This window comes from Solanum verrucosum, unplaced genomic scaffold (assembly GCF_900185275.1).
Source record: "Solanum verrucosum unplaced genomic scaffold, falcon-dt-bn FXZP01000170.1, whole genome shotgun sequence".
Classification (NCBI taxonomy): Eukaryota; Viridiplantae; Streptophyta; class Magnoliopsida; order Solanales; family Solanaceae; genus Solanum; species Solanum verrucosum.
This window is the reverse complement of record NW_026020395.1, coordinates 1,022,997-1,167,175: the sequence shown is the minus strand read 5'-3', so window position 1 is coordinate 1,167,175 and position 144,179 is coordinate 1,022,997. Positions and strand designations below refer to the sequence as shown.

General features: G+C 32.4%; 11 protein-coding genes, 1 long non-coding RNA gene, 1 other non-coding gene and 2 pseudogenes across 14 annotated transcripts; 5 read left to right on the top strand and 10 right to left on the bottom strand.

Moving 5' to 3' along the window:
* The first annotated feature begins 15,312 nt into the window (after positions 1-15,312).
* On the top strand, positions 15,313-15,456 carry LOC125839374 (U1 spliceosomal RNA; annotated as a pseudogene).
* A 613-nt stretch (positions 15,457-16,069) lies between these two features.
* Positions 16,070-18,732, bottom strand: LOC125839209 (ankyrin repeat-containing protein At5g02620-like). The gene is made up of 3 exons (XM_049518181.1): positions 18,540-18,732; positions 17,807-18,336; positions 16,070-16,675 (listed from the first exon to the last, which is right to left on the bottom strand). The coding sequence occupies exons 1-3, from the start codon at positions 18,730-18,732 to the stop codon at positions 16,070-16,072; spliced, it is 1,329 nt and encodes a 442-aa protein (XP_049374138.1).
* Positions 18,733-23,949: 5,217 nt separating this feature from the next.
* Positions 23,950-35,460, bottom strand: LOC125839308 (ankyrin repeat-containing protein ITN1-like). Its single transcript, XM_049518297.1, has 4 exons — positions 34,913-35,460; positions 26,181-26,231; positions 25,444-25,973; positions 23,950-24,558 (listed from the first exon to the last, which is right to left on the bottom strand). Exons 1-4 carry the CDS (start codon positions 35,436-35,438, stop codon positions 23,950-23,952), a joined length of 1,716 nt encoding a protein of 571 aa, XP_049374254.1. The 5' UTR covers positions 35,439-35,460.
* Positions 35,461-37,523: 2,063 nt separating this feature from the next.
* Positions 37,524-40,908, bottom strand: LOC125839208 (ankyrin repeat-containing protein At5g02620-like; annotated as a pseudogene).
* Positions 40,909-45,732: 4,824 nt separating this feature from the next.
* LOC125839373 (U1 spliceosomal RNA) lies at positions 45,733-45,890 on the top strand. Its single transcript, XR_007443679.1, has one exon. It is a non-coding gene; the product is annotated as a U1 spliceosomal RNA (small nuclear RNA).
* A 723-nt stretch (positions 45,891-46,613) lies between these two features.
* LOC125839316 (gibberellin 2-beta-dioxygenase 1-like) lies at positions 46,614-48,109 on the bottom strand. The gene is made up of 3 exons (XM_049518309.1): positions 47,579-48,109; positions 47,128-47,476; positions 46,614-47,023 (listed from the first exon to the last, which is right to left on the bottom strand). The coding sequence occupies exons 1-3, from the start codon at positions 47,980-47,982 to the stop codon at positions 46,769-46,771; spliced, it is 1,008 nt and encodes a 335-aa protein (XP_049374266.1). The 5' UTR covers positions 47,983-48,109; the 3' UTR covers positions 46,614-46,768.
* A 14,517-nt stretch (positions 48,110-62,626) lies between these two features.
* On the top strand, positions 62,627-63,882 carry LOC125839336 (gibberellin 2-beta-dioxygenase 1-like). The gene is made up of 3 exons (XM_049518333.1): positions 62,627-63,030; positions 63,159-63,507; positions 63,614-63,882. Exons 1-3 carry the CDS (start codon positions 62,627-62,629, stop codon positions 63,854-63,856), a joined length of 996 nt encoding a protein of 331 aa, XP_049374290.1. The 3' UTR covers positions 63,857-63,882.
* An 11,480-nt stretch (positions 63,883-75,362) lies between these two features.
* On the top strand, positions 75,363-77,382 carry LOC125839318 (gibberellin 2-beta-dioxygenase 1-like). The gene is made up of 3 exons (XM_049518311.1): positions 75,363-75,759; positions 75,866-76,223; positions 76,928-77,382. Exons 1-3 carry the CDS (start codon positions 75,398-75,400, stop codon positions 77,177-77,179), a joined length of 972 nt encoding a protein of 323 aa, XP_049374268.1. The 5' UTR covers positions 75,363-75,397; the 3' UTR covers positions 77,180-77,382.
* Positions 77,383-82,018: 4,636 nt separating this feature from the next.
* On the bottom strand, positions 82,019-92,040 carry LOC125839300 (vacuolar sorting protein 39-like). Its single transcript, XM_049518288.1, has 13 exons — positions 91,515-92,040; positions 90,572-90,783; positions 89,397-89,528; positions 89,139-89,282; positions 88,507-88,619; positions 86,752-87,178; positions 85,800-86,129; positions 85,149-85,370; positions 84,567-84,809; positions 83,693-84,142; positions 82,621-82,719; positions 82,090-82,298; positions 82,019-82,054 (listed from the first exon to the last, which is right to left on the bottom strand). Exons 1-12 carry the CDS (start codon positions 91,954-91,956, stop codon positions 82,098-82,100), a joined length of 3,015 nt encoding a protein of 1,004 aa, XP_049374245.1. The 5' UTR covers positions 91,957-92,040; the 3' UTR covers positions 82,019-82,054; positions 82,090-82,097.
* A 1,175-nt stretch (positions 92,041-93,215) lies between these two features.
* LOC125839313 (interactor of constitutive active ROPs 4) lies at positions 93,216-95,917 on the bottom strand. Of its 2 annotated transcripts, none has more exons than XM_049518303.1 (3): positions 95,844-95,917; positions 94,637-94,707; positions 93,216-94,431 (listed from the first exon to the last, which is right to left on the bottom strand). In XM_049518303.1, exons 2-3 carry the CDS (start codon positions 94,648-94,650, stop codon positions 93,318-93,320), a joined length of 1,128 nt encoding a protein of 375 aa, XP_049374260.1. In that variant the 5' UTR covers positions 94,651-94,707; positions 95,844-95,917; the 3' UTR covers positions 93,216-93,317. The 2 variants fall into 2 exon arrangements, with proteins under 2 accessions (XP_049374260.1, XP_049374261.1); XM_049518304.1 differs by lacking the exon at positions 95,844-95,917 and adding an exon at positions 95,710-95,762.
* Positions 95,918-100,757: 4,840 nt separating this feature from the next.
* LOC125839341 (uncharacterized) lies at positions 100,758-101,843 on the top strand. The gene is made up of 2 exons (XR_007443674.1): positions 100,758-100,924; positions 101,517-101,843. It is a non-coding gene; the product is annotated as an uncharacterized LOC125839341 (long non-coding RNA).
* Positions 101,844-102,363: 520 nt separating this feature from the next.
* Positions 102,364-110,866, bottom strand: LOC125839312 (E3 ubiquitin-protein ligase DA2L-like). The gene is made up of 9 exons (XM_049518302.1): positions 110,597-110,866; positions 110,153-110,490; positions 109,133-109,184; positions 108,976-109,021; positions 108,777-108,858; positions 108,503-108,647; positions 108,314-108,416; positions 103,740-103,806; positions 102,364-103,186 (listed from the first exon to the last, which is right to left on the bottom strand). The coding sequence occupies exons 2-9, from the start codon at positions 110,345-110,347 to the stop codon at positions 102,608-102,610; spliced, it is 1,269 nt and encodes a 422-aa protein (XP_049374259.1). The 5' UTR covers positions 110,348-110,490; positions 110,597-110,866; the 3' UTR covers positions 102,364-102,607.
* A 5,355-nt stretch (positions 110,867-116,221) lies between these two features.
* LOC125839334 (VQ motif-containing protein 10-like) lies at positions 116,222-116,554 on the bottom strand. Its single transcript, XM_049518332.1, has one exon. It carries the CDS (start codon positions 116,552-116,554, stop codon positions 116,231-116,233), a length of 324 nt encoding a protein of 107 aa, XP_049374289.1. The 3' UTR covers positions 116,222-116,230.
* Positions 116,555-122,398: 5,844 nt separating this feature from the next.
* On the bottom strand, positions 122,399-130,063 carry LOC125839317 (polyadenylate-binding protein-interacting protein 9). The gene is made up of 10 exons (XM_049518310.1): positions 129,325-130,063; positions 127,904-128,014; positions 127,769-127,813; positions 125,448-125,520; positions 125,250-125,362; positions 125,046-125,105; positions 124,830-124,877; positions 124,371-124,439; positions 123,931-123,992; positions 122,399-122,699 (listed from the first exon to the last, which is right to left on the bottom strand). The coding sequence occupies exons 1-10, from the start codon at positions 129,679-129,681 to the stop codon at positions 122,642-122,644; spliced, it is 996 nt and encodes a 331-aa protein (XP_049374267.1). The 5' UTR covers positions 129,682-130,063; the 3' UTR covers positions 122,399-122,641.
* A 4,963-nt stretch (positions 130,064-135,026) lies between these two features.
* Positions 135,027-140,838, bottom strand: LOC125839303 (ethylene receptor 2). The gene is made up of 7 exons (XM_049518292.1): positions 140,719-140,838; positions 139,329-140,285; positions 137,891-138,259; positions 137,104-137,370; positions 136,844-136,971; positions 136,455-136,652; positions 135,027-135,424 (listed from the first exon to the last, which is right to left on the bottom strand). The coding sequence occupies exons 2-7, from the start codon at positions 140,226-140,228 to the stop codon at positions 135,076-135,078; spliced, it is 2,211 nt and encodes a 736-aa protein (XP_049374249.1). The 5' UTR covers positions 140,229-140,285; positions 140,719-140,838; the 3' UTR covers positions 135,027-135,075.
* Positions 140,839-144,179: the final 3,341 nt, after the last annotated feature.

Here is a 144,179-nt window from a genome sequence, read left to right as displayed (position 1 = left end):
AAGGTGAATCGTTGTGTTGGTTTGAAAATATTATTTTTGGACCTTGTGATCACACTAGATGATGTGTTCATGTTGGGAGGAGGGTTTTGTGGATGCTGGTTTGATATTTTTGAAGGGTGATTATGAGTGAGTGATGGAGTAGAAGTGGCATCTGCAAGATTATTATATAGACGAGAAGAAGAGGAAGAGATGGGGAAAATACTTGATTGATGGAGACCTGCTGGTATTTGGCCCTCCGTCATGGACTCTTGATTATTTGAGGATGAGTTCAAATCTTGTGGATAACTAGAAGGAGATGTGATTGATAAGGAGATAGGGATAGGTGGCAGAAGAGTTTGAACAAGGTTGGAGTCCAAAGTTTGTTGATCTTTTGAAGTTTTTTCTGAATGGGATTCTATTATTTCCCAGTTTATCTTGGAAAATTTATTTTTTAACTGTGAGAACATGGTGGTAAAAGGAAAAATAGTTTCAAAAAATTGTACATCACGACTAACAAATACCTTTGAATTTACTGGATCAAAACATAGGTGTGCATGATGAACAACTGAAACTCCTAAATATATGCAAGGCGTGGATCTTGGTTGAAATTTATTTTGAGTATATGGTTTGAGCCATGGATAACAGAGACAACCAAAAATTTTTAGCGAAGAGTATTTTGGGGTTTTGCCAAATAATTTTTTATAAGGAGACTCATTATTTAAACCAGGAGCAGGAAGTCTATTTATTAGATAGACTGCATAGTGACAGGCAAAGGACCACAATTTAGGTGAAAGTGAGGCTTCATTGAGAAGAGTTCTTGTTGTTTCGACAATGTGACGATGTCGTCGTTCAGCTATGGCGACTCGTTGAGGAGTGTAAGGTGGTGAAATTAAATGCTCAATGCCCTTTTGTTGTAGGTAGTGTTTAAGACCCATGTATTCACCCCCGCCATCTATATAAACAGAGGCAATTTTGTGTTTGAAAATTTTTTCCACCAAAGGATGAAATTTTTCAAAAATAGTAGCAACTTCACTTTTATTTTTTATTGTATACAACCAAATATATTTGGTGTAGTGATCAACAAAGATGCAGTAATACAACTTTTTATCAATGGATAAAACGGGTGATGGACCCCATAAATCACTGAATAAAGTTTGTAATGGAGCATTGCTATTAAAAGTGAGTTGTTGAAATGGCAAATGATGAGCTTTATTGGATGAACAAGAATTACAAAACTCAAACTTTTCTTTGCTAGAAGTAGGAAGTGAAAATTTATTTAGGACAAAATCTAGAATTTTCAAATGAGGATGACCAAGGCGACGATGCCACAGTTGTCGAGAGACTTTGATGGAGGTGAAATTGATGGAGGGAAGATTATGACGCATATGTGGCCACTCATAGAGTCCATTTTTGTTCCGGCCTCGTACCAGTAGTCTCCAAGTTTTGAGGTCCTTCACATGAAAAGAGTATGGAAAAAATTCAACAGAGGTTAGATTGTCACTACAAAACTTGGCAACTGAAATGAGATTTTTTTTTATAGAAGGAGCACAAAGAGTGTCAGAAAGCATGAAATTAGCATTAGAAGCTTTTATTTGAGTTAAACTAGTATGAGTAATGGGAATAGTTTTACCGTCACCCATGGACACTTCCTCATTGCCAGTGTATTCTTCAAGATTGTCCGAATCTGTCGTTACATGATGTGTTGCTCCAGAATCAAGAATCCAAGGATTTGCATCTGGGTGATGATTCGACACAAAATTAACCTTTGCTTCAAAATGATTATGTGACTTTGAGCGACACACATCAGCCGTGTGACCAATCTTTTGGCACAATTGACATTTCACAGCTTACCTTGGTTGTCTGCCACTTTGTGGGTTGTCAGTGGACTCTTGTCGTTGGCCTGATGATTTCCATGATTGGTTAGAGAAGCGACGATTGTTCTTGTATTGTTAAGGCTAAAAGTTGGTCCTTTGTGCAACTGCAGCAGTGATGGTTGAGGACGATTTTTCAAGATCTTGGTGTTTCAGGAAGAGTTCCTGGTCCGTGAGTTTGTGGAATAGTTCCTCAAAGCTTAAGGTTGTATCTCGTGCTCTTATGGCGGCAGAGATCTCACGATACTCAGGACCCAAGCCACTCAAGATCTTGACAGCGAGTTCTTCATCAGCTACTGGTGAACCAGCTACTTTGAGAGTATCAGCAATTGATCTAATTTCTTGTAAGTAATTAGCAACAGACCTGTTGACCTTTTTCAAATTTTGCAACTGATCTCGCAGGCTGAAGATACGAGTGTGACTCCTATTGGCATACGCCGTATGAAGGAGTTCCCAGGCCAGTTTAGCCGAGGAAGCCGTTGCAACCGTGGGAGCAATGGTAGGATCGACTGATGCCATCATTGCCTGTTGGATCAGTTGATCCTGGCAGAACCACATTTCAAATTCAGGATTTTCGATAGTGGTATTATTTTGAGTGATAGTGGATGGCGGAGCAGGTTTTGCTCCAGTGAGGTGCCCAATGAGTTTGTGTCCGTTGAGCAGTATCACCAATTGTGCTTTCCATGTTGCAAAGTTAAGATTACCTTGCAGTTTGATAGGTAACTGGGCAACGGGATTAAATTGTATCAATTGAGGGATAGGAAGACCTGTAGTGCCATTGTTGCCGGTGGTAGCAGGTGGACACATAGTATAGCTTAGTGAAAAATGGATCAGACTCGTGAGAGTTTAGAGAAGCTCTGATACCATAAAGAGATTGAGAATTAAAAGAAAACTTGAATGATTTTATTCATTGCTTACATCTGCTTAAATACAAGTAAATACAACTAACTTGACTAACTTAAAGGAACTAACTCGACTAGCTTTAAGCAACTAATCTAACAACTTAATCTTATCTAAAAGATTAGTTGACTTATTCAAACTAATTCAAAATTTAAACTTAAAATACTAACAAATAGATAACCACATATTTATCTCAATAGAAAACACCTACTAACTTTTTACGAGAGAAAGCCCAAAATAGTCCCTCATCTTTGGGTTAAGACTCAAAGTCATCCTTGAGTTTCACATGGAGCACTAATAGTCATTCATTTTTGCAATATTGGTGCACTTTTGGTCCTCCCCTAAACTTTTGCCTGTTTTTTAACATTAATTTTGTTCATAATTTTATGTAAGGAATGTCCCATCGTCTTTTTATAGAAATAATAACTCTATGTGAGAGAAGAAGAAGAACATTTTGTTCTGTTCATTATAAATATTAATGCAGTTAAACTAAGAACATTTTAACATATGACATTGCAAGAAAAGAAAAATTTATAATATTGTACGTGAAATCGACATGATGAACCTCTCGACTTTACCTGCAATACAATTTCTACTAAACAAAATAAGGTGTTTTTCTTCTCACAATCTCTCACATAAAGTTATTATTTCTACTAAATATATAAAATGACGATTAAACATTCTATACATAAATTATGAATAAAATCAATGTTAAAAAATAGGTAATGTTTTGAAGGAGGACCAAATTAAAAGTGCACCAATATTGCAAGCATGAGGGACTATTAATGCTCCATTAGAAAACTCAAGGATGACTTTAAGTCTTAACCCAAAGATGAGGGACTATTTTGGGCCTTTTCTCAACTTCTTACTATCATTTTATTTTTAAAAATTACCTCAACTTTTTACTATCATTTTATTTTTAAAAATTATCTCCACTTTTTAATTTATTTTTTTTACTAAAAGCATCTCATTTATTTTTTCCACCAACCAAATTAAAAAATATCAACTAAACAAATACTATGATTGATGAATGTGTGTATAGGGGTGTGGGGGAGTAAGAGTGAAGAATAGATGTATTAGAATGAGTGTGAAGACAAAATTAATATAAAATATCAATCGTGAAACTTGTTTTCACTGAATCCACTAAAAGTATTATTTTACTCATTTTGAAAAACTCTTTTTTTATAAATTTAAACATAGGAAAATTAGATAATATTTTTGAAAAATATTTTTCCTCCATACATTACACACACTTGCGTAAAAAAAAACATGGGAAAACTGTAAGACCAAAGAAAGATTTGATTAGGTCTTCAACATTACCTTTTTTCCTTGATCGATAATATCTGAAAGAGCAGTTTGACCCTTATAGGTCTTTTTTCCTCCTTCTCCTTGTTTATCTACAAGTTTAAATAAACCCAATAATTTTTTCTCTAAACTTATATAACTCCAGGGAAATTTGGTGTACCCACTTCAAAGTCTCGAAGATATTCTTTTCGGTCCTATTTACATGTCGTCTTTATTAAAAATAGATATTCTTTAATACTTCATCCGTTCTCTTTTACTTGTTACAGTTTTACTTGACACACACATTAAGAAAATAATTATTGATACAAGTATTTTACCAAACTATCCCTTATTAAATGATTTGGAAAATACTAAATATTTAATGTTGAGGGTAAAACATGGAAAAAATTATTGTCCTTTCTTGATATGTCAAAAGTGACAAGTAAATATGAAAATATATTTTAGGAATAAGTGACAAATAAAAGTGAACGGAGGGAGTACTTGTCATTTCACAAAACTAATACATAAATGACATTATTTTTTCTATTTTACCTTGGAAAGTTATTAGCTTTGAAAATATGATAGAAAAACAAAATGATTAATTCATATTCATTGATCAATTTAATTAATTAAAATAATTAATTCATGTTCATTTATTGAAAATTTTACTTTAAGATAAACCTAAATAAGGGAGTACAATGGTTAACTTACATAGTATCTTAAGAGATGTGAAACCTAAAATGGTGACAATTAAATAGGACCTGAGAGAATAACAACCGTTGGATTATAATGATAGAGAAAGGGAGTGAACCAGAGAAGAAGTAAAAAAATCAAAGTAAACAAGAGGACAAGGAAAATCGTTCAAACTTTTAGTTCTCTGTCTTTTTTACGGCATATCTTTATTTTTATACATAAAAAATCTTTAAAATATATATTTGTTTTTATTCAATTTGTAACTGATCATAAAAGATTATTTTTCCGTAAAAAGAAGGGGACATTATAAGAGATTGCAAATATTTGCTTGAAGCCACCAAAATGAATTTCGTTTATATCTGAAGAAAGCAAATAAAGAGGACTTGTTGATATGAAACGAGGTGATAATGAGCATGTAATATAATTGATTACATGTTACCAACAAAATTCGAATTTGAACCTCGTAGTTAATTGAATTTAACTTGTCATTTTGGACCTTTTTAGCTCTTGTGTGTTTATGAATGTGCCAAGGAGCTTACAGTCAAATATTGGGTGGGCAAGTGATTTTTGGTGAAAATGAATTGGGTTTAATATTTTTATTTTTTTTATTTAAAAAATATTTTTTATTTTTGGCTTAAAAAATAAGGTAAAGTGGCTGAATATATTAATTTCCATCATGAATCTTTAGCCCATATTCATACACAAAAAGTAAAATTTAGATGGAAAACATCGAATCTTTTCCTAGTACTTTCTCTGTTCCATTTTATTTGTCTAATTATAATTTTTTATTTATCCTTTGTTAATTGTTATTTTTGACAAATTAAGAAAAAATAATATTTTTTTACCTATTATATCTTCAATTTATTTAGAAAATTGATATTTTTGAAAAAGGTAAGACCTCAGTAATGAATAAATTAATTTTGGTCTATCAACTACTAGGAGTAAAATGATAAATTTACTATGTCAATTATTATTTTTCTTAATAGGTGTGTAAAGTAAAAAATAGACAAGTAAATAGAAACAAATTTTTTTTTTTTACCCTCCCTAGGAGCTCCCACCCCTTTTGCTCCCTTGGTGACTCGAACTCGAAACCTTCGGGTTGGAAAGTGAGGGGTGCTTACCATCCGAGCAACTCCCTCTCGTCAAGTAAACAGGAACAAAGGAAGTAGCATTTAGGATGTATTCACTATGATGAAAAATGTTTTTTTTTTGTGTGTTCAGTCACGTAAGCAAAATTATATTTGTATATAAATTAATTAAATACTATGACGAATGTGTGTGTAGGGGGGAGGGGGGGCGGGGGGGCTGTGACGATTGGGGCTACTAGAGTAAGAGTGAAAGAGAGATGTATTAGAATGAGTGTGTAACATCCGACAATTTGAGGTGGCCTTGAAGAAGCTTGAATTTAAAAATCTGGAAATTTGGCTAAGTGTGGAAATCAGTGAGTTTTTGGCCAACTTTGAGCAGTCATAACTCCTAGCTCAGGATGATCCAGGAGTAGTTCCAATTATTTTTGGAAAGCCCTTGGAACGATCTTTCCAACGCCACTGAGTTTACTCGATTTCGAGTTCGTATGAGGGAGTTATGCCCTTTAGAAGTTGGGCAGTTGGAAGGGAAATCCGTCCGGAAATTTAAGGGCATTTTGGTCTTTTCACAATTTTTTTTCTTTTGAGACTACATTGTTGTATTAGGCTGATCTCTGGATCATTTTGTCCCATGTTTTTGAAAGAGAAAGAGTTAGGGTTCTTGAGAGTGAAGAAGGAGAAGAAGAAGAAGAGAAGAAAGAGGAGATCAACAAGATTAGTCAAAATCATTATGGATGTTCGTCGGGGGCGATCCCTATCGAGGTATGTGAGTTTTTGTGTGGGTTGATCTTTTCCCTCACACACACCAAGCTTATTCTATAATTTGAGAAAAGTTTGGAATTAGTTGTTGAAGTTGTTAGTTGTTGTTGATGTTGTTGGTGTTGTTGTTGAAGTTATTGTCCGTTGTGAGACATGATTGGGTTGTGTATTGAGTTGAAACCTATTGTATGTTGAGGGAATTATGATTCTAAGAGTTTTGACCCTTTTGAAGTTGATCCACCATCGATTCTCAGCAAATTTTTGGCTATCGTTCCCCATCTACGGGCGTGACCTACGGACCGTAGATCGATTGACGGTCCGTACTGGTCAACCGTCAATCGGGACAGAAGTTGGGTTTTTGGGGCATCGATCTACGGGCACGACCTACGGTCCGTAACCTGACCTACGGACCGTAAGTCCAGACCGTAGGTCAACACTTAGTTTTTTAAAAAAAAAATGAATTCTGGGGAAGTTTCTGTCGCGATCTACGGACCTGCAGGACGGACCGTAAGTTCATCTACGGTCCGTCGATGGCGTCCGTAAATGCCATCTGTGTCACCAGAAATCTGAAGTCTCAGCCAAGTTTCCCCATTTCTTTTCTCACTTTCTCATGCATGTTCCAAAGTATTAAACCTATGTTTTACAGTTGTTTCCGACACTCCAAAGTACGTCTAAGCGTTCAAGAATCCCTCCATAACATGTGATCGAACACCTTGAATTCATAATTCCGACTCAAGGAGAGATAGTTTCAAGTCGAGTAAGAGTCTCAGTTTCAAGTTAAGACATACGTATCTAGATACAAACACCTAGTACATGAACAATCCATTGAAAAGCTTTTGTTGATTCAATTAGGCAATAAAATAATATTAAAGTTATCATTACAAGAACAAAGTAATTCAATTAAGAGAAGGTGTACCTATCTTATGAAAGGCATGGTAAGTAAGATTAAAGTAATGAATTTTGGACGTGGACTTATGATTGTAATAGATGGGCTAAGTTTACGTGTTGGACTTGAGAAAATGGAAAAGTTAAAGACTTAAGTTACTTAAAATTTAACAAAATATTTATATTTTGCTTATGAATAATATATAAATAATTATAAAATTTATATATCTAATTTATCGATTTGGTTATGTTTGCAGTTATTTTTTAGTAAAATCAAAATCAAACCAAATGGCATCGATTTTTCAAAATGTAAAACCAAACCTAACCAAATCAAACAAACTTTAATCGGTTTGATTCGAATTGCGGTTCGATTTGCTTTTTTAACCAACCAACGAAAAAAATGTGTCATTAATATTACCTCAAATTTTTATTTTTTTTACCAAAAGCATCTCATTTATTTTTTCCACCAACCAAAATTAAAGAATATCAACTACAACCACCAACCAAATAAATGTGTGTCATTAATATTGCAAATGTCCCTCCATCAAATTCTTGAATTCTTTGTATATGCATAATCCCACAATCGAAAACTGTGAAAAGAAATTATATTTATAGTAACGCACATTCAGATTCTAAAAAAAAATCAAATATTATGGCCAAACATAATTCCAACTCTAACTTTAAAAATTCTAAATAAAGTAAAATATTTTTTATTTTCATGTTCAAACACCTAACAAAACACAATAATTTTTTCTCGACACTTTTATCAACAAAAAAACGTGTCATTAATATTACCTCAACTTCTTATTTTTTACCAAAAGCATCTTATTTATTTTTTTCTACCAACCAAATTAAAGATTATCAACTACAACCACCAACCAAATAAATGTGTGTCGTCAATATTGCAAATGTCCCTGAACGTAAGTGAAAACAGGCAGAATTAACAGAAAAACTCCATTAACAAGGAGCTAACATTGAAGAAGAGAAACTCTCATTGTTTGAGTTCAAAGACTAAGTAATACATCAGTGTAAGACTAGTATTTATAGCTAATTCCTATTACATTGTGTAACTAGCTTCTAGAATCTACTAACAGAAAGTTAGTTATAACTAATTAGTTGGAAAAGACTAATCTGCCCTTTATTAACACTAACAGCTTTAACTTGTACTCTCCTTGCTTCATCATCAGCTCATATCTCAACACTCCCCTTCAAGCTAGGAGGTGTAAAGATGTTCAACATACCAAGCTTGGATACTAGATGTTCATGTTGTATCCTGGACAATCCTTTTGTCAAAATGTCTGTTGGTTGCTCTTGTGTAGGTAGATAGTCTATTTTGATCAAGCCTTGTTGTAGTCTTTCCCTTATGAAATGGCAGTCTATCTCTATATGCTTTGTCCTCTCGTGATACACTGGATTTGCAGCAATTTGTATGGCAGCTTTACTGTCACTATATACTTGCACTGGCAGCTTAATATCAGCTCCTACTTCTTTCAACATTCCAAGTAACCACACCAACTCTGAGACTGCAGATGCTAGGCTCCTGTATTCAGCTTCAGCTGAACTTTTGGACACTGTGGTCTGCTTCTTTGCTTTCCATGACACCAATGACTTGCCTATCTTGACCATGTACCCTGTAACTGATCTTCTAGTAAGTGGACATGAAGCCCAATCAGCATCACAAAATGCAGTGACTAGTTCATTTGAGGAACTAGCCAGCAATAGACCTCGACCAGGTTCCATTTTTAAGTATCTCACCACTCTCAATGCAGCATCCATATGTGACTTCTTTGGTTGTTGTAGAAATTGACTCAAAGTCTGTGTTCTAAAGGATATGTCTTGCCTTGTCATGTTAAGATATAGCAACTTTCCAATTAATTTCTGGTACATTGTCTGATCTGCCAATGGGTCCTCAGAATTATCTCTCAGTTTTACCTGCTCATCATACTGTATTGATGTTAACTTAACATTGACATCAATAGGGGTTCCTGCAGGCTTGGCTGCTGTCATACCAACCTCAGTTATAAGCTCCAGAGCATACTTCCTTTGATGCATCAGTATACTATCTGCTGATCTACTAAACTCAATACCTAGGAAATACTTTAGTTCACCTAGGTCCTTCATCTTGAAAGCCTTTTGTAGTGCCTATTTAGTCTCTTCTATTAATTCAAGACTGCTGCCAGTAATTAACATATCATCCACATAGACTAGCACAATACAAATTCCAGCTTCTGACTTGTTGATGAATAATGAGTAATCATATTGGCTTTTTTTGAACTTAAGAGCAACAAGAGCTTCAGTCAACTTGTGATTCCACTGCCTTGGAGCTTTCTTGAGCCCATACAGTGACTTGGTCAATCTACACACCTTCTCCCCTTGACTGACAAAACCTTGAGGAAGCTGTATATAAATTTCATCCTCTAGATCTCCCTGCAAGAAAGCATTAAAAACATCCATCTGATGAATATGCCAGTGCCGTGAAGATGCAAGAGAAATAATAGATCTCACAGTCACCATCTTAACAACTGGTGAGAAAGTTTCCTTGTAATCAATACCCTCTTGTTGGCTATACCCCTTAGCTACCAACCTGGATTTAAACCTCTCAACTTCCCCTGTAGCTTTGTACTTAATCTTATATATCCACCTGCAGCCTATAGGCTTCTTCCCTTGGGGTAAATCTGTGATCTCCCAAGTGTTGTTGTCTTCTAAGGCTTGAATCTCAGTTTGCATAGCATCAACCCATCTAGGATCCTTATCTGCATCTGAGTAGGTACCAGGTTCTTTCAGAGAGGAGGTAGCAGCTATATAACATTGATAGGTAGGAGAGAGATGACTATAGCTCATGTAGTTGCATAAGGGATACTTCACATCCTTATTTATGTTGAGAGAAACGAAATCCTTCATCTATAGAGGTTTGTGTGTAGTTCTTGAGGATTTTCTAGTATCAACTGGTACAACCTGTACAGGAACTTCTTGGACTATTTCCTCCATGATGTTAGTAGCCTGAGAAGTGGTCAAGGGATCAGGTACCTCTAACTCAGGTTCTGAATAAGGAGAAGCTGTTGTAACTGTATCTTCATTACAATTAGGTGTAACAGGAGCCTGAGGAGGAGTGGTGTGAAGCATAAAATTTGAAGCCTGCAAATTGTATACAAAGACTGGTTGGCTATCAGTGATGTCTGTATGTGAAAAAGGGAACACATCTTCCCTAAATATGACATCTCTACTGACAAAGAATGATCTGGTAGCAATGTCAAATAGAATGTACCCCTTCTGTATTTCTGAATATCCCATATGAGCTGCAGTTCTAGACCTGGGCATCATCTTATCATGTGCAGGAAGAACCTTTGCAAAACATAAGCAACCAATAGTTCTGAAGTGTGATAATTCTGATTTTCGACCATATAGCTTCTCATAAGGAGTTTGAAAGTTAAGCACACTACTAGGTAGTCTATTAATAATATGTAATGCAGCTAGCACACAATGTCCCCAGAACTGTAAGGGAATTTTTGCCTGAAACCTTAAGGCCCTTGTAACCTCAAGTAGATGTTTGTGCTTTCGTTCAGCCACTCCATTCTGCTGAGGGGTGTAGGAACATGATCTCTGATGAATAACTCCCATCTCCTTAAACATAGTCTCACACACAGAATTCACAAACTCAGTACCATTATCAGTCCGTATCACTTTGATGGTTTGAGCAAACTGATTCTTAACAAACTTTAGAAACAGTTGTATAGACATGCTCACATCATATTTATGCTTTAATAGAAAAATCCAGGACATCCTTGAGAAGTCATCAACTATCGTAAGAAAGTATTTATTTCCATCAAAAGTAGGTGTGCTATAAGGACCCCAGAGGTCAACATGAATCAAGTCAAAAATGTTTGAACTTTTAATGTTGCTAGAAGGAAAAGTAAGCCTTGTTTGTTTAGCATAGGGACAAACTAGACACTTAGACACTCTACTCATACTTTGATTATTCATATCAAACATCCTAGCAAGAACTCCTGAGGACACATGTCCTAGTCTTTGATGCCATAACTCCAACTCTGAGGCAGTTTGAGCAACTGACAGTGCAGAATCTTTCTTATCAGTGAACCAACATCCCTCATTTTCACAAAATTTTCTTTGAGTATACAGACATCCTTCTTCTTCACCAATCTCCGTCACCTTTCCACTGTAAAGTTCCTGGAACACACAACAGTTAGGGGAAAAAGTGACTGAGCACCCAAGTTCCTTTGTTAGTTTGCTCAATGACATCAGATTATACTTGAATTCAGGTAGATAAAAGACATTGGAAATGATACTTCTATCTGATAGAGCACAAGAACCAACATGAGTCACCTGTGTAGTGTTTCCATTAGGCAAATACACACTCTTAGGAACCTCTAACTTGATCAAAGACCCTTTGATAAACATATCCAACTGAGATACCATATGGTTTGTTGCACCAGTATCTACAATCCACACATTACTATTTTCAGAAACAAAGAAAGTTTTACCTGCAGTGTGAGCAGCATGTGCAAGATAACAGTCTGAAGAAGTAGATTCATTCTTGTTCTGGAAACCTATGAGAATATGATCATATTGTTCCTTTGTAAAAGTGCAGCCCTGAAGAAGTTGTTTGACCTTCATCTCAGCTTGACTCATTGCTTTGTGCCCTTTGGAATTTTCTATCACTTCATCAGTAACCTGAGTAGTATTAGACTTCCTTCCCCATCCTGGAACAGGAACATTGGTATTCGTACCATATGAGAAGTGAGCTAACTGATGGTGTGAGTCTGAGGAAGTCCCTTGTACCTTCCTTTTAGACTTGAAGTCTGGTGGATATCCAACAATCTTATAACAAAATTCTTTGTTGTGACCCTTACAATGACAGAAATCACATACCAGAATAGAATTCTTTTTGAACCGTTGACTTGGTCCTGAAGAAGTACCAGTTTTAGAAAACATAGCTACAGAGTCTCCTCCAACTGAGTTTAATCCCATGTTGTTAGTGACTGAAACCACAGCCTTTTGGCACTCATCCCCCACTATCATAGCATATGCATGATTAGTAGTTGGTAAGGGATTCATCATCAATATTTGGCTCCTAGCCTGATGATAAGACTCATTTAACCCCATCAAAAATTGATATAATCTCTACCTATTCAGATGAGCAACAAATCCTTTAGACTTGTCACAGTTACAGCAAGGAGCAGGAACCAAAGCTTCAAACTCATCCCATAGTGTTTTGAGTTTCGTGTAGTACACAGACACAGAATCAGTACCCTGATGTAATGAGGCAATGTCCTTATGTAGACTGTAGGTTCTAGATCCATCTATCCTGTTAAACCTCTCTTTTAAATCATTCCAGACTTGAAAAGCACTGGATGCAAAAACAATACCACTGAGTAGACTTTTTGACACTGAATTCATTAACCACGAAAGTACAATTGCATTAACCCTTTCCCATTGTCCCCACAGTTCTTCACCAAACATCTCTTTCATACAGGATCCATCTACTAGCCCTACATTGTTCCTTCCTAGTAGTGCTAGTGTAATTGAACGATTCCATAAGGTATAATTCTCAACACCAATCAATTGAAAGGAAATGATGCTAACTCCACTAATATCAGCCGGACTAAGGAAGAGAGGATGATAGTAATCAATACCTTGTCCAGATGTAACATGAAGTGGTGTGGATGTACTCTCATTCTGGCCATTGTTGAATGTTTGATCCAGATCTACAGTTGCTCTGTTAGTTTCCATTTCTCTAAAGCTCCAATCAATCAACAGTCGCGGAAGCAAATGACAAACAATACAATTTGAATAACATATCCTAGCTTAGATCTGCAATTCTACTGGAAAAACTGATAAATTGGTAGCTTAGATTTGCAATTCTACTGAAAAACTGATGAATCTGTGAATCGAATACTCAATTCTTTGATCCAAACACCGATCACCTTCCACAGAGATTGTTGTGGGCGGCTCTGATACCATGAACGTAAGTGAAAACATGCAGAATTAACAGAAAAACTCCATTAACAAGGAGCTAACATTGAAGAAGAGAACTCTCATTGTTTGAGTTCAAAGACTAAGTAATACATCAGTGTAAGACTAGTATTTATAGCTAATTCCTATTACATTGTGTAACTAACTTCTAGAATCTACTAACAGAAAGTTAGTTATAACTAATTAGTTGGAAAAGACTAATATGCCCTTTATTAACACTAACAGCTTTAACTTGTACTCTCCTTGCTTCATCATCAGCTCATATCTCAACAGTCCCCCCCATCAAATTCCTGAATTCTTTGTATATGCATAATCCTACAATAGAAAACTATGAAAAGAAATTATAAAAATGTTCAAAAAGGTTATTTTATCATTCTGGCTAAATTTTCTTGCCAAAAGAATTTTTCCTCATAAAAAACACATTCAAATATAAAAAAATAATCAAATATTATGGCAAACACAATTCCAATTCTAACTTTAAAAATGCTAAATAAAATAAATTAAAATTTTATTTTCATGGTCAAACGCCTAACACAACACAACACAAACAAATATAAACATTTTCTTACTCCCTAACAAAAAAAACACAATATTTATCGACACCATATACTCAAAATCGAATCTTTAACTCATATTAATACACACACAAAAAAAAAGTAAAACCTGAATGAAAAAAATCGAATCTTTATCCTAGTAGCATAAAGTATGTATTCATTATGATGAAAAATGTTTTTTGTGTGTGTTTAGTTATGTAAGTATTTATTTTTGTGGTGGACCCACTTCAAGTCTCGAAGTTAACAGCCGTCGGAGTATGATGATAGAGAAAGGGAGTGAACTAGAGAAGCAAAAAAATCAGAGTAATCAAGAGGACAAAATCGTGCAAATTTATTTTTAGTTTTAAGTTTTTACGATATATCTTTATTTTTATATATTAAAGATATAAAAAATATTTTTTTTTAAATTCAATTTGTAAGTGATCATAAAAAATTATTTTCACGTAAAAGAATAAAACGTTATAAGAAATTATAAGTATTTGCTTGAAGTCACCAAAATGAATTTCATTCATATCTGGAGAAAAACAAACAACTACGTATGTTGATTTTCTGGCAAATGAAGAAGACTTGTTAATATGGGACGAGGTGATAATGAACATATCTAATTTAATAAATTAGATGCTACCAGCAAAATTCGAATTAGAACCTTGTAGTTATATGAATTTAATTGATTTTAACTTGTCAATTTGGACCTTTTTAACCCTTGTGTTTATCAATGCATAAAGGAGCTTACCAGTCAAATATTGGGTGGGTCAGTGACGGATTCAGAATTTTCATTTAGGGATTCAAAAAATAATAAAAGTATAAATGTACGGATAAGCCAACAAAGTTACAAAACCCAATTCCTAGAAAGTAGTAGTATATATTTCCCTCATCCAACAGTAGTTGTCCACTATACAACTATTGTTAGCCTTTGGGAATGGACCCTTCGATTTTTTTGGGTTTAAATATATCATTTTAGCACTTTTTTTATAATAATAAAAATATGTGAAGATTGTTCCCAAAATTAAATGAAGAGAAGCTAAAAATATAATGTTCATTGTTCACAATGGGATTTGAGCCACAAAACGTGAGAGTCAATTATTAAAGAGATCTACCACCCACTCTTTACTTCTTGTTTGTGAGGGGGTTCAAAATTAAATACATAAAATTTATCTTATATATACAGGTGATTTTTGGTTAAAATGTTCAATTGGGTTTTAATTTTTATTTTATTTTTGGCTTAAAACCTAAGGTAAAGTGGCTGAATGTATTAATTTCCACCTTGAATGGCCTTTTTAAAAAATAACAAAAGATAAATGATTTATCACATTACATAAATAATTTAGGTTGGTCAGTGATCAGTAAGGCCCATGGCCTAGGTTGATGACTTCCATTTCACTTTGGAGTGTGGTTTGCTTAAGATCGACCCAAGTCATTAAACTTACGTCATAATTTGTGATAATAGGGCCCTAGAGATGACAGAACAAACAACCATGAGATGATGCAGGGCAGAGGCTAAAAGAGACAAGGAGGGTTAAAGGGAACTAGAGGCCATTGTTTTTGGATAGAAATTTGTACAACGTAGCTTCTATGTTTAAAGCTCTGATATCATGTAAAATTACACGGCCTGAAAAGGGGATAGATCTATATAACTTGAAGATTTCATCATGCTTTACTTATTCACGCAAGAGTGCTAAAGCTCTACCTACAATAGTACAATAAATACACTAAAGTAAATAGACTCATGGTACACTTTTTTAGACAAACACATGGCTACATATCAAGCTAATTATTGGATCTTGTTGAATAAATATAGACGTGTTGATAAATCACAAATCGATTTACTTCATTTCGAAACATAACAAGAGGAATGGGAAAAATAAGTCAAGCAAATCATGCTAGAACAAATAGTAGTATTCACAATCGCGTGTCTCTATACATGAAGGAAAAAATAGTATCAAGTTTGATCTCCTAGCAGCGCTATATTAGACAACAAAGAGTTGCTCGAATGGTAAGCACACCTGAACACCTCAAATTAAGGTTATGTACGTTGTTCGAGTACTACTAGTAAGCACAGCTCTCCTAGCTATACCCAAAAGAAAATCGAAAAGTACATAAGAAAAGAAACAGAACCAATGACACAAACACTAACAGCAAGAGCAAGTGAATTTTCTAAAGTAGCATACATACCAGTTACAAATGCAACTACAACTGCAGCCATTGCCCAAAGTTGCAAATTACCTGCTATAATATAGCTCCTCCGAAAACTTTTGAACCAGTCCCGTTTAGGTTCTTCATCGTACTCTGTATCCATATTTGCCAGGAAGAAATAGATGAATATAGCACCAGCTGAACATGAAAATGCCAGGACATCCGAAATAACAAATGCACAGAACGCTGCTCTCTTTAATAGAATCGCCATCCCTTTATTAGGACTGTCATCGCTGTATAAACCTCCTGGTAATGTGAAACCAGCTGCGAACGTGACTGTCATTATTAGAGTAGCTACAACTACATGTAGTTGAGATGACTTTATAAATTTTTCGATTTCTATTTTGACTCTCTTAGCTTTGTCATCATCATCCTCCTTCATCTGTTGTATGTTCCCGATTGGTTCCGCTTTCCGTTTTACCATGAAGTCACGTTGTCCCAATTGTCCATTTATGCTGCAAATATCGCGTACCAATTTCTCCTAATATATGTGACATGTAGTAATAAAATTGATCAGCTAGATGGTGAAAGATATAGTGTATAATATAATAGTCCTTGAGAAAAAGTGGAATTAATAACTGCATCCTTCGGTTCATTTTATTTTCGTTCTTCTTAAAAATAGATGAACTGTCATTTTAGAAAATACAAGACATGATTCATTGTTACTCTAGTTTTTATCTTTACCAACAACAAGAAGAATATACTCGGTGTAATCCCTACTCCGGAGGTAGGTGTATTCAGACCTTATCCCTACCATGGAGGTAGAAATGTTGTTTCCGATAGACCCCCGACTCAATGAAAAACGGATCAAAGCAGTTTAATAACAGAAATGAAGGAATCATGACAAAGCACCCTTACTCAATAAAGATCACTACTAAAGCAGTGCAAAAACCAACCAAATTGAAACCACCCATCAAGATTGCATGATATTCGACACAAAATTCAACAGAAGATGTCAGCATTAGTCATTATTATAGAGAAAGTAATGGAATTGAGGATGCTCTTGCGAAGCATGCCACCACCCTTCAAGAAGATAAAACTTTCCTACCTTCCTAAGGAGGCTATTGGCCCCCTTTGAATGGGTAAGATGCAGCTCCCGTCTCTCGAAGACGAGCCAAAAAACACTCTTCTTGTCACTACGAGCCCCCGTGATTCTCCTACTTTTGTAGATGCCAGTATGTTTAGGCTAAAGATACTGGTGACTTCTAGGTTTATAGCACTTCAATGTGCCAGAACTCTCTCTTAGGAGCATTAATTCCACTTAGGTTGCCATATGTCCTATCATTCTGCTTAAAAAATCAAATATGAAACTTCATACACCTTAAAGTTCATACGACAAAAAGAGATTTTTTTTGAGGTGCTTATACTCATTATGCCTAGCATTGATTGCAAAGACCAGGTATTCACCTAATCAAGATCTCAAATCAATGATGGGTTTGTTTGGCACCTCCTGAATGGGTGTCCAAATTGGACCGAACCCTTTGTCAGGCTATGGTTCCCTTTGATTCTGTAATTTTTGCTAATCTTATTTACATGGTTAATTTTTAAAAAACTGACGGACTGATTCAGTCCAAAGAAGTGAGGGAAAACCGTCACGGACAAGAGGGAGTACCTTCTTTCTTGTCCATGTGCGAGACAATGCTATGTCAAGTGGAGTCTGATTTTGTTTGTTAAATGCCATCTTCTTTGCTCTAGGATTGTCTAATATCATTTGCGGCACATTGTCCCCAGAGGCAGCAAGCAAATGGAGTGGAGTATTGCCTTCATTATCTGCCTCATCAACAAGGCTATTACAAAATGCAGACCCATAGAAGACAGAGACGAACATTTCGTGACCGTTCAATAAGGCAACATGAAGTGCATTTTGACCATTGCTATTAAGCATTTCCCAACAATCTGGGCAGCGGTTTAATAACACATATATCATCAACATATCACCTTCACTAGCTGCAATGTGAAACGTTGTCGTCCAGTCATTTTCACTGCCAGCCGGAAGGTAGGCTAAAGATTTCTTCCATCCCAACATATCTGAAACTATTTGTTTCAATCCTTGTTTAACAGCATAGTGTAGTGAATTCCAACCCCATCTATCAAGTTCTTCGCATAAAGGTTTATTCCATTGCCATAGTGATCTCACGCATTCTGGATATATATGTCAAATATTATATATGATGATGATAAATGGATGATTTTTCCGTTCAACAAGATCATAAAGTATGACTGTAGCAGTATATTTATTGAAATAAATTTAACCAAAGGCAAATGTAGCTTCTTTTTATTGGTAGAGGGACAAATTTAATCATTTTCCATATTATATATGATGAAATCATCCAGGAGGTACTCACCCGTGTGTTCTTGAATTATGGCTGCATGTAGAGGAGTTCGATTGGATGGACCTGTAACATAAGTTGGTTCCTTGCAAACGTTCAAGATTTCTATCAAAGCATCATGAAAACCAGACTCTGCAGCCAAATAAAGTGGTGTCTCCTCAGCCTTATTTGCTGGGAAGTCGTGTTCAGGATCTAGTAATAATTTCATCAACATCCTGACAATGTCAATGTGTCCACTTCTCACGGCCTTGTGCAAGGCCGTATCTCCAATATCATCCGTCATCCTAACGAGTATTGTCTCCTCTCCTCCTAAGCTAAGTAGTTCACTCACCACTTCACTTCGTCCTAAATTAGCTGCAATGTGAAGCGCAGTTTCATTTTTCTTATTCTTATAGCATAATAATACCGGGGTAATCTTAAGGACTTTTCCCACGAAACCTCGTTGGCCAAAGAGAGCTGCCACATGGAGGATTGTATTTCCCTTTGGAGTGACTTGGTAACCATTTTCTTCCTCCCTTTTCAGATAATCAACAAGTGAAAAATCACCATCTTCCATAGTACTCCCTTTCTTTGCAGCATTGTACATTCTTGGATCCATTATGTGTGGATATCCAAGGTGTCACAAAAGTTCCTTGTTTCTGTTATGTGAGACAAATGAAGTATCTAGTTAAGTCAAAAGCATTGTTATATTGCATTTATGCAATTTTTTAAAAGAGAAAAGACATAAATTCACTATTTAACTTGTCCCGAATTTTCAAAACAATATCTTAACTTTGCAACCGTCTTATTACCCTACTAAACAATTTTGAACAGATATTATTATATTATTTTTCGATCAGCCTCAGATTTTAAGAAGCAAGTGTGTTCACACACCAATCATTACATGACACGTGTTAATTTAATTTAAAATATATTTTTTTCATTTTAAGTTTTTTCTTTACCTTTTCTCTCTCTCTTACTTTTGACTTATTTTAATTTTGATTTCATCTAAAATTTCACTTCATCTTTCACCCCCACCCCCACACACACTTTCAAGTGATTCATTCATCCATTTTCTTTCTTTTTCTTCACCTCTCATCCTCACCCCACGCCCAACGTCAAGTTGAATTCTCTTCCATTTTTTTCTTTTTTTTCTTCTTCTTCTCCAATCAAATTCTTTATTTTATTGATTTTTTTTATATAAAAAAAAAATCATACTATTTTCTAGACTTTATTGAATTATTGATAACAAAACTAATTATTTTTCTAAGAAAATTTAAAATTTTGAAGGTATCATCAATTACTCATTTTCATATAACTTTTAAAAGAATCAATGAATTTCCCAAAATTGAAAGGACTTAATTGAAATCGGATAAAAAAAAAATTATATGATATTTCCTAATCATCTTGAAATCTAATGGGTTATCAAATTGTTCGAAATGTAAGAAAATATTTAGATAAAGTTTTAAAATTAAAGAGAGTAAAACTAATAGTAGTAAAAAAAAATAAGGGTGAAGTTGTGGTAAAAATGGTGACATTGAAAGTGAGAAGTTTCAATGAAAATGACAATGAATTTTTGAAGAAGAAAGAAAGAGAAAAAATAAAAAGGAAAAAAAGTTAAAATAATAAGAAAAATAAGAAAACATATTTTATAATAAAATACTTGTAAAAATAAAATTATATTAGTTATTTTAGGTTGTTCACTCTCTTTGAGAGAGTGCACACACTCTCTTTGTGAAGTGGACAAAAAATTGATGTAATAATATCAATTCAAGATTGTTTAGTGGGGTAATAGGGCGCCCTCATAATTAAGGTATATTTTTGAAAATTCGAAACAAGTTCAGGTATCACTTTATCTACTCATTAATATGTATATCCAGAGACTACTTGTTTATGGAGAATCACAATCATGAAGAGGCCCTGTAATCATATATTATTATAAGTGGGAAGCTTCAAAAGTGAAAAATTAGATTACCATTTTACCCCTACACTAAATCAAACATTTAATTAATTAAATAATAAATAGTAAAATTTAAATTAACTAAAACTAAATACACGTTCTAGGGTGAGTTAATAATCAAACATCTAATTAATTTAACAGTAAATAGTAAAATTAAAATTACCTCAAGAGTTTATAGTAAAATTTTAAAAGTTTGAAGACTTAATTACACATTTTAGGGAGATTACATAAGAAGTTAAACAGCCCTATTTCTAGGTTTACTTGCATTTCTATATTAATGCTCCACATTTTCTAAAGATGTGCAGTTTTTTGTTTTAATCATCTGCTGTTAAAAAAAAATTTAAAGTAAATTTTGTATTCCAACGTTCTCAAGGCTGAATTCTAGGAGTAAGAATTAAAGGAAATTTCTGACAAAGAAAGAGAAAAATTATCAAGTGATTTAACACTTTTCTCTACTTATATGAAGTATAGATTAGACATTATCCATAAATGATATTAGCAGAAGAAACTCAAAGGACTAAGCAAATAATTAAATGCTTGGAATGTGAAAAGATATATTTTTAGATAATATCAATTGTACATGTATATATGGCCTAGAATAATTACTGGTATATGAAAAGACCCCTCATTTACCCGATTAATGCTACTGATTTTATTTATTTGATTTATTACTAAGGTATTAAAAGTGTATTATTATATATGAATGAATTAATATCAAATTAATAATTAATGAGATGGTTTGTAATTGCCTTATTTATTACTAATTTAATGATTTATACTTTTCATCTTCTTATCCATTCAAACTAGACTAGATTTCCTGTTCAGAGTAGTAATTAGTGGCAATGTTAATTCTCTTACTTAGTCTAATTATGATTTGTATTTTTCATCTTCCCATCTATATATTAAAAGATTATTATTTAGAACTGAAAATGGAATTTGAACAGACATTTTCACTACTATTTAAGAACGAAATGATAACCATTGAAAAATGAAAGAAACTCATGTCATTCAACTTGAAAAGAGGATAATCAAAAAAACTATCGCATCTATATATGATAGGCAAAAAAGATAGGAAGAATGGTATAAAGGAGTAAATAGAATACATGGGAGAAGACTTCTTTTTAGATATGCCTAAGTCCTCATATCTCTTTCGATTCTCCATTAGGAAGATTATTGTTTTTTTTATAATTTCTTTTGCATTTCTAATGAACTCATTGTGGTGTTGTGATCTTTTAGCTATTATTATGAGCTTTTGGAATAGTTGTATGTATGAAGTCTAGTTTGTTAATTCTTTATCTGTCACTTTTATATTTTGGATGTAATTGCTTTTTAATCTTGTAAAATTTTGAAAGTGTATCTTCATGTATTCTTTGATTAGCCTTTTAATTCTAAAATTTTACTTAAATAATACAAATATTTCACGCTCCGTTTCTCATTAAAATAAAATAGGCAATCTTGTCAATAAGCCTGCATGATTTTTTTTAATCCATTCATGGCTATAAAAGGTTATCAATGATATTTAGTTCATAAAAAAGACACACACACAGTGACACAGAGTTAAGAGACTATATTATCTTAATTAATTTCACATACTTGTTTGATGCCAAATGCTCAATCCCTTTTTATGTATTTTATTTAATACATGAAATGTAATTGGTAAAATTAATATTGTTGATTTAAGCATTTTCTATTTGATATATAACACATTTTTAAATTATATAACAATAGTAAGGGATAAACGTGCAACGCACGCTGCCAGAAACTAGTACTATTAAGAACATAAAGTTTCTTCTCCTAGCGAACTTAAGCATATTGGTTATGAACAACTTTAAAAAAAAATTATGTTGTTTATTCTTCTTTCCAATGTACCAAAAGAAATTATGCATAACATCCAAAAATAAGATCAACAATCTAAATTAAGAAAGGAGATTGCAAAAGTTAAGTCCAGTAGTTACCAACCAATGACTCAAACTGAAATTTCAAAGGGGAAAAAACCTCAGCTTTTTTTCAAGTAAGAGAAATTAAATGACATTTTCATACGTTCTACAACATTAATAACACAAGATTCAAACGTCTTATTTATTTTCTTAAACTTCGACAAATTAAAGTAACACAAACAAATTAGAAAAGAGGAAATAGTACACAATAAAGATAAATACACATTTTCTCACTCCAAGATAAAAACACTATCTTTTTTCAACACTATGTACTAAAAATCCCATCTTTAACTCATATTCATTCACCAAAAGTAAACCCCACATGCAAAAAATGAGTATTTCGGTAAAACCCAACATGGGAAAACAGTAAAACGAAAGAAAGATTTGATTAGGTAGCTCTTCAACATACCTTTTTTTTCTTTGATTGATAAAATATAAAAGACCAGTTTAACCCTTATAGGTGTTTTTTTCTTCTTTTCTCTACAACGCTAAAACCCAACAAAGATTCTTTGATTCCTTAGTTGGTAAGAACATAACATAATACAATAATTTCTTATGGCATTCTCACACTTTATGACTCAATTAGGGAATTTTGATGTTGCCTTAATTATCACATGTTCATACACGTGGCATATTACTATTGGCTAGGAAATTGATAGGATGGACCCACTTCAAGTCTCAAGGATAACAATTAACAACCATTGGATTATGATGATAGAGAAGGGACTGAGACAGAGAGGAAGTAAAATATTACGCAATAAAAAAGGACAAAGAAAATAGTCCAAAATTTGTTTTTAGTTTTATGTTTCTTTTGTGATGGATCTTTATTTTCTATATATAAAATATTTAAACGCGGTCATTTTTTTCTATCCAAATTGTAATTGGTCAAAAGAGATTATTTCCGCATAAAAGAATGGACGTCATAAGAGATTGCAAGTATTTACTTGATGCCACCAAGATGAATATCATCCATATCCGGAGAGAAGCAAACAAATAGGTAGGTTATCTGACAAATGAAGTCCATAAATGAAGAAGACTTGTTAATATAGGACGATGTGATTATGAATATTTAATTTTTTATGGAACCCAAGATTTACAAAATATATATTTCTGTCTAATCTTGACATTTTGACCTTTTATTTTAGTAGGTTTTATTTGAGGAAAAAAGAAAATTATAAACAAAAAAAAAAGAAGTCTTGAATAGTTTGATTTCTAAAACATGAATAGTAAAGTTCTCAAAATAATGTTTTTTCATCTAGTCTAGTTTAAGTTAAGAGTCTTTAATTTTTGAAAAAAAGAAAATTTCATACACAACCATAGTTTGGAGAATAATTACCATTCTAGAATTTTCAAAGTTTAATACAAATTCAATAAATAAACTTGAACATAGAAAGAAGTACTTATTTAGCACTCAATATTTATACTAGATCATATAATCTAACCATAAATTAATACATATTTGGTGGCAACTTGGGCATGACTACAAAGTATGTTTGTTGGCTCAATAGGCCTAAAAAGCAAGAGCTCTTAAGAGTTTCTTCTTGGTTTTCTATACCCAAATGATAATCCAAAAGTACATAACAAAAGAGACACAACCAATGACACAAACAGTAACAGCAAGAGCAAGTGAATTTGCTAAAGTAGCATACATACCAGTTACAAATGCAATTACAACAGCACCCATTGCCAAAAGTTGCAAAATACCTGCTATATAATAATAACTCCTTAAAACTTTGAACCAGTCCCGTTTACATTCTTCCTCTCCGTCTACATCACAATCTGCCATGAAGAAGTAGATGAATATAGCACCAGCTGAGAATGAAAATGCCAGGACATCTGAAATAACAAATGCACGAAACGCTGTTTTTCTTAATAGAATCGCCATCCCTTTATTAGGACTGTCATCGTTGTATAAACCTCCTGGCAATGTGAAGCCAGCTGCGAAAGTGACTGTCATTAGGAGAGTAGCTACAACTACTTGTATTTGAGCTGCCTTCATAAATTTTTCTATTTCTATTTTGTCTCTCTTAGCTTTGTCCTGATCATCCTCCTTCCTAATCTGTCGTATGTTACCAATCGTTTCTGTTTTCCGTTTTACCTTGAAGTCACGTTGTCCCAATCGTCCATTTATGCTGCACAAATCGCCTACCAATTTCTCCTAAGATGTGAAATGTAGTAACAAAGTTGGTCAGCTGGTGAAAGATAATATAATGCTACTTGAGAAAAAGATGAATTAATAACTACTCCTTCTAGTTCATTTTATTTTCGTCATTACTAAAAATAGATAGTCGAAAATAGTTGTCATTTTAGAAAACATCTTTACCAACAACAAGAAGAATATACTCAGTGTAATCCCTACTCCAGAGGTAGGTGTATGCAGACCTTATGATCCCTACCTGGAGGTAGAGAAGTTGTTTCCGATAGAACCCTCGACTCAATGAAAAACAGATCAAAGCAGTCCAATAACAGAAATAAAGGAATCATGACAAAGCATGCTGGTGAACAGTTTTAATCTTTACCATTACTCAATAAATATCACTACTAAAGCAGTGCAAGAACCAACCAAAGGAAAGCACGATTAGTCACTACTATAGAGAAAGTAATGGAGTTGCAGATGCTCTTGCGAAGCATGCCACCACCCTTTAAGAAGATAAAATTTTCATACATAAAAGAAGATCTTCCTAACGAGGCTATTGGCCCCCTTTGAATGGTAAGATCCAGCTCCCGTCCTCTCGAAAACGAGCAAAAAAACACTGTTTTGTAGATGCCAGTATGTTTAGGCTAAAGCTACTGATTACTTCTATAGCAATTCAATGTGCCAGAACTCTTAGTCTTAGACAAGATCTCTTTGGAGCATTAACTCCTCTGTATGCTCTCTTTTTGTGTCTAGAGGTTAGGTTGCCATGTCCCCCTCTAATTCTGTAATTTTTGCTAATCTTATTTACATTGTTGATTAACAAAAAAAAAAAGGAAACCAACGGACTGAGCCAGTTCAAAGATATGGGGAAAACCGATCCAGTCCGTCATGGACAAGAGGGAGTACCTTCTTTATTGTCCATGTACGAGACAATGCTATGTCAAGTGGAGTCTGATTTTGTTTGTTAAATATCATCTTCTTTGCGCTAGGATGGTCTAATATCATTTGAGGCACACGGTTCCCAGAGGCAGCAAGCAAATGGAGTGGAGTATTGCCCTCATTATCTGCCTCATCAACAAGGCTATCACAAATTCCAGACCCAAGGAAGGCATGGACAAACATTTCGTGATAGTTCAATAAGGCAACATGAAGTGCATTTTGGCCATTGCAATTAAGCATTTCCCAACAATCTGGGCAGTGGTTTAATAAATCATATATCATCAATACATCACCTTCACTAGCTGCAATGTGAAATGCTGTCGTCCAATCATTTTCACTGCCAGCCGGAAGGTAGGCTAAAGATTTCTTCCATCCCAACATATCGGAAATTATTTCTTTCAATCCTTGTTTAACAGCATAGTGCAGTGAATTCCAACCCCATTTATCAGCTTCTTCGCATAAAGGTTTACTCCATTGCCATAGTGATCTCGCGCATTCTAGATATTTTAGTCAAATATTATATATGATATATGATGATAAATGGATGATTTTTTGGTTTAACTAGATCATAAAGTATGCCTGTAGGAGTATATTTATTGAATTTTTTTTAACCAAACACAAATATAGTTTCTTTCTATTAGTAGAGGGACAAATTTAATTATTTTCCATATTATATATGATGAAATCATCCAGAAGGTACTTACCTGTGTGTTCTTTAATTACAGCTGCATGTAGAGGTGTTCGATTGGATGGACCTGCAACATAAGTTGGTTCTTTGTAAACGTTCAAGATTTTAATCAAAGCATCATGAAAACCAGACTCCGCTGCCAAATAAAGCGGTGTCTCCCCAGCCTTCTTGGCTGGGAAGTCATGTTCAGGATCTAGTAATAATTTCACCAACATCCAGACAATGTCAGTGTGTCCACCTCTCACGGCCTTGTGCAAGGCCGTATCTCCAATGTCATCCATCCTCACGAGTGTCTCCACTCCTTCAAAGCAAAGTAGTTCACTTACCACTCCACTTTGTCCTACATTAGCTGCAATGTGAGGCGCAGTTTCATTTTTCTTATTCTTATAGCATAATAATGCCGGGTAATCTTAAGGACTTTTCCCACGAAACCTCGTTGGCCAAAGAGAGCTGCCACATGAAGGATTGTATTTCCCTTTGGAGTGACTTGGTAACCATTTTCTTCCTCCCTTTTCAGATAATCAACAACTGAAAAATCACCATCTTCCATAGTAATCCCTTTCTTTGCAGCATTGTACTCCCTTTCTTTGCAGCATTGTACATTCTTGGATCCATTATGTGTGGATATCCAAGGTGTCACAAAAGTCTTCCCTTATTTCTTAAATTCTGTGTCCGATCAAACAATGTCACATAAATTTAGACAAATGAAGTCTTCCCTTATTTCTTAAATTCTGTGTCTGATCAAACAATGTCACATAAATTTAGACAAATAAAGTATCTACTTAAGTCAAAAGCATTGTTATATTGCATTTATCCAAAAAAATTAAAACTTACATACTCATTAATACGTTCAGGTACACGTACATAGCGAACTTAAGCATATTGGTTATGAACACTTTAAATTTTTTATTGAGTTTATTTTTCTTTCTAATGTACCAAAAGAAATTATGCATAACATCCAAAAATAAGAGCAACAATCTGAATCAAGTAAGAGAATCTTACTAGAGGGCATTCTGAAAGTAAAATGGTACTCAGTTTCAATTGATTTTTCTAATTTTCCTTTCAAGTCCATTTAAAAGAAAATATTTTTTTCTTTTTTCTTTAGCAGTTCATTAATTCAAAATTTTCACAACATTTTCATATATTCTACAACATGGATCTTTAGTTTAATAGCACAAGATTTAAAAGTCTTTATTTATTTACTTAAATGTCGACAAATTAAATTAGACAGACAAATCAAAAAAGAGGAAATACTACACAACAAAGATAAATATACACATTTTCTTACTCCAAGATAAAAACACAATCTTTATCAACACCATGTACTAAAAATCCAATCTTTAACTCATATTCATTCACAAAAAGCAAACCCCAAATGGAAAAAATGAGGATTTAGGTAAAACACAAACATGGGAAAACTGTAATACTAAAGAAAGATTTGATTAGGTAGGTAGCTCTTCAACATACCTTTTTTTTCTTTGATGGATAAAATCCAAAAGACCAGTTTTTAACCCCTTGTAGGTATTTTGTTCTTCTTGTTTCTCTGCAAGTCTAAAACCCAACAAAGATTCTTTGACTCCTTAGTTGGTAAGAACATAACATAAAGAGAGAACAATAATTTCTTATACCATTCTCACACTTTATGACTCAAGGGAATTTTTATGCATGTTTACACACGTGACATACTATTATTGGCTAGAAAAAGTTTTATACCTAAATTATCACTTATCAGTTTGAGAAACACATCTAAGTAATACACTCTTTCTTTTATTTGCAAAATTTTACCACATAGACATAGCATTTCACTTTGATAAAAATTAAATAAACTATCAATATTAGTTAAAAACTAAATTATAAAGTATAACTATTCTCCTACCCCCCCCCCCCCCCAATAACCCCGTCCTTCTATTTTTTCAATTTTATTTATAATGTATTTTTAAAAAATTCAGACTTCGCCCCCTCTCCACTCCTTCCAAAAGTGTTTGATATTACTTTTTTTTAAAAAGTATCCTGCTACAAGTTATAATATCCAATGATGATGACAAAAAGTTATATTGTCTCTATATATATATAAGTAAAAAATATTAATAAAAATGAACTACACTCATCAATAATTCAATATACTTTGGATCTAATTATCTTAAAATATCTAATGATTAAAATTATATTTTTTGATTGAAGGTATACATTTAATCTCAACTTTTATCCTAAATATTCCATCTTAATCATCCAACTTGGTATTATTTAATTTCATCTCCTAGAAGAAATAAATTATATAGTAATTTGGGGAGGATATAGAAGCTCAGTTACGATTTCATATAAATTTAATAATTTTTGTCCAAATATATAAATTAAATATTTATAAATATTTAATTAAGAAATCAATTATTATTGTGATACTAACTTGAAATTTATGCAAAGCTCATAAACTTTTGAATCTTAAATTGATCTTCACTTCATAGCAGTTCCAACATAATTTAGTACTATCTATTAATTTAGGAGTCCGGAGCCAAAAGGATAAAAAAAATTGTCAAAAATTTCAAAAGGGCACGTCAATTTTATTTTTTAACCAAAAGGGTAAAATCGCTCCTGAGAGAGCGATATCCTTCGAAGAAAATTAACTCCGTCTACTCCATTAAAATAAACAAAAATCGCTGCCCAGCAGCGATTTTGTCGATTTTTTAAAAATTGTTTTTCTCTTAAAATCGCTGCTAAGGCAGCGAATTTGTTAAATTTGTTTTTTTTTTAAATCGCTGCACCGGCATCCACATGGCATTTAACAACTTCCGTTAATAAGAAGGGCACTTTTGACCCAATAGTTTGACGGAAAGGGTAGTTTGAGCTGAAATATAATTTAAGGGTAAATATGATCTATTTCGAATAGTTTAAGGGTATTTTTTACCCTTTTCCGTATTAATAATGCTTAATAGAATGTATTAGTAATACTTGCAGTGGTGTAATTATTATATGAATGGTTAACATAATTCTATAAGTAAAGATGACAAATATTAAATAAAGATAAGAGTGAAAACCATAGAATCTTATTCAAGAAGATGATGACTTGATTTACCCCATTTTTATAAGTCTGTTGTAATGCTTGAAACGAAATAAAAAAGAATTTGTAATTCGCTTTGTTCAATACTTTTCACTATTAATTCTTATTTTTAACAAAGGACAACATATGTTAAACTGAGTAAAATAATATCATTTTAAAAAATATATACTTTTTATCATAAATAATCATTTTTTTCTATAAACATTTTTTTTGAAATAATTTTTATATAAACATTTTAACACATAATTTATTTTTGTTAAAAATTTGGGAGCCTAAGGCATGAGCCTTATTTTACCAAGGCAAGAGCCGGCCTTGCAAACGACCCCTTAAAGTAATGGATTTTGATGAACTTGGACTTAGGATTGTAATAGTTGGACTAGAATTTAAGTGTTGGACTTGAGAAAATGGTAAAGTTAAAAGACTAAGTTCATTAAATTTAACAAAATATCTATATTTTATTTATGAATAATATATAAATAATTACAAATTTATATATCTAATTTATCGGTTTGGTTTGGTTTTTTTTGCAGTTATTTTTTAGTAAAATCAAAACCAAACCAAATAGTATTGGTTTTCAAAATTTAAAATCAAACCAAACCAAATATCAGTTTTTCTAATCGGTTTGGTTCGACTTGCACATGGTTCGGTCTGATTTTTTTAACCATAACCATGAACAACCTTACTTGTAGTTATATGAATTTAATTAATTTTGACTTGTCAATTTGGACGTTTTTAGCCTTGTGTTTATCAATGTATAAAGGAGATTACCGGTCAAATATTGGGTGGGCGAGTGGCGGATCTAGAATTTTCATTCAGGGGTTCGAAAAATAATAAAAGTATAAATGTGCGGATAAACCAACAAAACACAATTCCAAGAAAGTAGTAGTATATAGTTTATAGATACAGAAAGTTAGTTCCATTGGAAGAGACCTGAAAAGTGATTTAATATTTGGCTCTTGAGTCTTGGGGGAAGAACTAATGAACTGATTTAGGGATTTGGGAAGATGAAAAGTGATTTTTAGCCTTTTGGAATGGACCCTTAGGATTATTTGGGTTTAAATATATTATTTTAGCACTTTATTTTTTATAATAATAAAAAAAGTGAAAGATTGTTCCCAAAATTAAATGAAGAGAAGCTAAAAATATAATGTTCAAAATGGGATTTGAACCCTAAACATGAGAGTCAATTTAAAGAGGTCTACACTACGCCACTCTTTACTTCTTGTTTGTGAGGGAGTTCAAAATTAAATACAGAAAATTTATCTTATATATATTGTGTAATTTTTTGACGAGAGTGTTCAAATGAACCCCTGACACCCACGTAGGTCCGCCCCATGGGGTGGTTAGGTGATTTTTGGTTAAAATGATCAATTGGGTTTAATATTTATTTTTTTGGCTTAAAAATTAAAGTAAAGTGGCTGAATGTATTAATTTTCGCCTTGCATGGCCTTTTAAAAAAAATAATAACAAAAGATAAGTGACTTATCACATTATCAAAAATGATATAGGTTGGTGAGCGATCAATAAGGCCCATGGCCTAGGTTGGTGACTTTCATTTCACTTTGAAGTGTCCTTTGCTTAACATCGATCCAAGTCGTTAAACTTACGTCCCTAGAGATAATAGGACAAACAACCATGAGATGATGCAGGGCAGAGGCGAAAAGAGACAAGGAGGGTTAAAGGGAACTAGAGGCCATTGTTTTTGGATAGAAATTTGTACAACGTAGCTTCTATGTTTAGAGCTCTGATATCATGTAAAATTACACGGCTCGAGAAGGGAATAGATCTATATTACTTGAAGATTTCATCATGCTTTACTTATTCACACAAGAGTCCTAAAGTTCTAAGTACAATTTATACACTCAAGTAAATAGACTCATGGTACACTTTTTTAGACAAACACATGGCTACATACATTGCCTCCTAAAGAAATCAAGCTAAATATTGGATCTTGTTGAATAAATATAGACGTGTTGATAAATCACAAATTGATTTACTTCATTTCGAAACAATAACAAGAGGAATGGGAAAAATAAGTCTAGCAAATCATGCTAGAACAAATAGTATCATTCACAAATCACAATCATGTGTCTCTATACATGAAGGAAAAAATAGTATTAAGTTTGATCTCCTATCTATATTAGACAACAGAGACTTGCTCGAATGCTAAGCACACCTGATTACCTCAAATTAAGGTTATGTACGTCGTTCGAGTACTACTAGTAAGCACACCTCTCCTAGCTATACCCAAATGATAATCGGAAAGTACATAAGCAAAGAGACACAACCAATGACACAAACACTAACAGCAAGAGCAAGTGAATTTTCTAAAGTAGCATACATACCAGTTACAAATGCAACTACAACTGCACAAATTGCCAAAAGTTGCAAATAACTTGCTATATTATAGCTCCTCTGAAATATTTTGAACCAGTCCCATTTAGGTTGTTCATGGTAGTCTGTATCCATATCTGCCATGAAGAAATAGATGAATATAGCAGTAGCTGAACATGAAAATGCCAGGACATCCGAAATAACAAATGCACGGAACGCTGCTCTCTTTAATAGAATTGCCATCCCTCTATTAGGACCGTCATTGCTGTCTAAACCTCCTGGTAATGTGAAACCAGTTGCGAACGTGACTGTCATTATTAGAGTAGCTACAACTACATGTAGTTGAGTTGACCTTATAAATTTTTCGATTTCTATTTTGACTCTTTTAGCTTTGTCATCATCATCCTCCTTCATCTGTTGTATGTTCCCGATTGGTTCCGCTTTCCGTTTTACCATGAAGTCACGTTGTACCAATTGTCCATTTATGCTGCAAAAATCACGTACCAATTTCTCCTAATATATGTGACATGTAGTAATAAAATTGATCAGCTAGCTGGTGAAAGATATAGTGTATAATATAATAGTACTTGAGAAAAAGTGGAATTAATAACTGCATCCTTCGGTTCATTTTATTTTCGTTCTTACTAAAAATCGATAGACTGTCATTTTAAAAAACACAAGATATGATTCATTGTTACTCTAGTTTTTATCTTTACCAACAACAACAACAAGAATATACTCAGTGTAATCCCTACTCCAGAGGTAGGTGTATTCAGACCTTATCCCTACCATGGAGGTAGAAATGTTGTTTCCGATAGACCCCCGACTCAATGAAAAACGGATCAAAGCAGTTTAATAACAGAAATGAAGGAATCATGACAAAGCACCCTTACTCAATAAAGATCACTACTAAAGCAGTGCAAAAACCAACCAAATTGAAACCACCCATCAAGATTGCATGATATTCGACACAAAATTCAACAGAAGTGAGGGAAAACCGTCACGGACAAGAGGGAGTACCTTCTTTGTTGTCCATGTGCGAGACAATGCTATGTCAAGTGGAGTCTGATTTTGTTTGTTAAATGCCATCTTCTTTGCTCTAGGATGGTCTAATATCATTTGCGGCACATTGTCCCCAGAGGCAGCAAGCGAATGGAGTGGAGTATTGCCTTCATTATCTGCCTCATCAACAAGGCTATTACAAAATCCAGACCCATAGAAGACAGAGACGAACATTTCGTGACCGTTTAATAAGGCAACATGAAGTGCATTTTGACCATTGCTATTAAGCATTTCCCAACAATCTGGGCAGTGGCTTAATAACTCAAATATCATCAACATATCACCTTCACTAGCTGCAATGTGAAACGTTGTCGTCCAGTCATTTTCACTGCCAGCCGGAAGGTAGGCTAAAGATTTCTTCCATCCTAACTGTCACGACCCAAATTGAGTCATGAGTGGCACCCACACTTCACCTCTTAAGTGGGCGGACCAAGGAATCTAAACCCCAACATATACTAATAATTTAACTACGACTAACAACAATAACGCGGAAGCTCCAAAACTTATTAAAGTAACCAATCAAATAAACCTCTAAAGTCTATTACATATTATCCCCAAAATCTGAAAGTCATCACATCAAGGACATCTGCTCTTAACATATCAAGTCTAAAAGTATTAGAGACCCCAAAATAAGTAAATACGATGGTCCATGTCCGAAATTCAAGGACATCACACCATAACTGAGAGAATCCAGCACGAGCTAGAAGGAATAGCTCACCCTGAAATCTGATGTGCTGGAGACTGGCTAGAGCTGAGGGCGAGTCGAAATTGATGGTACACTTGCTGCATTCCACAAAAGAAAAACGAAGAAAACACAAGTAGGGGTCAGTACAAGGAACACGTACTGAGTAGGTATCATCGGCCAACCCAAAATAGAAACTAATATACAATGAATAATAGTATAAAGTCAACTATAGCACTTAGCAGGTGATAAGAAACCACAACATGAACAAGTAACAGTTGAAGCAAGTACGTAATCAATCACAATATCAAGCACACACACGAGGACTCATGCCTCTACATCACACTCGTTTGGGAATGCGTTCATTGAGATTGAGTACATTAAGTTAATTCAATATCTTTTTCCTTTAAGGTTACCGTGTCGGAGCGTGACACTCCAATCCAATTATCCGTGTCGGAACGTGACACTCCGGTCCAATAATACTGTGTCGGAACGTGACACTCCGATCCAAAATATTATTAATTTATCATTTATTATCACTACTTTTCAGTTCATTAATAATATTACATCAAGCCCTCTTTATTCAAGGCATAACTTCAATAGAAAGGTTTTCAGATTATAAATCTCACGGTCTCAGGATTTTAGACCAATCACAAACCACACAACCAAGCCACATAATCACACAGTCAAGTACATAGAAAACTTCACAATATCATTCAATGCATATCAATCGCTATTAAGAGTTTATCTATCAAATAAAACAAACCATAACCTACCTCCACCGAAGAACCAAAGTCAAGCAAGCTACTTTTCCAAAGCTTTTCCTTTCCTCAATGCCTCCAAACGTTTACAATCTATTAAACATGCATAATCCATAAGTAAATGAGTCCATAGACACCCATATTACTATATGTCTAGCCTAGACCCAATCCAATTTTAACATATAAATATTAACGTGTGCTACCGACCACTACTCTGTTTGGCCTAACTTTTCTTCTTCTATTGATTGTTTATAACCCTAATTGTTATACAAGATCAATTATAAAAATAATAAAAGTGATCCACTATTAATTTTATGTTATTTTATTTAACCACCAACTAAGTAATTTATTAAAACTACCCCACAAATTTCATATTGTAGTTACGAATAGTCCAAAATACCCATTTAGAATCTATCGAAAAAGTCTTTTATGAAATAAAACGCATTAGTACTCAAAATGACCAAATGGGTCGTTACACTAACATATTGGTAACTATTTCTTTCAATCCTTGTTTAACAGCATAGTGTAGTGAATTCCAACCCCATCTATCAAGTTCTTCACATAAAGGTTTATTCCATTGCCATAGTGATCTCACGCATTCTGGATATATATGTCAAATATTATATATGATGATGATAAATGGATGATTTTTCCGTTCAACAAGATCATAAAGTATGACTGTAGAAGTATATTTATTGAAATAAATTTAACCAAAGGCAAAGATAGCTTCTTTTTATTAGTAGAGGGACAAATTTAATCATTTTCCATATTATATATGATGAAATCATCCAGGAGGTACTCACCCGTGTGTTCTTGAATTACGGCTGCATGTAGAGGCGTTCGATTGGATGGACCTGCAACATAAGTTGGTTCCTTGCAAACGTTCAAGATTTCAATCAAAGCATCATGAAAACCAGACTCTGCTGCCAAATAAAGTGGTGTCTTCCCAGCCTTATTGGCTGGAAAGTCGTGTTCAGGATCTAGTAATACTTTCACCAACATCCTGACAATGTCAATGTGTCCACTTCTAATGGCCTTGTGCAAGGCAGTATCTCCAATGTCATCCGTCATCCTCACAAGTGTCTCCTTTCCTTCTATGCTAAGTAGTTCACTCACCACTTCACTTTGTCCTAAATTAGCTGCAATGTGAAGCGCAGTTTCATTTTTCTTATTCTTATAGCATAATAACGCCGGGGTAATCTTAAGGACTTCTCCCACGAAACCTTGTTGGCCAAAGTGAGCTGCCACATGGAGGATTGTATTTCCCTTTGGAGTGACTTGGTAACCATTTTCTTCCTCCCTTTTCAGATGATCAACAAGTGAAAAATCACCATCTTCCATACTCCCTTTCTTTGCAGCATTGTACATGCTTGGATCCATTATGTGTGGATATCCAAGGTGTCACAAAAGTCTTCTTATATCTTAAACTTTGTGCCCGATCAAACAATGTCACATAAATTGAGACAAATGAAGTATCTAGTTAAGTCAAAAGCATTGTTATATTGCGTTTAAGCAATTTTTTTAAACTAACACACTCATTAATATGTCCAGGTACACATACAAAGCACGTATCTGGAGACTACTTGTTTATGGAGAATCACAATCATGAAGAGGCCCTGTAATACTATTAAGAACATAAAGTTTCTTCTCCTAGCGAACTTAAGCATATATTGCTAATGAACAACTTTAAATTTTTTGATGTAGTTTATTTTTCTTTCCAATGTACCAAAAGAAATTATGCATAACATCCAAAAATAAGAACAACAATCTAAATTAAGAAAGGGGATTGCAAAAGTTAAGTCCAGTAGTTACCAACCAAGGACTCAAACTGAAAATTCAAAGGGGAAAAAACCTCATCTTTTTTTCAAGTAAGAGAAATTAAATGACATTTTCATACCTTCTACAACATTAATACACAAGATTCAAAAGTCTTATTTATTTTCTTAAACTTCGATAAATTAAAGTAACACAAACAAATCAGAAAAGAGGTAATAGTACACAACAAAGATAAATACACACATTTTCTCACTCCAAGATAAAAGCACAATCTTTATTAACACTATGTACTAAAAATCCCATCTTTAACTCATATTCATTCACCAAAAGTAAACCCCACATGGAAAAAATGAGTATTTAGGTAAAACCCAACATGGGAAAACAGTAAAACTAAAGAAAGATTTGATTAGGTAGCAACATACCTTTTTTGCTTTGATGGATAAAATCTAAAAGACCAGTTTAACCCTTGTAGATCTTTTTTCTTCTTCTTGTTTCTTTACAAATCTAAAACCCAACAAAGATTCTTTGATTCCTTAGTTGGTAAGAACATAACATAAGACAATAATTTCTTATGGCATTCTCACACTTTATGACTCAGTTAGGGAATTTTGATGTTTAATTATCACATGTTAACACACGTGGCATACTATTATTGGCTAGGAAATTGATAGGATGGGCCCACTTCAAGTCTTAAGGTTGGCAGCCATTGGATCAGGGGCGGAGCCACCTTGTACAATGGGGGTTCATCCGAACCTCTTTGACGAAAAATTATATTATTTATATATGATTAAAATAATTTTATATGTATATGTAGCAGATGTTGAAACCCCTTCGGCTATTTCATGTGTCTATTTCTATAGATTTTGAACTTCCTTATTGAAAATTCTGGCTCCGCCTCTGCATTGGATTATAATGATAGAAAAAGGGAGTGAGACAGAGAGGAAGTAAAAAATTAGAGCAATCAAAGAGGACAAAGATAACTGTTCCAAATTTGTTTTTAGTTTCGTGTCTTTTTATATGATGGATTTTTATTTTTATATTTAAAATATCTAAAAATATCATAAGAGATTGCAAGTATTTGCTTAATGCCACCAAGATGAATATCATCCATATCCGGAGAGAAGCAAACAAATATGTAGGTTTTCTGGCAAATGAAGTCCATAAATGAAGAAGACTTGTTAATATAGGACGATGTGATTATGAATATTTAATTTTTTATGGAACCAAAGTTTTACAAAATATATATTTCTGGTCTAATCTTGACATTTTGACCTTTTATTTTAGTAGGTTTTATTTGAGGAAAAAAGAAAATTATAAACAAAAAAAAAATTCTTGACTAGTTTGATTTCTAAAACATGAATAGTAAAGTTCTCAAAATAATGTTTTTTCATCTAGTCTAGTTTAAGTTCAGAGTCTTTAATATTTGAAGAAAGGAAATTTCATATACAACCATCGTTTGGAGAATAATTACCATTCTAGATTTTTCAAAGTTCAATACAAATTCACTAAATAAACTTGAACATAGAAATAAGTACTTATTTAGCACTCAATATTTATACTAGATCATATAATCTAACCACAATTTAATACATATTTGGGCCAAGTATTTGGTGGCAACTTGGGCATGACTACAAAGTATGTTTGCTGGCTCAATAGGCCTAAAAAGCAAGAGCTCTTAAGAGTTTCTTCTTAGCTTTCTACCCAAAAGATAATCCAAAAGTACATAAGAAAAGAGACACAACCGATGACTCAAACACTAACAGCAAGAGCAAGTGAATTTGCTAAAGTAGCATACATACCAGTTACAAATGCAATTACAACTGCACCCATTGCCAAAAGTTGCAAAATACCTGCTATACAATAATAACTCCTTAAAACTTTGAACCAGTCCCGTTCACATTCTTCATCTTTGGCTACATCACAATTTGCCATGAAGAAGTAGATGAATATAGCACCAGCTGAGAATGCAAATGCCAGGACATCTGAAATAACAAATGCACGAAAAAGCTGTTTTTCTTAATAGAATCGCCATCCCTTTATTAGGACTGTCATCGCTGTATAAACCTCCTGGCAATGTGAAGCCAGCTGCGAAAGTGACTGTCATTAGGAGAGTAGCTACAACTACTTGTATTTCAGCTGCCTTCATAATTTTTTCTATTTCTATTTTGTCTCTCTTCGCTTTGTCATCATCATCCTCCTTTTTCCTCATCTGTTGTATGTTACCAATCGTTTCTGTTTTCCGTTTTACCTTGAAGTCACGTTGTCCCAATCGTCCATTTATGCTGCACAAATCGTCTACCAATTCCTCCTAAGATGTGACATGTAGTAATAAAATTGATCAGCTGATGAAAATATAATAGTACTTGAGAAAAAGATGAATTAATAACTACTTTCTCTGGTTCATTTAATTTTCGTTCTTACCAAAAATAGATAGTCCAAAATAGTTGTCATTTTCAAAAACACAAAAATATAATTCATTGTTACTCTAGTTTTTATCTTTATCAACAACAAGAATATACTCAGTGTAATCCCTACTCCGGAGGTAGGTGTACGTAGACCTTATAATCCCTACCCCGGAGGTAGAGAAGTTGTTACTGATAGAACCCTCGGCTCAATGAAAAACAGATCAAAGCAGTTCAATAACAGAAATAAAGGAATCATGACAAAGCATACTGATGAACAGTTTTCATCTTTACGCTTAATAAATATCACTACTAAAGCAGTGCAAAAACCAATCAAAGGAAACCACCCTTTCAAGATTGCAAAATATAATCGATGATATGCAACACAAAATGCAACAGAAGATGTCACGAATAGTCACTACCAGTGCCGGCTCTATGTATACAAAAATGAGGCATTGGCCTTAGCCCCCAATTTTAGGGGGCTTCAATTTTTTACCAAGAATAAATTATGTGTTTATTTTTTAAAGAAAAACATTAATTATTTATGATAAAAAGTATATATTTAAATTTATTATTTTATTCTCTTCAACCCCATTCAAATAGAAGAAATCAAGAAAATATTATTTTATTTTCTTACACTCTCTCTACTAATACTCACATTATTTTCTTTTTAACTCCTTTTACACTCTCTTCTTTAAATTGTTGATAAGTTAGAGTAATATTTTGTCAAAAATATCAATTAATAGTCGAAAAGTGTTGAACAAATTGAATTGTAAATTCTTTTTCCATTTCTTCTTAGATTTTCAAGCATTACAATAACCATAGTAAAATGTGGGGTAACCAAATTATCAATTTCATCAAAGCTATGGTTCTAACTCTTATATTTATTTGAAATTTGTCAACTTATTACTTGTAGAACTATGTTAACAATTCATATAATGATTGCCCGAGTAAAATAATATTTTGCAACGTTGAATTAATAAAATCTTATTTAAAACTAATAATTGAAAAAGAAATCGAATAAATCATTTATATATATAAAAAATATTAGCTAATACTTTGCATTTAAAAATGTAAGAAAAATAAATTTTAAATAAATGCATGTGAAGTTTATTTAGATTTTAGGCCTCTAATTAAGATTTCGCTTTAGGCCTTCAATTACGTTGAGCCGCCCCTGGTCACTACTATAGAGAAAGTAATGGAGTTGCAGATGCTCTTGCGAAGCATGCCACCACCCTTAAGAAGATAAAATTTCCCTACATAAAGAAGACCTTCCTAAGGAGGCTATTGGTTCCCTTTGAATGGATAAGATCCAGCTCCCGTCCTCTTGAAAACAAGCAAAAAAGCACTCTTCTTGGCGCTACGATCCCCCATGATTCTCTTACTTTTGTAGATGCCAGTATGTTTAGGCTAAAGCTACTGATTACTTCTATAGCAATTCAATGTGCCAGAACTCTTAGTCTTAGACAAGATCTCTTAGGAGCATTAAATACTCTGTATGCTCTCTTTTTGTGTCTAGAGGTTAGGTTGCCATGTCCCCCTCTAATTCTATAATTTTTGCTAATCTTATTTACATTGTTGATTAAAAAAAAAAAAAAAAAAAGGAAACCAACGGACTGAGTCAGTTCAAAGAAATGGGGAAAACCGATCCAGTCCGTCATGGACAAGAGGGAGTACCTTCTTTATTGTCCATGTACGAGACAATGCTATGTCAAGTGGAGTCTGATTTTGTTTGTTAAATGTCATCTTCTTTGCGATAGGCTGGTAGAATATCATTCGAGGCACACGGTTCCCAGAGGCAGCAAGCAAATGGAGTGGAGTATTGCCCTCATTATCTGCCTCATCAACAAGGCTATCACGAATTTCATACTCATAGAAGGCATAGAAAAACGTTTCGTGACCGTTCAAGAAGGCAACATGAAATACATTTTGGCCATTGCTATTAAGCATTTCCCAACAATCTGGGCAGTGGTTTAGTAACTCAATTATTATGAACATATCACCTTCACTAGCAGCGATGTGAAATGCGGTCGTCCAGTCATTTTCACTGCCTGCCGGAAGGTAGGCTAAAGATTTCTTCCATCCCAACATATCGGAAACTATTTCTTTCAATCCTTGTTTAACAGCATAGTGTAGAGAATTCCAACCCCATTTATCAGATGCTTCACATAAAGGTTTATTCCATTGCCATAGTGATCTCGCGCATTCTGGATATATTAGTCAAATATTATATATATATATATGATATATGATGATAAATGAATGATTTTTTCGTTTAACAAGATCATAAAGTATGCCTGTAGGAGTATATTTAGAGACAAATATAGCTTCTTTCTATTAGTAGAGGGACAAATTTAATCATTTTCCATATTATATATGATGAAATCATCCAGAAGGTACTTACCCGTGTGTTCTTGAATTACGGCTGCATGTAGAGGTGTTCGATTGGATGGACCTTCAACATAAGTTGGTTCTTTGCAAACGTTCAAGATTTCAATCAAAGCATCATGAAAACCAGACTCTGCTGCCAAATAAAGTGGTGTCTCCCCAGCCTTATTGGCTGGGAGGTCGTGTTCAGGATCTAGTAATAATTTCACCAACATCCTGACAATGTCAATGTGTCCACCTCTCACGGCCTTGTGCAAGGCCGTATCTCCAATGTCATCCGTCATCCTAACGAGTATTGTCTCCTCTCCTCCTAAGCTAAGTAGTTTACTCACCACTTCACTTCGTCCTAAATTAGCTGCAATGTGAAGCGCAGTTTCGTTTTTCTTATTCTTATAGCATAATAATGCCGGGGTAATCTTAAGGACTTTTCCCACGAAACCTCGTTGGCCAAAGAGAGCTGCCACATGGAGGATTGTATTTCCCTTTGGAGTGACTTGGTAACCATTTTCTTCCTCCCTTTTCAGATAATCAGCAAGTGAAAAATTACCATCTTCCATAGTACGCCCTTTCTTTGCAGCATTGTACATTCTTGGATCCATTATGTGTGGATATCCAAGGTGTCACAAAAGTCTTCCCTTATTTCTTAAATTCTGTGGCCGATCAAACAATGTCAGATAAGTTGAGACAGATGAATTATCTAATTAAGTCAAAAGCATTGTACATTGCAGTTATGCAATTTTTCAAATCTTACATACTCATAAATATGTTCATGTACACCTACAAAGCACGTATCCAGAGACTACTTGGTTATAGAGAATCACAATCACGAAGAGGGCAAGAGGCCCTGTAATACTCTGGACTCATGCACTTTAGAACATAAAGTTTCTTTAGTGAACTTAAGCATATTGCTTATGAAAAACTTTAATTTTTTTACTAAGTTTATTTTTCTTTCCGATGTACCAAAAGTAATTTGTTGGGTTTTATTTGCCCTGAATTTCTTACCATAAATAGGTTTTCCTTTTAGGAAAAGGTTTTAATATTTTACTAGTCCTTTTCTTGTAGGAAAGGTTTAGGACTTTATAAATATAAGTTTGTTCCTTCTAACTTAATCAGCATTCACAATGTAGTCTTAAGGGCTTTGAGAGTTTTGGTTAGGGGGAGAATTTGTGGGTCACAAGCTTGATACGTTATCACTTGTGCGAACCTCCCATGTATTCTGAGTGAATTGGTTGAGGTTATTTCTCTCTATATTTTGTACTGTCATGTTTATATAGTGGATTGCTCATCTCCTTTGTGGACGTAGGTCAATTGACCGAACCACGTTAAATCTGTCTCTTCTGGTGTGTTTCTCGTTTGTCTTCTTACTCGTGGTCTTTCGAGGTTTGCTTTGCTAACTTTCGCATTACACCTGCTTATTTCGATCCTAACAAGTGGTATCAGAGTCATGGTTCAATGATGGAACTAGGTTACAGATGGGTGTTCATCTTGGCGGGTGTAGTTCTAGTCGCAACCTTTTTGACAGTAATGAAGATCTCTGTTGGAGAAATTGTTTCAGAGAGGTTCTCTGTGTCGAGACGTAGATTTGATGGAGGAGATTATGGAGAAGAGATGCAAGATCCTAAAGATTATGTGAAGAAGGTGGACAAATTTATTTTGTCAGAAATTCGGGCCAAGGGGGAGATTTGTTGGGTTTTATTTGCCCTGAATTTCTTACCATAAATAGGTTTTCCTTTTAGGAAAAGTTTTTAATATTTTACTAGTCCTTTTCTTGTAGGAAAGGTTTAGGACTTTATAAATATAGGTTTGTTCCTTCTAACTTAATCAGCATTCACAATGTAGTCTTAAGGGCTTTGAGAGTTTTGGTTAGGGGGAGAATTTGTGGGTCACAAGCTTGATACGTTATCACTTGTGTGAACCTCCCATGTATTCTGAGTGAATTGGTTGAGGTTATTTCTCTCTATATTTTGTACTCTCATGTTTATATAGTGGATTGCTCATCTCCTTTGTGGACGTAGGTCAATTGACCGAACCACGTTAAATCTGTCTCTTCTGGTGTGTTTCTCGTTTGTCTTCTTACTCGTGGTCTTTCGAGGTTTGCTTTGCTAACTTTCGCATTACACCTGCTTATTTCGATCCTAACATAATTATGCATAACACGATCCAAAAATAAGATCAACAATCTAAATGAATAAAGGGGATTGCAAAAGTTAAGTCTAGTAGTCACCAACCAATGACTCAAACTGAAAATTCAAAGGGAAAAAACCTCAGCTTTTTTCAAGTAAGAGAAATTAAATGACATTTCATACCTTCTACAACATTAATAAAACAAGATTAAAAAGTTTTTTTTTTTTTTTAAACTTCACCAAATAAAATTCACACAACCAAATCAAAAAAGAGAAAATAGTACACAACAAAGATAAATATACATATTTTCTCACTTCAAGATAAAAATACAATCTTTATCAACACCATGTACTAAAAATTGAATCTTTAACTCATATTCATTCACAAAAAGTAAACTCCACATGGAAAAAAATAAGTATTTAGGTAAAAAACCCAGCATGGGAAAACTATCAGCATACCTTTTTTTCTTCTTCTTCTCGTTTCTCTACAAGTCTAAAACCCAACAAAGACTCTTTGATTCCTTAGTTGGTAAGAACATATCACAAGACAATAATTTCTTATGTCATTCTCACATATGACTCAATTAGGGAATTTTGATGTTTAATTATCACATGTTCACACACGTGGCATACTGTTATTGGCTATGAAATTGATAGGATGGACCCAACCATTGGATTATTATGATTAAGAAAGGAAGTGAGACAATAGGACGTAAAAAAATCAAAGCAATCAAAGTGGACAAAGAAAATCGTCCAAAAAAATTTGTTTTTACTTTTATGTCTTCTTTTGCGATGGATCTTTTTTATATATAAAATATCTAAACATGGTCATTTTTATCCTATTCAAATTGTAATTGGTCAAAAGAGATTATTTTAACATAAAAAAAATGGACATCAGAAGAGATTGCAAGTATTTGTTGGATGCCACCAAGATGAATATCATTCATATCCGGAGAGAAGGAAACAAAGGTTTTCTGACAGATGAAGAAGACTTGTTGATATAGGATGATGTGATTATGATCATCTAATTTTCGATCGAACCTATGTTTTACACTAATTTAATGTATCTTTCGGGTCTAATCTTGACATTTTGACCTTTTATTTTAGTAGGTTTTATTTGAGGAAAAAAGAAAATTACAAACCAAAAAAAAATAAGTTTTGCATTGTTTGATTTCTAAAACATGAAATAAATTATGAAGTTCTCAAAATAATGTTTTTCATCTAGTCTAGTTTAAGTTGAGAGTCTTTAATATTTAAATGTAGGAAATTTCATAAACAACCATAGTTTGGATAAGAATTACCATTCTATATTTTTCAAGTTCAACACAAATTCACTAAATAATCTTAAACATACAAAAAAGTACTTATTTTGCACTTAATATTTATACTAGATCATATAATCTAGCCATAATTTATATATATTTGGGCCAAGCATTTGGTGGCAACTTGGGCATGACTACAAAGTATGTTTGTTAGGTCAATGGGACAAAAAAGCAAGAGTTTTTAAGAGTTTCTTCTTGCTTTGCTCTGGTTCATCAAATTTGGAATACAATTACCAATCTATACTACCCCATTGACAAACTGTATTCTTGAACAAAAGATAGTTGGTTTGTTGACAATTAAGTAATCTAACAAAATAATTTAAGTTAGAAGAAACAAAAAAAAAGGCAATATTGTGATTTTACAAGTGGAGTCTGAGGAGCATGGTGCGTATGTAGTCTTATTGTTATCTTGTGAATGTAGAAAGGATGTTTTCAATAGACCCTCGGCTCAAATAAAACATATTAAAAATCAAGCATGCAAAACAAATATAGTATCAAAGAAATCATCCTTGAAACAACCTAGAAGAGACCAAGTAACAATAAATAATACCATAACTAAAGCAAAACAAACAACAAATAAAACTAAAATTGAAGAATATAATAAGATGGTTTTAGAGTAATTATAAATATAATGATAAGTATGTTAAACAACACTCGACTACCTATTGACCTTCTTCTAACGTTCGATCTTCATATCTTCCTATCTAGGTCATATGCTTAGTCAGCTTCGAGTGAGTCATGTGTTGTCTAATTGCCTCTATTTCAAAAACTTTTTTAGCCTACCTCTACCTCTCCTTATACCTTCTATAGTCAGTCTCTCGTATCTCATCAATGGGGCATCTATGCATCTTCTCTTCACATGCTAGAACCATCTCAGTCTCATCTCCCTCATCTTGTCCACCACGGAATCCATTCCCACCTTATCATGAATAGTTTCGTTCCTAATCCTATCTCTCCTAATATATCCACATATTCATCTCAACATTCTCATTTCCGGGACGCTCATATTCTTGAATTGCGGGTTCTTGACCGACCAACACTCTATCCCATATAATACGACAGATACGATCACCATTTTATATAACTTACCTTTAAAGTTTGGTGGCACATTCTTATCACATAAGACATTGGATGCAGACTTCCATTTCACCTATCCTATTTCAGTACGATCTGTAACATCATCGTCAATCTCTCCATTTTCTTGAATTATTGACCCCAAATACTTGAAATTTCTCTTGATGACTTAGATATCAATCCTTACTTCCAAATCTACCACTTAAATCGTGTCAATAATCTTACTCGTGCTCAATCTAAACCTTTAGACTTTAGGGTGCTAGAACATAAAAAGACATCTAAGATGAACTCATAAACGGAGCTATCTAGCTTCAATTAGTGAATTTTCTAGTGATCAAAAATCAATTACAAGTACCAAACTTGTCATTCTGGACCTTTTTATCCCTTGTGTTTATCATTTAAAAAGGAGCTTACCAGTCAAATATTGAATGGGCAGGTGGCTCTTGGTTAAAATGAATTGAGTTTAATATCTTTTATTTTTGGCTTAAAAAATAAGATTAAGTGGCTGAATATATCACTTTCCGCTTTAAATGACATTTTTTTTTAAAAATAATAAAAGATGCTATTACCTAAGTTGGTGACTTCCATTGCACTTAAAACGAGGTTAATGAACGATCAATAAGGCTCATGGCTTAGACTAGTGACTTCTATTAAACTTTGGAGGGGTGCCCGCCTAAAGCTAACCCAAGCGGTTGAACTTGTAACATAATTTGTGACAGTGCCGGCCTGCATTGGCACGGCCCTACTCCAAAAAGGGTGGGGAAAAAAGACTTTGTTCATTTATTTTTAATAACGTTGTTAACTATTCAAACAATGAACTCTTTTTGTATATTTCACTGTTTCTTTAATTGGATTCATTCTATGTACTAGTTCGAGACATGGAAATAGCCTGTTGGAAAATGCAAGATAAGATTTGTGGTCCGATATTTCCTCAAATTTCGTACGCAACGAAAGCTCAGTACACTAGATTGTTTCTTCAAATATCATGGACAGCCTTCATTTTCATAGACAGACCTTTTTCATAATTGATATGTGTTCCAGTTGTCAATTCTAGTTGATTTGATTGAAAGAAATAAAGAATTGCTGTAAATATCAAATCATTGGTGATGTTCCTTTTTGTTCCATTGTTGATGACATTTAATATTGTGAGAAATAAGCATAAATACAAGAACATTCCTTGTTATTTTTGTGAAAACAAAATTGGAATAATCATGTGAAGTATCATCAGTATATATATATAACTTGGTTGATGATAGTACACGCTATCACAAACTTGTTCATAAATTCCTACTCATAACCCTATCCATAAAAAAAAAAATCTCTTTAATATCAATGGTTCACATACACAAACTTTTTCAAATAAATTGTAATATAACTTTTTTTTAAAAATAATGGGGGTCAAAGTCAAATTCAAATACTGTAACTCAGGATGAACCTTTATCGATAAAAGAAAGGAATAACGATGAAAGCATTGTTACATTATCAAAGGAAATCATTTGAGTTTTTTGATATCAAAGGAAATCATTGTTACATTGTATATTTGTCGAGAAATCTATTTAAATATGTACATATAAAATGATAAACTTTAAATTCTGACTTTATCTCTGGTTCTTAGCTAGGAAATATCACAATGAGGCTCCAAATTTCTCAAACAGGGTCAATCTGTTTTCTGCTAGTCTAGATTTGAAAGCAGATTTTTTGTACTCAAACCATGTAAACTCTTTGTACAAGCTGCTTTCTTCTCCTTCCATTAGTGATGGCAATGGTGCTATTTTTTCACTCAATGGTGGTCCTCCAAAATATATCATTGATAATCTTGATTTCAAACTGTTTGTCAATACCCTATGCTTTACACTCTTAAACCTTCCATTAGTCATCACCTGCACGCAAATTCAGGATTTTTAGTTTATGAGCAATGAACGATCATAAAACTTCGACTATTTCATTAGACAAGTACAAAATTTGATGAGTGTATGTTATGTACCTGCAATGAGTCGCCAACATTGATGAAAAATGAATTCTGATCAGGTGGCACGGAAAACCAGTTGCCATTTTTGAGTAAAATTTGAAGGCCGGAAGTGTTGTTGGATCTTAAAACCGATATGATTTGTGGATCGGTATGTTTTCCAAATCCAATCAAATTTTTGGCATTGAATTCTTGAATATCAGGACATGGAGGATAATGATTCAGGCGGAAAACAGAGTCACTCTTTTCATCCATCAAAAGCTTACTGAAAACATTCGTCGGATGAATCTTTAATCCCTCCGCCAACTTTTCAAGAATCTCACATGACATTTTCTTCACTGCTGACACATAATCATTTACCTCAGCTCTGCAATAACAATAACAGAAATCAAGAAATGATAAAAACAAGAATCGAAATTTAAAGACATCACTCTGTTTTCCCCTGTTTTACTCTGTTTTAATGACTTACCGAATGTTTTCTGGATTTACACCTAATACAGATGCGAATTTCTGGTAATTGAATTCAGAGTTTGTTGAAAGGAGAATGTATTCAACCCAACCGATATCGCCACTTTGTCCGATTTGTTTATTGCCATAACCAAAAGGGTCAGCAGGCCCTGCTTTTAGCTTCTCAGAGAGGGGAGAGGAAAAGAATTTAATGGCTTCGGATTCAAGTTTACTTATGAATTCCATAGGAACATCATGGTTTACAACTTTAAAGAATCCGAATTCTTCGCAGGCCTTAACGATGAGGTTCTTGGAGTCGGGTTTAGAGAGGTCTATCACAGGAATATCATTGAAGAAAGAGGGGGATTTGCAAGAGTTGATGATTATTGGTAAGTGATCAATGTCTGGTTCTGTTAAAACCACCATTGTTATTTTTTTGATGAAATTTACAATGGTAGAAGAAGAATAACAATGAAAATATCAAAAGTTTGGGTGTTACTATCTAAGACAGTATTTCTTGTTTCTTAATACAACTGTTGGAACTTAGTTGTAGACTTGTAGTTGTGAACACTCTGAAACAACTCCTGCTGTCCTATTTATAGGACTCTCCAAGTCCAAAATTCCAATAAATTTAAATAAATAATATATTCAATATAATCTTATAAGTGAATTATGAAAAATAATAAAATATATGCAAATCATATCTTTGCTGTGGATAGAAAGCTAATAACCTAGATATTCTTTACTTTGAATATTACGTATTTTATCATATTTTGGCATGTCCAGGTATATCAAGATTCATGGTCAAATTTGTTCTAGATATATTATATCTAAGTGGATTCGCATGTATCTGGGATACATAAAAAAATATATGTCGTCTCTCTCCTTATTTTAAAGTATCTGGTAGCAAAAATACATGTATTTAAATGTATCTTTCTCAGTATATGATAGGAAACTCTTAATTAGAGCTAAGATACGTAATATTTCAAAAGTATAAATAATAATATTATATATGATAGTGAATATGTTTAATTATATAATTTCTTCAATAATGTAAAGTCTAAAAAGAATATGATACATGTAGACCTTATCCTAATTGTGGATAGAAAGATTATAATAGAGCAAAGTCTAAAAAGGATAAAATAAATACAAATCTTATCTTAATTAAGTAATCGCAGATAGAAAGGTTATAATAAAATATAGTCTGAAAAGAATAGGATATACGTCGATCTTATCCTTAGATAGAAATGCTATGATAAATTAGAGGAAAAGAATTGCCTAATTATTTTTTCTTTGTCATCCCTCATCATAAACAAATAGTGTAATGCGAGAAAAAGAAAAGGGTTGGAGGATTTTTTTAGAGTTGATTTGTAAATGAATTCATAGTATTGATATTTGTGGAAAATATCTAGAAAAAAATAATGTCAAAGATATTGTCATAACGTATTCAAAATATATCAAACTATTAACATAAAAATTGAAATTAAGCTAGCTCATTCATACTTGTCACAATTGATATACTTGATGTTTGTATGAAGGGATCAACCTCTATCAATAATAAAAATTATTTTGATTTTAAACTTCTCGTATTAATCCTGATAAAATGATTCATAGTCAACCAAATTTTAGAATTTTGTTTTAAATGTAACAAATTTCAAATGTTTGTTTTTACTTTTTCAAATTTTATGACTAATTAAACATCACCTAAATTGGATAGCATAAGTAATAATTTCCAACATTGAGGAGGATTAAGATAATTTGCTCTTTTTAACTTAGTACTATGTGGGTGAGTGCAATGGACGGTGGACCTAGGATTGACAATATTGTAGAAATGTGTACCAAGATTAAATATGTTCAACGACGTGGATTGTGGTGAGATAGTTAATTAGACGATAAATTTATTTTTTTGATAATGAAAAAAACTTACTATATTCAGTGTGTGAATCCGAATTAATCAATGAAATTTCAATGTATATATATCGAACACCAATTGAATATAAAAAAAGAGAACACTATTATTTTTTCTTTTTCTCTTTGCGTACTTCTTTTCTTTTCTGAGTCACGATTACTAGATAAATTGTCTTGGTGATCAGTTGGAATAAAAAAAAAAGGGTACCCTTTCCCCACAAAACAATTGATTCATGAACCAATAAGGGCTTTACATGGCACCCTTTATACTAGTTTTTAATAATGGGAAAGGATTATAATATAATTAACGTTTGTGATCTATCTTATATATATATGACATTTGGGAACCTATTGGCTCGTAGAAGTCCCAAATATTATCTTATGTATCAAATATATACCCTCGTAAAAGTACTAGTTTAAAAAGGTCTAAATAGTCCCATCGCACTAATGGGTAGAAGTCGTATGATATTTAGATGAGTCCACAGTCAAAAGGGTAAAAATAAATTGTCAAAATCTCAAAAGGGTACATCAAATTTTTTAAAACCAAAAGGGCAAAATTGCTCTGACGAAGCGATTTTTCTCTGACACAATGACGAAAAATCGCTGCTCTTTTTTTTTAAAAAATTAAAAATCGTTGTTGTGGCAGCGATTTTAAGTCGGAATTTTTTTTCCTTACACATCGCTGCAGGGGCAGCGTTTTTCATGCCTGGTGCTATTATTTTCATGCCTATTCATAATTATTAATAATATAAAAATGATAAACAAGACGGACAGTATACTCAATAAAATTGTTGTAGTATGAGGGAAATTGAATTATATATCATAAATAATAATAAAAGAATATTAATTTTTTTTTAAAAAAAACCTTTAGCAGCGATTTTGAAGAAAAAAAGTTTTTCTTTTTTGAGAAAATCACTGCCTTTTTTATTTTTTTTCCGTCAGGAGCGATTTTCTTCTGACAAAAGTTGTCGTTCGTTAAAAAAATAAAAATCGCTGCTAAGATCCAGCGATTTTCTCAAAAAGAAAATTTTTTTCTTCAAAATCACCTGCTATAGCAGCGATTTTGGTTAAGAATTTGAAAATAAAAAAAGTTTTTTTTTATTTAATATTTTTTTATTATTATTTATGATATATAATTCAATTTTTCTCATGCTTCAATAATTTTATTGAGTATACTGTCCGTCTTGTTTATCATTTTTATATTATTAATAATTAACAATAGGCATGAAAATAATAGCACTAGGCATGAAAAACACTGCCCCTGCAGCGATGTGTAAGGGGGAAAAAAAATTGACTTTGGCAGCGATTTTTAAATTAAAAAAAAAAATTCTTACAAAATCACTGCTAGGGCAGCAATTTTTCGTCATTGTGTCAGAGGAAAATCGCTTCGTCAGAAGCGATTTTACCCTTTTGGTTTTAAAAAAAATTGATGTGCCCTTTTGAAATTTTTGACAATTTTTTTTGCCCTTTTGACTCCAGACTCATATTTAGATAAAGTTGAATAACTTTTTAATTACAAACACTGATTTAAAGTTCAGTGATCATGGGAAATTAACCTCTCACACTGTGTAATAACCTAGTTGAAAAAATTGAAACTTTTTTTTTATCGAAAGTATTTATTGAATATTTAAGAAATTCTAATAAAAAAAACGTGGTCATTTTCCTAACCAAAATGATGTTATTGTTCAAATGGAAAGTTGATTAACAAGAACAATCATGGTATGGAATGACTATTAAAATGATTGATATGAGATCATTAATTAACTTGGAATTAGACATTTAGACTTGACTTATTTTTTGATAATGGTAGGTCATTAGATTAAACATTTAAAAACCGTGGCATAAATTATAAGGGTGCCTTTTTTATTAAATGTCACTTTTTTTTTAATTACTTCAGGCAACGCGTATTAGGGCAATGACATGGACTCCCCTTGACCCCCATTTTCTCGGAGATAGCCTAGTCTGAACTAGAACAACAGATTCGTGAGTTTGAACATATTTGACAGCTGATTCAATAATAACCATTTTTTCTAGAGAACTTTCATATGAGTTTGTTCTTTCTTTTAATCTACTGTAAATGCTCTAAATTGGCTCCTTAATATTAAAGTTAATTACATTCTTGAAAGGATCAAGGGCTCTACCCTCTCGCATACACTCTTATTGTCAACCTTCGTTCAAAGCAACCCCCCCCCCCCCTCCCACATCTATTATTTATATCTAGTTTTTTTATCTCTTGATTTAACTCATCTTAATTTTAATTAACGATAAGTTTCATTTACTCCATCTCTTAATCACTTCTCAAAGTTCTCTCTAATTGATTCAACTTATTTATCTTAATCCCAAATCATATACTATATATTTCATTTTCTCCTTAATACATGCCAATCCACGAATGTTCATATTCGAAGAGAAAATATACTTATTTAAATGGTTTAAATAAATTATTATTTTCATTTCAATTTATATGAAACAACGTTACACTAATCACCAAATTTCTCTCACATTGTTTGAATTTTATTATTTATTAAAATAATGCATAGGATCAATGTATTTTTCAATATCACAGCTTTTTTTATTTGGTACAATAATAACACGTGTCAAAATGGCCAACAACAACTATTACACTAACAGGCTGACATGTGTAAATATTGTCGGGGATTATAAAAAAACTTTATTATATATGTGGTGGCTTCTTATTATTCGTAGACAACATGTATACAGTGACACAAGAAACAGGTTGGCTTAAGACACCAACGTGGAACATTGTTCTTCTCAAAAAACTTTTTTAAGACAAAAACACACTGTTCCAATTGATCAATTCATTAGATTCCACTTGTCTAAATCTATTTGTAATCGTAAATACTAGTTTTAAGAAAGTAGGTTTTAAGTAATTATGACTCATGTTATCGATGGTGGATGAACTCTCATTAACCACAACTTAGGTATTCTTTAGGGTTGTAGAGTGCGTTTCACTAATCCTTGCCGTCATTTTCATGTTGAAAAATATAATCTTTCATTCTACATCCATAATGATATATTTATATACTAAGATTCAGGTTAAGGGGAGGACAAGCTAATGAGATAACCGACTAATTAACACCTCTTATGGGTAGACTCAGCCAAATAGATATTTATAACATCCTTAGTACTCCTTCCGTCCCAATTTATTGATACATTTTGAATTTCGAAATTCAAATAAGTCTATTTTTTATCGTAAAATTTTCATATATCTTTTAAATATTTTGGATTGTCAATTGTTATGACTAATAGTACTTTTTCATTTCAAAAAATTGAAGATTTCATGCGCGTATTTCCGATCAAACTTAAACTATTTGATTCTCAAAAAATAAAATGTGTCACATAAATTGGACAGGAGGAGTATTAAGTTACTACCTAAAGTAGCACTAGTTGTCAATTTATAGTTTCAAGGCACCATTAGTAAAATTGGTTTAATAAAATACACTAATTTTAAGAGATATACGAGGTACCATAAGTCAAGTAATATGAAATAGAGAAATATATAAAAATAAAGAAAGAGGATTACATATAAGGTGAAAGGGATATGTCAGTTTTGAAAAAAGTTTGAGTGGAGACTGGAGACACTTAATTTTTAAAAAGAAAGTTAATTCTGAAAATGATATAACAAAAACTTGGTCCCATTTTCTGAAATTTTGGTACACTGATAATTGGGGTTCTCTTAGCTAGCTGCATAATGCATTTCAAAGTTCCCATATTTTAGGGATGTGCCCCAAAATAGTCCATTATTAGCTCTGGAACCGGATCTTGTTGGGATCCAACTAATCAAATTTTTTCTGCGGAAGTTAACAATTGCAAATTCTGAAGTTTCGAGTTCAAATTTTTGGTAAAAAAAAAATCGAGGTGAAGGAAATAGTAAAATGTATACGTACAGTATTTGCAGACAAGTTCTGATTAAGAAAATAATTTGAGGAAAATTGACCAAACATTTCATGTTCGACAGACAAAGAATAGATTATACAGTATGTTTCTACATTTCTCTAATTATACACATGCAATGTATGTTTTTTTTTCCTCCCATCATTTACGTATACCAAGAATATACATAGAATTGTGTGCATGCATGTGAACTAGAGCAGGTGTTCTGACATAAAGGTAACAAATATTGTCGTATCTTATATGACGTAATTTGACTTGATACGTAATTTATATTTCAAATTACTATCCAAATAAATGTGAAAATCCCATAATTCTACAGTAACCTCGGACTTATCCAAAAGACCAAATTAAAACATTAATTTCATCCAAACTATTATGAATTAAATTAAGTACAACACTAGTGTACAGACTACAGTCTAGGCACTTGTCATAGTGGAAAACTAGATGGGAAAGATTTGACCAATTTTTTTGTGGAAGAAATTAAAAGTAAATCTTATGATATGTCACAATGATTTAAGATGCGACAGAATTCTTATCCAAACAGCAACAACTATAATATATTTCGCAAAAATAAATTTCATGATTAAACATTTCTTCAGTATAATTTTATAAGTACGTTAGCTATAAATTACGACGATAGTCTGCTCATAACTAATAGAAATTCATCACTAAATAGAATTGGTGATAAATTATGTTGTTTAACTGCATGAATCGCTAAATCTTAATATTTTAGTATAAAATTTGAAAAGAATAATGAATACGCAAAGGTGTGTTTTGGTATGAAGGAAAATTTAATTTTCTCATGTTTGGTTGGGTAATATGTTTTGGAAAATGTTTTTCAAATCAACTCATTTTCCTCAAATTTAAGAAAAATGACTTCCCTTCAAAAATTAAGGAAATCATTTTCCAAAACTTTCCTCCAACTTCAAATTACAGTTTTTTTGTTGAAAAAATAAATTTATAGCTTATTTTTTTAAAAAAGATTTAACTTCAATTTTTTTAATTTTTTTACCCCATCCTCACCCCGACACCTCCCCTCCCACCAGCCCCCTATCACCTCACCCCGACACCCCCCCTCCCACCAGCCCCCTACCACCCCAAAAAAAATTAAAGTTTGTTTTTAAAAAATATTTGAAATTTCAAATTTTATTTTCACCCCTACCCTCGACCCCCTCCTCCCTGCGCCACCCCCCCACCCCCCCACCCCCCAAAAAAAAATTAAAAGTTTATTTTAAAAAAATATTTCCAATTTCCCTCGAACCCCATCCCCCCGCCAGTCCACCCCCACCCCAAAAAAAATTTAAGTTTATTTTTGAAATATATTTTCTTTCAATTTAAAATTATTTTCTACTCTCTAGTAAAAATAAAAGATATTTTCTCAAAAATATTTTTTATTCATAAATCAAACTCTAAAAAAAAAAATCCGAAAAATGGGTGCTATAAATACTTCTATAAATATTTTATTATTTTTTGACTTGATTGAATGGACAGTCACTTTGATGTTACATACAAAATATCGTTACATTATTATATAATTAAACCGGCAGCCAATTAAATCAAATTGGTTAATTTGGTCTTAATTAGTACACCTTATTAAAATTTTAAAATTATTTAAAAATAAAACAGCTCTAATAATAGAGGATAAGTATTTTGTATAGTGATCACCTTTGTGTCGAAAAAGCCACATGCGTTGTTTCTAGTTTAGTAATTAACTTTATGATGTACGTGCATTTGTTAATTTATATGTAAGAAAAAAATGTATACATATTTTATTGTGCAACTTAATTTTGTGGTTTCAATTTAAATGGTATGATAAGCATAAATGAGAGAGTCGAGGATTCAACCTTCAACACCATGTACATTTTGTATAATTTTAACCATTAAGCTATCTTTCTAAATTAAATTAAGTTAAATTTAATCATTATTAGCCTAGAAATCACATTTGATCTATATGTATTATATTTTTGTCAATGCTTACATTATCAATGACTAGTTTAACACAAAAATATCCCTTAGCTGTTATTAAAACTTTTGTTAATGTTACGTCAATATAATAATATCTCCGTAGAGTTCAAATCTTAAATCTACTTAGAAATCATTCTTGAAAAAAAATAAGAAAAGTGCTTTTTATCGTAATCATGTCAATTTCATCATAGAAACATTCTAATATTATAATCACTAAACTCAAAGTTACGACAAAAGTATGAAACTAACAAAGAAATTATAAAACAACAATAAACTAGCTGTAAAATGAAGAAACTGGTATTGTAATTTCTCAACAATCTGTAATTTAAATTGTAATTTATCATCCGTCGTCTACTCGCCTTTTTAGCTTGCTATATTAATAAGGTTTGGGTCTCAAACAACCTTTATGAAGGTTTTTCAATTATGTTACTTCTTCTCTGCTCAATAACTAGTTATGTAACTTTAATTCATACAAGTATTGACAACGTACATCGAACCGAGGCTAATTTATAACAGTTATATAGTGTCAATATTACCATGGTATATATATGTTTAAAAATAATATTTATAAATATTTTATGATAAAAATAAATTATTTTAATTTGAAGGTGCTGTGCTGACTAAATTTGCTGAAATAGTGGTGATCGGATAAGAAGAGGCAAAAAGGTTTATCCGAAACAGAAACTTTAATAGACTGAAACACTACTCTCTGTGTTCTATGAATAGATTGGCGGCTCATTTAGTGCCCTTTTCAATTTCCAACAGTCTCTTGTCGGATCAGGGGCTTCAACTTTTTTATCCTATATATATTTAAAAGGTGAACAATATTATTCTCATAGTCTTAATTTATTTATCTATATTTTAACTTGGTTATCGAATTTAAGCAAGTAAAGACTTTTGTGAATTTTGTATTTTATAAATTAAAAATAGGTATCAAGTGAATTACATGTTATTGAAGGCACACTATCATTACATCACGATGAATAAGGAGCGGAGCTATCAATATTTATAATTTTTAGCATTGAATCCATTTTTATTTTTTAAAATAAAAATAAATTATATTCACATTTATTAACTAAATATGTTAAATTTTAAATTTAGATATTTGGAAATTATACGAAAAAAATTATAAGTTGCTGTTATTTTCATGTTAATACAACTGAATTCAATAATCACATCAATGAAATTCACTTTACCATCCATTGGCCCTCCATCACAAATCACAGTTTTCATCACACGCATTGATGCAAAATATTTTTTTTTAAATAGAAAATATCCGCCTTTTTAAATATGTTTTAAAAAAAATATCATATTTTTAGTTTACTCCTATTACTATAATTTATGTGTTTCTTGGTCCTAAAATACATGTAATCTTAGTAATTTTTTTGTTTATTATGTATATTTAATAGATATTTTTTGAAAATTGAATACTATATTAATTTTCATTTAGTACGGGAATCACAAAAAGAAAAATCCTACGGAAGATCTACTTTGCTATCTGCATGTGACAACTCCTTTCGGAAGGCATAAATTTGTAAAAATATTACTCCCGAATTTTATATTTGATATTTATATTGGCTCTAATTAAATTTAAATTTAATTCAAAATAATTATATCAAGAAGTAAATCGTATCCTAACAAAGATAACTCTTTACTACATATTTAATATGACTCAAATTTAAAATCTCCGATAAAATAAGTTAGTGTTGTAACAAATAAAAAAAGAGTTTGTTATTGCCGCATGTAGTTTAAAATATAGTTATTCAAGTTGATTTATGAACAGACAAAGATTGAAAAAGTGTTTGTATTGGGTGTTAGGTTGGGTAAAATTTATCCGCATCGAGTATATACACCAATTCAATACCTGCATGTTATGTGTCTAAATTTGTAGTTTATTTTACTTAATCTTAATTAATTAACATGTGTTTTACTTCATTAAATGACATAATAATGGAAGTTACATTAATTTGGTGTAAACACTCGCTGCAAATAAGTTTTTTTCGTGTTTGGGTGGGTGATTTGGAATTATCATGTTTGACCAAAGTAGATCTTTGAGAGGACTTACCTCACGATTGATGGAATAATGAAGATTTCTTCGTAACTAATTAGAGGTTTCAGATTTAATTTTATAATATATTTTTTTCAATAGGCACATTTTATCAATTTATTTATCAGTTTTACACGATATAATTATAAATAATGCGTTCTAAGCAGATAATAATATCTATTACTAAAAAATATTATTTTCCATTGAGAAATATTTTGTGACTACTTAATAATATTTTTATATGGAAAAATTATGAAGCTTTCCAATGAGCTGATTCATTAAAAATGATGTGAAAAATATATTTTATATCACAACTTACCATCAATTCGTGATGAAAAGACACATATTTAGTAGTGATCGAATAGATAATTAATCCATAAGAAAAAGACAAAAGGATAAAAGTGGGAGAAGAAATTTAAATTATAAACCCCATAATTTATTTATTTTGGCACAGTATAAACCCAATAATTTATATCTTGTACACTATAAATGCTACATTTTTAATCGCTACTTTAAGTAAATTTTCTAAATTTTAACAGATATCATTGTTGTGACTCCAATAATTAAATTTATTTACGACTGTCAGTTACACGTCTGTTTCTTCATTCTTCTTTATGCATATTATTTTTTATATAATTTAAATTACAAATAGATTTTTTCTATTTGTATATAGAAAATTAATTTGCACCTATCGTTGATATTGATTTTGACATAGCAACTAACAATTCGTACCATAATTGTAAGGTGAAGTGCACATTCTCAAGATTTAAATAAAATAATTCCAGTCCCACATCAATAATATTATAGTACTAAAATCATGCTGTTGTTGTTTATCTTTATCATGATATATATAAATAACTGAAATTATTAATGTTTCTGTTGCAATTACACGAGATATCTGTCACCTCTATCAATAACAATTATCATGTAATTATGTCTATTAAAGTTAAGGCAAATGAGAAGAATCATCTAGTATTTTTTGTCTCCATTATGTTTTGAACGTGAAATTAAACCTTATGATTCCTAACCACTTTATTGACCACTAGGCCACACCTTTAGGTGCACCACTAACATTTTCAGTGGGAAATTATGGTTTTTTTAGTAGTGATGATTATTTCACTCATCAAATAGTGATTTTAAAGATTGTTACATTAAACACAATGTAATTACTAGACTTATTAATGAAGATTTGTTTCTTAATATGGATAAGAACAATCTGTATAGTGTGATAAATATGGATAATTGTTGCTATTAATAGTAGGACAGTAGGACAATTATAGGTAGAGGTGTTCAGGTTTGGATAAAAATCGATTCAAATCGAAAAATCAAACCAAACCGATTTGATTTGGGTTTGGTTTGATTTGGTTTTAGATCTTTGAAAATCGATAGTATTTGGTTTGGTTATGGTTTTATTCGAAATAAATCGAAGAAATAATAGAACCGAACCGATGAATTATATACATATTTAATATATTATTTTTATAAACAATTTTAAAGATCTTATACATATTTTCATTAAAATTTCTTTATAATTTACTTATTGAAAACAAAAATGTCCAAGATGAAACATTTATCTTATTGATTTCATGTATATGAGTGTCTATGACAATTCTTCGTGGGACTGAAAATGTTATTGTCTCTTCCTTCTAGGCCAATATAGTGAATTTTAAAGCTTTATTGATAGTAAATTTAGTGATCGAAAGTTCAGTAATTTAAGTCATTCTAACTATTTTTTGTTTTGAATGGATTGTTGTCACTTTTTTCACATTTTGAATGAATTGTTTCTTTTATTTTTGTGTATGGTTAATAACCGAACCAAACCAAACCGAAACTGATAACCACCAAACCGATAAATGTATATTATATTTGTTTTGGTTTGGTTTTGATAATTTTAAAACCGATTAAGTTGGTTTGATTTTGGTTTTGATCAATAACTGATCCAAATCGACCCGTGAACACCCCTAATTATAGGTACAATCAGAGAGTAAATTAATAATAGAGTTTACGTACCCTAATTTATTGGAAATATGAAATGCACCTACACCAAACTCAATGAGTTTATAATCTAAGTCCCAATATTTTCGAATTATAAGGGGACCAGTTTCTTTTCAAAAAAAAAAATTCTGTTCTATCATTTTCACAATTATTAATATTTCATTTCCATAAGGTCCACTTAACTCCCGTTAACATAGACAACTCCACTTCAACGGAATTTCCTCCACTTTCTTTTTATTAATTTCTTGGAGTCACGAAACGAATTCAAGATTAGAATTTTAAGTATTTAGGTTTGAAGTTCTATCACGGTACATTTGAATTATTAGGTATGAAATTTAATAAGTTTGATGAATCGAAAATAGTGAGATGGATTCAGCAAAAGTGAAATTTCATCGAGCTAACTAGCATTCTTTTCCATTGTTTATTTTGAGTGTAACGATGTTCCATTGAACACGGTATGAATACACGTTAAAATAAGTCTATGAGTTTGGAGGTATTTTTAAATTCATTTATCTAAGCATATGTGTGTTTTTAGTACTAGGCATAAATTGAAGACGAATATAATAAGTCACACTAAATTCAGAGCATTTTAATTATTTCATCCAAAAAATAAATAAATAAGAACACTTTGAATAGGAGAAAGTCACAATCAAAGTATGTGGTGCGGTGCTATGGAAAATAAAATAAAATAGGAGAAAGTCTACGAATAATAAGGGGCCACGTCACTCTGGCCAAAAGTTTGTTCACACAAAGAATTCTGTTCACTATTTTTATCTTACATCCTGTTTTGGCCTAAATTTTTTTGGTCAAATAATCAAACATAAAAAAATAATAAAAAAAATAATAAAAAATTAAAAAAATAAATAAAATATATATATATATATATTTGCAAAAAATGTTTTCCTCCGTACTAAACACATAAAGAGAGTAATGCCTTGAAGTACTTGTGATAAATACAAATTCCGATAGGCAATAACCACCAAATATTATGGTAAAATGATACTTTCTATGTCCCTAATTACTTGTCCATTTTTAAATTGACACACCTATTAAGAAATCAATAATTGACATAGTGAGTTTACCATTTTACTCTTATTAATTATGAAGTGAATGAATTAAAAACTTAAGATTTTCAAGAAATTTTACCTTTTTCAAAATAATTAATTAAGGGTATAATAGGTAAAAAAAATTGTCCTTTCTTGATTTATCAAAATAGACAAGTAATTAGGGGCAACTAAAAAAAGAAATGTGGATAAGTAATTAGGGACAGAGAGAGTACATACTTAGCGTCATTAAATTCGAGTTTTCTATATAAATTCACTTTTGAGAAAGAACATTGATTGATTGCAATTTCAAGAATAGATTATCTTTCTTTTATTTTTGTTATTTTTATCTCATAATGTAAATCTGAATTCATATTAGATAGACCACAAAACGAGTACTCGATAATGAATGAGAAACTTTAAAAAAAAATAGTGTCTTGTAAGCCTTAACTTTGCCGACATAGTGAAAATTACCTTAGAACTATGTGTTTTCTTGAAAGAGGTGAATCCTTGTCAATGTTTGTATACTCAAATGACCTATCAATATCTTTTTTAGAATTGAAAGCAATTTTTTAAATCAAAATAGCGATATAATCCCATAGTGTACTAAGTTCAATTGAATTGTCCTTCCATAACCATCATTGTTAATGTCATCAAAACTTCCTAAAGTCAGAATTTAAAATTTATTAATATAAAATTTTAATTATTATATTCATTTGAAACCATATCTTAAAAAATTAACTCTTGCCATGTACTTATAAGGTTGTATGGGGAAAATGATGATAACGAGGAATTTTTGTTTCCCCATATATAAGCACATAATCATAGGAATTTTAACTTCTCATTGTATTAGGTCATTGTAAACATCAAAATTACATATCATTCTCTTTTTTAGTCGAGCTTATCGCACCAGATATATTAATGCGGTTTACATGTTAGACCATTTGCAATCCAACACCAAATTTTATATCAAATCCTAAATTTGGTGTAAAAGTTGTTGTTTTAAGCTCCAACCCACACCAATTTTCACACCAATTCACTTTTTGAATATTTTAATATTATTTCATTATACAAACTTTTAATTAACCATTATATAAATTGTATGTTTTAATTAAATCTCTTGTATATTTAATTATTTTTTATGTAATATTTTTATAATATTAATTTTAGATATAAAATTTAGCTTTTTATAAATTAATTTTTCTATATACGTCTTTTTTTAAAAAAAAAAAATTATGTTAATTCTACTATGAATTATAATTTGATATAACTACAATTAACCTTCACAAAAATTAAAAATGCAAACATATAAATTTTTAAACAAATAATACAATTTACTTAAAAATAACCGAAAATAATAAACATTCAACAAAGTAGTAATTGACATACATCAAAATTGAAATATAAAATACATAGTAATTTAAAAAAGTACAACAAAACATAATAATTTTAAAAAATTACAACGATAACTTAATAATCTGACAGATTATTTCCGGATCCATCAATACTATTAAAATATGAATCGTATGGGGTATAATAAAGTATACATCAATACTTTATTTAATTGTATTTCATTAATGATTTCACTTTTATTTGTATTATCCATTATTATGTATAATGTATGATATTTGCTAGCAATTTATATTATTTAAAAAATTATGGTACAAAATAATTTTATATTAAATGATTGTAAAAGGAAATAATATGAATTATGGTGAATGTTTTAGAACGAATTTGTTTTATGAAATAAGAAAATATAAATGAAATAAGAAATAATAATATAATAATGAAGAAAAAAAAATATTCTTTTTTGATGTAAAATTTGGTACAGTAAATTGAAGTTGATTACACAAAAAATAGTACCTACACCAAATTTAATATAAAATTTGATGTTTGAATTGGAGACGCCCTTACTCAATGTGCACCTGAAAATTAGCGGTTGCAGATTTATCAATACTTGGACACCAAGTCAAATTAGAGCGACGAGAAATATTAGGCCAATACTTTTTGTTAATATCTGTGTGCGTTGGGTGGTTGGTGTACTATGCTTAATGCTTTCCCTATATATAACGAAGAACGTTGCTTACAAAATTTTCATTACTACACAGCTAAGTTCATACATACAGCTGTAATAAGAAACAACAAATTCAACCAAAGTTTTCCCATTCTTAATTTCATCAAAACAACAACAACAACAATGGTGGTCTTAACAAAACCTACCATTGATCACTTTCCTATAGTCAAAAACTCTTTCAAATCTCCCTCTTTCTTCAATGATATTCCTGTAATAGATCTCTCTAAACCCGACTCCAAAAACCTCATCGTTAATGCCTGCGAAGAATTCGGATTCTTTAAAGTCATAAACCATGATGTTCCTATGGAAATCATAAGTAAACTCGAATCCGAAGCCATTAAATTCTTCTCATCTCCCCTCCCTGAGAAACTAAAAGCAGGACCTGCTGACCCTTTTGGTTATGGCAATAAGAAAATCGGACAAAATGGCGATATCGGTTGGGTTGAATACATTCTCCTTTCAACAAACTCTGAATTCAATTACCAGAAATTCTCATCTGTATTAGGTGTAAATCCAGAAAACATACGGTAAGACACTAAAACAGAGTAAAACAGAGCAAAACAGAGTAAAACAGGGGAAAACAGAGTAATGTCTTGAGATCTCGATTCTTGTTTTTATCGTTTCTTGATTTTTGTTATTGCTATTGTTATTGCAGGGCTGCGGTTAGTGATTATGTGTCAGCAGTGAAGAAAATGTCATGTGAGATTCTTGAAATGTTGGCGGAGGGATTAAATATTCATCCGACGAATGTTTTCAGTAAGCTTTTGATGGATGAAAAGAGCGATTCTGTTTTCAGGCTGAATCATTATCCTCCATGTCCTGATATTCAAGAATTAAATGCCAAAAATTTGATTGGATTTGGAGAACATACCGATCCACAAATTATATCGGTTTTAAGATCAAACAACACTTCCGGTCTTCAAATTTTACTCAAAAATGGACATTGGATTTCTGTTCCATCTGATCAGAATTCTTTTTTCATCAATGTTGGCGACTCATTACAGGTACGTAAATTACCCTCATCAAATTTTGTACTTGTTTTGAGAAATAATGGAAGTTTTATCATCGTTCAGAACTCATAAATTTAAAATCCTGAATCTGCGCGTGCAGGTGATGACTAATGGGAGGTTTAAGAGTGTGAAACATAGGGTATTGACAAACAGTGTGAAATCAAGACTATCAATGATATATTTTGGAGGACCACCATTGACTGAAAAGATAGCACCATTGCCATCACTAATTGAAGGAACAGACAGTTTATACAAGGAGTTTACATGGTTTGAATACAAAAAGTCAGCTTACAAGACTAGACTGGCTGATAATAGGTTGGTCCGATTTGAGAAAAATTTATAATAACGATGTATATAACTTAAACTTTTCGAGAAAATAGTTACATTCAACGGTTCAACTCTTTAGGAAGGACTTGTATTGTTAAAAAAATGATGTTTTATAATAGTAGTTCAAAGTCATTATCATCTATTTATTATACATATATATCAACCCCAAGGGGTTATGAGTTTTTTTTTTATTCGTACTAGTTGGGGCTCTCACTTCACCACCCTAGTGCTCCTTGGTTACATTACATACGTTGCTCGTTAATGATATATGAATATGTAAAATATTATAAACATGAAAAATGAATCATTATAAGGCCAATGGGTTATGATTTTTAAAATTGAAATGGGAATGATCTAGAAACAAGGAATTGGGCTTACGTACACATCCCCTTCAACGGCACAAAATTAAATTGCTTGAGTTAAGGACCTCGTATTTAGGCCATTGTGAGAATGGCACTACGAGTCAAGGCTCAAGACATTACATTATGTGACATCGCATGGACTATCGTGGGAAGGCCACTTAGATCGATAAATAATTAATCTTGAAATGTTGATCGGCTTTTATTGGAAAGGCATTTTGACCAAACCTAATGTTCAAATTTCAAAATACAATATAAGTTCACGCGGATTTATTCTCCATTATGGAAAGTAGCCTTTGTAGTTGATTTCTATGTCCTAGATATTAGGTCCAACAATGAACAAAAGTATATAAAACAACTTTTTACAAATTAACAATAATAATTAAAGTGGAAAACATACTAATTTGTGTCATAAAAATTCCTAAGATAACACTTATTTCGAAAATAAATTTATTTTATTAAAGTAACATTTATTTTGTAACGGAAAGAATAATAAATTATGCACAAGCATTTGCCACTCTTTTCGTTCATTTATATGTCATCCTTATTAAAAATAGATGGTCCTTAATATTTGTCATTTCACAAAATCAATACATAAATGATATACTATTCTTTCTATTTACCTTGAGAGTTATTAGCTTTGAAAAAATGAATTTGACCAACATATGAAAACTAAACGATTAATTCATGTTCATTGGTCAATTTAATTAATATAAACAATTTAATTTAGGTTCATTTATTGAAACTTGACTTCAAGAGAATACTAAATAGAATTACAATGATAAACTTACATAATTTCTTAAAAACATAAAATCTAAAATGATAACATATAAATACAAATGGAGGTGATAATTAATTAGCTCAGCTAGCTAAAGACGACATTCAACGTCAATTAAGCTAAAGTTATTGTTAGATGTTAATTAGTAGACGTTTTTATTCGAGAAGAAACTATTCAATTGCTGCACCACCACCTAAAAAGGTACTTCATTTGTTTAATTTACGTGTCTTAGTTTTTATTTGAATAAATTAAAAATATTATTTTGCTAATAATTTTTAAAATATTCTTTATATATTTTTGAATTATTAAATTGTGACTTATAATATTCTTAAAATATATATATAAATTTTATTTTCAAATGATTGAAGATTTTACACCTTAATCATACCTAATATTAGTTAATTTAATTTACATACGAATCAAGCTAAATAAATTTAAACAAAAAAACATGACACCAGTAGTAGTGTAGCATCACATCAAAAAGGTCCATGGTTACCACAGTGCCACGCTACTACAGTTTGAAATATGTTTTGTGCTTCATTTCAATTTATATAATATTATTTAATTTAATTGAGTTTAAAAAAAGAAAAATAGATTTTTTAAAATTTCATGTCTAAAATAAATCTTAAATATTTATGTGATTATATATCATCTCATTAAGAATAAATACGCATTTTAAAAAGTAAATTATTACTAAATATTAAAATGTCTCATAAATTAAGACGGAGAGAACAATACATTGTTGTTATTGTAGCTGTTTTAACGAGTTGTAATAGTCGTTGGAGCTGGCACAGAGCCGCCACAGTGCATGAGGGATACGAAGTTGATAAAATTTAATAACTTTGACTCAAACTCTATATTTATAATTTAAGAATTCATTGAACTAAATATTTCTAATCCCACCTCTGATATTAATACATATCGTCACAATCAACAATACATTATACCTCTACATCTCAATTTATGCGATAATATTTAGATTTCGAAAATCAATAATTTGAGCCTTTGAGGATAATCACTAACCTAGGATGTAGGCTTAGATTGTGAAAGGCATATCTTACCAAACATGTGATACTTCCTTATCCAAACACTATAAATTTTCGTGCAAATTGTTGAATCAAAGTACATACAATCTTTGATATCTCTTGTCATAGTGGGATCAATAGATATTAGATTAGATTGGATAGGCAACACTTCACCAACTAGATTTGCCTTTAATTTTCTTCCCATTTTTGGGGAACAATTTGGACCTCTCTTTACTTACTCAACGTACAAATATATCTCCTTGCCACTAGCTACGATTTTTGACGAGACATTCTTCTTATCCTCAAAAAAAAAGGAACAGGTGAAATTTACTTACACTCGTTATTTACATCAAATCATTATTGTATAGGAGTATTATGTATTGCAATATTTGAATTGAGACTTTATTAAAAATTGTGTCTTTGTTTATGTGAGAGAGGAGTGGAATTCGCATACATTCTATGAAATAGGATAAAGTTTACATACATTTTATCATTTCCTAAACTCATGTGTGCAATTATACTTAATATGTTATTATTATTATTATTATTATTATTATTATTATTATTATTATTATTATATATGAGATTAATTGATTTAATGAGGTAAACATATATATTAAATAATCATTGATTAAGTAATAAAACTATATATATGCAAACATATATCATGCGTACATTTACTTTCCGACCCAACTCTAATATGTGAGTTTTTTTTCTAGTTGGACTATATTCATGTTCCATCCTTATATTAATTGTTCTCTATATCGTTTCAATTTTATCGGATGCGTGAAAGCTTAATCCTTTATATCTTAGTTACATCATGTAATATTTCCTATTTTTTAATTGTCACTAAGAAAAACAATTGATAATAAAGTGAAAGAGTAATTGAAACTCTTTTTAATTAATCTACGACAGACATTTGATATTTGAGATATCATCAGTCATATCACTAATCCTCCACAATTTAATTCTTCATCAAATGTCACCCACGATATTATACCAATTTTGTATATATGATGTAAAAATTAAAAACTATATAGTATATTGTACTGACTGAATTTGCAGAATGGTGATGATATTATAATAATTAATTACTGGATAAGAGAAGGTAACTGAACAAAGTTTATCCCAATATACGTAACACAACGACCTATTAATTAAACTGTTGTTGTATACGTACGTAGATAAACTATGTTAGGTCATGTCAGAAGCGGAACTATGGTGGTGTCAGGGTGTCCAGCTACACATGCACCCTTTGATGGAAAATTATAATATATATATAAATCAAATCATACTTTATAGTGGTATATATGGTATTTTGAAAATCCTTAGAACCATACAAACTTGTAGCGCAATGACAAGGGCATGCAATATGCTCTACATAAATGGCGCCCAAATTTAAATTCTTATATAGTAATTTATTTTCGAATTTACTATTCAAAATTTGAAAACTCTTTTTGAAATTTTTGATTACGCCACTGGTCAGAAGTTATCTTAAAATGTCTTATCGACAATGAACTGTACATTGACCTAGTCAGCCATGAATACCACCTATTTTCGGACCCCCAACAACACCCCATTTCATATTTGATCATGCATCACATAATTTGATCCTAGAGCAATAAATTTATAGTTAATTTTTTCGGTTTTTTTTATTGTTAGAGCGAAATGATGCTATAAAGAACATATAATATAAGTAGATGACCTAATAGAAAAAATCGGTTTAAAAAAAACTTAGTCTCTATCATTAATGAAATGTCTGATTATAATTAGACTAGTGAAATTTAATACTATTAAATTTTGTATTTCAAAAAACTATAATAATAACTTTCAAATTATGAAAGTGTACCTACAATATAATTCTTCTTGTTGAATAATTTGAAGGTTTGAGAATAATTAGTAGCGCAGAGCTAGGGTCACAAGGGGTTTATATGAACAATTTGTTAAAAATTTACATTGTATATGAATTATATAATATGATGTCAATTTTTTTTTATGTATATATATAATAAACGTCGAATTTTCTTAATTAACTTCTTCTATATATATATATATTTTTTATTTTATTTTTTTAATTTTAATTTTATTTTTTTTGTTTTTTTTATTTTTTTTGAATCATCAACAAAAAATTAAAATTGAATCCACAATGTGGGACGGAGTACCACATCAATAAGTACTCTTACGACAACTCTTTTTCATGATGTTCTAAATTTAGTGATAGATTTTGAATACATTGGATGTGAACATTAAAGATTGACAAAATCTTTCTACTTTCTATTTTTTTTAAATCATTTTTGTGATCATTCTTTGAGCTAGTTGAGCTGAAACATCATACTTTTTATCTGCACCAAAACATAAAATAGAAATAATATAATACAATATTTGAGAGTAGTCAGTTACAAACGTGACAATTCGAAGGAGGTGAAGTGGGGGGTGGGGTATGTGGAACTTTCCTTTTTGACCAAAATTAGAAGATCATGAAAGGGACTGAGGGGGGTCTCTAAGATTTATCAACCACATTTTGATTCAATGTCCATTGTACCTTTTTTCACACAAACATTGGGCGGATTCAGAATATAATCTACGAGTTTATGTATTATTAAACAAAATAAGAATAATAGGCGTAGCTAAAAAGCCAAATCAATCATTAATTAAAAAAAAGTTTATTAGTTATATGAGCAATATAACAATGGTCTAGCGATAGAGTTCTTAACTATTTCTGAAATTCTTTACTGATCGTGTCTCTGATAAAATAGTCATAATTTTTTACTCCAAATTCTTGTTGATGCAAACTTGATGACATTAGAAAAAAACTCATAGACCTTTAATTTGACAGGACATATGTCACCTAGCTATTACAGTAATATTTAGAAAAATATAATTGTTTAAAGTTGACCATTACATAAACTAATGCGAAAAACTTAACCAATAGGAATGCTCGAATATAGTGATGGGATATTCTCAGTAATTGTTGTTTGACACTACTATATAAATATTTAAAAATTCACTATATATCTATAAATGTTTGAATGTTATTTTCAGTCATTTTTGTCAAACACTATTTATATAAATATTAAAATATTCACCATATATCTATAAATATTTGTATGTTAATTTGATTATTATTGTATATTAATTTTAATTAAGACTATTGTAAATATTCATAAATAGTTAATTCTGAATCCTCCTCGGTACTACTTTTTTAAAAATATCTTGTTGTATATATTTTGAACATTTTATGGAAATTAATTTTAGTCTTTTTAAATAATTTGTCACATCGTTTCCTTAATATCTTTTTTTGCTTGCCGTTTATGAAGAAAATGTGCCAAATAGATCTCACTTATTTAAGAAAGGTTTCCTAATAATTGTAATTAGTGTATGTTGCGGTATCAATCAATCTTAATATAATTCAATATGCACGCATTTGTAAGTTACACGTCCTTTTCTACATACTATTAATCAACATCTTTATATAACAAGACTTTGAACTAACAAAACATCACTTTTAATTAACTAACTAAGAATTATTCATGGACAGCAATGGTCAATGGGTTCACATTTATTAATGATCTTGATTTCCACATGTAACAAGAGTTTTAGAAGTCATTAATTCTTAAAACTTGCTTTGGACTTGATACATCGTATTGTTAGGTGTGCGAATAAAGTTTTTCATATTAATAGCTGGAAAAAAGAAAAAAAAGAAGCTACATATATATTCAAAGTGTAGTCATGATATATACTTGACACTTGACTAAAAGTATATATTTATATTACGTTATCATATCATATATCTTACTCATAATTATGTTGTTATATCGTCATTTTAGATGTTTTTACGCTTTATTACAAGGTTTATGTGAGTAGAAGGGCTTGCAATCGTTAGCATTCGAGTGTCTGTCAAGAACGTTACGTTGGCAGTTTTGCAAAATAATCAAAATAGTGAAGTCCAACGACGAAGGACAAGAATGTGTCTTTAAAAAGAAAAGAAAAAATATAATTATTTGGAAAAATAGCATTTTTGACTCATTAAGTAACAATATAAATAATTTTGAACTAAACTATTAACGACATTGATATTTTTAAATCAAACTATCAACTAATGACATTTTACGGGGGGAAAAACACACCTTAGGTAAAATGTCCCACCACAAGCCTCACGCTCACTACTCCTTTTTAAACAATAATTGTAAAGAAAATTTTGAACAGGTACTTAGCTTATTAGTTAGAAAGACACTCATTATATAATTTTCAATGTTTAATTAAGACCAATTCCATCATTAATAATAATGTTGAACCAAAAAGTTTGATTATCAATTGATGATGTACCTTTACCGGAATTAAATTATTGATAAGTATTAGAAAAATTAATTAGTTGCATGTCATACTCACTTAGGTCTCAATCAATCAGATTCCCATAAATAAAAAAGATTACCCTTTTAAAATTAGGTCTTTTTTTTCTTCTTATATACCCATTGTTTTAAGTAACACATTTTTCCTGCTTTAAAACCATTGGATTTGATATAAAGTATATCATCATGGTTTAATAGTTCAGATTACTAAACTTCTATATATTAAAGTTGGTGTAATAATTTTACCTAATTTTAATTTATTACTAATATTCGGTAAATTAAACGTGTATATTTTATTAGGTCTGAGAAAGTAATAATTGTTACTTCTTGATGTCATTTGACACTAGAAGACCTAAAAATGGAGCATACATCCCCCAAATAAGGGAACAATGAAATGCACCTAAGCCAAACCAAATTATCAGTCCCAAATGTGACCAATTTATGTTCTACCATAAAGAGAAGAAAAAAAAAAGAGACAAGAAAGAAGATTTACGGATGACTAAATTGGTACAACAAATGATATTTCATAAATGAGGTCAAAGATCGATTCTCTCTACCAACGCCCTCTAAATGAAGTCCGTCGCACTATGCATACATCTCATATATGGTTTAATGTATGAGTTCTGCATGCACAAAAATGAGTGCTCATTTAAAGAATAATGACAAGATTTCAAAAAAAAAAGAGGGTCATCAAATGCCCCTACACTATTGAGGTAGAGTATACACCCCCTTGTTTTCATTTTGTCACAAAAATGCCTCTATCGTTAGCCAAGTGAAACAAATATATATGCCCCTAAACTATTGAAATAAACCAATTATACCTTTCATTTACTTTTTGGCACAAAATATCCTTACAATATTCAAGATGGAGCAAATATGCCCCTCTCCACTAACGTACTTCACATCAAACATATTTCAAAAAAAGCAAATGAAGAGTTTCACATCAAATGTATAACAATGAGTTCATAAGGTCAACAATATCAATTCAACATAATATCCTCCTCTTTTATCAGTAATAAATATATATATATTTACAAAAAGAACACTAAAATCTTATTGACATCAGTTAATTATTATTGAATCCCATATCGCTAGAAGCTTTAAAAGTGATCATTGTCATTAATTAATATACGCTAAAGATTATTTTTCATGTAGCGATTCTTTGATTCATAATAGATTTTTTTTGAAAATGGAGGGATGAATTTAGACAAATGGAAGATATATTGGAGTGGAAACACTAATATTGGATTTTGAGAATAACAATATTCCACGTCAGCTTAATGGACCCACTGTGTCTTATCATATTTTCATAAATATCATAATTTTGATGTGTTAAAAAAATGTGAATTATAATTTTAATAGTATACTATGAATGTAACCGACGAATAATAAACGCCAACGATGTTGCTGATAAAACTTATTGGTCCGTCCCCGACAATACATAAAAGTGTTGACGTGGCACTTTTATGTGGTGGGGTATGCTTTTAACACGTGGTTTTGATTCTAACAATTAAAAATAACTTTTTTTAATTCATATAATCGTATTTAACTGAATATTTATAAAAGAAAAGAGCCAAAACCATTCTTAAACTATTCGAAATAGATTAAATATATCCTTAAATTATATTTCAGCTCAAAAGTGTCCTTCTCGTCTAACTATTAGACCACACTTATCCTTCTGTTTAACGAAAGAGTTATGTTGAATCCATGTGTGTATTAAAATACCACATGGACCTCCACATGTGCACGCCAACACACCCACCTCCACATAGAAGCCCTAATTTCACTCCTTTTTCCCAACATTTAATCCTTATCTCTTTTAATATGCTTTTACATCAATCTCAACATCATAATTTTCATTACATACATTTTCTAAACATGCGAATTCTTAATCGACCAGCATTAAATTTATGACCTTAAACATGTTAATATTTTCTTTTTTTGCTTCAAACACATGTTATAAATAAAGAGTAAATAAACTATAAAAATATAATTTTAAAATATATGATATTTTGAATAAGAGCATTTATTTTGAAAATGAAAAGACAATGTTTAATTGGTGATGATGACAGAGCATTAAATTTGAAAAAGATAGGAAAAAAACAGGAGAATATGGGAAGAAGAATAGCCCAGAAGAAAAAACATGGGAAGGGGAAACCAAGGGATCCCATCATCCAAATGGATTTGACTGACTACTCAGCTGAAGTTGACTCATCCTCACTATGGACCATCACCCAAATAAATCTCCGACATAATACATAAACGAGCCCTTTAAAAATAAACAGACCAACACATATATCTTATACAGCATAATACATACATATAAGACATCAGGTATGACATGAACTAAATATTCAGATAAATGATGTTATTATTATAGATAATTTTGAGAGTAATTACTTTTAAGGTATACTTGTATATCAACATATTTCCTTGAAGTTTATTAACATTGATTTATGCACCATTAATAATAATTTTAGAAGGTGTCATTTCAAATGCCTACCAATGTTGAAAAGAAAAAATAATTTAAAGTTAAGCCTTACTTAAAAGTCATAATCAGTGGATCAAATCTTGCTGAATTAATTAATTAAATTAAATCTAATCTGGGAATACTTAATTAATTGCGTAAGTAGACGGATTACATAATGTAAACTTGTTTCAAAATACATTCTTTACGTCCTAAAAAGAACACAATATCTTTTTCTTGGGAAGCAAAACATATTATAATAACTTGATTTATAATAAGTAAAACCTTAAAAAAAAGAGCAACTTTCACCTATAGCAAACATAAAAATCATATTTGTATGCTATAACTATAGTTTGCATAATTGCGCTCCATAACAAATATAAATATGTATATTTCGCTATACATATACAAAAAGAAAGCAGTTGTATAATCTGTTTCTATTTCGGTATACATATACAAAAGATCAGTTGTATATTCTGTGTTTGTATAAAGCGAGAAAGAGAGAATGACAAAAGAAAACTGAGCAGGGGAAGATCATATTTGTATAATCATAAGTGTATAAGACAAAAATATATGCATATGTATTTGTATATACAATTTTTTCTCGTTTTATACAAACACAAAATCAATATATACATTTGTGTTTATATAAAGTGAGAGAGGCGAGTGAGAGTGGCAAGCGAGATTTGGGAGAGGGGAGAGAGGGGAACAAAAATATATGTATATATACAATTTTCTATCGCTTTATATAAACACAAACGCATTTTATACATTTGTGTTTGTATAAAAGCGAGAGAGGCGAGGGAGACTTCCAGCAAGAACGACAGTGACGAGCGAGATTCACCAGGAGAGAGGCGAAATAGCAACAGTTTGTTATGGGGTACAATTAAATCAAACTATGTCTATAGCATTTAATTTGAATTAATAGTTTGTTATTATATACAATTTTCCCTAAAAAAAATACTGCTGAAATACCTTTTTTTTTTTTTTTTGAGTTAGGACAGTGGCAGTAATGAATTAATTTCCTGTACATGTTTTATTTGGAGAACAATTTATTAGTTTTAACTTTTAAGTGAATATTCAGCACTGATTAGACTAGAAAGTTGACATGAAAACGTTGCTGTGGGGGCTCGGAATTGATCTTTGTGATTATAACATAAACTGAGTATATATAAATAAGTTATGATCGATTATTTGAATCTGTTGTAGCATTAAATGTAGTACTCGAACTCACAATTGAATTTCAATCCGTTGTTCTGATTAATTAGTTGAAAAAACATCACTATTTATATTTTAATATATAGATGTGTTATTTAATTTGTTATAGTTGATTAGACCAAGTGCATCCCTCTACTGTACCTATAGCCTACTGAGTGAGACTTTTATTTAATCATACTATTGAAAATGTAGCCATTTCATCTACCAATTAAATAGCAAATCATTTATGTTTGGAGGATTGTTCATTCTCTCTATTAATTGGCTAATAATTTAATTAGAAAAGTGTCATGTTCTGTCTCGTGTTGATCTGACATATTTTTTATAAATCTTTAATTAGAAGTATATTTAATTAAACTAATCTTATTAATGATATTTTACTATCATGAATTTGACTCCTACTACTATTATTTTATGTAGTTAATTTAATATTAAAGACGATATGAAAAAATATAAAAATTCTTGATTTGTTTAAATGAATAATAGTCTTTAAATTCAAATAGTCTAGGAGTTACTTTAGGTTGTTCCTTTCGTCTTACTATTTATAAGAACATATTGATTGGTGGATGTAATTGTCGTCATGTTTTTGCGTCAAGTCAATTACTTAACATTGGAAGTCGTTTATCAAAAAGAAAACATATTGGCAAGCGATGAAATTTCATATATAACATACATGAATGCAAATAAGTTTCTTCCAAAAGTATGGTGTGTATTAAATGAAGTGGTGTCACTTAAAATCGTTCCGTCGAAAAATTTAGTTATATATATTTGTGATAGACTAACATCATCGGGACAATAATATTAGAAAACTTTTAGAAATAGTAATAGTTTGAGACCTGATCAAACATAACAATAGTTTGGATAATTACGAAACGTATTGTGAGTTTTCCAAATTCGCTCTGTATCAGAGCCATAATAATTTCTAAAAATTTGCTCCGAATCAGAGCCACAACAATTCCTAAAATTCGCTTTATATCAATAATATTACTTAAAAACATCAATATATCGAAAGGAAGCAATAGGATCCCAAAGTTCGAGAGCCGAACGATAATAAACCCAATTATTTAGTTTTTTTTACACCCATTCCTACAAGTTTTCGTTCTTTTTGTTTTTTTTAGTGACTCAAACTTAGAATCATACGATTAAAAATAAGAATCCTTACGACTTACCATCTAAGCAACTCATTTTTTATCTCATTAAGTATTTTCACACGCTTACGTAAAATCTAGCGTATGCTCAATAGTATGGACGTGGGGTTTAGGACTCTGAGTTCCCTATAAATAGCAAAGCATGGCCTTGCATACAACTACACAAAAACTCATACATTTCTATACAACCAAATACTTGTCAACATAACACTCACCATGGTGATCTTGTCCAAACAAACCTCATTCTTCAATGGTGTTCCATTGATAGACCTCTCTAAACCCGACTCCAAAAACCTCATCGTTAATGCCTGCGAAGAATTCGGATTCTTCAAAATCATAAACCATGACGTTCCTATGGAATTCATAAGTAAACTCGAATCCGAAGCCATCAAATTCTTCTCTTCTCCCCTCTCGGAGAAACTAAAAGCAGGGCCTGCTGATCCTTTTGGCTATGGCAATAAACAAATCGGAACAAATGGCGATTTTGGTTGGGTCGAACACATCCTCGTATCGACAAACTCCGAATTCAATTACCAGAAATTTGCATCTATATTAGGTGTCAATCCAGAAAACATTCGGTAAGACACTAAAACAGAGCAAAACAGAGTAAAACAGGGGAAAACAGAGTGATGTCTTTAAATTCTTGTTTGTATCATTTCTTGATTTGTGTTATTGTAATTGCAGGGCTGCGGTTAATGATTATGTTTCAGCAGTGAAGAAAATGTCGTGTGATATTCTTGAAATGTTGGCGGAGGGATTAAAGATTCATCAGACGGATGTTTTCAGTAAGCTTTTGATGGACGAAAATAGCGACTCTGTTTTCAGGGTGAATCACTATCCGCCATGTTCAGAGATTGAAGGATTGAATGATAATAATAATAATGATTTGATTGGATTTGGAGAACATACTGACCCACAAATCATATCGGTATTAAGATCCAATAACACTTCGGGGCTCCAAATATTACTGAAAGATGGACATTGGATCTCTGTCCCACCTGATGAACATTCTTTCTTCGTCAATGTTGGTGACTCATTGCAGGTACATTGTTTATTTGCACTTTATGTTGTTGTCGGGAGGAACTTTTTTTCTATTTACAATCGTTGAATAAAGTCATACGTTAATAGTTCAAAGAACAAAAAGAGTTACTTATAAGATATCGAATATTTTTGACCTTCTAGGGTCTTTTAGGGAAAACCATGCAAAATTGTCCCAGAGCGGTCAATAGCATACTTACACCAACACCAAACTAAAAAAATGTGTAGGATTCCGCAAAGGACCACACCTAAAAGGGTATATGTAGATATTTGACCCTGACACAAAAATCAACAACTTATTGAGTACTAGTAACTCTTTTGTACTATTAGTATATACAGGGGCGGCTCTAATAAATCGGTGGCCTAAAGTTAAATTTGAATGGAGGCCTTAAATTCAAATATATTTTTTTATGAAGTTTATTATAGCTAATTATTTAATCTTTCTTGAGACATAATACTCATAATTTATCAAACTTCTATTACTTCTTTGCTCTTTTATGAAAAGTCTATATTTTTTATAAATAATACTTAATATTTTTAAAAAAAAAATATGTATAACATATTTTATTTTTTTTAAATGAGGCCCCTCAAATTTTGGGGCCTAAGGCAGTTGCTTTTTTTTCAAAGAGGAAGAGCCGCCACTGAGTATATATAACTTAAATCCTATCTGCATTAAGATTAAATTGTTCGGTTTGATTTCGATTGCAGGTTATGACTAATGGAAGATTCAAGAGTGTGAAACATAGGGTATTGGCAAATAGTGTGAAATCAAGACTATCAATGATATATTTTGGAGGACCACCATTGAGTGAAAAAATAGCACCATTGGCATCACTAATGGAAGGAGAAGATAGTAGTTTGTACAACGAATTTACATGGTTTGAGTATAAAAAATCAGCATATAAAACTAGACTGGCTGATAATAGATTGATACTTTTTGAAAAAATTGCAGCCTCATAAGAATAATAATTTTATTTTTGTTATCTAAAAGTGACAAAGTCCCACCATGTTAGGAATTATGGGTTGTCAAGATGCTCATTGTGGGCTTATAATGATAGATGATTGAATTCCTATAGATAGCAAAATTTGTATTTTCTTTTTTGTCTTTCTTATACTGTTTTGTAACTACCAGTCTTGTTAATGATACAATTAATTGGTCCATAGTTTTTGAATCCATTTATTCATCTACCTACCAATTATTTGTGGGACACTTCAAACATACATATTGTCAATCAAATATAGGAATTTAACAACTTTAATATAGGAAAAAATAATTAATGTTTGCCCTATATTAATATATTTATAACCCCTTGCATCTCTGACTCTGTCTTGTCTGCTTAGAAAAGGAAAAGTGCAATGTTTAGCTTCAATAGATAGTGAAATTTTATTTATAATGTACTAATTCCAATGGTATATACGGTGCATATGTAGATCGTGAAATTTTTTATGTCATAAAAAACAAATATAGTACTATAGTTGTTTTCTCAAAAAGTCATCGTTTTGTTTAATAGTTGAAATAGAGATTTAAGACAAATGGATCATGATTGATCAAGTTCATTTACTTTGAAATAAAATGTCAAGATCGCGATGCAATTCAAGAATAAAACTTTCTAAACAAAAGGGAAAGGTACAAGTGGGGAGGAGGTTTTTGGACTCCACTCATGGGAGATACTATAACAGGAGATTCGAATGACTAAACGCTACTAGGGATTTTTTGATGCCTTTCATTCTCTGCAAAACCTCCTTTTATAGGTCCAAAAGTTGAACCATCAATGTGAAATGTCGACATGCTTAGAGTATTGAAAAGGCTATTTTATAACACGTGCTTATACTCTAATGCCTCAACTAAATCTAATTGGGGGATCGGCATGCAGCTCGATATTTAAAGAATCAATTATAATATCAGATCATTCATAAGATATTTACATGTAACATTGTTTGAAAAGTGAGATTATAATCTTGACAAAGAGACAAATTACATGTTATGACTTATAAAGATCACCGAATTCTATAAACAATTTGTCACACTAATAATGTATTTAACTAAAACTCAATAACAAAAATGATCTTTAAAATTTTAAAATGAAGTGAATACTACTTCTTCCGTGTAACTTATTATAAATCATAAATTTTAAAAGTTAGTCTTTTTTTCTTACACTTTGTGCATAATCAAACGTTAATTAGGACGAAAGGAGTAATTCACTGTGCGCTTTTTGACTCTATAGAATGTGACAAGAGCAAGTGCTAGAAATAAAAAAAAGCATCTATGTGTTGGTAACTGCAAAGGATATGAGTACGACCGGACATGAACGACACTCCATCAGGGGCAGAGCCAACGTACTGTTAGGAATCCCCTTCAATGGGAAATATTACTATGTATATATAGTTAAAATTATTATTTTATGTATATACAATAGATGTTGAATCCCCTTTGATTAGTTTATGTATTTACTTCTTCAGATTTTGAACCCTCATTAAAAATTCTAGCTTCACCACTGCATTTGATCCTCGGAAAATTTAGTGTATGTACGACTAGTGTACTTATTTTGTGGCCCTGGTATTTCTACTGCTCAACTTTACAAGACAGAAATTACAATAAATTGGTCACAGCCTTTTTTTGCTCAGCTAAAATATGATGAAACAGAAACAGAGTTGCAGAGTAACAAGGCTAGAACCGGGACCAAATCTAATTCACCCACAAAACCTTGCAAACTCCGAAATGAAACCAGGGGATGACCAATTGGTGATCGTTTGATTGTTGATTAAAGTTATGCAAGATATTATTATTATTCAATATATTAATCATGCAAGATTTCTTTATATATTAACAGTAATGTACGATGTTAATAATATATATAAATTGACTTTTTTTTTTTTTAGTGCTTCCTAGAAGTTTCACCTTTTTGTTTCTTTGACCACTCGATCTCCTCATTGATTTATCTGTTTCTTTTTTGGATATGTCAGACAGAGGCAGATCTATAAGAGAGGTTCATGTGTATTCGTTAACTTCGAAAAAAATTAAATGTATATTTATTTTGAGAAATTAAGATATAGTTAACAATATCAAGGGTGTAGCTATAGCTATCCAAGGGTGTCCAACGTCGAAAATTAAATTGTATATATATGTCAAATTCTAGGTTTAAAGGATATATATTTAAAGTTGGACACAGGACATTTTTAACAAAAGCTATGTGTTTGGCATAGTAGTAATATGTGTCCATTAGAATGAAGGAGTTATGGGTTCAAACCCCAAATAACACAATATTTTTTTAATTTTATTTTGGCAGCTACACACCATTATCCTTGAACACTCTTAAATTTGTTTTTGGCTCCGCCACTAAATAGTACACTCACGAAAAGCGTAGGAATGTCCTTGTGTTGTTGGTATAAACTAAAAAAATCACCTTGAGACCAGGGTTTGAATCCAGCTAAAACTATTTTTCATTATTTTTATTTTTAATTTAGCTTAAAGCTCATATATGAATATTGATACATCCGAAATCTTCAAATCCTGATTGACATGTCAGATACACCATATTTATTGTATTAAAAAATGATTGCCGAAGACAAAGGAGAGATTGACACAAAGACAACCTCAATTCATTCTGTATATATGATAATGGTGAAGACAATTATACAACTCAGCAACAGTTAAGTGTTTTATTATTAATTTAATTACTATTTCCATAAACTCTAATCTCAAGGTCTTTCCTGACAATATATCAATGAATTCACCCTTTCGTATTCATCAACTGGTGTTGTTGGGATAGCTGCAATATTTGCTGCTATGGTTAAATCTGATTATTTCTGTAGATGTGTCAATTCACCAAAATACGTTCATAGTGACTAGGATGGATATCTCGAAAAATAGCAATGCCCAGCAAAGCAAATTCTGTAAATAAACCTTCATGATTCCATTTTGATTGGAAATTTTTTTTAGATATACAACCTTGACAGGAACGGAATCCCACCAAATATATATATATATATATATTACTCATGCTTTTTTAGAGGTCGTTTAGTAAAATCTATAAGAATAACTCTAAATAGATATATGTATTGTTTGGTTTGATGCGTTAAAAATAATATATATTGCATTAAAAAAATTATTTACAAAGATATCTTCTGCATTTATGATGGAAAAGAGGTAAAAAGGGTTTTGAGGGATAATTGAGTCTTTAACAATGCTAATGCATGCATTAAAACCATTGCATTACTTATACCTAAAAATTCATGGTATTAGTAATGGACACGTTAATACACAATAGAGTGTAATAGGCTGAAAAAGAGTATCAAACAAGATACTAGTAATACACAAAGCTAATGCGTGTATTATTTTTTCTAATACACTCTATAAAATGACCCTTAAAAGAATTGACTGATAAGCCGTATGAGGTAGGAAATTTCCAAGGGAGAGCAGGTCATTCAACAAAGGAGATTTTGAAATTGAAAAGAGACTTAGGGTGTGTTTGGTATGAAGGAAAATGTTTTCCATGGAAAATGTTTTCCTAGAAAATGTTTTCTTGGAAAACAAGTTGATTTTTGACTTATTTTCTCATGTTTGGTTGGTGAGTAGAAAATATTTTCTGAAAAAGATTTTTAGTGTTTGATTTATGAATGAAAAATGTTTTTGAAAAATTTCTTTTATTTTTACTAGAGTAGAAAATAATTGTTGAAATTGAAAATATTTTTTAAAAACAAACTTAATTTTTTTTTGGGGTGGGGGCTGGTAGGGGGTGGGTGGGGGTGGGGGTGGGGAGTGGAGGGGTCGAGGGTAGGGGTGCAAAATTGAATTTTTGAGGTTAAAAATATTTTTTAAAAACAAACTTAAAATTTTTTTTGGGGGGTGGGGGCACTGGTAGGGAGTGGGTGGGGGGTCGAGGATAGGGGTGAAAAATTGAAATTTTAAAGTTAAAAATATTTTAAAAAAAAAACTTAAATTTTTTTTTTGGGGGTGGGGGGGGGCTGGTAGGGGGTGGGTGGGGTAAAAATATTGAATTTAAAAACAAACTTTAAATTATTTTTTTTGAGGGGGTGGTTGGGGGGGCTGGTTTGAGGGTAGGAACCAAATAAATTGATTTTTTCAACAATTTTTTTTTTAATTGGAAGTTGGAAGAGAGTTTTGGAAAATGTTTTCCTTAAGTTTTGAAGAGAAGTCATTTTCCTTAAATTTGAGGAAAATGAGTTGATTTGAAAAACATTTTCCAAAACATTTAACCCAACCAAACATGAGAAAATTGGAAAACATTTTCCTTCATACCAAACACACCCTTAATTCGACCAAGCGGGAGGAAATTCTTTAGCCTTAAATCAGAATAATTTTAGCATCCTTTTTATATAAACTCATTTATTCTTTTTGAGTTAATTAGTTCTTTTTGTAAAAAAGGGTCCTAAGAGAATGGGGTTTGCCCAACAAAGAAGGATATACAATCAACAAAGAAATTGTGTATTATTGCATATTAATTGAACATTCACAGCCTGAGTTGTAACAAACACTGCATACAAACACCCACTTCACAAATAAGTGATAAACCACCTCAAATACAAGCTTTGATCCTTTTTAATATAGACATCACACAACCTCAAATACAAGCTTCGATTTTTAATAGAGACATTACACAACCTCAAATCGATACATTCAGTTCCACATTTGACATAATATACAACAATATGTGTATTACACATTCCTTTGTAAGAAACACTTGAATCACCAGCACGCTCTTCCAGAAACACGGACGGAGAGCAGAGGTTCCTACTTTCAGGACTTAAAACTTAAATCCCCAGAACGTGTCAAACGGTGTAACATGAAGAACAGGGATCAATCCACATATAGCAACCCAAGAAAAAAACCAGTTCATCCAAATGCAACTTCTCATTATCATCTTTTCCTTGACTGAGAGCCTCTTCCAACAGCCTTCATATTCTGTGAATCTCTAAAGCAAACAAAATGCACAATTGTCTTGCCGTTAGGATACACTGCAAAGACACTGGTGCCAATCTTCTTGTTGCAAAGAGAACACATGCTATCACTTGTGATCTTCAAGACTGCTTTTCTTTGACTATACAGTTCATCTTTAACCTGTTTCATACACAGGTTTACAATGAGAGACAACAATTGCAAAACCACAGCGTTAGTAAACAATCTAGTAGCAGAAATTAAATACTCCAGTATTATTTTTCAATCTTCCAGACATTCCCTAACATTAACTCAAACAATTGAATTGCAAGGTTGATAATTGGTAGTTTCCATAAAACAGAAAAAAAACAAAAGATGATTCACATGCCAGTAAAGAAACAATGTACTCTATATATAAACTGTAAAACAAAGCCAGAAAACCCAAAAGACTACATATAAATTATGTATGTGTCTGTTTTATTAGTATGACCATAGTAAAACTTACCTGTAGGTTTTCACTTTCTCTCAAGCTTTTTATCACTGAAAAGTTTCGATACGCTTCACTGGATTTTCTCAGGAGAGGTCCAAGAAATGGAAGCAAGTTCTGCATGATAACAAAATGAATCAATACAATACTATAACAGCAAGATGTGAAATATTCTCGCTCATGCACACATATGTGCACAGGGCAAAGCTAGAGGCAATGATTCCACAGTTGCAATTTTAGCATGTGCATGAAATGATATTCACTCGAATAAATAAACAATGGCGCATGCACTATCCCACAGTGCTGTATGTGTATTTTCAGAAAACCCTAAAGGGTCTAGGAGAGTAACATTGGATAGAATTTTACTTGGCGTAGTTGTTTCAAACAGATGATTCTGTATTTTTTTTTTTATGACAAGGGAAACCCGAAGCCGCTACCCTTTGGGTGCGCACAGGGTAAAACCACCGCTCCTTTGCAATAGCTAGCAAACCAGACAGGAGAAGGAACCCGCACTAGGCAAGGTGCAACGTGCTCAACCCAGAAGACAAATCCCTTGCTTTCACTGGCAAGGGGTTTCGAACTTGAGACCTCCATCATGGAAGTCCCAAGCCCAAACCACTAGGCCACCCCCAAGGGTTATGATTCTGTATACTTGACCACTTGAAAGACAGATTGATCAAACTTCACCTTGCAGTTTCCTTAATGTGTATTATCCCAAAGTCAATATTTAAAGATATTATAGATAGAAACATCTAATATGCAGTTTAAGACCGTGAGACATCAAAAAACCACACATTAGGTATTTAGGACATACTAACGTGATTAGTGTGCAGATGCATAGAGTACCATCACTCTTGAACAGATATCTTAGCTTGTGTTCTAGTGAGTTTTTTCTTTTGTAGTAGCTTTTAGCCAGAGGAGTGGGGGTTGTGGCATGATGCTATAGTGAAGCCTGTCTCTGGTTTTTTTTCTGAGAGAATCACTTCTGCATGCAAGGAATGATGCTTGTTTACTTCAGCCCTTTGATTAAATAATGACCAACTTTCTTATCTAGCTCATGTATACCATCATGTTTTGATGGTTCATTTACCTGTAGTTTAGTGTCCCTTGGTAGTAGTTTCAGAGCTTGGGCCCCATGGATCCGATCCCACCTTTTGCTCAAAAGATCCAGCACCTGATCTAGCATAATAGTAGAATCTCCTTCCTCGGCAGCATCTTCTGTATCTCCATCGCTCCTTCCACTGTCAGTGCCACTTGGACTGAATCGAGTATCCTCAGCGCCCTCAATTTCAGCAATTTTCTTGAAGCGGCCTCCTTTTACCTTAGCTGGAGTTCCTGAACCAATTTTTGGAATCCCAGGGCTCTGAGATGATACCAGATTAGTAATTTTCTTCTCAAAATTTTTTGTTGTCTTCATGGGATTGAGATAGATTTGCAGTAGAGTCAGGTAAATGTTTCCATAAGATTTTGCTGAATGTTGTTGAAGTCCTGACTCGTACACCCGATCACAATAGGACAGTGCAAGTTCAGGAACATGAAGCTATAAATCAAAGAGAGCAATTCATTTCAGTAAAATGTAACACGAAGAGACAACTGAAAAGACTTCAATGCCTGCCATCAATATTCATAAAATTAGACATGTATTAATGACAAAAAAGATGACATACCGATGCCCCTACTTGGGAATGCATACTATCCCAACAACATACAGAGAAAGAAAGGGTAAATGCCAAATCCAATGATACAATAAAACTATGTAATAGTGTCTAACCAACTGGTACACTCACTAAAGGAAGAGTGAAATGATCAGCAAATGCCAAGTTCACAATACAATTCTGTAATAATGCTTATGATGAAGAACTTGCACAGTCCATATTTTTGCCATACCTCAAAAGACCCTCGAAAGCACCAATCATTAGATAAAAGACTAGCCTAAAAAAGTGCAGTTAAAGCAGGAAAAATACCTTGTGCACATAAATAGATAGTGCAAGTTCATGTTGATTCATTTTCCCCAACAGAAGTGCACGTTCTTCATACAGAGCATCTGGTGGAAGTCTCTTCAGCAACACCTCTGGATTATATCCGGATATACTCTCCAAAGCAGACAAAAGCTTTTTCCTTGTTGGAGAACATGATTTTTCATCCCATTTTTGCTGGGAACTAAGTTCAGCATACAAATCAAGCACTTCTGAGAGATAAATTTGCACCTGCCACAAGTTACTAAGAGCATTTATCAGTCACAGACACACTCAACATTTTATGTCAGAAACATGGAATTGAAGCACAAAAGTTTATCCCCTGATAAACAGTTTTGGAGACAAGATAATTGTTTCCCAATTTTCTCACTCTTCGACCCAGCTTTGAGTAAAAACAAGACTAAAATGTGAGCTTCTTTCGCCATATCACAGAGGAGAAACTTAAAAGCCTCAGCTTTCTCACTTCACTAGCAGTAGTGTTTCTTTCATAGCTTTTCTGCAATAGAAGGTACAATGGGGAAAGAAAGAGAGAAGCTACAGAAAAAGAGACAGATGAACGAGTGCCTATACCATTTCATTCTGCAGATTCCCGGAGATGCTATTTTCATTCATAGCAAGCATGAGTTCCAGATATGTTGCCTGCATGTTTGGAGCATGCTGTTTTAAGTAAGAATTCACCAAGTCCGCTGGAATGTTACCAGACAAGAATAGCTCAATGGTTTGCATAGGACAGCTTTCAAGAACAGGCAATGAGAACTCCAGGACAAGCATGGGGTCAGTTGCACAAAGGGGCTGCCAAAAAGAAGAAAGATATAATCAGGTGTATATTCAATGAAATGATATAATAACTGCATTGATGGAGCTTTAATCCATAAATCCATTAAAAGATTTGCTATTCCTTGTGCTGAGCACAAATACAGCATTTAATAGGAAAGAAACCCAGGAATTTCCAGAAAACGTACATGTATAAAAGATAAAAAAAAATTAAAGGATCAAATAGAACCCTAAAATTATCACAGTCCCAAATCTTGATAATCCTTTCCACAAAGGTCAAGTTGGTAGTTCATGATTATGCATTGATATCTGCCTCGACATAGACCCATAGCTCATACTGCATTCCAAATTTCAACATAGCTGATCCAAAAAACTTTACAAGCTTCCACATCTCTCAAGAAATTAAAACCTAAAAGGAAAAAGATAAAAGTAGACAAAGAGGCATACTTTGAGATATTCAATGACCATATCAGGCTTGAACTTCAATGAGAGCTCTACAGGAGTTTGCTCTGACTTGGACTCTTCTACCAATTGATGGAGAAGTTTAAGTGCTTCACGATGCATTGAATTGCTCCTATAAAGTTCTAGCAGACAAGCATACTGGCTTCTTTTTTGCAGGAACTCCTCACATATTTTCACATCACAGTAGTTGAGGGCTTTCAGAAAATCTGTAGCTGCTGAGAACTGTCCAGTTAATATAAGAGCTTGAAGAAGTGCAGTGTCCAGTATTGCAGCCATATCCCTAGCGATTGAAGTGATTGGAGCATGAATTCTGCCCTAAATGGATCAACGAAGCAACATTTTAGATGTGAATTAGGTAAGTAAACCAGCTAGGTAGAATCACCCCAATACTAACAGCTCTTTGAGGCTCATTAGTTATTTTTTCTTTATAAATGGCTTCTTCCTTCAGTAGACCACTAAACTAAGCCAGTACTTTTGTATATAGCAGAATAAGCACTTACCTCCTGGACATTTTGACTTTCAGAAGCTACAAATGAAACTGTATTTTCCAGAAGGCTATAAATGATCTATAACTTGAATAATCCATCAGAATATTTTGCACTTACTAAATCTTTTCTTTCTGATAAGGTTTTCGGTAATTAAAAGAACATCAAACACAGACAGCCAAAAAGGTATATACACTTGGATGCAAAGAAAGGTCCACATTAAACAGCTCAATATAATTTGCGCTGCTTGTTAAACAAGATAATCAACTGGTGACAATTTCCCTTGTGGAGTCTTTGGAAAGCTTTGCTTATAAATACTGAAATAAACTGCTAGTCACATTTACCAAGAAGAGATCTGCTTAATGTGAAAACTTTGACCTTCAAATGTGAACTTATTCAACAAAAAAAATTTCCCTCCGATGGAAGGCATAAGATGAAAACCCAAAGTTTACCTTGGTTGGTTTTTTGGACCGGCTAGTTCCATAAGAAATGAAATTATCTCCGACAGCATCTGAAACCACCTCTTCAGTGCCCTCAGCTGTGGCTTTCTCAATAACACTGTATCTTCTCTTCTGTAAATACTTAATCAGAGCCATCAAAGTGTTGTGACTCATTTTTTTGGATTCCATATCAATTTCATCAGATTCTAAGACATGTGAAGGCGTAGAATCCAGATCATCTGACAGACCAGAGGAAGCTCGGGAGAGATATGGTGCATCCCCAACTTCCACAAATTTCTGTGGTTCAGGTATGAAAGATGATTTTGGAACAATAATGGATGGATATAAGGCGAGCACATAAGTGAGTTCAACTTGAGATGCCAGAAAATGTTCCATTGCTTCTTCATAGCTCCCATTTTCAAACAGGAAGTGTGCATATCTGTATCAAAAACTTGTTATCATTCTTCATGTATATTAGTTTCAACACTTTCTTTTTCTTTCCTTCTTTTCAAAACTACAAAAAATGAAAAATTAATGACTAAAACTACAAAAAATGAAAAATTGATGACTAAAACTACAAAAAATGAAAAGAAAACTAAAAAAGATAAGAAGCAAGTCCTAGCTAGAAACTTCTTGTCAGTCAATGTTCATATTTGATTTATTTTCTTCATAATGGTGGATGGTGTCCATGCTAGCTTGTACACACCTTGACTAGTCCATGTTACCTTCTATCTCCCACCAACAAAAGTATTGGGCAATTCTGCCCACCAAGGTTTAGCTAGATGAGAAGAAATCACCTAGTACTTTTTGTCTTTGCTTGAATTTGAATCCTAGTCTCCAAGGCTTTTTCCATTTTATAGACCACTAGGCCACACCCTTGAGTCCTTTTCAAATTTCAGCTTTTCCGGTAAAAAGGGAATACTGGCTATAAAATTGAGCTGGGATAGTTTCCTGCTCAAACCAGTATGCTGTCAGTCTTACTACTCATGTGTGCTATGAAATTAAGATGAAATTAATTATTTTAATACCACTTTACCCTCAATATTAAGTGTTCTTGAAAATAATCAATATTGATTAGAGTGCAATTTATCGGAAAGTGATAAGGGTATGGTAGTAAAAGTACACCTTTTATTTATGATTTCTTAAGGGGTGTGCACAAGTGAAGTGTGACAACTAATATGGGACGAAGGGAGTACAAAAGACTCTTCAACTCCCTCAAATGCTCCTTTGTTTTTTCCAATATGGTCCACATAATCCTAGAGATCTGCTTCCCATGCTCTACTTCTCTACCTCTTTCTTCTGAACTTCCATGCTATCAATATGCCTTTAACACAACCAAGTAACACACGATCAATTCCGAACATGTTCCATGCTACATACCATTACCAATACGCCAGACCAAAATGGAATAACAGATGATTAGTGTATGCTCCAGTACAGATGTTTCAATTTAGAAGCTTTATCATTAAGACTTCACAGCATGCTTTGAACGTTCAATTTAGCATTCAACTTCCCTCACTAGAGCATAACTTTGACTTGTGTTAAATGTAAGAATGTATACACCATAACTTTGATTTAAGCGAGGTACTATTGCAATTGAACTACAATGTTAACATAAGAAGTGGTAAAATGCTGGGGGAGGGGGTTGACCATGACCAAAGTAAAACGTTCATTAATAGAAACAAACAAGAAGGTGCTGAAAACTATCTAAATGAGATACCAGTGCCATTTTATTTTTTTATTTTTTTTTGGGGGGAGGGGGATCACCTTATATGAATTGATTGCTCCTTAGCAGATCTAAGACTTGAATCTTCTGGTGGTAGCAATTTGCACAAAGCCAAGGCCTCCTCAAAGTTTCCAGAGGCTGTTAGTTGTACAATCTGCATCATATATTATATATAAATAAGTTGGGATCACAATCTCACAATAAACTCAAAAAATAATGGAACCTTCGTGGTTCTGCTCCTGAACCTCTTGATCTTAAGTGGGTACAAAAAGTAAGATTTGCATGTATTAGGGAAAAAGCGAGAAAGCCCACAAGGCATTTGATCAATGAACCGTTTAATAAAAAACGATTGACTGAGACAACTCTGTCAAGCATGTACGTAAGTATAGAGCACTTTAGTTGGTTGTTGACCAGCGGAAACCATTGCAGAGGTCTCATAAACAAAACTAATCATGACCAGTTACAACTTGCGATATTGATTTATTTTGCAAGAATTAGACAATCCGTTTGTGAGCCTAAGGCATTCTCAGCTTAGTCATAACAGGCCTCAGTCCCTCCAAAATTGTTCAGTTACACATAGACATAAATGTGCTACAGTTCAAATACTGGAGTAGAAGCATAAGCAAGATAGTTCAACATAATATTAAACTAAACCTCCTTAAGTGACAATTACCTGTGCACCAAGAGGAACAGGAAAAAATCCAAAAACAGAATTGTCAAGAGCAACAATAACAGCATTGTTGCTTCGAACAAGACGACGAACATTCCGAAGGACAACTGTTTGAATCAAAGGATAAGGAACACGAAGAGAGCGTATCTGCAATTTTCCAAAACATCAAACTGCATTATCATTTCAGATAATTTAGATCTAAAGTTATTCACTTAATAATGAACAAAAAGTACGGATTAGCAAATGAAACACTAAAGCTACCTCAACATGTCGCGGTAAAAGACCTATGGCATAGGGCTTCTGAACAACAACAATTGCAGGAGCCTCTGACCAACAAACCCTGCCCTCTTGGATCAACTTTCCATTTTGGTCAACTAAGACACCAATATTATCCTGAAACAACAACAATTAAGCATAGTGGTAATTTTCAAACATCCTTTTTTTTTTATAAGTAAAGGTAATTTTACTGGGAAAAAAAACCCAGAACCAAGCTAACTTGAGTTGGTTCAGTACACAAAAAAAAAATAAAAAAAATTGGACAGTTAGTTTTCAAAGATTTGGACTTCACTCGGGAGAAGTGAGAGATGATCCAACAGGGCTTCATCAACTAAATCATAGAGAGTAGACTACAGATTCTATGGAATCAAAGTCATCAAGGGAATAAGAATGGAGGGTGCATCATAAGATGAAATAGATTCTGAAGTAAAAGTATATTTTCTCTGCTTTATGGATACAATGAAGCTCTGGTATGTGAATTTTGAAAAGAACACTTTGGGAAGATGGTCAGCCTCGGTCTATAAGGCAATATTGGTGTGTGCATGAGTGTGGAAAAGAACTAAAAGGCCAATCAACTCAATGCAATAATGACAGTGATAAGCTTTAGAAGAATGTTGAAAGACTAGGAAGTGAATAGAATAACTGAATTTCTCAGAAGTTTGGAACATTTCCCAGGTAACACAGCAACTGAAGACAGATTATTCTCACAGATGCATAGCAAAGGTATTTACACAGTAAATAGGCCTATATAGTACTCATGCATAGTGGTCAGCAGGGGCCCAAATGGCTTTGGAAGCATATCTGGAAAGTGAAGATACCCTACAAGGTGGCAATTTTTTCTTTTCGCTAGTTGTAAAAATCATGCTTGACTCAAGACAACTTGATGAACCGGGGTTGCAGTTGTGTTCAAAATGTGTTGTGTAGTATGGGTTGGAGTTGACCAGCTTTGGCAAGATGAACTGTCAGATCTTATTTCATTTTTGATGTAAGGAAAAATTCCTAGATGATGCTGAAACATTGATAAAAATCATAGAATTCCTGTACGAAGAGCAAGGAGATATTTTGCTTCTTTTGAAATGTCAACATGGTTTATGCGTAACCTTTGTGCTGATGATATATTACATTATTACCTTTCTAAAAAAATAATAGTGTTACATTACCTTGCCCAAAAGAAGTTCTCCAGAGGGAAGAGACACCACAAGAGGTGTGGCGATCCTCCCCGAAGGGAACACCTCAGACAATGCACCATTGGTGGTATTCAATATCATGTACTCTCTTCTAATCCCCAAGCAGATATTCTCACCACACCAAGACATCGACTTGACTGTGTCAGGAACTCCAAATTCTTTCACCTCCACAAATCCTCTCCCCCCTATCAAAGTTTCAAATAAGAATCAGACTACACTAACAGAACTCCTATAGCATGACAAAACTACTATCATCAATATCCAAACTTCTTTGAGCAAGAAACCTGAAAGTCAAGTCACCAAGTGCAAGAAGGAAGAATTTACGGGCACTTATGATACTTGTGTTAAACGCAGTGAACAGAAAACTATACCTCCCTCCAGCTATTTTCGGATGTCAAAAAATGTTTGAACCATTCCATTTCCATACAACTTTCACAACTTCCAAAAATTCAAATCATTAAACTACTTTAAAAACCGGTGTTAACTGATGTTTACTATATCAATTATCTTTTCAACCATCAGTTTAATACTTTCTTCTACTTGCCTTATTGAAACATATGAATCAAGTTAATATCTTTACGTCTGCTCAAATATTGTCATATTTTAGTAGCAAGTACAAGGGAAGTAGCTAATTTGGAAGATCTGCAAAAGGTTAGCTACAGTTCAAGGTTATGTCTCCACTTACCGGAGGCAAAAACAGATTCAGACTGCATTCTTTAACACATTTAACCATTACCTTTATAGTGGTAAAGCATAGTTCTAATTATGTTAGTAACATCATACCAATGGAAAAACACTTCCTTTCACATCTAGCAGACACTGAAATACACACTCACTCATCTAAAATCATCAGAAATGCATCAATATCAACTTCCAACAAACAAATATCGTAATAAACTACAATTCAAGTAATTACCATCATGTCTGAAGATACAAACCCTCTTTTGCCTCCCAAAGCATAAAAAACCCCTTTTATCATCCCACGAATACACATTTGCACCTTTAGCCTTAGTAATCACAGCTAAAGTCTCCAAATTAGGCAGCCGATGGAACGCAATAGACTCCGAAAGGGAAAGCAGAAGTTCTCGTGAGACGAGGACTTCCATAGCCAGCATTTGTCGTCTGGAGAATCCATTCACAGTTCTTTCAAGCACGTATCGTTCCTGTTGAAGCCCTAAGTTTTGGTTGTGGTAATCGGATGGCGGAGATTGACCGGGAACGGAGGATTCAGGACCGTAAACATGGAGAGATCCATCGGAACAAGCGACGAGCAAATTTGAACCGTATGACTCGACAGCATCGATTTTCGTTGGACAACTATTGAGAAGTTCGAAGGAATCGTAGGCACTGTGCACCATTTTTTTTAGCTTCGTTCTTCTCCGATTGATTTTTGTCTCCGATGTCAAATTTCTCTCAGTTCGACAGTTCACGTGAAACGACGTCGTGTTTGCATGTTGATTGCTCAACTGGAGCCTTTGTTACAAACTTACAGTTACATGCTTTGTCCCGCTCTTTTTGGATTTTGTCTAAACTTTACTATTTCTTGTCCTATTTTATTTGTCGTTTTTACTAAAAATAAATGATTAAAATATAAAATATAATGAATAAATAGAGTTAATTTAGTCAAATTTGTAATTTTTTTATTATAAATATATTACTTTAAAAAAACTTGAAAGAAAAAACACGATAAGTAAAATAGATTGGAGGCCGGAGTATAATTTATTTTAGTCACATGTCATGTCAAAATTAGATCATCGTGCAATTCTCGACTAAACTTCATTTATTTCTTTTTTGGCAAATGATATAGTAGAACAATTATCAACTGTCACACACAGTTCAATATGATTATAATTATAGAAGGCGATATATTTTAATTGATTAATTTGTCTATGTAATGAGTGCTTGAAAATACACGCAAAATTTTGAGTCTAAAATGTGTAATAGTAATTGACTGGTGCACTTCAGCATCATAGGAATAATGGGTGATCTACTGGTATTGAACTTTCGACTTGTCTCACCAGTAAAACTTCAAGTTAAAACTACTTTTGATGTTGCACACAATGGTGAAATTTGCCTTGATTGAAAAGACTACTGGACAATTCGAAGATAAATGTTGCAGTTTTTATACATTTCTAGTGGAACTCAACCATCAACTGTGAGTAGTAACAAGAATGTCACTTCTTGTGATCTAGTAGCTGACCAAGGGCAAAAGTCACAAGTAAAATGAAGCCTTAATACAAAATTTCAATCATTTTCATTGATAACAAAGTTCTCTAACCAGTGTCATATCAGGTCTAGTGTATTTTCTGTATATACCAATATGTGCAGATTCATTGTATTTACTGTTGACATTCAATCTCAAGCAACAACATATCCAGGTAAATCCCACACAAGTGGGGTCTAGGGAGGTTCAAATGGGAGTAGAGAGGTTGCTTCTGATAGACAAATATTCAATCTAAAGCAATACACCAGCATTTTGTCATCCACCGCACACAAAAACACCCAACATTATGGACCTATAGGCACTGCCCTGAATGACAGGTTATGGCATCAAGCTAAGACTAGAAAGAAATAAGATACTGCTAACACAGAAATTTAAACTCAGCATAAGTAGTAGTAGTATTGGCCAGATGCCAAGAAGAAGATTCATACATTAGCCAATAAACATAAAATGGCGAGCGGCCATTCAGCTGGCAAAACATGACGATCAAAATGACACTTATTTGTGGCCCTTCTTCTTCCAGAGGTCACCAAACATCTTAATACCAGAACCTTTTCTCTTGCCATGTCCAAAAACATCGTCTGAATCATCAACTAACCCTGGTGAACCCATGTAACTGCCATATCCGCCAACACCTGGTTCAAATACATTACCAAAGTGCTTATCCATTGATCCACACCTCTCCGGTAGCCTTCTCCCGTTCATCTCCACACCTCCTCCAGCTAATATTGCTGCTGCAGCATCTGCAGCTTTCCTCCATTGTTCTGTTTGGACTCTTAGTTTCTTCATCTCAGCTTCTAATGCCTCTTTTGCCTTCTCAGTGGCTTCAAGTTTCTCCTTTAAATTAAGTCCATCATTCTTGCTTGTTTCCAGCTCTTGTGTTACTTGGTCTAGCTTGAGGCTCGTTTCGTCTTCCTTGGCCTTAGTGGATGATATCTCTTGCATCTTTTCATTCAGCTCCTTTTTCAGGTTTTCATTTTCTTGGCTGAAAACCTCAAGTTCTTTTTCTTTCTCCTCCAACTTGGATTTCAGTGAACTAATCTCTTCATCCTTCAAATTCAGCTCTTCAAATGATGGTTTCACCCGTTCATCAGGTGAAAGACTTGAACTTTTCAAGTCATCTTCAGTAGAGGGGTGGCTAACTTCAACACTTGGAGGAGGCTCCACAGTTAACTTCTCAACTGGAACTTCAAACACATCTGTTTCTTTCATTTCATCGTCATCTTGAATTTCATGACTTGGATTGATTCTGTTGTCATTGTCATTGTTGGTTTCTTGGATTTGGTCAGACTCAACAACAGTTGGCTTCTTGGTTTTCTTCTCAAGCTGTTCTTGAGCTGCTTTTTTTGCAGCCTCAGCTGAAACTAACTGCCCTTTCAGGGACTTGAGCTCATCCTGTGCTTGGCCAAGTTGAGATTCCAAATCTGCAATTCTTGTTCCAAGTTTCCTTTGATTCAGTGGATCAGATTGAGCACCACGTGGAGAGCGACGATCACCTAATTTAGGACTCCGGTCAGTCACTGGCCTATGGTGTAGAGGATCAGACTCAGAGCTTGATGTTCTAAGTTGTGAAGGGGCTCGAGGAGATTGCCTTTGAGGCATTTCTGATCCCCTATACTCTCAAAAATTGAAAAAGGAAATTACTGTTAGATACTATAAACAATAAGTTTGTAACATATAAGAAGGATAACAGTCCATAACAAACCGGACACGGATATCCTGCTACAACATGTTAAAATACACCAATATTCTAAAAAAATCGTTTACGTTTACTCATACAGCTTGTAAAGGGAGTGCAAATCATCCCAAGAACTCACCTTGATCTTGGCATTGTGCCTTCTTAAAATGTTAAATGATGCAAAGCTTCTAACACTTCAAAAAGCTTGATCTGTGGAAGTGAAGGATCAATTATCAGTTTTAAGTCAGCAACAACATATCAATTGTAGTCACACAAGCGAGATTTAAGAAGGATAGTGTGTACGCAAACCTTGCCCCTACCTAAGGTAGAGAGTTTGTTTCCGATACACCCTCGACATTCAATAATAGGATTGAAGAAACCAGGACAAAATATGATAAATCAGTTTAAATCATATCAACAAAATGCATCAAGTTCACCACATTGCATTAGAATTGAAAGTTTTCAGAAATAATTTCAAGAAAGTAACATACAAACACAACAATAGAAGCAGGAAAAACTAATTTTGAGTACTAATTCAATGAAATTACACCTTTTGGCTTTTGCAGCAAAGCCAGAAATGTCCAACAACACTTTTTTGAGGAGTGTAACAAATAACCCACCAAAGTAATTAAGTAAATAATACAACAGTGACACATACAAAAGATAAAAGAAAGAAGCATGCTTTTAGAACAGAGCAAAAGGAAATTTTGCAGACACCTTTAACCCATGCATATGTCAATGTCATTGAAAAATGTGCACATAATATTCTAATAAAAGAAAAAAAATACTAGAAGGGGTTACAAATATTAGATTTTCATATAATCTTATTATGTCTGTTTGCATGATTACACTCAAAAAGTTCACCAAAATGAAGATCTACCCAACAAATGATCGACTACTCGAACTCTTCAAAAATACTAATGTACTCGTATCAAACCCTCCAAAAAATGCGCTTTGAAGAGTCCGAGCAACATAGAACGTGAAAGAGAATATAAACTAGAATTCTTTGAAGGACTATAGTATTATAACCTCAAAAAGTGAGATTTGCTCTTATTTTAATGTTCTTGAAAGAGAATCATAAATCACTTTTGACCAAACAAACACAAGTCCTTAAAAAAGAGGAAATTTTGATCTTTACAAAGACAAAAACAACAACAAAAGACAAAGGAAGAGAAAAATAGAAATATCAAGAAAATGTCCCTCAATTCTTACTTGTTCTAAGCAAAAGTTGATACAAGAAGCCTTGAGAATGAAAGAAAATAAAAAAACACTCACAAAGCAGAATCAAGAAAAAGGCTTTAGCTTTTTGTGGATGCAAGATTGCCTATGAATGAGGGCTTACTTACCAGCATTAAAAGCCCTTTCCTTTTTCTTGAAAAAGTGAGACAGTATAATTTGAGTGGAGCAGTAAAATTTTCTAGCCAAGTGATATTTTAAAGATTTGAACTTTGAAATGTTTGAAGTTTGAATTAAAGTTGGGTGGCAGAGTGGAAGTGGGGGGAAGAGGACAAGAGGGTAAATTTGAATGATAAAAGTAAAAGGACACCAAATAATGTCACCATGGTCTTGGAAAAATCATCTTTTCTTTTTTTAGTTTTCATCGGTGTTCGGTATTTGCATTAAAAATTTCAATCATATCTAGATTGGTGTTGAAAAATCCCATTTCGAGGTAAGACTGTTGATGAGAATAATCCTAAATTGGAACGGGATGAGAATTTTGCACTCCTTATAAGGCTTGAATAATTCTTAATTCTTTGAGCTAGTTTTTATGGTGTGACTTAGGCATAAAAACTAAGTCACCATGATATGAGGGTCACACTCATTGAATTCAATGTGGCGCAAGTTGTGAATATACTCTTGATCCATGAATATTTTGCTCTGAACTAAACAGTGAAGCCTCAGATAAAGAATATTTAAATCCTAACATGAGGAGTGTTACTCTACATCCGATCAAAAAAAAACTTTGAGTTTGTTATAAAATTGGGCAATCCTCTTCCTGATTATTCTTATCAACAAAACATTTGAAGAAGTCCATCACTAAGAATGGCAAAGGTGACCCTTTTTTTTACTGTTCTTTTGCTTCTTTTCAAACCACTTACGTTTCTTGATTACTGAATCTTTTTTCTCTTTCTCAGCATCTAAATTATGGATAACAGTGAAGATTATTTAACCTTTGAATTTCACACACTAAAACCAAGAAAATTAAATATTGGACTTTGAACCATGGAAGAAAGGAGCTATGTGTCCCATTAGATAATTGAGACAACTACTAAGAAACAATTGAAAACTGAGTTAGTATTATTTTAAGTAGTTTTTTTTTAAAAAAAGATCTTACTCCCTCATTCACTTTTATTTTATCCACAACACAATAAACATCACACGTCCCTTAAAAGAATAATACATATTTTATCGTTATAGTTAATGCTAAAGATAAAGAAAAATAATTGTATTTCTATTGATATATTAAAAATGAAAATATTCCTTTTTTCTTCACTTTTAAGTTTCAAGGTAACTTTTTGCTACTCTTTTGCTCAAGTAGTAGAAATGATGTTGTCACTGATAAAAATTGTGGTGGAGTGATAAGTATTTCTTCATTTTTAATCAACATGTCTCTAATTTGAGTCTTCTTACATATGGAATTGCCTTTGTAAGGAAGCGTTTTATACCCAATACAAAACTTTCTGGTGCGAATCCAAATTTAGTTGCGCTAGATAACGGGAAACCAAAAAAATGATGTTGTCTATAGTCTATAGCCTATTAAAAAATGAAAAATAAAAGAGACATGATTGTTCATCATTTTTCAGTCCCAGAAAATTAAAAAAAGAAAATTCTCCTACTCCTTTCTTTTCTTTTACTTCTATATCTATAACTTAAGAGAAACTTTTTCTTAATTAGATTGGGTTTAATAATAAAAATTCAATCTGTTTTTCTATGCATGGTTCTCATTATACTAGTATTAAAAGGCATATCTTTAAGATCAATTATGCTAATCATGGAGGCTAATGATGTTTGACTCTATTTTATCAAATTTCATTATCAAACAGCAACATACTCAGTGTAACATTTGCAAGGTAGCTGATAGTCCTTCGACTCAAAATAAATGTTTCAGATAAAGTTTCACTATCCATATTTAGAATCCATCCTAGACATAATCCAGCCATTAAGCAAGAATCCATATAATTAACACATTCCAATATTATTTGATAAAAGAAGCAACGTTTGTCTTTTAACACTTGATTTTTTTTCCAAAAGGACTACTTCAACTACTAGTTTCATTATTAAGGTCCCTAGACATTCTGGATATTCATGAATAATTATTTAATTAGTTTTGCAAAAATTCAAATCAAGACATTGAAAAGTGATTCAATCATGAATTAATCAAGTGGGACTCAACATCAATTAAGAATTTAGATGGGTGGCCCATGATTATATTCAAAAGAAGTAGCTAGGCTTTAATATATAAAAAAGGAACATTGCATGTGAAGTCTAAATGCATCCCAACTACTCCATGGAACCAGATTATACTTTTTTGTGGTTCTCATCCGCTGTATGGAAGCCCACATTGGAGCCCCGATTAAATTTGAATTGCGCACTGTAGGGTCCATTCATGGGTGACGGTCCCAACAAGATTTTTTTCATACCCAGGGCTCGAACCCGAGACATCTTGTTAAGGGTGAAGCAGTCACACCATTGCACCACAACCCTTGTTGGTAGATTATACATACATCAACCCAACCCCCACCCCCTTTCCAATTTTTTTTTAATCAAATACTATGAATCTTTCGATTTATTGGCTTTCACGCTTAATTACTTAAGGTAAATTTACAAATGTTTTTTTATGAATATAATGAGTCTGTCTTCTCTTTTTTGTTAATAGGGTAAAAGGTCTGATATACCCCTCAATTTTGTCATTTAGAGCTGATATATCCCTCGTTATGAAAGTGGTTCATATATACCCCTACTTATATACAAATGGCTCACATATACCCTTTTCTTCTAACGGAAATGAAAAAAATTAATTTCAGGTTAATTTTATTTTATTTTAAAAAATAATAATAATAATAATAAAAAAAAAATAATAATAAATTAAAAAATAAATAATATATATATATATATAATCTCATATGAGTATATTTAATCCTCCTCAAACATATATTTTTTTTAAAACTTTTTTTTGTTTCAATGACTAATTTAGATTTATTATTTTGATGGTCAAATTTATTTATGTTTCACTAATATTCTTGTAAAACTTATCATAGATGACCAAATTTTTTTCTTCAAATACAAAAATTAAATTATAATATAGCCACAAAAAAATAGTTTTAATTTTTTTTCTTTACACTAAGGAATGAAAGAAAAAAATAAAATAAAATAAGAAACTCAAATAATTATAATAAAAGAAGTCAAAAAACAATTTATGTATAAAAAAGATTAAAATATACCTTGAACTTTGCTAGAAGAATCATATATATCCCTAAATAATTTTTAAGAAAATTAAAAGTCAAAAATATAAATCTAAAACTAACTTTTTCACTTCCGTTAAATGAAGGGTATATGTGAGCTCATTTTGTAACGGTAGGGGTATATGTGAGCCGTTTGTATAACGGTAAGGGTATATATGAGCCACTTTCATAACGAGGGGCATATCAGCTCCAAGTGGCAAAGTTGAGGAGTATATCAAGCTCTTTTCCCTTGTTAATATTTCAAAAAAATATCGAAGCTAATGTGAGATCAAAATATTCGAAGGTATTAGATGCATGTAAACCCAAGCTCCCACACTATACCACTGACCTCAACTATTTTATTTTTTTTAAGAAAAAAATATGATCATTCTAAGTTTCTATTAAATTTAAGAAAAACTATATTATGCATATCTTATTTATAAATTTAATTTTTTATCACTAAACTATGATCTAAGTGATATACACTTTTACTTTAATATTTGACTCGTAGACGTTAACTTATCTTGATTGGTTCAGATCTTGAATCAAAAAATGCATGGATTGTACATTAATTAATCAAATGATGGGTCATAATAATGTGAATGGAGACTTTTCTTATTATAGGTTAAATAAAGAATTGATTGATCAATATGGGTGGTGATTTGTGATCCTTCCGCTTTTAAAAGAAAGTATTGGATTTAGCTCTTGGAAATGAAAAAAATTATATTAAAAGTGTCGCCCCAGAAATGGATCATATAATGCGTGAATTCAAATTTAATTAAATAATAATATAGATAACAAACACCGGGTGAAAAAAAATTGATTGAAACTCAATCATGGGGTATTGTTTTCGGCCATTAATAATTTAATATGAAAGTCATATGTGAATGCCTGCGCAGAGTGCAATATTATTTTCATATAAGCATTAATTTATATCTTTATGTTCGTTAGCTCTTCTATAAAATTCAATAATTAAAAGATTACCTAGAAATGTTTTATTTATTTTTCTATGTGATAAAACCTTTGAAATCATAATTTCCTCTTCCCCATGAAATGACGACCTACAATACTTTGGGAAAAAACATATAGAAAAGTCAATATAATTAGTTAAACATATTAGTCTATTATTTATCTTTTGTTTCATTTATTAGCTAGAGATGTACACTTTGCTCCTTATCGTTGCTGCGAAGGTCAAAAAAAAAAAAAAAATCCTTAGCGCAGCGACCAAAGTCGATCGTTACATAATTAATATCTATATAACTAATATCTATCTAATTAATATTCAGATTACTAATATGTGCATAACGCTGTCCAGCTATTAAAAATGACCCGTAAGTGAATTAAACTTAGATCCGAAGAGAAGTTATTATAATAGTAAGAATAAATAAAGTGATGGTGAGATGTAAAAATCAGAGAGCCCACCAAACTTGAATTTGATTAGATAATTGAACTTATTTGATTATTCTCACTAAATTAATATTAATAGTAATACTTTTTTTAGTTTAAAAAAAAGTCCAAACCAGATTAAGCATCTTCAGTAGTACTCCAAATTGGGTAGTACACTTGGTACTACTTAATACTCATGTTCCACAATATTTAATCTTGCAAAATTTTATAAAATTGAAATGTCAAATATAATATTAGCATTTAGCAGTACTGGAATTGTACTATAGTAAAAAAAAAAAAAAAGTAGTACTACTAAAAAAAACATTGAGACACTCTTGAGTCTTGATGATAATATATATTACATAGTATATGTTATTGTAGTACAATCATACACATGTACTTGCTAGGCCGCATTTATTTGTGAAAGAATAATATAATGTACTGCATCATATCAATAATCTTATCTATAAAAGGAGTCAAATTTGCTACATTGAACATGCCAAGAGGAAATTGAATTAAAGAAGAAGTAGAAGATGACATTTTGTTGGTGACTTTGGTCTCAAAAGAGTGCTTATCATTGTTTAGTTAATTTATTTACAGTATGTTATTTGTCTTATTTTACGTTAGTAAACTATTTATTGGAACCTATTTCAAAAATTAGTTTTTTTAGTTAATAGTCTTTCAAAAACATATTTTATATCCAGCAAGAGGTAAGAATAAAATTTATATACATTCCATGACCCCATTTATGAGATCATACTGGATATGTTGTTGTTGTTGTTGTTGTTTATTTCAGTAAATTGCTTACGTAGTATATAGTATTGTACCTTAATTGAATGTTTGATGCATGTTTGTGTGGCGGTGAAGCAATATTTGATCCTTTATATGCAATAATATTTTTTTGTTGAAGATCGTTCAACTAATCATCTTGAATCTAGCTAGTTTCTGTGATATAAAAGAGCCAATTTGTGGTTACAAAAGATAACCACCGTTTTTATATACTTCATATAGTATTTGTAAGAATGATCCTTGTTTTTTACTTTTTGAACTTAGAAATGATTTAGATGCTTTAATTTAAAATTTTAAGCATCGTGTAGTCTTGCTTTTTTGCATTATATGCCTTTTTTGCTCTAACATTTGTTCAAGAAATTTGCATTCTTGTACAATGGAATTGTGAAATAATATTTGTAGGAATATCAAGCATTATTATCATCATTATATGGACACATGGCATTATACTCTTGGGACCAAAGTCACCAACAGAGTGTCAAATTTCTCATCATTCCAAGGTCAACAACAACGACGGAGCCAGAATTTTTATCAAGGAAAATCAACGTCTTTTCTTAATTAATGATTTCTATTGTTTTGTTGTTTTATATTAGTGCCTTTTTATTTTCATTGGAGGATGTAACCAGCTTAGATGTAATCCCCAGATATATATGTAATGATCAATCCCCTACCTTTTGGGGTATGTTTACTAAGCTTGTGTTTGGACATGCAATATAAAGTAACACTTTATTTTGTCTCTCATGTTATTGTGACAGGATTATTGTATTTGGACGGATACAGATATAAGATAATTATAATTTTTCTCAATGTTCTGAAAAATATTTAATCTAGGAAAATATGCCCCTTCAAATGAAAAAGAAGACTTTCCTAATGAATGAGAATAAAACAAATTTCATAAGTGATATTCTAAGTCCATTATTTCCTCCCCACTCACCCAACGACCTTGAACATCCCACCCCCGACCCCCACTCTTCACCCCATAATAGTAATTGTTCTTAAAGACTACATACACGATAATTCGAAACAGAGAAAGTATATATTCTCCCTTTGTAACATGGTATCATCTTTCTGAAGTTATCAACTGGCACTTATGTGTAACTGGCATTTGAAGTAACTTGTCATAAAACTATTAAACATCCTCAGAAATTAAAGCATTGAAGTCCATAAACACACCATTTGGCTAATTTTTAAAAAGAAACAAAGTACAACTTCAAGTAACTCGGCAACTATTTACAATTTGTGAATGAGTTTAACTTGCAAAACTTGATATATGCAGGGCTCAAGCAACATTTCATTCACTAGAATCAATTTCTCTGTTTTCGTACAACAGTATACCGAAATACGAAAGGGATGAAAAGTGAGATGGAAAAAGGTAGAGGAGAAGGGAAGGGAAGGGAAAAAAAGTAGTTGCATTTTCTTTTTTGCTTTTTCTTTGGGTTGAGTGGCGATGAAACACGAGTGGAATCCTCACAACCCCACATCATCTAGCACTACTAGTGCCAGGCCACCCCAGGTGGACTAGACCGCGCACTTGCCTCAGCCAGTGAAACAGCCATAGCTAACATCATCTGCTCTTCAAAATTCTCAGGAACGATTGAACTGGTGGTGGGTTGAAGATCACTTACCATTTCACCCTGCAGAGGGAATGAGGCATCATCTTCCATTTCGTCAGAGACTGCATAACTAGTACCAACTTCGGCTACCATGGAACCATGATCTGCCCATTCACCGTCCTCCCTTGGTATTTCCAAATGGCTTTCAGGTGACACGTGCATGGTGCCCTCAGCATGAGGGTAATCATCATTCTCTAGCTCCTCCCTATTGGGAAACCTATCACATGAAGGATGCTCATTGTACGATGATGACATGTTCCGACTGTAGCTACTGGACTCTCCACTCATTTGCTGGCGCTCAGCAAGGGCTGCAATTGCACAAGCAAGACCACCAGAAGGAGAGGAAGATGAGCCAGAAGCTGCGGGATTGACTGCTGGGACACATCGATGATCTTCTTCTGTATATTGTTCTGATGGACCAACATCACTATAGTCCATACTTCGATTTCTGCCATTCTCCTATCATGTGATCAGTTTCATGTGGAATATTAAGTGATATACCATAATAACGTAAGTTCCACAGGTAAAAGCATGACCGAATGATCAACCAATCCCAAAGAGTAACATCATGTTAAAAGCAGCAATAGACAACACAGCGAAAGAAAAGAAACGATATCCCATTTCAATGGGAACACCACTCTCACATTTTTTTTTTTGACAAAGGTAACAGTAAGTCAGTGACACCACTCTCACATATTTTCCACTAAAGATTTTCAAAAAATGCGAAGGATGACTATCCAAAATTCAAAAGCAATATGAAAAGTCCCTGGGGGGAACAAGAAATTCCCATTTCCATCATACTCGAATTGAGAGAAAGATGACACTTTTGACTCATTTACGCCACAACCATCCACAACGGAAAATAGAAAAATCAAGCACTTCCCTCAGAAAAGAGAAATCAAACACTTCAAACAGTACGTCAAACAAAAGATAAAAGCTCTAGCTTTCCTCCCCAACAACAGGAAAAAAATGACAAAGGAAGAAGCAAGAAGATAGTGTGTGCATAATTTACCTGAATGGATAACCATATGGCTTCCATAACCATGATATCCTCAAGATCCAAGTCAAAATCATCCTCCCTATGTTACAGATCCAGGAAAACAGGTCAGACCATGTAGATAGGCTAAGCTTTTTTTAGGAACACAGGGTAGTAAAATTCAATCAGAGATCACTGTGAACATATTTCATCCAGCTTTTGCTTTTTCTTTGACAAACATGCATATAACAATACTCACAATAACTCTAACACAAAAGCAACAAAACCAAGCAGTGCCTCTACCTCACTGATATCAATGAGACAATCTATGGACCGGTTTAGCAACAACTAGTTAAAAAATTATGTGATACTACAGCTGGAAATTTCAACTATAATGGGAATAAATCTCATCTCATATACACTAGCTTTTTGAAAATGGTTCAAGACAATCCAGATTTGCACGTTGAACATGGCAAGACTATAAGGTAAGACTAAATAAGATAATATAATTTGATTCCTTGACCCAGCCGTTATATTTTGGGTAAGTCGCTCATACGCCAGCGACTTGACCGTTTGGTCATCTCCAAACAGGAGGGCCCTTTATGCATTTTTGCTTGGATAAGTGTCCCTTTTGGCTCCGGATTCACTAACACACCACCCTATTCAGCATTATTATTATTCACTCTACCAAACGACCCCTTACTGTTTCAGCATGAACTTATCTTGAACTTTGATTTTGCTTGCATGTTATCTGCTAACTGTCTTATGGTTCAACATAACAGGAATAAGAAGTCAAAGAGATACCAACCTAAACATCACCTGATTTTGTTGGATTTATTTGAAGGAAATAACAGGGAATATAGTGACTCTAGTAAGAGTTGGTTTTCCACTAATAAAAATGAAGGAACAAGAGGAAGGTGAACTGAAAGAAGCTAAAAGATAACTAATTGCAGGCAACATAGCCAAAAAACTGTAAATTGATGTGCGGAACTTTCAGCACTCATCTGTCTTTTCTTACAAATACAAATACACAGTGCAACCTGACACTTACCCATAGCACCAGATTCATGATCCAAACTACTCCTAGAGGCGGTAAACTTCTCGATGACCAATTAGACTCGGAGCCTACACTTTATAGGAGAACTTAAAACAATGGCACAAGGACTTATTAATATCTTACTTTGGACCATCTAAACAAATTGTTCTAAAAAGTGATTATTTGGTAACTGAATATAACAATCAATTCATTTCTTGCAACAGTTTGTTATCGTCCCTCAAAGTTGATTTTCTTGTTCTGAGAGATTAAAAAAACTAAGTCGATTAGTTTTATCAGATGAAATCCAAGCATAACATGGCCCTTTTATCAGCTTCCATCAAAACTTGAAGAACGTCATATTTTAATTCCCCTGTTTGACATTCCACCAATCACCAATTCGATCAGCCAACTAAGCCTCAATCCTAAACCAACTGGGTCAGCTACATGAATCTTTTATATGTTGCAGTCTTCATGCCAATATCACTCAATAACTCAATACTTCATATTTTAAAACAAATTAAGATTTTCTAAATCACACTCATTCCTAAATTGATATACAAATCTTTGACCAAACTAAAGAGACTCTTTGAAGCCAGGGCTCGGTATAAAGGCTTAATCAAATTGACACCTCTACTAGCATGTTCTTGAAAATCAGGCCCTGAAACTTAAAGTTGACACTATACACCCTCTAGTTGGTCATATCTGTTTTAAGACGCCTCCACCTTTTGACCATGCTTATGTGGCATCAGTCTGGCTGATGCAGCCAAATGGGTATAGATCACACAAGAAACAAGTTTATATGTGAAAAAATCCTTTTTTTTCCTCCCCCAATCCTCACATTCATTCCCTACACACACCCCCTTCTCTCTCATATATTCTTTTTCATGGACGTTAATTAGAAATCTCCATTGTCACCATAGTACCATCAGCTCGAAGCTTTGTTGGGCCACCATTTGTACCTTTCAGTGTTTCCATCGAGCTCACAATTTCCTCTATCCGCGACATTCCATCATCTACTAACACCAACGAAAGCGCATTCATGGAGGCTTTCATCAAACAGCTTAATTATAGAGGTAGAAGTCTTTGGGCCTAATGGAAGAGAAACCAACAGTGGGGGCCCAAAGACAGCTTTCATGTGCTGCCTGTTTTACGACATTGGCCAACTGACAGCAAAACAAACGGGAGCGATTGACCAGGAACGGTTCTGTGGGAAAGGAAAGGTGAGGGGCGGTAATGACAATGACTATCAGGAAGATGGTGGTTTCTGGCAGGGGGAAAAAAGAGGAAAGATATGTCGTTTTTGTGTTCCTCGGGGTTTTATTTCCTGTTGCCTTTTTTTTTTTTTTCAACAGTTCATGGTTGTTTTTCCAATGGAGGATGAGAGGGGTGATCGGAGTAGAGACAAGAATCCCAGGAGATTTATTTGGAGGCAAAGAGGAAGCTAACTGGAAAAGCTTTTTGGCGACCCCCAATCAGAATACTCTCCTTCACTGTTGAGACTTAGGTTCATTTATCAAAAAGTACAAAGAATAGAACATAATCTTTGCTTTCTCCACCTTTTTATTTTATTTCCGTCTTTCGAAATGATTTGCAACCGACGTCATAAATTTGTGTGATGAATTTGTCAAGCACTATGATAAACCCTCTGGAGGCACTTAAAAGTTAAAACATGTGTTCTAACCGAATAGAAGTCTTTAGTTGGAAGAACTCTACGTATAGAGGTTGACTTTGCAAAATTGTGCAAGTAGATGTATCAACTTGTGTATTAAAACCAAAGATAAGTGCAACAACGACTAGTAATTTTCGTAATCCCAACTTACTGATAGGCTTATATGGGTCCTTGATTTGCATTAAGTTATATTCTTACCTAAGTCCGCAAGAATTCCGAGAGATAGTAGATCTTCTGCATGACATTTCTCTGCTACCTACCTCTCTAACACCTTCATCACACCTCTAGGCCAGTTCATATAGTGGTAACTAAGGAAATGGAATCCTTGTGCATCATTAGTTGGTCAAAAAGTCAAACGAGCATTCAAGCTTAGGATTGACTTATTGACAATCAAAAAAAGATTGCTTAGACAAATCTTTTTGTGTGAGACTACGACGTCTACAACTTCTCTGATCGACCTGCACAACATATACGGATCCTCTCCATCCTTGTATTCATTACAATTAGAACATCCTCCACTATTTACAAAACAAGGAACAAAATGGTCTCGTTTTGTTCCTTTGGTTGAAAAAAGAAGTCCAAACATAATTGATCTTGACCCATAAGGTATTAGTGTATGTTCACATACAATTAAGATCACATTTCTCCAAGTCTTAGGGATTGATGAACCATTTTAGACGATCTTTTCTCATTTTACTTTTTGAGTGTGCTACTTGCACCTTCAATAAATATAACCATTTCTAATCTTGTATGTGTGGACCCTTTTTTTTTCTTTTTTTCTTTTTTTTATGTGTGGACCCACCTCTATCTTCAAGTAAATATTTTTGATGCCCCAAAAGAATGGTCTAGTGATTGATGCATCAATGTTACAACACCGGAGAACCTATATTCGAACCAACTACAACACTTGGTGTGCGCCCATCTACTCCACCCTTAGTAGAAAAGATTAACTTGACATGTTCTTGTAGGCTGCATAGGCTAATCGATGAGTTAATTGAGGGGTGTGCAAGTCAGTCCTAACTCCCAACTATGGCATTTATCTTGTGAATATATTGATCCTTAGCAACCCAACATACAATCCCATATAATATTGTTGATCTCACAAGCATAATAAAAACTTTACGTTCACTCAGATAGGTATTTTTCCATCGCATAACACTACTGTAGCAATCCTCCATTTTAGACATCCCATTTTGACTTATATGGACATGTTTATCTATCATATCGTTCTCATGAAATACTGAACCTATATATCTAAATTGTCTGCAGTTAGGCATCACATCGCATTCTAATCTCACTTCACCATTCCAATCAATTACATTGTATAATAACCTATTATTTATGTGGGATAACAACACCTAGACAGATCTGTAGCCCTAGAAAAAGATCTAAGCAATATCTCCTCCCTAGTAAGCCCCATCCTCACGAAAACTGCATACACTATGGATCCATTTTAGAGAAACTGTATTATTACTCCACGTAACTAGTAATCTTAATTTTCAAAATTGTAGCTTTCCAGAATCTCCGAAACTCTCAAAGGCAATTGGTTAAAGGATTGCAAATGTCCAAAATCCAATCACTAGTTTACTGTAAGATGTACTATCTGGTACATCAAAGGATCTGCATGAAAGATATCCCTTCTCCTCCTACTCCTTCGTTGAATTAAGTGAAATTCACTATTACTTGATTAATCTAAAGAAACAGTAATACTTCGCTCAAAACAACATGCACACACAGATTACTAATTTATTGACTGTACCTCTGCAATTTGGGTTACCTTTGTCAATATATGTAAGATGATTTAATGGCTAGAATCAGACTATCAGGGGACCAAATTCTTCACAAAATTTCTCACAAATTAGGGAAAAGGGATTTGAACCAATTAGCACCCGAAAAAGTGTGTACCTATTCTGTCTCATGCGTTGAGGTTGTCTAGTTGTTGGAGCTGCACATGTCTCTTGAGAAGTAACAACTTCTCCACCTTCTACAGCAGAAGCAAAAGATGGTGCTGCAGATAAGATGGAAAAATAAGACTGGAGTATAACCAGAAGTAGTGAAGCCAAAAGGAATAAATTCAAAGCTTAAAGTAAATACCTGCTGTCGAGCAATACTCAATCTCACTTGGACCAGCAATACTACTGGAAGAACTAAGCTCTCTTCGTTTATGCATTTTCTCTTCATCGTCCTGCAGCTCCTGCTGTCTCATCCTTATTTTGGCTTCTATTACTCGTTGTTCCTCCTAAAGTAACAACAAGACGGATAGAAAAGGATACAGATATCCTAAATTCAGTATAAGACTCCTTAAAGCAACATGTAATTGTATTCAAGCAATCACACAAAGAAAATAGAACAGTCGATAAGATCTTACAATTTGCTCTATCCCTTTCTCTTCCTTCGTTTTTACCCCACGATATTCCACCGCATAGTTTGAAGTTTTACAAAATGGGCATCTTAGAACGTTAAGGTAGGCAACACAGAGCAAGAATATTAATAGAGGGGAAGAAGATGGGTGAAATATATTTAGCAATAAGTAACCAGTAACCACTAATGAGGGAAATCAAGGATACTGTGTTGGACGGGTTGAATTGGGAGTCTTCATCTGCAAAAAACACTCTGTCGCCAGGAAACAAGTCAGAAACTCATTCAGAAAATGGAACTTATTATCACATCAAACAGTAGAACCATAATAAGCACATGTAATTACAAAACAGGGATAATAAATACCTGTACAAATGCCTTTCATGCAACATCTTGAACGGTTTAAACTTGGATAATACTGCAAAGTTCAATATGAACAAAGTTAACAATTATAAATAGCATGTCAGTAAACATCTTGTCCCAATTCTTTCAAATTCTATCCTAGTCCAACATGAATCAGGAGTCAGGACAAGCAATGAAACAACTACAAGAACTACTACTTTCTTTTTTATTTTTTTGATAACCAAGAAATCCGTCTGTGACCCACCCTTTGGACCAATCACAGCCTTCTAAACTCAGTGGATAATGGGCCCGCCCCTCTACCCTTCTCCACTTCAATACCAGGCTTCACTTTGCATGGTGTAGGGCTTGAACCTGCGACCTAAGCCACAAATCCTCCACTTTTTGCCACTTGATCTAGGCCTTGGGGGCTACTACATTCTTTTATCACGATGGTATCTAGGCCAGCTTGGACGCACCTCGACGATTCCACCAGGTACCTACTACCTCTCACCAGCACAAGCACAATACTGGGCAACTCTACCAATCACCTAGTGTTTTTTGCCTCCGAGATTTGTACATGAGACCTCACGGTTCTCCTCCCACTTCAATGACAAACATGTTTGTAAGCACATCGTCCCAATTCTTTCAAATTCTATCCTAGTCCAACATGACTCAGGAGTCAGGACAAACAACAACAACAAAACTACTACATTCTTTTATCATGGCGATATCCAAGACAGCTCGGGCGCACCTCCACCTCCCACCAGCACAAGCACAAGTATTGGGTAACTCTACCAATCACCTAGTGTTTTTTGCCTCCAGAATTTGAACATGAGAACTACGATTCTCCACACACTTCAATGACCATTAGACCACACCCAATACTACATTCTCAATCCCAAACTAGTTGAGGTCTGGCTATATGAATCATGCTATGCTCTATTCAGACCAGTTACATTTCAATGACTCAGGACAAACATATGCAAAAAAACATTTCCAACTTCAATAATGTGAAAAAAAAAACAAAAAGGAGAGAAAACTAACCAAGAAGCAAATGGGGCATTCCTCAAGGTCAGCATTGGGACAATCATCATCACCAGGGTAGCAAGGAGCAAGCTTGGAATCAAGAATGAGTTTTCGAAGCTTCTTAATATCCACATCCTTATGCTGGTACAACCCCTGAGGCCTAGTGTACTTATCATCCACCACTTGCTTCCTCCTTCCCAACTTATTACCCATTCAAAATAAATTCCCCCAAAAACAAACCAAAAAAAAAAACAGCAAAGAAACAAGAATCTCCTAGCCCTAATTTTCACATCTCAAAATACAAAACTTCCCCACCATAAAAAACATGAAATTTCAACAACATAAATTCACCCATCCTGCAAAATAAAAAATACCCAATTCAAATTTTCACAAAATAGAAACAATAATTACGTAAAAATTTAATCTTTAACCAAAAAAACAAAAAAAAAAAAAAAAACCCACCTGAGGAAGAAGGCAATGGGAGAAAAGAGAGAGAAGGAGGGAACAAGATCAGAAGTTTCTTCTCTGTATACAAAAATTTGTAGTGTGTGTTTCGATATCTGATTTACACGTATATTATTGTACAATTTTTATATATAAATAAAAAAAAATAGTACTTTCTTTAAGAACTATATAAATTTTTTATATATATTTTATTCTCTTAATATAAATAGATGGAATTATTTGTATCTTTTAGAAGCTTGCGAATAGCAGGGAATGAGATAAGCAATCCGCAAAGCAAAGCACCGTATGAGAGAAAGAGTAGTACAGCCGGAAAGAATCCACCCCACCCACCCACCCACCTTGACCCCGTAGGGGTTAGAGGAGGTAGGGTAAGTTGATGATATTTTTTGTCAAATTATTAGTATAAGTTTTTGTTTTACTAAGTCAAATTATTATAAGTTTATTATATTCAATTAGATTAATGCAGATTCATATCAGGTAAAGTTTGTTGTCATTAAGCTCGTGTAATTTGTTCTTTCGATTCAGGCCATGTTATGCACTAAAAATATATATATATATATATATCATGTGAACTTGAGTTATGTCTTATAAAGTTATAGTTCAATACAATATTCGATCAAAATATCACGTGGACCTTACTTTTAGAAGCTTGGTCGATCTTACTTGACTTGTTCTTATCAGGTTGGTCTTCTTAAGAAATGTCACACTTATAAAGGGGAAAGTACTTTGTATTGTTAAGTTTTTCCAATCACATAGTTCAACATTAAAATTTATGATTAACGGGAAATGCAAGGAGCATTATCGGTCTTTTTTGTCTCGCTTGCTATTGAGAAGAGAGAATTGCTGTCATTCTTCACTTCGTTCGAGAATTAACGGCACATAAATAAGTTTTTCATTAGGCCTTTCAAGGAGGAAGCGGATTTTTTTCTAAAATTTCAAAAAAAAAAAAGAAATGAAATTATTTTCGTAAGGCAAGAAAGTATGGTGGCACAATTGACTTTTTCCCTCTCCTTTCTAAGAAAAAATTTCATTCATCCCATTATAATACGTGATAATCAAATTTTCTAGTATTAGTCTCTTATAATAAGTTGGTCCACCATTAATCTGCTTATTCTGCCATGTAATTAACATGAACTTTCAATATTTAACACCTTTTAAAAATATATAGTATATATTAAAAGTCATGTAGACGCATTTGAATTTTATTTTATTTTTTTGTTATACACGCTAAAACTCTTCAAATTTATATTACATTCACGCATAATAAAATCAGTGTAATGATATCCCCAATTAACTTCTTCTTTTTTTTGTTTAACTCATTTAATTTGTGGAAGCTTCAAAATATAATACACATCGTAATTAAAATATTATCTCATTATCTTTAATGGAAAATTAACTTATATTGTAAAAAATAAATAACCATTAACAACTCAAAAACAATAAAAAATAAAGGAATCATACTGTTTTCATATTTAACTTTGCATGCACGTTAATTCAGATATAACCTGTGTCATCTTCCATTGAACAATTAATATTCAAATATTGTTAATTGTCCTTGTCAAATATAAATTTATAACGTGGAAGCAAACGAAAAAACAAAGACACACACATTCTATATTGTTCGTATCAAGCAATATCTTGTCAAACTTCATTATATTAATACCAACATATATCTGAAAATTTTATAATATTTTTAGTAAGGTATTATATATATTATTTTAAAAAAGAAATATATTAATATTTGAAATTTACTGTGTGCATAATATTATTGATCGATAGTATATTATTACTCAACATTTGATTATAATTGTTAGAGAGGAGTAATCCTAAAAATAAATATCACTGTTGTTATAAGTAAAATAATATTATAGAAAAGTAAATATAACGAAAATCAAATTTTGAAGGAAATTAGGTCATTATTGCCGTAAAATGTTATTATAATGATTAATGAATCTTGTTATAACGAGATTTGATTGTGTATAATATATGTATTAGTAAAGCCCCTTAATTTGGAGGTCAGGAAATTTGGAATTATTAACAAATCTTGTCGTATTAGCTGGAAAAATAATGTGGCCCAACAAAACAGCGACACGTTTTCAAAAAAGCCTTAAAAAATCCAGAATTCTTGTGTTTATGGGGGCCATAAAATTGTTGCTTTTGGGGGTCAACACTTTTGTAGTATTATTATGAAATTGGACCACACTATTATACTATTAAGAACACAAATTTGGTTGACCAAGAATCTTGATTTTGTGATTTATATTAGCTAGGGATTTGATTTTCCTAATTACATTTTTTTTTTCCTATTCTGCATTAATTTTAAGAAATCTCGAAATAACTTATTCCTTCTGTATAATTTAAATCGTTAAAGTAACTCAATGATATCTAATCTTTATTTGTTTTGTTGTTAATTTGTTTACCATTTTGTCTAATGGAACCTAACCATAATTAACAACCTTCTAATGCACTTTGCTTTTTAATTTGATAAAAAAGTTCATTAAATTGGGGACTACTCATAAGTACAAAATTAATTAATGATGACCTAAATATTATCCAAAGTAGTTCAACTCCCTTGTTGGAAATACTTACGATAGTGAATTAGTGAGGACCATATTTAGGTATTTGGCGCTATATTAATTTGCTTTTCTCAACTGCCAAATTAAAATGACCTAGGAAATTTTTTAAAATCAAGCTACTTTGAACTAATATTATTACCTTATCACTTCATAAGTATGTAACTATAAGACTCATATCGAGCTTGCCCCTTTTTTTAGGCACAAGAATGCGAGAATCAATCCAAATAATAAATCGTTTTTTCTAAAAGTTGCCTCAAGCAAACGATCTAATCCTATCGCCAAAAAGTCGCTGATATAGCGCAAGAATGCTCACAATTTTTTTCTTACTCTTTCACTTTCTGATCCGGCTCGCTCCCGACTTTATAAAACAATATTTTAATAAACTCAAAATTTTGAACCAATTATTGTACAGTAGTTGATAGCCAAAGGTTCACCAAATTCGTCTTGTCTGTATTATGTTGGTTCTATTTTATTTAGTCAAAACAACTATATATCTGATAGACTGCTACTGTATATAGTACAAATTATGAATCTATATAGGATGACAAGTTGGATACTTAAAATATAATTGTTCAAGAGTCACATGATGAAGTCATCGGATATAATTAAATGCAATCCCATATGTGAGATTCGAGCAGAGTGGTGTGTATGCAGATTTTATCTCTATCTTATGAAGATAGAGAGATTGTTTTTGATAGATTCCAATTCAAATAGTAGAATATAATATGAAAGACGCAGATTCAAAAAGGAGATACAATAATGAAGAAAGCACGAAGAAAATAAAGGGAAAAAAACAAAAATAGCAACACAAATTCTACTACAAATGAAATAACAAGGTAACAATAAGTGAAGAATAAGATAGTACGAGAGTAATAATAATAATAGTTATAAGGAACTACACAATATTGATAGACCTTACTAATCTTCTACCTAACCCTTGACCTCCATATCCTCCTATCTAATGTTATATTGTACTTATTAAGTTGTAGGTGTGCGGTGACTAAATCTAATTACTTCTCATAAATACTTCTTCGGCCTGTCTCTACCTCTCCTTAGACCTGCCATATACAACATGTCACACTTCCTTATTGAGGCATTTGTGCATCTCCTATTTTCATGTAAAATATATTTTGATATATCTTTAGTTTAAGTCACAAATTTCAAAATGTTTTTATTTAGTAAATTAAAACGGAGGAAGTAGTAGATGTTGGATAAATAGATGGTTCATATTACTAGCTCTCTTTGGTCCAGACACGAAACTAATATATATATAATAATTTTTTTTAATTCAATATTTGATATCAACATTGAACTCAACTAATTTAAATTGACGCGGAATTTTTTTACCTTATGAAATAAAATACTTTGTACTAAAAACAATTTTATAACCAAATAGCTTATGAACTGAATCAAAGATTCAGACAAAAACAATGAATAATTTGGGCCTGAGTGTTACGATCTTCTGGGCCTGGGCTAATGGATATATGGGCCTTGATCTATTGATTTACGTAAATGTCCTATTTTAGCTTACTATTTAAATTTAGTCTCTATTTCTAGAAATTCAATATAACCTTTGAGACTAATAAAATATTAGACTTTCATCTAATTAACGTCTATAAACTTTTTAGATCATGATTATCTTTTTCATAAAATTTTCAGTTTTGCTCAAAATTGATTTTTTATCAGGGTTTTAAAAATATTTAAATTCTAAGAGATATAAAAAGAGTGTCATTTAATAAGTAGCTATCCAAAAAGGATAATCATACGGCTGATTTACACAAATATACCTTTTTAGACTACCATTTAAATTTTGTCCATGTTTTAAAAAAAATGTTTGTGCAAACTAACCTTTGAAAAATTACTCTCACAAATAATATTAGATTCGCATCCAATATTTGCTCTATCTCTTTTTAATTTTACGAAAAAAAACATTAGTCTATCATCTAAGTTTGAATATCTTATAAAATTTTAGTCCATTAAAAGAAATAGGTTTGACAATGGGCTGGAAAAATTTAACTCTTGACTTGTATCATGTCCATATGAAAATGAAAGAATATGAACATTAATTTGTTCGAAATTATAAAAATAAAGTTTTGCTAGTTACATAGATTATTTTTTTTTTTTAAAAAAACCTATAATTAATTAAAATCATTGTATAAAAGTTATTTACTAGATGCATAGTATGTCCCAAAATATTGCCGCTTTAAAAACTTAAGACAAAATTAATTAATTAATTATTTTTTTTATCTTTGCTATTAAAAACGTCAAAAGCGATTAGTACTATAATTCTCACTTTTCAATAGTGGTATTTATTCTATTTCAATCAATATTCTTTTACTTTCTTTTTTTAATCCATTTCAAAAAAGATTACATCTTTTTATATCTGGTAACTTTATAAATCCAACATTTTACGTGACTAGTTTAATATACTACAATATTAAAAAACATTTGAATACATTACACATTTTTTCAACTTAAGACTACCTGATAAAAAAAAAAAATTCCTCATTTTCTTGAACTCCATATATAATCAAACTATAAAACAATAATTATCAAGACTTGGTAAGGGCATTTTAGTAAATTGTGCAGAATCCCCTCATCCATTCGTGCTAAGAAATTGAAAGATAAACCTCAAAAACAGAAAAAATGATGAAAAGGAAGAAAGAGACGTTAAAAAATATAGAAACTGCTTTCAAAATAAATATTGAACTTTTTTTCCCTCATTTTCTAATTGAAACTGCCAATACATTAACCAACACTTAAAGTGGCATGAAGAGAGCTAGTAACTCTAAACTAGAAAATCAAAAGTAAAAATCCAGAAAATTAGAGAAGAATAATTAATAAATTAAAGAATGGTATAAGCGTTTTAATACATCATGTATAATCCAAACTTCAAAATAAAAGTTCATCTAAAACAAAGAATGAATCAAATGATAGTAGAAGTGCATGCTTTAATAATTCGTAACGTAATTCAAATACATACATACGTCACTTGAATCGAGAATCTGTTAAACAATTTCTCTTGAACTCTACATATTGAATTATACTGAATATGTTATTGTTGTATTTCGTCTGAATAAAGACGAAGAAGATCATCTAAAGTAGGCAACTCCTTGAACAACTTGTCAAATTCGTTAAATGACTTCAATCTCCCCAAACTCGGTCCGACATTCTGATCTTCCCAATAATTACTACTACCGTGGCCGCATCCGTTATACGGAGCTGCCACGGGTAGTGGCGGTGGAGGAGTGAAAGCTGACTCCACCGCCACGGTGGAATTCTTGCCGGTCAGTTTCTGAACGACCGATTTGAAACTGCTGGCATCTGTTTCTATGTATTGTGTGTTGATTATCACTATCTTTACTGGAATATTTGACATTTTTTTTTCTTCTTTAAATTGGAAAATGAATGATTTTTTAAAATTATTCTTTTTTGCTGTTGTTTGTCTGAGTTTAAAAGATAAGAAGTGTGTGTATATTTATAGAGGGAAAAAAAAGGACTTGGAAGTTTGTACGGCAAACAATTGAAGTGTTTTTATTTATTTATTTAATTTAGTAGTTTTGACATTTAAGAAATTGGCGTCATTAAGGAAGAGTTGACCGTTATGTGCTGTCTGGAAGGACCAGAGATTGAGTCAATTGTCAAAGGCACGCATTTGAGAAAAAATATTTTTTACTATTATTGTTCCACGAAATTGCATCCACTTGATTGGCTTTTGGCAACATGTGATGAATTTTTACCGAGCGTGGATGGTGGTGGGATGGTTGAGACCATTCGATAGTATTTTTTACAGTACTTTATGTAGTTATTTTAAGAAAAATTACGAGAGTTAACAGACATAATACTAGTAAATTTTTCTTAATTTGTTGAAATGGACAAGTAAAAGGATTTCTTTTAATATGAGGGTCTAGTAAAAGGTTTCCTTTTAATACATCTTAAATATATCTGGATAAACGAGATTATAAAAGATATTTGAGTGCATTATGAGACTAAAATTTATCTTATCTAGTAATGAAATGAGAAATATAAAATTTAATTATTTATGATTCTATAAAGATATTACTATTTTCTTAAAAAAAATAAATTTACATCACATGACTTGGAAGTTTGGAATAGTGGGAATAGTAGACCATAATAAAGACTTGGTTATACATTTGATATATTCTATATTTCTATATATCTACTAACAATAAACTAATATATATTCAGGTGTAAAATCAATAAATTTATATTACATCAAAAGGACCTTCACTCTTCTTACTTCATCATTGTCTTTTATTCACACCAAATTTTTCCCTAAATATTTGAAGAAAAAAATATTAAAAAAAGAGTGTTCATACGATTTTGAATTAGTCTTTATTTGCGTACAAAACCTGACGACTGCTGAATGTACTTTAATCTTGACCCATAAATGATAGAACATGTGGTTGTAAACATATACACATCACAAGCACTAAATTATATGACATCGTTTAATTGATGAGATAAAAATAAGAATTTTAAAATATCGTATCTCATATGATTATCTTATCACGTGTTTGATTATGAATATAATTTAATTTTAAAATTTATTTATTCCACCATTTTAGTATAAACGATGAAATATGTTATTTTAGTTGTGACTCTCATAATCAGAAGACTCCAATGATCAATTGCTATAAGCCCTTTGATTTGGGAGGGGAGTTCACCATTGTTGGAATATACAATGTTGGTGTTGTAGTTGTGACTAAGAAAAGCTAACTTGTCAGCCACTTAATTAATCTCCCTATAACAATGTGTTATAGAGGATTCACTTTGATTCAACTATATATTATAAGTAGAATTTAGATATTATTTTATGTGAAATAGAATATAACATATAAGAATGTGAGGCTAGTAATGCATTTACTAATTAATTAAAACTATTACATGACAAAAATAATCCTTTATGTAGAACTAAAATCTTATTTTGTTTAAATAAAATCAGATTCTAAAATATCCATTATATATAGTGGAGTACTTTTTAATGTAACAAATGAAAAAAATTAATGATAAACAATCACTATATTATAATCCCCGCATTATATTCCTTATTATTGATTCATTCATAACTTACTTCTAAACCAAACATCTCTAAATTAAGTCTTCCTTTTTAAATTTTTCCTAAGCTATGATGCGATACGATATATGTTTGGTAAAACCTTTTTTTTCTTGCTATAATTTACACCATCTCATCATGTGTAATATATGTGTTAAGAAATACACTTCTTTCACTTAATTATAATTAATTAATATATTATTTTCAACTCATTAAATATCATTTTACTTAACAATAATCAATTAATATAATTTGACTTATAGTTTGGTGTCAATAATAAAGATACTAAAAGTGGGGTTCTTATAGTACCAAGTTGTGCATGCTGCCAATGGCAACTTGTTTGTTGTCTTTAAAGCTGTTTTTGTAGCTAGGGACATTAAATTATATAAGTTTAATAATTAGACAAATTGAAAGGGTCAATGACTCATGCCATGCTATGTTTCAATATTTCATTTGTGGTGTCAAATAAACACGTTGGACTGAATTTAAGAATAATTATCTTAATCGATATAGAAGCTAAATAGTTAAACAAATAATTTGATTCATGAGATAAGATGAGATATTTTAAAATTAAGTTGAGATTATTAAAATTATACTTAGTTTGATATAAATCACTAATTGTAAAATAAATTTATACCTTAAACTTGATGTTTTTTTTATCCATCCGAGTGATGGAATAAATTAACATGTTTGACAATGATAATTTTTTGCTTGATGTGAAAATTAGCGTTTAGCCATAAAAATTTCAACTTCATGTTATATATTGGAATTTAGAAAACACTCAAAGGCCAAAACATTTTATTTTTTTTACCACATGGGTTTTACAACTTTATTTTCACTTTAATAATTTTTTCTTTCTAAATTTATCCTGAATTTTTCATTTATATAAAAAATAACCCCATTTAAATTATATTTCATGTTTTTTTATAAACAAAATACATTTAATTTTAAATATTTATTGTAAAAAGTATAGCCAAAACACAACTCCAATTTTGAAAATACTAAAAAGCTCTTATTTTCATAGCCAAACGTTCTAGTTTTAGGACTATAATTTCAAAATAACTTTATCCACGAATCAAACAATCCCGACAGTGGGGTACTTAAAGTACCAAGTTGCATGCTGCCAATGGCGACTGGTTTTTTGTGATCTTTAAAAGGCTAGTCGGGCTTGCTATATATATTGACTATTCATAAGTCTTTGACATAAAAAAGGTCAATAATTGTCAACTGTACCTTAAGTCAGTATCTTCACCCAGGGGCGGATCTATCAAGGGGTGTGGTGGTGTCACGCCACCCCCGAACTTCGACGGAAACTCTATACATACATAGGTATATATATATATATATAATATTTATATAAATATAAAGCGTGCCATCCAGAGAATAAAACTGGCTTGTGGTGCCACGGTAGGATGGCAATTTTAGAAGGCTGATGTTGTGGATTCGAATCTCGCACATTTTTTAAGAAAAAAAAGGCTCCAAGCACGTTTTTTTAAGGAAAAACAACTGACACAATTTATTTTATTTTTTATAATTGTTATTGACTTAAATTAAATTAATTACATTATTACTCCTTTGACTTTTCTTTTATTTGATTAAATACTCAATAAAAATGTAATATCTTGTTATTTATATTTTATTGATTGATTTATGATATATATCGAAACGATGAATAATTTAATCAAATATAAAATTAATTTAATCGATAAGTTTATTTGGCATCCACGGACTCTAAATCCTGGATCCGCCACTGTCTCCACCCACCTCAAGTCATTAGTAACTTTTTTTCATGTGTATTATATAAATATATCTTTTAATATGATATCATTTTATATTTACATCTTTTAATTTTAAGTATGCATAAACAGATACTTAACTATTCAACTACTCTGAATAATGAATATATAGTTCCAAAAACCAAAAAGAAAGAAGAAGGAATATAAAAAGAATCATGTTAGTTTCATCTTTGCATAAACCTACGAAAAGTAAATAAATATTTCACTTTATAAAGATGAAAATCAACCCATGTTTTATAAAGGCAAAACTTGGAAGGATCATAGATTGTTTCCAAAATACAAAAGGGTACCATTGGATTCTCCAAAAGAATAGTCAAGAGTTTTGATCAATTATGAATAATTTGACAATCATTAGTCATTAGGGATGACAAACGGGGCAAGGCAGGGTAGGTTTTAAGTTATGTAGGATGGTGTCGCTATCTATCTATCTATTGTAATTCACCTTGTGTCATTCTATTAGAGGAAATTCATTGAATTGTGAAATTACTACGTACACACCTGGTCATATCGAGGATATAAAAATGAAATTACCCTTTATAAAAAGATGAATTTAAAATCAAAATTATTACTATACGAAATGAAATGAAGCAAGAATGGATTAAAGTCTTCACAGATTTATGCAATTTTTGCCCTGTCCCACACCGTCTTTATCATCCCTATTAGTCAAAAAAAATGTCCATTAATTAACAACACATAAAAGTCTTGATAGGGCCTACAAGACCCTAAACACCCTTTCTTTGTAATTTCTTATAATTAATTAATTACATAGACATTTACATTGTAGCAATTTTGTCACCAATCATTTCTTGTACGACAAAATCTCCAACACTGTAGGGGCGCAAAATGTTGTGATATTTTCTACTTTTTGTGGTCAACCAAACACTATTTATTTAATATTTCATACTATAAAGTATTTTTCTATTTTTTTTAAAAAAATATAGTAGTATTTTAGTTCAGTGTATTAATTTTATAACTTAACAATGATATATGTTGGAATAGAAGATGATATTTTTTGGAATATATTTGTTTACTTTTCAGTTTTCTCATATTTAATTTATCAAAAAAATATTCTAATAACTTTCTTAAAATTTAAAAATCGATTTCTATGATGAAAGAAATAAAATTAAGTTACATAAGTGATAATTTAGGATGATTGTCTTCACCCACCCTAACACAGCCACCTCACCTCACCCCATTGTTCGTCCCTCATACCTTAGGTCCCAGCCCTACCCCCACCCACCTGATCAACCACCACCCCATCATATCAAAAGAGGATTCATAATTTTATTATGGATTCACGTGAACTCAATAACTTTCGTACTTCTAATCAATTTTTAGATTTTTCCCAGATATGCGATTATGATTATGTGAACCTCAATTATTATTGTATACGTCAACTTAAAATAGCTATAGAAATTCATAAACTTCAATTCTCGAATTCGCTTCACACCCCATCTCTATAGTGTGTCTATTCTCAAAAAAGTATCTTCAACTTATTTGTCAAATACTAAAAAATAAATATGAAAATCACTTATTTCTCCAAAAAAATATTTTGCTTGACACATTCTCAATGACATGATCTTACACCCTATAGGTCAACATCAATTTTTAGGAAAGAAAAAACACCAAAAAAATATGAATATGCACTTGAAAATGAAACATATAGGACAACATCTTAATTGAAGTTCCTTGCAGACCAAGCAAACCCCTAAGTTTCTAGATTAGGAAAAGTTGACTAACTCCAAATTTATTTAACTTGTTGATCGTCAATGCCAGATTCTATTTCGACGTTAAAAAAAACTCTCATTCGAATCGACATGAAAGTCCAACTTCATTGCCAGTAGTTTCTAGGACTATGTATCATCAATCTACACTAATAAGAGGCTAGAAGTACCAACAAAAGTTGTGGTTAAGATTAAGTACTCATTCATCCGTAAACCCTCAAATACAGAATCACCTAACAGGAGAACTCGTGAATCCAAATTTAGTCAGACTCTGATGTAGGTACCAAACAATAAAATGCCTCTTCCTTAAGGTGTCTGTTTTATTTGATGGTATTTTTAAAGTATTTTGAAATTTTCAATGTCTATAACAAGTGCTTTACATATGTTTTTTCCGCTGATAGTTTGATTCCACGTCAATAAAAGTTCTTTGCCAACAAATTAAATTTGGAGTTACCTGTTACTATAACCAATTATTATTTTAATAATATTAACTTGAGGTTACTATACAAAACAATAAATTTCAAATTCTGGATTAGATCATTTTTGAGAAAAAGAATTTCTTTAAAATGGTTATCAAAGATTGCCTTAAACCAAATACCATCAAGCATCAACCAGCAAGTGCTTAATAAAAGGAAAATATGGAACTACTAAAATGTTGTGACATTTCTGTTAAAAACTTTAAGCTAAAACAGGGTCAACAGTCATTTTCAGTAGTGATAAAGAGTTACCGCGAGCTGAAAGGAAGTGGGAAAGAAAAAGATGGAAATTACTGAAACAGACGTTTGTCTCGTGTTCCCATCGTGACCTCAAGTCTTCCAAGAGGGCTTGCGCTCAACTCTTTCCAGACCTTGATAGCAACAAAGGATTGCCTAATGCATCATGGGACGAGGAACTCGTGGCCTCACAGGTGTCTTTGAAGGACTCACCCTATGGCATTAGCAAAGGTATTAAAGTTAGAAGAGACATTAAACATAAATAGCATAACATACTGTTGGTAAAAGGAAATGCTGGCTAAAGAACGGAGCACCCAGGGGAAGAGGGGAGGGGGTGGGGGTGGACTTAGAAGACGAGACCTTGTGATGCATGTAGCTGAACGAGAGTCAAGTACAACTCAGTAGTGGTAAATTTTGTCAAATGCATAGTGCAAAAAATCAAATATGGTAAAGAGGGTGGGGAAGACATTATGGCTAGTATACGAATGGTAAATTCGATAATCCCTCTCATCCAACAAAGGGCCCCAAACCTTCTTTTCTCCATTTTGTATATGTTAGTTACTCTAATCACTAAAACTTCACAACCGATATTTTCTTGGGATATCAGTGGTGCTCCGTTCAGCTTGCATGCACTTTGCCTATTTCATCATGCCGTATGTCCAGCCCGCAACCACCATTGTCAAGGTTATCTGTCAAGCAGGTGGACTCATACCATGTATTATAGATGGAATTTAAACCTGAATCTCCAGGTTGGTCTATGCGTCAACCACTAGGCCATCCCCATGGGACCTTCACAAGTCACAACCTGATCCTATATAATTACAAGAAACAGTACTTGGACTGACGATCTTAGATTTAGTTTCATATTCTACTCTCAACCTTGTTAAGAAAAGTACTTGAAAGTAGCTATCGATTAACATCTACTCCAATTTGAATTCTTACATGTTCAATTTGACTCTGACAATTGATCAAATTCGATCCTCAATGAGTGAAGGGTCCTTCTTACTGGTGCAAAGGGAGTAATAATTCAGTTGAAATGCTTATATGTGCAAGCCGGCAACTGGGACTGACATATTCTCGAGGCTACAGAACACAAACTCACACTAACCAGGGTGTACAAACACAACAATATTACCTAGACTGAACATGTCCCAACTCCCAAAAATAAATAACTGACTGATACACAATCTAGGATCTGGCATGCACTGACCGTAACTGTAGCATTATTTTTGAGTTTCATTTTCAGATGACAGAAAGGCAGAAAGCAAGCAATGTCATAGTATACATTTGGAGAAAGAGAGAAGAAGCTTTTGCAGTTTAAGGGGAACCTTAGAATGCATGACTATGTTGATTGGTGCCTACTTGGGAGAAAAAAAGAACCTGAGATACCAAGCTTAAAAAGATGCAATACTAATTGGGATCAAAGACACTTCTAACTAAAGTACCTGATGCGTTGGGATCCCAAAATCTGCCCGCAACAGTCCAATGCCAAAATTGCACTCTCAGCCTGCACATTTATCAAGTATCTGTTTACATGCAAAATTTACTATAATTTCAACACCCGTTTAGATCGTCTTCAAAATGAAATATTCAATATTATGCTGCAGCTTTAGATATACCACTGATAATTTATAGGAACTTCCTATGCTCAATGGCGTCTCCAGAGTGATGGTTGGCGCATAAATAACAAGGGAAGGAAGAGAAGTACATTTCAAAGGAATTACAAAAAAAGAAGAAGATGGTACTGACAATAACATGACACAAAACTAAAATAAGGGGGAGTCTTCATCTAGTGACATTAGAATCTATAGGTGTGTGTAAAGTACCTATTGATGCTACATCCCAACTTAAATCCAAAGAAAAAGAAAAAAGAAAATCAACGTACCATAACAAATTCAACAAAAGCAATACGGGTAGAGTGCACTTGATCCCCCAAAAGCCTCAGGCGAGACACCTGCAAAGAGGAGCAGTTTCAGCATCAATTGGGTGAACATTCCTTAAACTTAATAGGGAAAAGGGTCTGAAAAATACTCCAACTTTGGCCGAAATTGTTGTAACAATACCGAACTTTGGAAAGGACCTTTTACCCCTCTGCACTATTCAATAGTGTATTTTAAAGGTATATATGTGCCCACGTGGACACATTACTATTTATAATGATGTAATATTTATGATGTTCACGTGGGCACATATATACCTTTAAAATACACACTATTAAATAGTGCAGGGGTAAAAGGTCCTTTCCAAAGTTCGGTATTGTTACAATAATTTCGGTCAAAGTTCGGATATATTTCAGACCCTTTTCCCAACTTAATACATGAGAAGTTTCAGACATCACACTGACCTCACCACATCTTGTTTCAAAGAAATTCTTTACATCAGCTTGAGAAAGCTGTTCAGGATAGAGTACAATACATTAAACTTTCAGATGATTATGAAAATAAAAGGTAACCTGAGCCAGATCATTATAACCTGTGCATCACACACCGGTAATCCCACAGAAAGTTGTATTAAAAAGCATGCAATAACTTCAGAAGATTTCCAAGGCGAGAATTTATACCTTCTTGTCAATATTTGTGCAGTAGACTGTCCTGGCACACATCTCACGCTCATCCTCAGACTGCACATAGCATGTACACATAATGGAAAACAAAGCATTTAGTTCCATGACCTTACTTCTATAAGATGAGATAGAACCACAAGAAAATTATTTTTACATATGATCCATAAACAAGTAAATAAAATGACACAGATCTGTGCATACCCTAGGAAGGAATGTAGGATTCACGGGTAGAATAGCAGTTTTTGATGGTAGGACCTTCAGAGGAGAGAACCCTAATATTGTCCCACAAAGGCAAAGTGAGGCTCTTGCTGAGTCTGTTAGAATGATTCCACATGACAAGTTAGTTTTGACTTTTGAATGTTCAGGTACTAATCAAAACTTCAAGCCCCTCCAACTTACATTCATCGGCGAATTCCACAAAGGCAAAGCGAAGGCGAGAGTGGGGATCACCACAAACTCTGCAGTCAACAACCTATGGAGCAAGTGTAGCCAAAAGAAAACACACCAATATTAGACTGTTTTTTTTAATTATAGAAAGACCACTATTACACTCCTCAATAGATACCCCATAAAATTTTCACCAAAGCAACAACAACATACCCAGTGTAATTACACAACAATTTTCACCAAAAACACAAATATGAATTAATGTCAGTCTAGTTTGAGAATGAAATGAGGATAAAGAACAATTCAATTGTGTCAAAATGGCATGAAACTTAACAAATGAAGAGGAAACTAGTCCAACTATGTCAAACAGAAACATAAGCATCGTGACTCACCAACACCTCGCAGACTGACAACAAGCAACTCAATCTAGCTTTCCAAGTTTCATACAAACCAAACTTTTTGTTGGACAGTCCCATAAACAGTAAAAATAGTTGTATGGCATATCAGTATCTTTGAAAAGACAAACCATGAAATGGATAATGGTTTTGCAGGGCAATAATCATAAGCCAACCATATTACACAGTAAAACAAACAATAACCAAAGTGTAAAGAAGCTCTTCAATTGATGATGCAAGTTAGGAGACAAAAGTAAAGTATAGAAGTATATTAATTCAAACAGTCTTTAACCAGAATAAGCATCAGCACACATCGCTAGTGCGTAAAAGACAGTTAAAGCACGTTACTATGACACTAAAGTGTAAGAAAAAGAAAGAAAGAAGAGAGAAATAACAAGCAAAGTAGTGCTCTTTTGAGCTATAGACTTCGTAGTTCAAAATTTCAATACCTACTTGCTTCTGTATAGTGTAACCTTCTTTAGAGTCTTCCTAATATGTTAATTTAAGTAAAAATGTAAGATGTACGTTGAAGATATCCAAAAACTGTAAGCCAAACCGAAAGCACAGAAATTTAAATTCCACTCAGAGATGCAGGATGTAAGTGGAAGAACAATAGGATATGGTACTTTATATATTTTAGAAATACTTTAGGTTCATCTTTACATGCTTCTTAATTAGTAACTGGCTCTCAGATATAGGCAATTTTATTAATTTTCAGGCAGGAGTGATTACATTCTTACAGTAAATATTCATAGTCTACTTCTTATGTCTTTAGTCAAGCAAAGTACAGTTTTTAAAGAAAATTCAAATCCCACTTGTGACTTGTCCTAGAAGTCAAATGATACAAGTGTCCTTGGTGTTCAGGATCAGCCTAGGAGGAATATGAAAGGAGGCAGCTTATATCCGTCTAATGGTAAAGTACTTATAATATGAATCAATCTTTTGTTGTGTTAAAGTTATTAGGTTTTTCTTGCTATGTTGCACGGACTCTCCAAGACTAGTGTTATACGCGTGTGGGATCCTCAAAAAATGAACTACTTTTCAAGGATCCTGTGCACATCGGACTTTTTTTTTGGAGAGTCCAAGCAACATATATAGTTTGCTTGTGCATCTACCAGCTTCACCTTTAGGCCTCTTCTTTCATTGTATCTCCTCATTTCAGCTTTCCTCTTTCCCATGATTGTCGAGAAGTTCTCAGGGGATTAGACTGACAGAAACAACTTTAAGAAGTAGCTACTATTTAACTCTAACTAGCTGACGGAGAATTTGAAGAACTTTGAGCTACCTTTTTTGACACTGAATTGGCATGACCAGAAAATTAATATATAATACCTGAGCCTAGGCAACATTAACTTTGAGATACCCTTTTTGACTCTCAATGGAGATTGACAAGAAAATAAGTACCTCGGCCTGGTCAATATTTCAGAATATTACGCACAATGTCATTCTACTAGTACCACAGCCAAGAGATAGAAAGAACACTCACCCCTCTACCAAAGATAGCAAAAGGTATGTTTGCTGCATGTCATCAGTAATTTGAAGCCAGCTCCTCTAGGCATCAATATGTCAATGATCAAGATATTTCAACGATACTAATGTCTTAAGCAACCTGACAATTAATGCTAATCATAGCTCGTAAGTCGTAATATTAGACAGTCTAAAGGTTATTGCTTATTTGCAGGTCATGGAATTTCATCATCCTATACAATGCAGATAAAGCAACAAACTTGGACTTGAGGCCTAAAATATGGAGTAAAACTAAAATATGGAGTAAAACACATGCTATAGGCACCCATCTGCTTCAGCATGACACTTAGCGCATTAATTGTTTTTAGGTTTCTCAATTATTAATTGAAAGAAGCGCCACCTTGCACTTAAAGCACTCAAGTATCTAATATAATGAATCACAACAATGTCCAGAAGAGCATCGTCACTTACTTGTCCATAAGCGCTAAATAATGCAGCAAGACGCTCTTCTGTTATCTGTGGTGATGCAAAGTAAAAAAGAGGAACATTGTAAATACAAAATTCAGAACATAAAACAAATATAAATGGGCGTCCATCCTCACTTACATTGTGATCGATGTCAGAAACATATACTGTTCTCCTAATGCTATCTTCTCTTTGAGTCTTAAAAGCTCTATTGTTCATTCTTCTTCTTCCCTGGTTGTGGTTGTTACCTCTCTGCAGACACATTAGTGATAAAATTAGGGAGGAGTCAGCTTGCTGAATTGAGCAGTAGAAATCACTTCAAAATGGCGAAATGCAATGCCCAATCCACCAGGGTATTTGGTAAATTGTGGTAATTATGATCTGAAACGCGATCCTCAAATTGATAAGTATGGAAGGTTGAACTTTTCTCTTTATAAAAGAAAATAAACATCATGACCATGCGAAACTTTTAATGAGGATAAGATTTGAAACTAAGGTAGAATTGTTCCTTTGGTGAATTGCGCATCACGGATGCAAAGCGTGAAATCAGCTTCTACGGCCTCTTTGCAGAGGTGCAATGGAAAGATGCTTAAAACATCAGCAAGCCCCTTCCGGACCAAACCTTTTAATCCAATTCATACAAAATGACAAATATATTCCCTAATATCTGGTGCGCATACAGAAAAAGGTTTGATCTGAGTACTGCTCAAACCACCAAATTTAATGAAAATGTACCACTCACAAGTGGACATTTGGATCAAAACGACAAATTCCATCCCGTTCACAACAATGGAAAAAAACGTTTTTTCATTTTTACCAGCTAAGCATCCACAACAATCCTATTAAACAAAAGTCACTAATACCAATAACTAACTCAATGTCAAAATTCTGTTTTTGACTAACGGAATGTCAGCAATTAATTACTAAAGGAAGAGTCAAGAATCAATTTTGACAAGAAAGCTTCAGAATGCAAAAGTCCCTCTAACTGTGAAATCCAGCTACTACATTCATTCAAACTACCCTTGATAAATGATCAACGACCCAAAGCATGAAACTTTTCACAACAACTTATTTGACAGACTGATTACCAAATATCACACAGGATTAATGATACTTCCACATACATCCCAATATTTGAATCTCCAAGAATCAATTTTTACCAAGAAAAAATGATGAGACTTTCAACCAAAATCGTTACGACAGCTACATTCCCCATAATTCAAACAAGTATACCACTAATTAATGGATGCACATACGACCTCATAAAAACCTTAAAACTAAAGGAAAATAAAGATGAGTAAAAAGGGGCAGCCTAGTGCACTAAGCTCCCGCTATGCACACGTCCAAAGAAGGCCGGACCACAAAGGTCTATGCAACCTACCCAGCGAAACTGCAAACTGGAAAAGCACTTCCAATATATCAGAATTTCGATTTTATCAAGTGAAATCAAAGAACTAATAATTGCCCAAGTCATGAATCAATCAACCAAATACAATAAACAACAAAATAGAAGTCCAAAACAACTGTTCAATCAATTTAACTCAGAACAACAGAAACAATACCTTTCCATTGTTCTGAAAAGCATCACCTCCCACAGTCTTAATAACAGGCACAAAATTATTCAGAAACATCTGTTCGCGATTATAATAAGAAGGAACAAACTCCTTTGCCAGAGGATTCAACTTGAGTTTCTTCAACATGTCAACAATATCTTGCATTTTGTAATCAGATTTAACATCCGAACAATCCTTCCCACCATTAACTACAGATTCAGAATTCACATTTTTCTCAGAATTGAACTCAGATTCTTCCGAACCCACATCAGAAAATTTTGTATCATCAGTGTTTGATAACAGTGATTGAACAGCCGGAGCCTCAATCACTGCCGTCTCACCACATACTTGTGCATCAGCCGCCATGGAAATGCACAAAATATATATAAAAAAACTCAAATTTTACAGAAAACAATATAAACCCAGAATTGTATGATTACAATAATTGAAAAAGGGTAATCAAAAGTTCCAGTTTTTATTTATTTTGATTCGAGATTTAGATGATCGGCGAAATGTAATAGCGAAAACCGACTGAAAGTTTGTTTTATATATAGAAAAAAGGGTCAGAAATGGAATGAAAGTAGAGAATGGTGATGAAAGAGAGAGAAGCTTTTAAGGGTTTTTGTTAACAAAATTCGATCAGAGAGAGACTGTTGGAAGGTGATTTTATGGAAATTTCTAGAAGGTAACTTTGGGTTTTGGCCTTTAGCTAAACATTGTTTTCCCTGTCGTTTTGAAGAGAGATGAGACTACTATACGAGTCCGACTCGGAATTTGAAGTTTATGAAATTTGGAATTTTAGTACTCGTTTGGTCCGGGGATATAGAATAACTAATTTTGAAATTAATTTTAAGATGACTTTATTTATATTTGATAGGATAAAATAATTGAATAATTTATTGCGAAATTAGTTATTTAGTAATTATAGTATTAATTTTATTAACACTTTTGAAAATAATGAATTCCAAAATACTTAATTTATTACTCTCCTCTATTCCATATTTAACTAAATTTGTAAGTCAATATGCACATATTAATTCAAACAATAATTTTCGCTATTGCCTCTATTGTGAAACATAAATATAACTTTGTAATTTATCTTTTAGAAAACATAAAACTTCAATAAATGAAAAAGGCAAATATGAAAAAAAACAATTCAAATATCTATCTTGAACTTTGAACAATTTAATTATTTTGAACAAAGAAAAAAATCTCAAAAATTCACTTAATATAGAATAGAGGAAGTATCAACCAAACGAGCTCTTAAAGTTATTCAACACGTAATTTAAGAGCTAGCTTTGCCTCTATTTTTTCTTTTTAGTTTTCCACGGCTTGCATTAGAGCCCCAACTAAATTTAGATTGCACACTCCAAAGTCCATTTAAAGGTATGTTGCTCCCACCAAAATTTTCTCTATACTCATTACTTAAATCTGAACTCTCTGACTAAGGGTGAAGTTGTCCGCTTATTACTACATAATACTAAAATATATAGTATTATTTTTCATTTGATATTAAAAATATGCAATGACAATAAAAATTAGAAGTGAAAGTGGACTATTTACATTTATCAAATAACAAGAGTATATATAGCACATCTATCTCCCTTATTTAAAATAAAAAAGTATTTATTAAAATTAACAAAAGTTAATATTAGATATATTTAGAGGAAAATAATAAATATGTTGATTTTTTTGACAAATGAAGATTGCAAATATTTTTTTTAAAATACAGCTAAGGCAAGAATGAGTCTGCCTTTGTTTTTGTTAGTTTGTGAGGTATTTTGGATATGCAATTCATATGATTCATAACTGCCTCTTTAATGTTTATTGGGATGGTAACTTTTCCTTTGTACCTTTTATTATTTTAAATTATCAGATTTCTTAATGTTCTTTTTTTTAGTATATAGTTGTGACATTATTTTTATGTTTTTAATATCACAAGTTGTTTGTCTAGTTCTCTTGGTGATGCTGCACAGAATGGAGAGCGTGATGATTGGAAATTTCCTTTTTTTAGTACATAAATACAAGGGATGCTCAATCTAATCATGGGTAAAGTCAAAAATAAATTGAAGGTGTTGAATTTTTTATTTGTATATTTAAAGTCTATTTTCTAATTATTTTTAAGATACAAAATTGTTTGAATTTTTAAACTTATTTTTGAGATGCAATTTTTTTTAATAAAATAAATTTATCTTTTCTATAAATTGTACTCATCTGTTTAATATGTTGTGCAATTTTGACTTGATAGAAAATTTAAAAAGTAAAGAAGATTTATATATATATATATATATATATATATAATCTTGTAATCTTAAATATGTTATGTGGAAAGTTAAATTCAAAATTGACAAAAAAGAAAAAAACACTCTTTAAAGTTTCGAGATAAACTAGAAAAAAAAAGGAAGATAAATAAATTAATAAACACAGTTTTATTTTTATTTTTTAAAAAACATATAATTATTTTGTTATTACTGAAAAATGTCCATCAAATTTGGAAGTCTAAGGTAGGTGCTTCATTTTTAATGACACTGAGCCATCCGTGCATAGATAAAGAACAAAGTAAAAATAGATTATTTTTCTCAAAATTGGAAATATATAAATTTCTTTATATATATCAGAAATTATTAATATAGAGTATATATTTCTATATCATATAAACACAATTAATTTCAGAAAGTACTCATAACCATCAACTTTCCACTAATATTGTACATATTACATGTATCTCGACTAATGCAATATAATACTTGCCACCTTCTTTCATATGAGTCTGTTCTTTCTTTTAATCTACTATAAAGGTTCTAGAACTTAATTTAGCGGCTCTTTCCAAAAGGCGTGACTGCATCCCAAAGAATCGATCTTTCTTTTCGTTGTTGAATCTCTCTTTGATTAATCAAACTTTCCACATCAATATATTCATTACATGTAATCTCGATTAATTTCATATATATGGTATTTACTACTTGTATATCTAATTAACCTACAACTTTCCACATTACCATATTCATTACATGTAATTTCGACTAATTTCATATATATGATATTAGCTACTTGTTATCTGTCACTATTAACTTAACACGAGGTCACATCAATATATTCATTACATGTAATCTCAACTAATCTTTTCATATCAACATATTCATTACATGTAATATTGACTAATTTCATATATATGGTATTTGCTACTTGTTATCTGTCACTATTGTATATCTAATTAACTTAACACTAGGTACTAGTTATCTCCTATTTTCCACAAATAGGGATACCAATAATTCAATCCAACTTGAATAGAGGGAAAGAAATTAGTTGGCTAGGGCCAAGTAGATTGAACAACAAATATTGTTTTTAGGGTAAAAAGTCTAACTTTTTTGATCTACTAAAGATGTGGGAGCACATGATTCACATGATCTTTAGTTAATTTTGTTTTCAATTGATCTATCAGAATATAAACAAAATCTTTTTTGTCTTAAAAAAGAAGTCGTCTTTGAGCTACAAATGAAATTAAATAATATTGCAAATTTGTTGTCAAATTTGAACCTTAGAATAATAAATTTCATTTACTTATTTTTTTTTTGTTGTCAATTATTATCTAGGTATTATAATTAATATTCGATATATAGTAAAAAAAAAAAAGGTTTGTTCCTTTTCTTTCCATTATACCATAAATAGTTGATCTCAGAGCAGTGATCTTAGGCTGAAATCTGAATACATGGACAATAATTGCTTCAATTTGTCGGTAAATTTTATTTAGATATTTGAGGTATGATTTGTATCTAAACTTGATACTTTTGCCTCCTTAAAGTTGGGACGGTTTTGCACATATTTTTAAGTACTTATTACGTAGATAAATAAATCATATACAACATATCACCTCCTAATTATACGTATTAGCCTCAATTGACAGATGCTTGAAGATTTACGATTTATTGAGACTAATGTGTATAATTAAAGAAAATAATATATTTTAAATGGTTATCTTATCTACATATTAATAAGCCCTTGAAAACATGTGAGATTTTTTCCCCCAAAAAATTGAATTGAAAATGTCTAATAAGATTAGTTCAAATGATCAATCAAAATAGACCGTGATTTAAATATCTTAGTAAAATTTATTCAAAAAATTAAGAAATTATCGATATATTCAATCATGATCTTTTCTATAAATAACACAATGATTTACAGCCAAGGGAAATGTTTATTTCCACTCACCAAGTACAAAAGTGAGAAAAACAACACAAGAAATCTATTGTACATTTTATGCCTTTAAACCTTTATGAAAAAGATTGCATAAAAAATCACTTATTTGTAGCAACTTTACTTTTTTCGTGATTCTCTCAAGTAAAGCTGGAATGCCAAAACAAAATGAAGTGTATTCTTTCCTTAATAACAAAGAACTATATCATATAATATATGAGCAAAAAGGAAAGGTATTACTAGTTTCAAATAGGGATGTTGTTAACTAATTAATGGTAATTGTCTAATTAATATTGTATAGTAGTAATTAATGGTAATAGCACTAATAGTAATGGTTAATAGTGATACTTATGTTGTTGTTGACGACTAATAGTTGTGATAGACGATAGTGATAGCTAATGGTGATGGTGATTGACAATATATAATAGTGACAGTGATGGTGATTGCAATTAATGATTAGTGATTGTTGTGATAATGATGGTTGATGATTATAATTATAAATGATGACTAGTAATAATAACAACTGATTGTAGCGATTGACAACGATGATAATTATGCTGGCCGTGGATGGTGATATATAGTTGATAAGATGTGTGGCGGTGGTAGTAAGTACTTGATATAATACATGGAGTCATGTTGATGAATGGATTGAATTGGTGATGTGCCATATTTATACAAGTCCTTGAATAAACATCTTAATAATATTAAAATTTTGTTACAAATCTGAATTATTTATCTCCATCCAAAGAATTAAATGGTATAGCATGAAAAAATAAATCCTTTGAAAAATTAAAATTAAAATTTAAGAAATAAATATATTTGATATATGAGATCTGAATAATTAGAATTAAGACATTTCTTATAAAAGCAAATCAATGAGACGTTGAACTCCATTGACAAAAATAGATAGGGTTTAAGTAGCCATATTTCTTTTTCGGTGGAGTCTGAATATATGTTTTCTAACTCGATAATGAAATTATATTAGATATGTTATTATTTTCGTTGAGACCGAGACCTCACCATATTCTCTAACGTTAAAAAGTGCTGCTCGTATAATATTAAATTGATAAGACTCTTCAACAAGAAGTTACATTATTGTATAATATATTTTGTATAAAATTGACAATGAGGAATCAAATTGTCTGCCCTATCATTAGCGCCCCTTTCAGAATTCCCTACTTTTTTGACTAATCATTTCATAAATTAATTATTAACCTTACCAAAGTTTGTAGCATACATATCATATACTACAATTTATATGGTGGTTGTTGGAAACATTTTTTTATTTCCTTTCCTTCACATGTAGGGTGTTAATTAAAAAAACAGTAGCTGAGTTCGATTGCCATTGTATTTTTCTTATATCAAACCTTCCAGGTAAGACTTAACTAGTCCTACATATATATACATAGATTGTAGAGCTAACTACTTTATACAAATCTACTGAGAATTACATAAGATAATTGAAACTGCAATCAGCATATTGCACCATCATCGTGAACAAAATCGTCGTCTCTAATTTCTGGGACTGAGAGTATTGAGTCTTGAGACACTTTTGGTTCACTGGGATTAAAGAACAGTTCCGTGCTCTAAAAGCTCGGATAAAACACTTGTCATTTTGTCAATTGAAACAGGTTTCAGAATAACTCCATCCATTCCAACTCTCATGCAGTTTTCTTTTGTCACTTGGTCAGTGTTCCCAGTTAGAGCCACAATAAGTGGCCTCTCGTGACGTTTCCCAAATTTCTCATGTACACTGACGGCAACATCATAACAGTTCATACCTGTTATACTTACGTCCATGATTACTACTTTGTGTTCCCGAGTAAGAACTCTCAAGCACTCATCACCGGAGCCAATGGTTGTTACATCGCACCCTAGGTGTACTAGAAGAGTCTTGGTTACCATCCTGCTAAACCTACATGAAAAGGTTTCAAAATTTACATCTTGTATATCATTTTCAAAAGATACTACATTTGCAACAACCTGAGAAACAGAGTTGTCACTAGGACAGATTCCGGTAAATGCCACTAACAGTGAATGAGAATAAAGAAAAAGCAAAAGGTATGGATACTTATCAAATAAGTAAAAGAGAATCCTCTATAGCTTTTTTATTTGAAAAACAAGAATCCTCTGTAACTAGCTCTCACAGATGTATATATCTAATATTTATTAATCCCTTCGTCACGAAAAGAATGTCAGGGTAAAAGGATTACTTGAATATATTTATTTCTTAATACTTTAAAATAAGCAAAATTAGAAGCACATAAAAGTATAAATAGGCTCCAAAGCTAAGAGGTTCGGGTTCTCCAATCTTTCCTTCTGCTTTGCTTTCTCCTCCTCTTTTTTTTTTTCCAATAAAGACCTCCTTCCATTTTCCTCTTTTTGCTAAGCTCCTTCAACTTTCCTTTTAGCATGATAAGACCTATGAGCTTCTTATCCAGTTTTGCTACCAACACAAGATGAAACTTCATGCATTTAATTACTACAAACCAAGAAATGATTAACAAGCTAACGAGGAATGCATCTAAGACCAAACTTCAGCAGTTAGTGGAACCAGAACCAAATGATAATGATTTTTGCAGGAAATAGTTGAATGAACTTTTTAGGAAAAATAATCTCTTGTTTTACTGTCCCTACCTTGGGACTTTTTTTTTAATGACAAGCGAACCCGCAGTCACTACCCTTCAGGTGCACATCATCTTATACTCCTACTATATCTAAGTCTAGAACATTCCACAATACATAAAGTTATTGGACTCTTAACTTCCATAGACTATAGATGGTCAGGCTCCTGTTCCAAAGTGATGTCCAACAACTACCACTTTTTTCAACTTGTAAATGTCCAGTCTCACGTAAAACAGACCAACACATAGCAGAACAAGATTGGACAGCAAATGCAGGACAAATAAAAGGTCAAAAGATAAAGAGGTAGCATGAGCACTCACCCATTATCATCCATAACCAAGACCTTTAGTCCTTGAAAAGTCATCTGCATGTGATTTGCAGGCAATCCGGGCATAAAGGGAAGCTTTGACTCATTTAAGCGACCAGGAATGCCAAGTTTAACAATAAAGATAGCAGTAGAACCCTTCCCGACACCTTCACTTTCAATCCAAATGTGTCCTTCCATAAGATTAACAAACCTGATCCAGGCCATTAAAACAATACGTCAGAAAAATGATCACTGTTGTAAGTGTCTCAACATTCCATGGTACTAAATTTCCAAGGAATGTGCATCAGCCCAAAAAAAAAAAAAAAAACTCAATCTGCAGTCCTCAATTATAATAGCAAACTGAAAACCGCATTCAATACAAACACCAGTGAAGTGAGATACCTCTTACAAATTGCAAGGCCAAGTCCAGTGCCACCAGAATTTTTAGTTGCCAGTTCCTGGTTCTGCGCAAATTTACAGAACAACTTGGGGATATCCTGAGGATTAATGCCTGATCCTGTATCTTTTACCTAAATTACACGGCAAAAGCAGCAGTAAAATCAATAACAACAACAGCAACAATCACTACCCAAGAAGAATTTACAGAGCAACTACCATTTTACTGGAAACACTAAAGCATGAAAATAAACCTATAAACATACCTGTACACGCAAATAGAAGTGATTCTCACTTTGCACAGGAAAAAACTCTGGAGCTCTAGGATCTATTAAAGATTCTGATTTTGCAGCAACTGCAGAAACTGACACACTGCCTTCTTTTGAGAATTTTACAGCATTGCCAACAACATTTAAAAGAATTTGCATAAGCCGTTTTTCATCTCCAATAGCAACTTCCGGCAAATCCGAAGACAAACTAAGCGTGACAAACAGCTTCTTTACAGCTGCAATAGGCTTGATTAAGTTAAGGACCTAAAGCAATAAACAGAAACCTGAATCAGTGAATAGTTTCCGGAAGGGCTGGCAAAATGGTTTAAAAAATCAAGTAACCATCCAATCCAACCCATTATATATGAGTTGGATAACTGACCATTAGAAAATGGATCACATATGGATAGTATCCATATTATCAATACCCATTTGTCTGCTTGATACATTTCATGAGTTCTTACTTTCTGGGAGTCTAAGCTTATTTTGACTTTTAGCTTGTGTTCTCACCTAGCTATTATTGAAACTATGCATATTATCCGTCGGTTAACCCATCTTTTATTCGCGTTAAATATGGGCAGGTCGAATATATTTTTATCCGTTTTTGTTTAGCCTGTTTCCAAACCGCCCATATCCAAACTGACTCGCCCATTTGTCACTCCTAGTTTCCAACACAACATGATAAAAAAAAACCAATATTGTCATAAGTAATGAGAACATATTTTCATTGTTCTTTTACTCAAATAATCTAGAATTTGCAAGTAAAAAGAAAAATTAGGCTTACCTCTCTGAAGAGAGCATGAAGATTGAAAGTCCCAACATCAAGTTGAAGGCTTCCATCCTCTAGCCTTGAAAGATCCAAGACATCATTGATGAGAGTTGCTAAAAGGTTGCTGCTCTTTAGGATTGTTTCCACCATCAGACGCTGCTCCGGTGTCAGTTCACTTTCTTGCAGCAAAGATGAAAGTGCAATCACTGCATGCATGGGAGTTCTCATTTCATGATTCATAACACCCAGGAAATCATTACGCGCACGAACAGCTGTTTCTGCTTCTCTTCTTGCCAGATCAAGAGCCACATTCTGCTCCATAAGAAGATCTCGAGCCCTCATTGATTCCTCCAAGATGGCAGCATGTGAGAGAGCAACAGCTACCTGCATTGACAACAGATACAGGAAAATGTCACTCCATTAGGTCACAAATTTAAGTCCCACAGGCATGAGCTGCTTCCGTTTGAGCCCAGTTGATTGATTAGTCATGGTTTACTAGAAGCTTGAATCTATCCACTTCAACGAGGAAACTGCAATCACTCCACAAATTTCTGTTTTATCAAAGGAGATTCACAACGAAGAGGTTAAAGATTTCAATTTCCTCTAATAAGTTCATTTTTTCCATTTATTTTCTCGAAATACTAGGAAAAGTGGGGTGCCGGAGAAAAATTGAGGGGTGGAGGGATGCTCCTTCAGAAAAGAACTCCTTCTGAAGAAATCTCAACAGTACAATACTGTCTTTTCTTTTATGCACATACTTAATTTTTCCCTTCTTTTCACTTTATATGAAGAGTACAGAAAATACTACTCGTACAGTCGTACTAGATATTTAGTCTACAGTATGCATATGAAATCAAATCAAAATTATAAGTACTAGTTTGTTTTAGATCCTACATCCAACATCAAAATCTAATAAAGCATAACAGTCGTGTAAGCCAGTTTAGTCAACTGCCATCTTTAAGAGCTAATGTGAATGGTAAGTTGAGTGTTTTAACAACAACATACCCGATGTAGTCCCACAAGTAGGGTCTGGGGAGGTGAGATGTACATTGTATGTAGACCTTAACCCTACCTTTGTGGGATAGATAGGTTGTTTCTAATAGACACTCGGCTTAAGGAAAACAAGTTGAGTGCTTTGCTTGCTTAAGTCAAACAATGCATATACAACAAGGAGTTACAGTGTGAATTTCTCATTAAGATTGGAAACAGCCACTCCACCTATGAGGTAGGGGTAAGAACGTATACCCTATCCTCCCCCGACAGCACTTTGTGGGAATACACTGGGTATGTTGTTGTTGTAATCAGTGCAGATGAAACTGCATCGATATAATTGTCTCATTAAGATTGGTTCTGTAGCTTCTCTTATAATGATCAAGTAATATCTAGCAGTTGAAAATCATTGTGATAAAAAAGTGAAGTTATCAGATTGTGTCACATGTCAAAAAATTCAAACCTGATCGGCTACCACATCAACAAGCTCCAATTCATGGACATGCCATTGTCTTGCACTATTTGAAGGAAGCATCAAAACCATCAAAGCATAGCTCTTCGGCGAGAGTTCGGGCCAATCATTAGTCTGAAAATTTGAGAGATGCAAAAATGGGACCCTAACAGCAACCACCTCACCTGGCATGTACTTCCGGGCAGGTCGAAGTCTTGCAACGGGAGAATTTGGTGAAATTTTAACAGCACGATTTGCACTGAAAACTTGATTAATTACAGGGAGTTGTAAAGGTACTGTAAATCCAACGGGATTTTGATGATGTAAAGTGTAAGAAAGTTGAAGCTCCACTCCATTTCTTGTCGGCATCCACAAAGCACACTCTTCCAGTTGCAATGCTCTTCCAAGTTCAACAAGTGTAGACTTCAAGATAGTATGTCTATCCAGAGTACTTCTGATTTCATGTGTTAGCATTCTAACATATCTACCCGTCTCCTCCTGTGTCCGAATAAGACCCATTTCACGATCTAGTTCTGCTGCTTTGTTTTTCAAGAATAGCTCCCTAGTTTTGACACTTAATAAATCCGGAATAATATGAACAAGCATGACAGCAGTTGCACATGATACCGCAGCAGTGGAGAACTTTGCGGTAGTCATCACCATTGCCACAGTCCTTGTATGAGGAGTTGAAGTCCACAAATTGATAAGGTGTGTTGCTCCACAAAGAACTATGAAAGCACCAAACTGCACGAGCACCCATCGATACGGAAAAACAGCTGATTTCTGGACAAAGTATACCAGCTCGATTGGGATGGAGAAATAAGCAATTGCTATGAAAAAATCAGAAATGTACTGATACTTCATTAACAACTCATCGGCAGGCAATAGCGGATCAAAGCAGTTACAATCCATGATGAACAATCACCTCAATGATCACTCTATCTTATCAACACCACTGCAGCACAATAACTGAAAACCAACAATTCAGCAAATAAAATTTACTTCCTTTGCCTCAAAACAGTGAGAATTTTAATACTCTCCCTATCACAATTTTAGTCCGTTCACACATTTCTATATTCAGTTAACAAGTTTAACTTCAAAACACTCATTTTATCCCTAATTAAATGATTTATACTCACACAAACGACTATCACATCATATAAAATAGGACGGAGGAAGTAATTAACACACTAATAAACAGAGTATTGCAGCATAACTTCAAAGCACAATATTTGGTTTCAAAACATTTTTAACTTTGCAAAATTGTTAAACAGCTTTTTAAACTACGGAAAGTAGCAAATGATGTGACAATTCGTATTCCTCTATTAGAATTACGAGTAAATGGATTAGGGTTTGTTTTGATATAAGAAACAGAGGACCGAATTGAGATAAAAGAACTTACAACTGAATATCGCCGGAAAAAGAGATTCACGACGAGGTCGCTGGAGATAGAGGTGGAGAAGAAATGACCGCTTATTCAGTAAAGCATGAGTAAGAGTGGTCCTCCATTAATGGCCAACCGTTTTGATTCGGTGAAGGTGCTAAATTTAGTAAAATTGAGTGACATCATAACAATAACTCAATTTTTTTATCGAGGTTTGATTAGTGTCAAATCATATACTACTACTCAATTGTGTTTGTTGTATTTTGTCTTGCAATTTGATTAAAAAAATTATTTTTATTCGTTATATTTGAATTTAATACATTATTAAGAAAATAATTGTTTATATAGTTATTTTCGCATTTTCTTTATTAATTGATGTTTAGTACTATTAACTTTTGAAATATAATTTGAAAAATAAGTAATTAACGTTGAGAGTAAAACATGAGAAAGATTAAAAAAAAAATTGGTATATTAAAAGTTACAAATAAACATGAAATTTTATTATTGAAATAGTGGATAAGAAAAAGTGAGCAGAGAGAGTTAATTTTTTAATTTTACGATTTTAAATTAAATACTCCTTCTTGGCTTCTTTTGTCCATCTTTATTCTTTATTTGTTCGGTATATGAAAAAGAGTAAATTTTAAATTTAGCAAATATAAAATTATATTTGTATGCTATAGATATAGTTTGTATAATTGCACTCCATATCAAACTTTATGTTTGCTATGGAGCATCAGATTTGTATAAATTGCTGGCACCCTTTCATTTGTATAAATCGCTGGTAGCCTCTCGTTTGTATAAATCGTTTGGCAGTCTCTCAATGCAATTGTATATATGTAACTACTATGTATATGTACCAATAATTGTGTTTGTATATTTGCATAAAATTTAAATTTGTATACAATTGAATCGAAATAAAACATTTGTATATCAAATATTTCTCTCTCATTTTATACAACACAATATATATATATATATATATTGTAATTTGTATAATTTGTGTTTGTATAAAGTGAGAAAGAGAGAAAGTGCAAAAGAAACTGGTAGGGGAAGATCTGTATTTGTATAATTATAAGTGTATATGATGAAAATATATGTGATTTTAAAAAAAACTGAATTGGGGAGAGATTTTAGGAGAAATTGAAAGAAACTGGGAGAGAAAAGATAGCGAAGGGATTTGTATAAAAATAATTCTTCCATTTGTTGAAATGTGTGGGCCCCAATCGATTAAAATAAAAGTGATTTGGGGAGAGATTTTAGGAGAAGTTGAAAGAAAATGGGAGAGAAAAAATAGTGAAGGAATTTGTATAAAATAAATCTTTCATTTTTTTTTTAATTCGTGGTTCCAACTGAATGGCAAAAATGGTGTAACATTAGCTACACATTTGCGGTGAATTACAAATATATGAAACAAAAGCTATATGATTTATTTTGATTTAAATGTTTGCTATTATATACAATTTATGAATAATTGTCTTCTTAATTTGAAAAATTAAAAGAAAATTTATTATCTAATAGTTATTTTAGTTTTGTTATTAAATACTACTATTAACTTTTATTTCCTAGGATTTAGATGACTTGTAATTAATATGAATTATATAATAAAATTATTCTTTTATAATTTCTTTAATAAAATGTGTCAAATTATATATAAACAAATAATGATTGATAGATGGAATATACATTAAATCTAAAATATACTTTAATCTTGTGTTTTTGAATGTAGAATGGGCCCTGCAAAGCACGATCCAAATTTAGTCGAAGCTCCAATTTGGACTGCGGACACCGGGTGAGAAACCAAAAAAAAATAAAAAATTGCTAACATAATAGGAAAAATTACGAAATACACGTCTTATGCTTCCCTTATTTTTAATATTCCCTTCTATTTTTAAAAACCTCTAAAATTCCTTATTTCTCTCCTAATTCTAAATTTTTTTATAATGTATCTGAACTAGTTTTTAATGTATTCGAGCTACATATTATGTATCTGAGCTAGTTTTAAATGTATCTGAGCTACATATTATGTATCCGGTTTGTTTTACTTTTTCAAGAATTAATATAATTACAAACTAAATAGGGTTAGTTTGTAATTTCATATTAAAACTATGTGATTTCTAAAATTTATACAAAATAATATTCTTTTAAAACTAACAAAAAAAAAAAACCGAAACACAGGACAAGTAAATTATAGTGGAGGAAGAATAAGAATCTTTTATACCAAAGGAATAATTGATCAAATGCATGCATACAGATAAAGGGGGGAAAATGCTCCTATGACTTTTTGATCATTTTTGTGAGCTTCAATGAGATAAATCTGTCCCAAAATATAACTCTACTTAGAATTTTTCTTTCCGTTTACTTTTATTTGACATATTCATTAAAAAAAAGGGATAAAGGGTTTGAAAAATATTCCAACTTTGGTTGAAATTGTTGTTGTGATACTAAACTTTCATGAGGACCTATTACCTCCCTAGACTATTTAATAGTATATTTTAAACATATAAATTTTCCCACGTGGACATAAAAAATAATACAAAATTATAAATAGTAATGTGTCCACGTGGGCACATATATACCTTTAAAATATACTATTAAATAGTTCAGGGGGTAAAAAATACGGTAATAAATAGTCTAGGGAGGTAATAGGTCATCATGAAAGTTTAGTATCGCAACAACAAATCCGACCAAAGTTGAAGGTATTTTTCAGATCCTTATCCCTAAAAAAAACATGTTAATCATACCATTTCTATTAATTAATATGCAGTATTGAGTCTAAGAAAATAATTTGAGTAACAAATAACTAATGTGAAGAATAAAATATGTAAAAAAATTATTATCTTTTTCCTTCATATATTAAAAATGACAAATAAAAGTAAAAATTAAAATTTTAAATAACGGACAAATAAAAATAAACCGAGGGAGTATAATAAATAAACCCACTTCAGATTTTCAGACACAAACTTGAAGTTGAAGTACAAATGTCTTTAAAATTTAGGCACAAATGCATGAACGGACTTCAAGTACAAATGATTGCATTTCATGGCCGTGTTGTTAAAACTTGCTTTTAATGTTACTAAACTTATTACTCCCTCTGTCCCTAGTTACTTGTTCATTTTTTCTTTTATAGTTATCCCTAATTACTTATCCATTTTGACAAATCAAGAAAGGACAAATTTTTTTTACCTATTATACTCTCAATTAAATGATTGATTACTTTGAAAAATGTAGAACTTTTCATCCACTTCATAATTAATAGGGGTAAAATGGTAAACTCGTTATTCATTAATTGTTTTCTTAATAGATGTGTCAATTCAAAAGTGGATAACTAATTAGAGACAGAGAGAGTAAATTACATGAACTGCGATTATAGTTTAAATTGAAATCGGTTATTCTCGTAAAAAGGGACATAAAACTAAAATCAAATTTATAAAAAGATACAAAATCAAATCTTGCTAAAATTTGCAACTTCAGACGCAAAT

Bases quoted from the DNA above. Each gene is read 5' to 3' on its own strand.
- LOC125839317 (XM_049518310.1), bottom strand. From the start codon at position 129,681: ATGGCGGCTGATGCACAAGTATGTGGTGAGACGGCAGTGATTGAGGCT. The intron at 128,015-129,324 runs GTATTGTTTCTG...ATGTGTCTGCAG, and splicing joins CTTTTCAGAACAATGGAAAG to AGAGGTAACAACCACAACCA. The intron at 124,878-125,045 runs GTATAAATTCTC...TATCCTGAACAG, and splicing joins GCACAAATATTGACAAGAAG to CTTTCTCAAGCTGATGTAAA.
- LOC125839336 (XM_049518333.1), top strand. From the start codon at position 62,627: ATGGTGGTCTTAACAAAACCTACCATTGATCACTTTCCTATAGTCAAA. The intron at 63,031-63,158 runs GTAAGACACTAA...TTGTTATTGCAG, and splicing joins GTAAATCCAGAAAACATACG to GGCTGCGGTTAGTGATTATG. The intron at 63,508-63,613 runs GTACGTAAATTA...CTGCGCGTGCAG, and splicing joins ATGTTGGCGACTCATTACAG to GTGATGACTAATGGGAGGTT.
- LOC125839316 (XM_049518309.1), bottom strand. From the start codon at position 47,982: ATGGTGGTTTTAACAGAACCAGACATTGATCACTTACCAATAATCATC. The intron at 47,477-47,578 runs GTAAGTCATTAA...TTGTTATTGCAG, and splicing joins GTAAATCCAGAAAACATTCG to AGCTGAGGTAAATGATTATG. The intron at 47,024-47,127 runs GTACATAACATA...ATTTGCGTGCAG, and splicing joins ATGTTGGCGACTCATTGCAG to GTGATGACTAATGGAAGGTT.
- LOC125839300 (XM_049518288.1), bottom strand. From the start codon at position 91,956: ATGGTGCACAGTGCCTACGATTCCTTCGAACTTCTCAATAGTTGTCCA. The intron at 85,371-85,799 runs GTATGCCTCTTT...TCTTTTTGGCAG, and splicing joins TGGTCATTGAATATCTCAAA to CCCCTTTGTGCAACTGACCC. The intron at 82,299-82,620 runs GTAAGTTTTACT...TGTATGAAACAG, and splicing joins GAGAAAGTGAAAACCTACAG to GTTAAAGATGAACTGTATAG.
- LOC125839209 (XM_049518181.1), bottom strand. From the start codon at position 18,732: ATGAAATTATTACTAGATCCTGAACACGACTTCCCAGCAAATAAGGCT. The intron at 18,337-18,539 runs GTGAGTACCTCC...ATATATATCCAG, and splicing joins CATAATTCAAGAACACACGG to AATGCGTGAGATCACTATGG. The intron at 16,676-17,806 runs GTACTCCCTCTT...CACATATATTAG, and splicing joins GCACATGGACAAGAAAGAAG to GAGAAATTGGTACGCGATAT.
- LOC125839334 (XM_049518332.1), bottom strand. From the start codon at position 116,554: ATGTCAAATATTCCAGTAAAGATAGTGATAATCAACACACAATACATA.
- LOC125839318 (XM_049518311.1), top strand. From the start codon at position 75,398: ATGGTGATCTTGTCCAAACAAACCTCATTCTTCAATGGTGTTCCATTG. The intron at 75,760-75,865 runs GTAAGACACTAA...TTGTAATTGCAG, and splicing joins GTCAATCCAGAAAACATTCG to GGCTGCGGTTAATGATTATG. The intron at 76,224-76,927 runs GTACATTGTTTA...TTTCGATTGCAG, and splicing joins ATGTTGGTGACTCATTGCAG to GTTATGACTAATGGAAGATT.
- LOC125839308 (XM_049518297.1), bottom strand. From the start codon at position 35,438: ATGGATCCAAGCATGTACAATGCTGCAAAGAAAGGGAGTATGGAAGAT. The intron at 26,232-34,912 runs GTCCATCCAATC...CTTATGTTGCAG, and splicing joins GGAACCAACTTATGTTGCAG to GTCCATCCAATCGAACACCT. The intron at 25,974-26,180 runs GTAAGTACCTTC...TAAAATATCTAG, and splicing joins TGTAATTAAAGAACACACAG to AATGCGCGAGATCACTATGG.
- LOC125839312 (XM_049518302.1), bottom strand. From the start codon at position 110,347: ATGGGTAATAAGTTGGGAAGGAGGAAGCAAGTGGTGGATGATAAGTAC. The intron at 109,185-110,152 runs GTTAGTTTTCTC...TGAACTTTGCAG, and splicing joins AATGCCCCATTTGCTTCTTG to TATTATCCAAGTTTAAACCG. The intron at 103,807-108,313 runs GTACACACTTTT...TCTGTAACATAG, and splicing joins CAACGCATGAGACAGAATAG to GGAGGATGATTTTGACTTGG.
- LOC125839303 (XM_049518292.1), bottom strand. From the start codon at position 140,228: ATGGATTGTAACTGCTTTGATCCGCTATTGCCTGCCGATGAGTTGTTA. The intron at 138,260-139,328 runs GTTTGAATTTTT...TTGTCAATGCAG, and splicing joins TTGATGTGGTAGCCGATCAG to GTAGCTGTTGCTCTCTCACA. The intron at 135,425-136,454 runs GTGAGTGCTCAT...CTTTTCATGTAG, and splicing joins TTGGTTATGGATGATAATGG to GTTTAGCAGGATGGTAACCA.